This window comes from Miniopterus natalensis, chromosome 18 (assembly GCF_054644295.1).
Source record: "Miniopterus natalensis isolate mMinNat1 chromosome 18, mMinNat1.hap1, whole genome shotgun sequence".
Classification (NCBI taxonomy): domain Eukaryota; kingdom Metazoa; phylum Chordata; class Mammalia; order Chiroptera; family Miniopteridae; genus Miniopterus; species Miniopterus natalensis.
In genome coordinates, this window is record NC_142098.1 from 40,082,013 (window position 1) to 40,223,030 (window position 141,018).

Consider the following 141,018-nt stretch of genomic DNA (forward strand, 5'->3'; position numbering starts at 1 on the left):
ATAAAGGTTTTGGATTCAAGGATTTCACCACCGTGCTGGGAAATGATCATTTCACCTAAATGAAGTGACAATGTGTGCATGGATCTGCAGATTATTTCTGGAAGAGAATTATGAAGTTAGCAAAAGATGGAAAGGTTGATTTAGTTATAAAATGACCATTACTGAAATAGCTAGAATATAAATGGCTCTATGAAGCCTGAGAACAGGTAAGTCTCAATGGGTGGTAATTAAAAGACATTGAGTTCTAAAAGATGAGAGAATTGTGTCGTGGCTAGTGTTGCACAGTGGTTAGAGCACTGGCCCATTGCATTGAAGGGTTGAGGGTTTGATTCTGGGTCAAGGGCACGTACCTGTGTTGCAGGTTCAATTCTGAGTCCCAGTGAGGGTTAGTGCGGGAGGCATCCGGTCTCTCACATCAATGTTTCTCTCTCTCCCTCTCCCTATCTCTGCCTTCCTCCCTTCCATTTTCTCTTTTAAAAAAGTTACTGGAAAAAATAATCTTAGGTGAGGATTACAAAACACAAAAACAAACCAAAAAAGGTGAGAGAATTACTTGAGCTATGGCTATGCTGAAATCTTGGCTACCCTGAAATTCTTGTTTCTACAAAGTGTGATAAGTCTTTTTCATTCATGAGAACCTGAGTAAAAAATAGTGAACCCTAGCCAGTTTGCTCAGTGGTTAGAGCGTCAGCAGGAGAACTGAAGGATCCTGTGTTCTATTCTGGCCAAGGGCATGAGCCTCGGTTGCAGGCTCAATACCTGACACATGCGGGAGGCAACCAATCTATGTGTCTCACATTTTCTCTTAAAAAGCAATGGGAAAAATGTCCTTGGGTAAAGATTAAAAAAAAAAAAAAAAATGAGTAAGAAAGATAAAGTATGATGTAAGCCAGGAAAATTAGAATTGTGGAAGAAAGGTGATGGCATCGTGTTTCACTGCTTCAACAATCATGTACTAATTATCTCATCTGCTTCAGAGACTGAACTGGTCTGTGTTATACGGCAGTTAGTAAAGAAATGTTTTCGCAACCAGGCTTGTTCAAAGCGTTTATTGGAGTAGCCATTAATTCAAAAAGAAAATATGCTGTTATAGTAAATTATTAGGTGACAGGTGCTGTGGAAATATAAAATGAGCAGCACTCAGGAATGACTAACATGGATCCTCAGGATTTTTAACAGCACAGGTGTAAAGGAGGTGGGAAAGAAACTTTATTTCATCTGGAAGATGTTTCATGGACTAGAAAACGTTGTATAGTTGTCCTATGCCAGAAGTTTGCAGAGAGTACCAGATCACTCCTATGATCATTCTGCCAGTTTCAGGATGCTGGGGGTTATTTGCATTTAGAAGTGATTTCTGTAATTTCAGGTAAGTGTTTAGATTCTCTTCTACTTCTCTGTTACATTACTTAGTTTTAATGTTTTTCAAATTTTGGTTTATATTTCACTAAATCTATATTTGCTCTGAATTTTTAAATAAGCTTCTTACAGAATTAGTATTAATTTTTAATATTCACTGCACATATGCATACCCATACTTATTACTTATATTTCCTGTGATTTTTAAGTTTCTGACTCTACATAGGTCAACTTTAATGAATATATGAATATACTGAATATATACTTCATTTACTCCACGTACAATTTATAAATAGGTTTGTAATTTTATCACATTTACAATGTCTGAAATATTACCTCAATGACATCTTAGATATGTCCATAAAGAACAAATTTTCTTTCACTCTGATAATTACAATTGCATTTCACTTTAATAAAAAAACCAGTAACTTTGTCATAATTCAATTCTCCCACTTTTTCAGAAATTTATGTTACTTGATGTTCAAATTATAACTAAAAAGTAGACTTCCATTTTATGCTTATATTATGCATCTTATTTTTTATTTCAAGGCCTGTCCTACATTGTTGTGTTATATTTGCCACATACATATATGCTGGTGTAAGTCAGTCATTTATGTCATAAAATATTCCAGACTTTAATACAGGCAATGCCTTGGTTTTTTGGGTTCTTTTTGCCCTCACTTGAGGATATTTTTTCCCATTGCTTTTTCCGAGAGTGGAGGGGTGAGAGAAAAAGATAGGTGTGACACACATCGCTTGGTTGGCCCCACCCCTACCGCCGCCAGGGAGAGCCTGCAAATGAGGTACGTGCCCTTGGCCGCATTTGAACCCAGGGCCCTTCAGTCCTTCGGCCAACGCTCTAACCACTGAGACAAACCCTCTGGGGCGGAAATACCTCTTTTATTATGACTGGCTATATTGGCATCACAAATAATGTGTATTTTAACACAGAATCCAGGCCCTTCACGAGGATGCCAACTTTCTTTTGCCATTTTCAAGATGTCTCTTGTAGGAAGACATATATTTTCCCCTCACCTCCAGCGAGAATCTAGGTCTTTTCTCCCCGAGCGATGTCGGAAAACCCTAGATCGCCGTCGTGGACCCACATCACCTACATTACCCAGAAGACCGTGCAGGGAGGCCGCCAGTTCAGCCAATGGAGGGTCAGAATCGGCGTTTCCGCTGGGACTTGCGCAGGGGCGGGACTTCCGGCGTCTTCCACTCCGCGGGCGTTTCGTCTGCCAGAATTTGCTCCTGGACTCGGGCGGAGGGTTCTCAGCGTTGCGTCCCGGTGAAGATGCCGGGGACGAGAAGGCGCGGGAGTCGGGGTGCACACAGCACGAAGGCGGGCGTGAAGCTCGGCGACGCCGCCCGGGTGACCCGCGCCAGGGCCAAGACGGGCCCGGCCATGCCCGGGGCGGCCTCTCCTCCCGCGGCTCCCGCCCGGCTCGGCCCTCAGGGTCCCGCGGAGGCGGCTGCGCGGAGGCGCGGGGCTGAGGTGAGCGCGCATCCCGGGGCCCGCACGGCCTCCTCCTGCGACCCTGCAGCGGGGTGCGGGGCCCTGTCCCGTCCCGCAGCCCAGCCCCGCGTGGGGGACGGTGGGGGAGGCTGAGAGGAGAGGGGGGAGCTGTGTGCGCTGAGGGCACAGCAAGTGCAGGGCAGAGTGGACGGGGGGGTTGTTCCTGAAGTGCCCACGCGCGTCTGGGTGCGGAGGATTGAAGCGAAGCTCAGAGGCGGGCGGGAGGACGCCACGGCCTGGTCGGGGGCTTGCCGGCTGCGGGATCCCCCAGAGGGCTGGGGCTGCGGCGGGCCCGGTGGAGTGCTGGAGGCTCCCTCTGGGTGCCAGGTGCCAAGCTCCTGGGTGAGTCCGGAGAGATCCCTGAGATACGGAGCAGGAAGGGGCAGCGCCGGGTGAGTGAAGCCGGGGCCTGGAGGTGTGAAGGAGGTAGCCGTTGCCCAGTGGGGTGCACAACCAGAGGAGTGTGAGCCGAGGGTGCTGGGGCCCAGGTGCGGGGACCGAAGGGTGAGGCTTGAGCCCAGGTTTGTGTTGGAGGCACGGTCAGGGGGACTGCAGTGGTGTTGCTTGGCGGGCAGGATGGGGTCGTGCAGGGATGGCCCGGAGCTTAGGTGGCATTTACATGCTGTGCCCCCCACCCAGCTGCTGTTGCTGAGGGTGGTAACCGTGATTAATGGGACTGTGGCGAAAGAGCAGCCTGCACTGGCCTTAGGGCCTGGTGTCCACACTGAACTGGGGAGCCCTGGAAGAGGCTGAGCGTGGGGAAGGTGGGGAAGGAGTAGAATTTCGGGTTCTCAGAATGACTGCTCTGGTTTCAATTGTCTCAATTCTGACAGGTTGGGGTGGCCCTTGAGGACATTGCCCTGTACTTCTCCAGGAAGGAATGGATGCTCCTTGATGAGGGTCAGAGACGCCTGTACCTGAATGTGATGCAGGAGAACTTTGAACTTGTATCCTCGCTGGGTAAGACCCTGGCTCTCGCCAGTGACCTAGACTTGGCTTTGCATTTCTCATGCCCCTCTCCCCAGGGTGTGCTCTGTCCTCACTCGTGGTTGTGGGCACTGCTTGATTTCCCAGTTTTCCGGGTCCTTACTGTCATTGGTAGAGCTGGTTTCACTGCCCTTTCCCTCCCTGCAATCACAATACATGCTGTATGGGACTCATAGGGAAGGATGTGTGGTTGGTATCATCTATATTCTATATATTAATTCCTTTTTACATACAGGTACATGACTTTTTGAATGTGCTTAATTGTGCTTCAGCTATGTAAGATGTTTTGTTTGTTTCTTTTTACAAATTCAATGTATTGGTCACCTTTCGTTCAGAAAGTCTTAGTGTCTCTATTTTTCTAGCAGACTCAGATGCCAGTTATTAGTGTCAATTTAAGAAATACTCAAACCTGTAAAGAATTTTTGTGAGTTTATTTGAGCCAAACTGTCGAAAATTGCCAGGAAGCAAAATCTCAAGGCATTGAGATAATGCTGCAGAGAATGGCAGTTTGGCACCTTATTTTATACATTACAATCAAAAGAAAATGTAAGTTTGATACATGAAATTAAGTGGTGATAGATTAGGCAATCGAGGGTGGGGGTGGGGGAAGCAAAGCTGGGAAACCTCTGAGATTGGATAAAAAGTAAAAGGATACATCTTAGGTGGGGACAGGATAGTTAATAGTCAACAATTAGCAGGATAAAAATAACAATGAGAGGATTTGTAGTCTCTGCTGTGGTGCATTGGTTGTACCCTGAGGGGTCCAGAAAAAGGGAAGTTAGGAAGTTACCCTTACATTCCAACCTTGTGTTCTCATGGATGCAAAAGACAACTCATTGGCTCAGTTAAGGTAAAGATTGACTTGTCAGGGAAGATTCTAGCCTAGGACTTGACTACCTGCCATAACCTGCTTTTTGTTAAAAAGTTTTAATCTCATACCATCTTTTGTGGTTACTTTTGGTGTCTGAATTTACAAGGTTACTACACAGGTGTTCCCTGAGCTTGTCAGGTTAGCATGTGGCACATTTTCATCCACACCAGTGTTTACCTAAAAAGTTTTTTGGTTTTTTCCCCCCATTACTTTTCAGAGAGAGTGGAAGGGAGAGAGAGAGAAACATTGATGCAAGAGAGACACTTGATTGGTTGCCTCCCGCATGTGCCCCAACTGGGGCCAGGATCGAGCCTGCAACTGAGATATATGCCCTTGATCTATTGAACCCGGGACCCTTCAGTCAGCAGGCTGACGCTCTAACTACTTTGCCAAACGGGCTGGGGCCTAAAAAGTTTTTGTTGTTGTTGTGTTTAATCCTCAACCAAGGATATTGTCCCCATTTATTTTTTTATTATTATTATTATTTTTAATGGAGAGGGAGAAGAGAAAGAAGAGAGATCCACATGAGAAAGATTGGTCCTGACTGGGGCAGGGGTTGAACCTGCAACCAAAGTACTTGCCCTTGACCTGGAGTCGAATCAGAGACCCTTTAGTGGGCAGTCCAATGCACTAACCACTAGCCACACTGGCCAGGGCTATAAAGCATTTTTAATTCAGTTATGTAGAGCTTTTTCAGACAGTGCTATTGTGGTGTTATTAGCCTGGAGTATAGTGTTATCATATCTTTATTAATCACTAGGCACTTGAAATATTTGTATGACTTTCTTTCTGTGTCACAATGTTTGCTTTCTTTGTGGATATGAGCCGAATCCACAATATCTCCAAGTGATATGTTCATATCACTTAACTGGTATTTTCTCCTGTCTGGTAGATTGCCTTTTCTTTCTTTTTTTTTAATACATGTTTATTGATTTCAGAGAGAGGAAGGGGGGGAGAGAGAGACAGAGAGACAGAGAGACAAAAACATCAATGATGAGAGTCATTGATTGGCATTGGGAATCGAGCCCACAACCCAGGCATGTGCCTAGACCGGGAATCAAACCTGGATCTCCTGTATCCTAGGTCGATGCTCAACTGCTGAGACATGCCGGCCGGGTCATTTCATTTTGTTAATTGCTGTTTTGATGTGAACAAGCTTTTTCATTTGTTGTCGTCCAGACTGTTTATTTTTATTTTTTGATCTGGTGGTCAGTGTCACATCCAGAAAATTCTAAAACAGATCACCAAAGCTTTTTCTCTAGGTTGTCTTGAAGGAGTTTTAAGTTTTAGAATTTTCATTTAATTCTTTCATGCAGTTTGAGTTAAATTTTATCAGTGGTGTCCAGTTTTGTTGTTTTACAAGTGAATATTCATTTTTACCAGCACCATTCATTGAAGAAACTATCTTTCCTTTCTTATGTGTCTTGTGTTAGCAAATACTGCTGAGAACATACTGATTTTTTTTTTTTTCTTTCCTGGGGTAGTTTGTGGCCAAGGGGATTTTTTTTGGAATTCATGCTGACAACTCTATAGTGTCATTTGATGTGTTAACTGTGGGATGTTCGTAGATGTTGCAGGGGCTTCTGTGGTTTCTAAAAACAAAAATTTCCAGTGTTTATTATAGAACAGGCCACAAGGGTCAAAGTTACTGCCGGCACAGTGGATGAGAGGTGACTGTGACCTTTGTTTTTGACCTGAGCTATCTTCAAAATATGTTTGGTGCCACACTCTTCCCAGACATCCTTTCTTTGCAGTTCTTCCTTTTTTGCTCTTCTCTATTGCTGTTTTTCTTCACTGGACTCTTACTCCCCTTGTGGTTATTTTTGTTCATCAATAGCTGTCCGGAAAAGGGATGAATACTTGTATCCCCTGTTCTCCCATATTGCTGATGTCACTCACATAGATCTTTTTCTGGTGGTCTCCTTTGTGTTGCATTGTTCTACCACACTGCTGGCCATTCATCTCTTCAGTTTTTCTTTTAGGATTTATATCACCTGTACCCCATATAATGGCTCAACTGGGATTTGCAGGGAAGAATCATTTGTGCATTACATCAGAAACATAACTCCATCCATGGCAGAGTGGGCCCAGAGGCCGTCTTGCCTTGTTGAAGGGCTATTGGAGAGGGATTGACACCAGGGCTTTAACCAGGAACCCATTTTGTTCAGCATTGGCAGTTTCTCACCCCATTCTACTTGTGCTTGCTTATCGTTGACACTTTGCCAACTACTCAGTTCTAATATTTATAATTTCTACTTGGATTCCCAGCCCATGGGTAATCTTTATCTTTCTAAACTTTGCACCTCAAACATTTCCCTTATAGGTTTCTCTTTACTGAACTCCTAACTTGGTCCATGCCTGCAGAGCTTTGTAGTGTTCATGTATCATTATAGTAATTTGAAGATCATGTGCTCTAATATAATAGATTTTTATGCATTTGGGCACATTCAAATTATTCTACACAGACTCATGTCATCAGCAAAAAATGTCCTACAGAAAGCGATTTATGGAGGAACAACTAGTGGACCCTGCCTCTCTTTTTTTGTGTTCCATCTTATGCTCATGTGCTTTCTTCGATTTGGTTTGCACCACTTGCTGCTGCCCTTTGGGGACCAAGTAACGTTATAGCAGTGATTTCTTAGTATCTCACTTGTCTTGAAAATCATCCCATAAAATGATGCCTACCTGTGACAAATGGATATTTCAGATGTGATTACCCCTTCCCTATAAGGTAAACAAGTTCTTCACCAGCATTTCCTTTTGTTCAGGTTGCTGCTGTGGAGCAGAGGATGTAGAGGCACCAACTGAACAGAATGGTGAACAGAATGGTTCTGTAAGAGTGTCACTGGCAAAGAATCCCAAGGTAGCTTTTTTCCCTCAGAAGAGCCACCCCTGCAGGAGTTGTGGACCAGTCTTGAAAGAGATTTTCCAGCTGACTGAACAGCAGGAAACACAGCACAGCCAGATACTCTTGAGTTGTGGGGCATGTGCAAAACAATTTTATTTCAGTGCAAAATTTTACCAGCACCAGGAACAGCATGTCAGAGAGAAGCCTCTCAGAGGTGTGGACAGAATCTCACTCACTAAGGGCTGCAATGTCAGTGTATCACAGAAGCCGTTTACCTGCAGGGAGGTTGGGCAAGACATGTTTACTGGGTCAGGACATCTGCAACAACTGTCTGCTCACACCAGGGACAGGCAAAATCAAATCATGGCATCTGGGGTGACTTTTCAAAGAAGAAATAATAATTACACCAGGAAAGAATATAAAAGAGCCATTGGCTGCATCCACACAGTTGTGCAGGATAAGGGTGTTCATACTGGAAAACAGTGTTTTGTGTGCCATGAATGTGGAAAATATTTTACTACTAGCAATGGCCTCTGTCATCATCAGAGATTTTGCACAAGAAAAAGGCCTTATGAGTGCAGTGACTGTGGGAAATCTTTTACCTATAGCAGTGCCCTCCATTATCATCAGAGAGTTCACACTGGAGAAAGGCCACATGAGTGCAGTGAATGTGGAAAATCTTTTACCAGGATCTATTACCTTCGTTGTCATCAGAGAGTTCACACTGGAGAAAGGCCTTATGATTGCAGTGACTGTGGGAAACCTTTTACCACTATCGTTGGCCTTCGTAATCATCACAGAATTCGCACAGGAGAAAGGCCTTATGAGTGCAGTCATTGTGGGAAATTTTTTACCAGTATCTATCACCTTCGTTGTCATCAGAGAGTTCACACTGGAGAAAGGCCTTATAAATGCATTGAATGTGGGAAAGCTTTTACCAGTAGCACTGGCCTCCGTTATCATCAGAGATTTCACACAGGAGAAAGGCCTTATAAATGCATTGAATGTGGGAAAGCTTTTACCTGTAGCAGTGGCCTCCGTTCTCATCAGAGAGTTCACACAGGAGAAAGGCCTTATGCATGCAATGAATGTGGGAGAGCTTTTGCTTGTAGCAGTGGCCTTCGTTATCATCAGAGAGTTCACGCTGGAGAAAGGCCTTTCAAGTGCAGTGAATGTGGGAAATCTTTTACCACTAGCAGTGGCCTCCATAATCATCAGAGTGTTCACACTGGAGAAAGGCCTTATAAGTGCAGTGAATGTGGGAAATCTTTTACCAGAATCAGTTCCCTTCGTTTTCATCAGATAGTTCACACTGGAGAAAAGCCTTATGAGTGCAGTCAATGTGGGAAATGTTTTACCAGAATCAGTTCCCTTCTTTATCATCACAGAGTTCACACTGGAGAAAAGCCTTATGCGTGCCCTGAATGTGGAAAATCTTTTACCGGCCGCACTGGCCTCCGTTATCATCAGAGATTTCACACTGGAGAAAAGCCTTATGAGTGCAATAAATGTGGGAAATGTTTTACCAGTAGAGAAGGCCTTCTACATCATCAGAGAGCTTACACTGGAGAAAGGCCTTTTGAGTGCCGTGAATGCAAGAAATCTTTTACCAGTAGCAGTGGCCTTGTATGTCATCTGAGAGTTCACACTGGGGAAAGACCTTATGAGTGCTGTGAATGTGGGAAATCTTTTTCTAGGATCCATAGCCTTCATTATCATCAGAGAGTACACAAGACAAAGGACTTAGGAGTGTAGTTAATGTGGAAAATCTTTTAGCCAAACTTTTAACCTCCCTCCACAAGAGTTTGCGTGGGAAGGAGGTCTCAGATTTGTAGGAAATATTCAGTATTTAAGTTGTCTTTTTTTTTTTTTATGCTGCCACAGTGTGTGATATATGTAATATTTGTGGTAGTGTTTTTTTTAATATGTTTTTATTGATTTCAGACAGTGAAAGGGTGAAGCAGAGAGAGAAACATCGATCATCTGCCTCCTGCATACCCTATATGGGGGATCAAGCCTGCAACTGTGATCTCCAGGTTTATGGGTCAACACTCAACCACTTAGCCACACCGGCTGAGCTTAGTTCAGTCTTAACAATACTTTAGTAAACACTGAGGCCTCGTTTGTCTGAATTTAATCTCGTACATCCCAATATCACTAAGGGGCTTCCCCATAAGTTTATTTTATGTGGGAAGCATATTTGTCTATGTTGAATTTTCTGATTTACCCAGGTGTCTTACTAGATCTTTGTTATTGCATATTTTTGTTACATAAGCTATTTCACAGGTACCACCTATAAGCTATCCAGATTGCATCAGTTACCATCCCATTGTGCTCAGAGAAGCTGGCTCTGTTCTGATTATTTGGAGAAAATTAGTAGCCTGTATTTTTAAGAGGTCTTTATTTCTTTTGCTCTAAGTAATTGGCCCATGGATCTGACTCTGTTGTCCCCAGAGAACATCACCTGAGCTTAGCTAGCAGCTTGCAGAATACCTCCCTTTTTCAGAGACATGCTTTCCCTAGATGCCAGTGATGAAAATTTGAGTGTCCAAGTCACTCATGCAAGAACTGCCAGGCTCTTGACCATTAGGTTACTAAAATAATTCAGGACTTTTTTCTAAGTCATCTTTAATCTTGGGTGTTCTATTTACTATGTTGGCTAGTTGATAAGGAGATCTGGGCTCTAAAAGCAGGAAGAGGTCAACAACTTTTGTGGGATTTCAAAGGTTCTCTGTCTCCTAGGAGATATGGTGCAGAAATTAGCTTAGCAGTTTTTGCCAAATTCCAATTGCTCCTATTTCTGTAGGAAAGACTATGGAGTCTGTAGTCCTCATGTGAAGCCTGTATGCTGTGAGACACAGATCACTCCAAAGAGGGAGTAGGTATGACTACTTCAAGTACGTTTGGGAGCAGCATGAATTTTTCGTGTGTATACAAAGGATGCAGTACTTTTGAAAGGAAGAAGATCTCTTGCGCAGGTCTTGCAAAGGGCCATGTACCCTAATTTCTGCAATTCCATGGGTTGTGGTCACTGGTTGTAGGACCACAGGGGTTAGGGGAAAGCATGACTGCAACAGAAACACTGGCCTAATACTTGCCGGAGGAGACTGAAGCCCACTAGATAAAATGTGCCTCTTCTCAGTGTGCACCCAGATATGTTTCTGAGAAGAAGACTGCAGGATCTGTGTGTACACTAATCAGAGTATCTCCAGGTTTGTTTATCTTCTGAGGATGTAGTCATTGTCATTGAATATAATCAAAAGGATTTATGGCCCTGATGGATTTAATCAAAAGGATTTATGGCTACTGATGCCCAGTAGCTCAGTTGGTCAGGGCATCATGTTGGTACACCAAGGTTGCAGGTTCAATCTGAAGTTGAGGCACATACAAGAACCAACCAGTGAATGTACAACTAAGTGGAACAAGTCAATGTTTCTCTCCCTCCCCCTCGCTTTCAATTTAATAAATAACAATTTTTAAAGGTTTTGTGGGTTCCTGTAGCCTCTCAAAGGTTCAAGTCAGAGCCATTGGTGTCCTGGCAGAATAAGAAAAACAAAAGAGTGCAGCCAGGGATGTGGTTTTTGTGTCCCAGCCAGCATTCCTGTTGGTTTGGGTAAACATCCTTCATTGTTACCAAACCTATTTTTAAAACTTATTTTTTGTTAATCCTCACGTGAGGATATCCATTGATTTTTAGAGGGAGTGGGGGAGAGAGAGAGAAACATCTATTGGCTGCCTTCTGCACATCCCCTACCAGGGATCAAGCTCAAAACCGGGGCATGTGCCCTGACCTGGGAATCAAATCAGCAATTTCTAAATTTTGTATGATCAGAATAACAGTTTCTCTGCTTTCATTTACACTGCATAAGTATTTGGAGGTTTATTCATGATATGTTTGTAGCTTTTTTTTTTTTTTTGGCCTGCAAATATTCTTGTCTTTGAATATATCACCGTTATTTTACTTATTCAATTTAGTCACTTCTAACTTTTGATTATTTAAAGTTGGTGCATAATTTTCTATATGGACATAATGTCATTTACCTTTGTTAATACCTCAGTGCATAGTCTGAGTCATTGGGTAGGTGCAAGCTAAATTTAGAGAGATTAGCAAATTATGATCTAAACTACTTTTTTGCATTTTTCCAGCAGTGTATGAGGGATTCAGTTCCTCTGCATCCTAGAGAAGTTTTGGGTTCGTCAGTCATTCTTTCTTTAAACTTTTATAATGTTGTCATGCTACCTCACTGTTGTTTGATTGTAGTTTTCTTTTTTTTTCTTTTTTTAAAATATGTCTTTATTATTGATTTCAGACAGAGGAAAGAAGAGGGGGAGAGAGAGGTAGAAACATCAATGATGAGAGAGTCATTGATCGAGCCCACAACCTGGGCATGTGCCCTGACCGGAAATCGAACCCTGATCACCTGGATCCCAGGTCGACGCTCAACCGCTGAGCCACGCCCGGCCGGGCATTTAATTGTATTTTTCTAAGGATTTATGGAGAGCCTTTTCTCAGATGTGTATTTGCTATCTCTGTGTCTTTGTTAAAACATCTGATCATATGTTCTGCCTAATCTGCTGTTTTTGGCAATTTAACAAAAAGACAGTGAAAGAACAGAGATGGGTGTTAGAATTTCACTCATTTGGTGCTTTTTTGCTTTGGAATAAAGGTTTTTTGTATTGGAAAAATATGTTCTAATTTCCGTACAATATTTTGTGCTATGCATAATGTAATGGACACTTCATTTTAATCTGCACTATTAACATTCTCCTTTACTTACAGAAGTCCAATCATTTGATAATACAATAAGCTCTTGCTTTGTAGTGTTCTCTCATTTTCCTGGTCTCCTATCATGAGAGTTCTTGTGTTGGAACAGGGAGACCAGATGGCATCAGTATGGACAGGGTTATTTGGAGTCCCAAAGCCAGTCTAGAGCAGAATAGGATGGCAGTGTGCAGACTCCCCATGCCCTGTGACAGGCACCCTGGGTTTGAATTTCAGATTCTCAAATAGCATTGGGACTTGCAATGAAATAACCCCTTCCTCTGGTGTAGGCTTCAGTTTTCTCCTGCATAAAACAAATATAAGGCATGTCTCCATACCTGATCTGTTAGAGGAGGTCAAGAGCTGAAGTGTCCATTTGCAGTAAGGCAGCTGTGCGTGAAGCCTGCCTTGGCTCCAGCAACTCCAGCCTCTGCCTGCAGAGACATTTTGGACCAGGCACTTCTCACTCCATTGCCTACAAGCACCTTGGGTTTTGGGTCCCTTTGAGAAAGAAATGGGTCTTTTATCAACCTACTGACCCGCCTGCAGGGAGGCAGGTACTGTGGGCACTGAAGTCTCACTGGGGTCTCTACCCAAGAAGTCCCAGGTGACTCCTAGAACCTGCATCTCAGTTGGCTGAATGTGACTTGCAGGTGATGATGGTGCTTACATTGGCCTTTCAAGATCAATTAAATTAACATACTGGATACTGTTGCCAGGATTCCAGCATTACCTTTTGAGCATTTTCTCTCTTAATTCTTACAACCACCTTGGAAGTGGAAACTAGTAACAAATTGCTGGAAACATCCAGGATTACTGAAGTGAAGTAGGTTCTCCAAGTTTACTGAACAGACAAGTCAGATTCAAGAGCTGCATTTTAACCCATGGTTCTGGCCCCAGAGCCAGAAACAATCTCTACCCCTGCTTGTGAAGCCCACTGGGGCAAGTACACTGAGGACCAGGGAGGCTCAGCTGAAAATGTTCTCATTTGTGCAATTATGAATTCTCCCCCATTTTCCCTGAAACATCAAAGCACTTATCCTCAGACACCCAGTGTTCAGGGGAAAGCTGTAATTTGTCAGATCCAGCAGTTTCTCCAGTGGAACCTTCTTTGAGACTTAGCTACAATTTGTATGCCTCCCCTTTGATCCCTGCACAGAGTGACCCTCGGGAGACCTCTGTAATTTGGGCTGAGTCTCTGCACCTTCACCCAGGTTTGGGGTGGCAGGCAGTGATCTCATCTACTGTGGCGAACTTGATGCCTCAGTTTGACTCTTTAGGAGATGTTCATAATTGGCACTGACATTCACCCTGCAGGCGAGGGGACAACTGGATGTGAATTCTGGACATAATATTCAAAAGCAGTGCTGGAGACCTACCGGATCCTGGTCTCAGTGGCGAATGCTCACCTCTTTCCCATGCAAAGGACCTGCTGCCCATGTGATTCTGTCTATATCCCTACTGGTTTTATGAAACACTGGCCTCCCCACAGTCTCCCTGAAGCACTGGCCATGTTATGGACCTTCGTTTTCCTTTCCAGACTCCTGTGTCTGCATCATGGACTTTTGGGTTGGAACACAAGCTATCACCACAGTGCACAGCACACAGGGCCACAACCCAGATCCTTACTCTAGATTCCAGTTAGCAGGGAGATACAAGTACGCTCTCCAAGTATCAGGACTGTTGCAGGCACCTTTCAAACTCTACTCATTGGATTCTACATTGTTTTTCTTTAGCTTTGAGATTTTTTTAGGTGCCTGATTCTCGCTATTTGCATTTTACATTGTTTTATTAGCATGTTTTTGAAGAGTGTTCCCTTTTACTAAATGCAGCAGAAAGAGTTAACACCCACGTTCATCAAAGTCATGTTAGTAAAATACTACAGATACCATTTGTAACTCATGGTAAAAAATGAATATCCAACGTTTGCTATAAATACACTAAAATTCACTCAAACACTTGATAAAACAGTCTTCGTACTCTTAAGTTCATGGGGAGCCAAGCTTTTAGAGTGAAAATCAGAAGGCCCACTGTGTTCCCACAGTGATGAGAGCAAGACTACTTTAGACAGGTGTAGAGGAAACACGGAGGGGAGATGATAGGCAGCCCTAAAGCAGGTGGGTGTGGTTGCACCATGCGTTTTAGTTCCTCAGAATATATCCCATCTGGCTCTCTGTCGATATTTGTGTTCCAACCCCAGAAAATATTTGTTCTCTTCAACATTTCTTAATGTATTTTTAAGATATCGCTTATTTTTTCTAAGGATATAACATGTATCTGGGAATGTGGTTACATAGTAAATTTACATTTGCTACCAGGATGGCTACAATACTGGCTTCCATGAAGGTGTTGAAAGTGGGCACCTGGTTGATTATGTAATCTCAGGATGTGATAAATCCTATGAAGAAAACTAGTGCATAGTAATGGATAGTAATTTGTTGTAAGATATAGATATGTCTTGAGTAATGTATAGGTTGTAATTGGTGGTAGTGGTGGGTGGGGTTCTTGCCCCTTTTAGTACTTTCTAAATATAATTTGAACCAAGACTTAGGTACTGAGTGGTGTCACCCGTCCTAATATTTGTATCAAGAGAACATTCCAGGGCTGTTTCTTTTCCTTTTTTAATGTTTAATTTTTTAAAATCTTGTTAATTACAGCTGATATACAGCATTATATTAATTTCAGACGTACGATGTAGTGATTAGGCATGTATATAACTAACAACGATCATGAGGTAAGTCCAGAACAGAGCTGCTTATAATCCTTGTCTGACAGGCTTCCTGCCTCAGAAACTTAAAGGAATGAAAATTCCCAAGTGGCATCTCACACGCCCCGAACCAGAAGCACCTGTTCTGGGCTGGGGTCCAGGCCTAGGGGTTATGCCCCGAATCCCGCGTTACGGCCCCGCCGCCACCCTGACACTACCCTGCAAGGGGATGGACTCCGGGGCCCTGGCCGTGGATTTCCGACTTTCACTTCCGTCGCTTGACGGGCCTTTTCCCGAGTCCCCGCCCCCAGTGAAAACAGGGTCCTCCCACACGCTCTCTCCTAGTTGGTAACGGCCAGCCTCACACTACCCGTTTCTGGAAATCTTTTTATTCCTAAAATAAAAACCAACGCTTCAGGCCACTTACTATCCCGCCAGAGCTATGGGGGGTGTCCGTCTGCCAGATACTTTGGCCCTTTCTAGCTGTGCCTGTCCGTCCAAGTTCCGCGGCGATGGTGCTTCTCTGCCCAGCCGGCTGAGAGCAACTTAGGTCGCACTGTGTGTGCACCGCGAAGCTCTGAAAGTTTACCTGTTTTTGGTATGAGTCGAAGTGCCGGAAACCGAGGAGATTTCAATAGCTTCTCCCCTCCCCTCCCGCCAGCCCCGGCTGCTGGCCCCAAAGCCCGGCTCTGCCGTCCGTACGGCGGTCACGTGTCCCAACATGGCGGCCCCCATGCCCACGCCGCGAGACGGGCGCGGACATATTGCCGCCAAACACCGGAAATCCTCGGCGTTTCTTCCCACGCCTGAGATCCTCCTCGGCCACTGTAGAGGGAGCAGGACCTGTGCAGAACTTGAAGCGGTTCGCGGAAATACCACGTCTGCGCCCGACTGGTGGGTGTGGGGAAAACTCAGGTGAGTGTGTGGTCTTGTGCCCAGAAGTTTCTTCGGCCCAGTAAAAGTTTTGTTTCTCTCGGTGACGAGTGGGCGTGCTGGTGTGCGGAGCGTGGGACGGTCCCGGGGCCGCAGGGGGGGCAGCCGCGCCCGGGCGGAGCTAGTTAATGGGACCTGCTGGAAGCCGGACTAGAGGCACTGAGGGGAACGGGGCGCGCGTGTGCGAGGTCGCGGGGGCCCGGCGCCCGGGGCGCAGCTGAGGCGTCTGTGGAGGTGACGCCCTTGTCCCGACTGTCCGGGTGCGGGGTCCTGCGGGTCACCCCACTTGCAGGGGGCGCGCGTGGCATTTAAGGTGACCGCGGCGTGGGGTTCAGGGCGGGGGTGTAACAGGCGGCGAGAGGCGCGGGGCCGGCGGGGTCGCGGGGCGCCCGCCCGGGTTTCCCGTGAACCAGGAGGTGTGACCGGGGTCCGGTCCCGGAGGATCGTGGGGGCGGAGTTGGGGCGCCCGGGGCTCGGTGAAGGCCGAGGCCTCGGCGGCGTCTGGACGGAGGCAGCGGGGCCCAGGGCGCTCGTTCCAGCCCCTCCGTTTTCAGCTGTCACCCAGCAGCTCTCCACCCACGGAGCCGGGACTAGACCAGCAGCGCCCGTTGTCACGTGTCCTCTGTGGCACCCTTGTCGCTGCGAAGGCAGAATTGGGTCGTTGTGACAGAGACGGTTTGGTCTGCAGACGGGAACATGTCCATCTGTCTCTTCCAGAAAATGTTTGCCAGCGCCTGCTCTCAGCTCTTAGTATGTAGGTAGCAGGGACCTATTGCTTATTTGCCCGACATACGTTCATAGGTATTTCTTTGCGGAGGGAATCGCCTTTTTACTTAATATCCATCCCTCTGCAGGGTGACCCGAATCCCAGGGTATTAGGAAGCCCTGGCCCGTCTTAGTCAACCGTGCTGGTTCCAGCTCCCATCGCTACTGATTGAGCTTCTATGGAATGAGCGTAGGTACATGGTGCAGTTCTAACCAGCTGTATGTGTGAACATCTGGTAGTCGGTTCTGGGAGAGAATATTCTTTTTTAAATACATAATTCCTTGAGTTTGAAGGGGAGCAGCTTGCCACCCTAAAATATGTCTCTTTGGGACACTGGTCATTTTAGGCAGGTCAGTTTGAAGAAACTGCAGCCCTGGGAGAAAACCTAGTAGAAGTTACCCATTGTGAAGAACATTTACATTTGTATGGGCAGGTTCATCTGTAAGGGTGTCTCTGTCACTATACCATACCCACCTTAAGTCAGTGGAGGAAGCAAGACTTATATGTGCACAATAACCTTACCCATGTTTACTGTGCTTTTCCTGGTAACCTCTCATAACTTACTTTTCAGCCCCCACATGGTTTGCTTTGGCTGAAGGTCGTATTTCAAGTGATGTCTTCTGCCAGTTTGGCCCATTACTCCATTTTCCTGGGTTGCTTCTATGTATACAGGAGGTATACATAGTATTAACCTTTTTTTATTGTTTTCCCGTTATTCTGTGTTATATCAATTTAATTATTAGGCCAGCCAAAGTACCTAGAAAAGAAGGAAAAATTATTTTGCCCCTACAATATCATTCCCCTCATCTTTTTTCACAGTCACTGCACAAAACTCCAGAGAATAAAGGAACTCCTCCAGCACATTTAGAACCTAAATATTTAATGGCCTGAACTGTAATTACTTCCAGGAGACCAAATAAAAGAATACCATATATACTGTGGACACCGTGATTAGGAGCAAGTTAGCAATGGATACTAGAAGAAATGTACCACTCATTGAATTTTCTCCTAATCTACAGGTTGTAACTCCCCGTGTGGACCTAAAAGGAACCACATACTAAACCTGACAGGCTCAGGGGAGGCCTGCATGGTAGGCCTTACAAACTCAGCACCAGAAAACCACATTGAATATTCTGAAATTAAATTCTACTAACTGAAGGTGAGTCTAGGGAGGTAGTCGTGTCCTAGACTAGTCTCTTCCTTGACAAAGGTCCTTCTTTAACTTAACTGACCCTGTCAATTGTCTTTTTGTATCTAGGATGACATGACTTTGAAATGTTGGGGTAATTTCTTTTTTTTCCAGACTCCTCAGGGCACAATCTCCCACCAGAGCAAGAGGCCACAGAGTCCCCTCAGTGTTGTTGTTATCATGTTAATTGTTAAGTTTAATTATCCTATTTCCACTGCTGGAGAAGTCTGTGTCTATTTGTCTTACTTTTAATCCAGTCCCAGAGATGTCTCCACTTTGCTTTCTTCCCCTTCCCTAATCTATCACCAGGGGATTTTATGTAACCCTTTTGTGTCTTCTTTGATTCTAATGTATAAAATTAGGTGTAAAATTGCCATTCTCTAAAGCATTTTCTTAATTCATTGTATTTTGCTTTCAGGCACTCATCAGTTTGGCTCAAATAAACTCATAAAAATTCTCTACAGGTTTGGACTTATCTTATGATGACACCAGGAACCAGTGAATCATGTGAAGCAGGAGAAGCTGCAGGGTTGAGTATCAGCATTTCCGGGGACACATCTGACTGAAGAGAGATTTCTGAACAGAAATTTAGAGCAGTCCCAGAGCACACAAGACAGAGCCTCCCTGATCCCACCTTTTTTTCAGAGAACAAAAGAAAATGCCGCAGGCTCAGGTGATTGGCTCTATTTTATCGTTTACTTTCTTCAGTATTGGATTTGTAAATGCCTATAAAGGACCACCTTCGTGAATCTGGAAAGTATACGTGTATATTTGTTTTCTCTCTCAAATACATGAATTTGAATATTTGAAAGGTGTTTTTCAGTTAAAAAGAACATTTAACTTTTTCCCATCATATTAACATCTAATTGGATGAATGCATGGATGACTGAATGTACAATTACAGGTAGTATTTTACTAGGCATGTGATTATTTAAATATAGGCATGTGATTATTTAAAATAGCCCGGCTGGCCTGGCTTAGCGGTTGAGCATTGACCTAGGATCCAGGGGATCAAGGTTCAATTCCCTGTCAGGGCACATGCCTGGGTTGTGGGCTTCATCCCCAGCAGGGGACATGCAAGAGGCAGGCAATCAATGACTCTCATCATTGATGTTTCTATCTCTCTCTCCCTCTCTCTGATATCAGTAAAGATATTTTTAAACAATAAATAATAAATAAAACCTCACTTGCTATATAGATGCTGCCTATAAAGTGAAAATGAGTAGATAAACTAACATTTCTTTCATATTACTTAAAGGACATCACATCATTAAACAACATGGAGTTGTTGCAGAAACCCCTGACGTTTCACGATGTGGCTGTGGACTTCACCTGGGGGGAATGGCAGCTCCTGGACTCGGAGCAGAAGAACCTGTACAGGGACGTGATGTTGGAGAACTACAGCAACCTGGTGTCAGTGGGTGAGGACAGCTCCCCTGTGTCACTCAGACATTGCCCTGTTAGTGACCTTTCCTTTATAAGCTACTTAACTCTTCAGAATAACTACAGTTCTTTGAAGTGGTAGAATCTCAGATCCTTCTCTTGCCTGAGACAAGAGAGTATAATGTTCTCTCTCCTGATAGAAAAGTCATTGTGTTACAGATGTGAAACCTGTTCACTGTCCCTTGACTGATCCCAGCCCAATTCAGTATGTATGTAAATCTTCTGTCATGTTTCTCGAGCAGGGTATCAAGCCAGCAAACCAGATGCGCTCTCCAAGTTGGAACGAGGACTAGAACCATGGAAAGTACAGGATGAGCTCCCCAATTTAATCTGTCAAGGTGAGTGGGTGAGAACCAGCAAGATGGGTGGCCAGGAAGTCAAATTCTAGTCAGAGAAGGCGTCAGCTGTGGCAGTGAATGAGGAGACTCACAGCACCCCTTCACGTACATGAACCCTATTTCTTTGTAGAAGTTTAGAGGATAGTATACCCTTGTGTTTTCTGAGCTCTGACCCTGTTTGTTTTATCTACATCTTGATTTTGTTTGTGTAGTTTTCTTTGCCCTAGAATCCTCAGATTTTTCTTTTTCCCCTATCACAGTTTCTGGGCCTGTGTTATCACCTCTCTTGCTATGAAATTCCCCTTTTCAGGTCTCTCTGTAAAGACAGAACTTTGAATTCATCACTTTTACTACTGGGCCTCCCTGTCTTGTTAGGAAATAGTGATTTTCCTCCATAACATCGAACCCCACTTTGGATGCTGTTTTCCCATGATAACCTGGTTTTCATGGCACATTTATGGTGTTTCCCCCCCCATCTCCAAAAGGTTCTTTATACTCAATTCTTATCAGTCTTAAAATTTTCCTCAATTCCTATGAATTAACCTCTTTCTGGTCTGTAAAATGGACTCACAAATTGACTTCTCTCTCGATATTGTGTAACATACACTTTCTTCCTGTATATCTTACTCATGGTCAAGGCAGCTTCTTATTTTGTGTGTGAGAGCAGGAAACATCTTCCCTTTATTCTTTTTAAATTTAGTTTCTCTTTCCACACTGGACGTTTTAAATTCTGTCCATCCTGGCACCACCTGGGATGTTCCCCAAATGCTGAGCTCTCTTCTTAAAGGTCTCTACTCTTTCATTTGATGAACCAGAAAAGATCTTAAAAAAGTTCTACATGAGTCTGAATCTAAATTACATCATATCTTATATCTGCTTCAAATAACTTCCTAGTTTTCCTAATTCAGATTTTTGTTTATTCTAAGATATTGCTGCATTCATTCATTCATTCATTCATCCATTTCTTTTTTAAAAATTTTATTATTGAGAGAGATTGATTTGTTGTTCTACCTATTCATGCATTTATTGGTTGATTTTCATAAGTGACCTGAGTAGGAAAGTGCAACCTTCACATATCGGGATGATGCTTCAAAGAAGTGAGCTATTTAGCCATGGCTGCATTCATTTCCTTAAAGCTTTGTTTTCACATCATAGTTCTAATGGTGTTACTTAGATTTAATTCACGTTCCATACAATTTATATTATATAATTTGCTGGTTTATAGTATATTGCTATAGTTGTGCAACAACCATCACCACAATCAATTTCAGAACATTTTATATTTACACATTCTTTTTTGTTTTTAAATATATTTATTGATTTTTTGAGAGAAGAAGGGGGGCAAAGAGAGAGAGAAAAACATCAAATTGCCTCCTGCATGTGCCTCAACCAGGACTCAAACCAGTGACCCTTTGATGTGAGGGCCAGAGCTCCACTCAACTGAGCCACACTGGCCAGGATTATTTACATATTCCTATAGGGGCCTTGATTCGTACAGCTTTTTACCAAGTTTCAAAATTGGAAGGAGTGAATTATCCAACTTTGTTCTTTTTCAAGATGATTTTGATTTTTGGCACCTTCAATTTTCATATGTATTTTAGAATCAGCTTGTGAATTTCTGCAAAAAAATGCAGCTAGGATCTTGGTAGGGATTACATGGAATCTTTATCTCGATTGGGTAGTAATTCCATCTTAACCATATTAAACATCCTGATCCATGATCATTGGGTATTTTTCTATCTAATTCGGTCTTTACTTTCTTCCAACCATGTATTATAAGTTTCAGAATAAAAGTTTTACAGTTTCCTTTCTTAAATTTATTCCTAAGTATGATATTCTCTTTTATTATTTAGTAAATGTTATTTCCTTGATTGTATTTTCAGATTATTCATTGCTAGGATATAAAAATAAAGTTGATTACTTTGTCATATCTTTTTTTTTTTTAATCCTCACCTGAGAATATTTTTTCCATTGTTTTTCAGAGAGAGTAGAAGGGGGAGAGAGAGAAAATATCAATGTGTCACATCGATTGGTTGCCTCCTGCACAAGCCCCAACCAAGGCCAGGGATTGATTCTGAAACCAAGATATGTACCCTTGAGTCCACAGGCCAGTGCTCTAACCACTGAACCATACCGGCCAGGGTACTTTCCCATCATATTCTGATGACGCTTGCTCCCAGGTAACCAAGTTTCCTGTCATATGGAACTGCAGTTTCTCTCTCAGTGATTTCTGTGATATGCTATCATCTAGCTTAGAAAGCTTCTGTCATCTTCTTAAATGCTCCTTAATGAGTTCTGTACCTGTGATTGCCTCCTCCAATTGATGTGCTTGCTATATATTTTTTAAAAATATATCTTTATTAACTGCAGAGAGGGAGGGAGAGAGTTGAAACATCAGTGATGAGAGAATGGTCATTGATCAGTTTCCTTCTGCATGACCCCGACTGGGGATCCAGCCCCTAGCCTGGGCATGTGCCCTGGCTGGGAATTGAACCACGATCTCCTGGATCCTAGGTCGATGCTCAACCACTGAGCCATCCCTTGCTGGGCTAAAAGTTGCATTTTGGTAACCTAATATTTTGAAGTTAACAGCAGTACAAAAAAAGTTTTTAAAAAAGTATCTTGTCTCTACTCTGCACATTACTTTCATTCTCAGTAGAAGTCCTATATAATCAATAATAAACATATCTTAGGGTAAATATTCCTGTAAGGAAAATTAAAGCTGCCAGTGGAACAGTGGGTGTTGATCCCAGAACTGTGCTTTTAGGAGTGGGAATGGCTCTTTGATATGGTTCCTTTGAGAACATAGATGAGGGATATGAGTTCCCTAGAATATTTGAAATGTGAGACCGTGGGAAGTTCAAAGAGCTGAATCTGGAATGTGTTTGAGGAACTTCCAGGAAGTTTGGATAGTGAAATGAGCAGGAGAGAAAATTACTGCAGATAAGTACAATGTGGTGGCAGCTGGAAATCCTGAGACATAGATCACATATTCCCTCTTTAGGCCATTTAAGACCTTGCTTTCATGCCATTAAATTTGAGAAACCGGTAGAAGCTTTTGAATAGAAGTGGCTTTATGTAACTAATTTGTAACCGGAGGCAAGTGATCAATGTTTATCTCTCACGTTGATATTTCTCTGTCTGTGTCTCTCTCTTGCTCTCTCTCTCTTCCTCTCTAAAAAAAATTCAATAGCCCTAACCAGGTGGCTCAGTTGGTTGGACCGTCATCCCATACACCAAAAAGGTGGTGGGTTTGATTCCTGGTCAGTACACATACCTTGGTTGTGGGTTCAGTCCCAGGTCCGGGTACATATGGGAGGCAACCAATCGCTGTTTCTCACCCCCTTTGATGTTTCTCTCCCTCTCTTTCTCTCCTCTCTTTCTCTAAAATCAATAAAAAAATATATCCTTGGGCGAGGATCTAAAAAAAATTGTTTTTAAATCAATAAATGTATTTAAAAAACAAATACTGCACATGAAAGCATTTTGTAAAAACAGTTTTATTTCAAGAAAAATTATGAGATTACAGAATGATTTACTATTCTCTCATCTTTTCTAGAATTCAAGAGAGTTGGTGATCCTCTAAATTGTCACTTGCAAAGTCGAAGAATTCAGAAGAATGTGGGAAAATGCTGTGAACATATTTTGTTTGCAAATATTGTTTATCAGAGCGAAGTTCATTTCCTATTAAAGCAAAATCATGATATGTTTGAGATACATGAAAAACCTTTAAAACTGAATTTAAATTTTGAAAACCAAAATAGAAGTTGTAACTTATCTAACTCTGATGAGTTGAATGGAGATGGGACATGCATTCTGCATGCTAACAATAAACAAACTGAAATTAAACTTCCTGTCAATAAGCAAAACATCAATTCCTCGGTTAATAAGCAACAGAGAACTCACAACATAGAGAAAGCCCACATATGCCTTGAATGTGGGAAAGGCTTCATCAAGATGTCTCAGCTCACTGATCATTGGAGAGTTCATACTAGGGAGAAACGTTATGGATGCAGTCTTTGTGGAAAAGCCTTCACCAGAAAATCCAAGCTCACTAAACATCAGAGAATTCATACAAGACTGAAACAATATGAATGCACTGAATGTGAAAAAACCTTCCTCAAGAAATCACAGTTCAATATACATAAGAAAACTCACATGGGAGAGAAGCCGTATACATGTAGTGAATGCGGGAAAGTTTTCATAAAAAAGTGGCAGCTCATTTATCATCAGCAAACTCATACAGGAGAAAAACCCCATGGATGCAGTCTGTGTGGGAAGACCTTCTCTACAAAGTCTTATCTCACTAAACATCAGAAAACACATACAGGAGAGAAACCTTATATATGCAGTGAATGTGGAAAAGGCTTCATTGTGAAGTGTCGTCTGATTGCACATCATCGAACTCATACTGGAGAGAAACCATTTATATGCAAAGAATGTGGGAAAGGTTTCACTTTGATGAACAGTCTTACCACGCATGAGCGAACTCATACAGGAGAGAAACCCTATATATGTAATGAGTGTGGAAAAGGCTTCACCAGGAAGAGTCTTCTCATCAAACACCAGCGAACACATACAGGCGAGAAACAGTATGTATGTAGTGTATGTGGAAAAGGCTTCACCATGAAGAGTAATCTCACTGTACATCAGCGAACTCATACTTTAGAGAAACCGTTTATTTGCAATGAATGTGGGAAAGGCTTCACTGGGAAGAGTTATCTGATTGTACATCAACGAACTCACACAGGAGAGAAACCGTATGTATGCAGTGAATGTGGAAAAGGCTTCCCAGGAAAAATGCAGCTCATTTTACATCAACGGACTCATACAGGAGAGAGACCTTATATATGTAGTGAATGTGGGAAAGGTTTCAAAGCACACAGTCATCTCATCAGACATCTGCGAACACATACAAGAGAAAAACCCTTTGTGTGTAGTGTGTGTGGCAAAGGCTTCACTATGAAGACTAATCTCACTGTACATCAGCTAAGCCATACTTCAGAGAAACCTTATATATGCAATGAATGTGGGAAAGGCTTTGCTGTAAAGAGTCGTCTGATTGTACATCAGGGAATACACACAGGAGAGAAGCCCTATTTGTGCAGTGTATGTGGAAAAGGTTTCCCAGCAAAGAGCAAGCTGATTGCACATCAACGGATTCATACAGGAGAGAAACCTTACATATGCAATGAATGTGGGAAAGGCTTCACAGAGAAATTTAACCTAATTAGACATCAGCGAAAACATACAGGAGAGAAACCCTTTGTAGTATATGTGGAAAAGGCTTCATGAACAGTCATCTCAGTGTACATCAGCACATTCATACAAGAGAGAAGCACACCTATGCAAGAAAAGTGGTATAAGCTAAATTGGGAAAAGTCATGCTCATTGCCCATTTGTGACTTCATATGTATAAAAACCATATATATATGCAATGAATGTGGAAAAGGCTTCACCATGAACAGAGCTCAAAGAATACATTAGCAAACTCATACTGGAGAAAAGCCATACAAATGACATAAATGGGGTGAAGGCTTTAGAAAAATGACATGCCTCCTCAACATCAGAGATTTCACTCAGGAAACATCTCTTTTTCTTGCACAGATTGTGGAAAACTCTCATTGAGCAAAAATGATCTCATTACCCATCAGAAAATTCACACAGGAGAGAAACCCTATAAGTGTAAAGAATTTCGGAATGTAGTCACTACAAATTCAGGATTCAATGTTAATGAAAGAAAACATACAGGAGAGAAGCCAGACGGGTGCAGCAGTTGTAGGAAAGCTTTTGTCCACTTGTCAGTCCTTGTTAAACATAAGAGAATTTATAGATACTTGCTTTGGGAAAGCCTGTTGGGAGTTGTAGGCCCTCAAGAAAATTGTATTGCAATGAAGTATGACTTAATGCAAATATTCTGGGACTGTGTTTACTGACCAATTATGTCATGTTTTCTATCAATAAAAACATTTACAAAACAAATGAGATACAAAATATTTTAGTACAATATTATTTGTCTAAAAAGTATTTATTGAGATAAACCCTATGAATGTGACAGATTTGGAAACCCTTTAGTGGGAAGTAAACCCTATGATCATCAGAGATCATGAGTAAATATTTCTAATTGTGGGAAAGCATCTGCCCAAAAAAAAAAACCTCAATCTCAATTCACACTAGAAAATAGTTTTGTTTTGCAGAGTATATGGCGTAATTTGCAGTAATTTATGTTCTCTCAGCATTTGCCAGGAAGTCCATGTAGAAATAACTGATGAGCACATTCAATTTAGTGGTCTTTATCAAAACCTCAGATAACAACGAAGGAAGGAAACCTTGAATGAAAAAGCATTCTGTCACAAGTCTAAGCAGATAGTACACTTCACAGGCAGTTGGGGACAGGATATCTTCATGGTATTTCTAGTTGCCTTGCCATTGATTTAAGTTTTAAGTAGTAGCAGTTACTCTCATCATGGATCACATTTTAATATACACAACACGAAAGTGTTCTATGCCTGTTTCATTATGTAATTAACTTGCATTTCTTCAGTTCCATCTTAAAAAATAGGTTAATATACAAAATACCTGATTAGTACTCTTCAAAAAAATTGAGGACATAAAAGGAAAAAGACCAAGAATTAGTCACAGGACAGAAAATGTAGGGAACATGATTTCTAATTGCAGTATTGTATTTTGGGTTGACTCTTGGGACAGAAAAAAAAAATGGTAATGGAAAACTTGTGAAACTTGAGTAGAATCTATAGTTTAGTTGCATATTATACCAATGTTAATGTTTCAATTTGGTAAATGTACCATACTTATATATATAAGATATCCAGATGGTGGAAGTCAAATGAAGGTATATGTGAACTCTTTGTAGTAGTACCTTGTGACTTGTGTAAATATAAAATTTTTCCAAGGTAAAAATTTTATTAAAATAGCTCTTATCTATGTCAGTTATATTTCAATAAAGCTGGAGGGGAAAAACAGGTATGGTCTAATTTTAATTTCTCAAACATGTTTCCATACTATAAAATGTGTATATATTTGTAATTAATACTAAGTGGCTGTAATAAAATCATGGGTGAAAGACTAGGGTGGTGACTAGAGTCACATAAAAGGTATGCATTAAGATGGAGTATACTTGGTGGTTCTCTCTGGAGCACACTGGTGCCACGCCCTTCTTTATCTCTCAAGGCATGTCTCTCTGTTTCTGACTATATGGCTATTCAGAGAAATCTATCATAATTTTTATCATCCCAGAAAGTTACACTAGAGAGCGCTGGTTGACATAATTTTATATTTCCAAGCACAGAAAAATAAAAAATTACATTTATTTGGAAAGTGAATGAAAGCAAAAATGACTAAGATGATTTTGTCACTGAAGGGATGGCAGTTATAAACTACAGTTGTCTCCTGTCCTGGTCAGGGAGCTCGGTTGATTAGAGCATTGTCCCGATATGCCAAGGTTGTGGGTTTGTTCTCCAGTCAGTACACATACAAAAATCAATGTTTTTCTCTCTCTACCTCACTTCTCTCTGAAAAATCTATTTTTAAAAATACAATTGTCTCTTTTATTATATGTGATTAGAGACTTTAACTGAATATAAATTTGGTAGACCAGGAAAGAAAAAGGATCCTCAGAATAAATAGAATAAAAAGGATGACAACAATTTTAGTCTCAAGGAATGGAGAATATGGGAGATGGGAGGTGGGATCCTTGAGGGATATCCTGGAGAAGAGCCTTTGCATTTGACAGGACTATCACCCTTGAGAGCTGCCACCATTTAAAGATCCAGCTCCACTGTTGCCTGCTGAAGTGAGACATGTACTTCGCCTTCATTTTTCCTTCTCTGTCTTTTGGGACTAGGCCTTTTGATCTCTCGATATCCACTATTCGGAGTACTTTGCCTTAATCTCAACTGTTCCATAGTTTTCCACTTATTCAAGTGATAAACAGTGAGTATTGCTCATCAGAATAGAAATGGAAATTTGCTTTGCCATGTGGTTGGTATTTTGGAATTCAATCTCAAATGCTGGCTTTTTGGTAATTCACTCCTTCAGATATATTTTCAGGCACCACCATTGTGCCAGGCGCTGTATGACCGACTAAAGTTACATCGGTGAATAAAACAGACGAACAGCCTTTATGAACATTACAATCTAGTAAGGAAGACAGTAAATGGGTTATGTACTCTCAGGATGTCATTAAATCCTATGGAGAAAAAGCTTAGTAATATAGTAACTTATAGTAATGGAGGTTGTAATGGGAGGGGGTTATTTCTTCCCTGCCTCCCTAGGCTTTTCTGGATATAATTTCTGGATATAACAAGACTGAGGAACTGAGGAGAGTCACTGATCATAATACTTGTATTGAGAGAACATCCCATGCTTGTTTCTTTTCCTTTTTAATTATTTAATTAAAAATTTTTTTCAGCCCGGCCAGGCATTGTCCTAGGACCCAGCAGACATCGGTTCAATTCCGGGTCAGAGCACATGCCGGGGGTTGTGGGCTTGATCCCCAGTTGGAGGTGTGCAGGAGGCAGCCGATCAGTGACCACTCTCTCATCATTGATGTTTCTGTGTCTCTCCCCCTTCCTCTCTCTGAAATCAATAAAGATATATCACTATAGTAATGAGGCATGTATATAACTTATGAGTTGATCAAGTAAGTTTAGAATAGGCCTGTTTATAATGATTGTCTGACAGGCTTCCTGCCTCAGAAACCATAAATGAATGCAAATTCCCCGGGGCACATCTCACACCCCCAAACCAGAAACCCCAGTCCTGGGCTGGGGTCCAGCACTGATGCACACCTCATTTTGACATTCTTTGCCCTAAATCCTGAATTACACCTACATCACCACCCTTACAGTGTACCTTAAAATTGGATGGATTCAGGTTGTGCCCTTGCTGTTGATTCCAGACTTTTACTGGCCTGCCTCTAGTGGCCTGTTTCTGAGTCCCCACCCCCAGTGACAATTTAGGATTCTCCCAGAAGCTTTTTCCTACTTAGGGCCAGCCTCACACTGGACCAATTTCTGAAAATCTGTTTTGTTAGGATTTTAGTTGATGAAGCAAGGCTGTGAAGATTTACATTTGAGAGAAGTGATGTAGAAAGAAAGTTTATTTCATTTTCCCCACAAAGGGAAAGGGTTAATGTAATGTTAATTATTGCAAGGGCAAGCAACAAAGGGCCAGACTGTTTTTTTAAAGTAGGTATTGTTGCTAGGTGACAAGGAATGGAGGGTTTTGGTTGTCTGAAAGTTTAGTAGATAATAGGAAGGTTGTTTTGAAAAGTTATATTTTGTTTGTTTTTTAGGAGATAGTTTGATAGATGTTTTAGGGAAGTGTTTTATTAGTATTTTTTTGAAGTCTGTAAAATATGTTTAGAGTAAAAGTTATGAAGAGTTTCAAAGAGGCTTGTTTGAAGGGGAGGGAGGAAGGGAATTATTTAGATTCCTTGGAGGGAATTATTCCTGAGTTGTGAGAACAGTAGGGAGGAGAGAGTAGTTTATAGTTTGTCTTGTAGTTTGAACGGAGGGGCTGTTAGAATCAGAGGAGTCAACATTCTTGGGGTTTAATCACCAGGTGTATCTCATAAACTGCGGAAGGCCACAGCCAAGAAACGGAAAGGCCTTTTTCTGTAGTTACATATTTTTTTTAAAAAAACACTCTTCTGACAAAGTATATTCTGGTCAGAGCTGTCCGTGGGCATCTGCTTACCGGGGGTATTATCTCGTACTGGCCCCTTCTAGGAGCGCCTGCCCCGCTGCTAAACCGACAGCTGACCTCCTCACTGTTGGTTTGGAAGTTTTTTGTTTTGCGCATAAAGCGGAGAATGTACTCCGAGGTCAGAGTCCTGCTCTGCCCGGCGCTCTGAAAGCACCTTAGGGCGCCGGTGTTTGCATCGGGAAGCCCTGACAATTGACGCATTTTCACAAGCGTGGAAGTGCCAGAAAAGGCGAAAATTTCCCCACCTTTTCATTCCTCCGCTCTCACTGGCGGCTGCTCGCCAAGCCGGGCTCTGCCGGCTGTACGGCGGCACGTGCCCCAACATGGCGGCCCCCACGGAGCCGACGCGACTAGGGCGCGGACATATTGCTAACGCACACCGGAAATTGCCCGCCGCGTTTCCTCACCCGGCTGAGATCCTCCTCGGCCACCGTAGAGGGCGCCGGACCTGGGCAGAAGTTGAAGCGGTTCGCGCACCCACAACGCCGGCGCTCTCCTGGTGGGTGTGGGGAAAACTCAGGTGAGTGTGTGGTCTTGTCCCCAGAAGTTTCTTCGGCCCAGTAAAAGTTTTGTTTCTCTCGGTGACGAGCGGGCGTGCTGGTGTGCGGAGCGTGGGACGGTCCCGGGGCCGCAGGGGGGGCAGCCGCGCCCGGGCGGAGCTAGTTAATGGGACCTGCTGGAAGCCGGACTAGAGGCACTGAGGGGAACGGGGCGCGCGTGTGCGAGGTCGCGGGGGCCCGGGGCGCAGCTGAGGCGTCTGTGGAGGTGACGCCCTTGTCCCGACTGTCCGGGTGCGGGGTCCTGCGGGTCACCCCACTTGCAGGGGGCGCGCGTGGCATTTAAGGTGACCGCGGCGTGGGGTTCAGGTCGGGGGTGTAACAGGCGGCGAGAGGAGCGGGGTCGCGGGGCGCCCGCCCGGGTTTCCCGTGAACCAGGAGGTGTGACCGGGGTCCGGTCCCGGAGGATCGTGGGGGCGGAGTTGGGGCGCCCGGGGCTCGGTGAAGGCCGAGGCCTCGGCGGCGTCTGGACGGAGGCAGCGGGGCCCAGGGCGCTAGTTCCAGCCCCTCCGTTTTCAGCTGTCACCCAGCAGCTCTCCACCCACGGAGCCGGGACTAGACCAGCAGCGCCCGTTGTCACGTGTCCTCTGTGGCACCCTTGTCGCTGCGAAGACAGAATTGGGTCGTTGTGACAGAGACGGTTTGGTCTGCAGACGGGAACATGTCCATCTGTCTCTTCCAGAAAATGTTTGCCAGCGCCTGCTCTCAGCTCTTAGTATGTAGGTAGCAGGGACATATTGCTTATTTGCCCGACATACGTTCATAGGTATTTCTTTGCGGAGGGAATCGCCTTTTTACTTAATATCCATCCCTCTGCAGGGTGACCCGAATCCCAGGGTATTAGGAAGCCCTGGCCCGTCTTAGTCAACCGTGCTGGTTCCAGCTCCCATCGCTACTGATTGAGCTTCTATGGAATGAGCGTAGGTACATGGTGCAGTTCTAACCAGCTGTATGTGTGAACATCTGGTAGTCGGTTCTGGGAGAGAATATTCTTTTTTAAATACATAATTCCTTGAGTTTGAAGGGGAGCAGCTTGCCACCCTAAAATATGTCTCTTTGGGACACTGGTCACTTTAGGCAGGTCAGTTTGAAGAAACTGCAGCCCTGGGAGAAAACCTAGTAGAAGTTCCCGGTTGTGAAGGGCATTTACATTTTTATGGGCAGGTTAATCTGTGAGGGCGGCTCTGACCATACCCAACCGGCCTTCACTGTCAGAGGAGGAAGCAGGACATGTATCTGCGGAACATCCTTACCTTTGATCACTGTCCTTTTCCTGGGAACGTCTCATAGCTGACTTGCCACCCCCAACATGGTTTCACTTTTGGTGAAAGTCATATTTCAGGTGATGCTGCAACTATTTTGGCCCGTTAATCCAGGTTGCTGGGTTGCTTCAGTGTATACAGGAGGTATACATGTTGTTAAACTTTTTTATTATTTCTCCTTGTTAATCTGTTATATCAATTTAATGATTAGACCAGACAAAGAACCTAGAAGAGATGAAGGAAAATTTGTTCTGCCCCTACAATGTCATTTCTCTCATCTCTTTTCACAGTCAGTCCACTTAAACTCCAGAGAATAAAGGAACAGTTAGCTCCAGCACATTTAAAACATAAGGCTTTGTTGGCCTGAAGAATAAATACTTCTAGGAGACTAAATAAAGGGAGACCAGAGATACTGTGGGCATTGCGATCAGGAGCCCTGGAGCATGGGGTCCTGGAGGAAACGTACAGCTCATTGAATTTTCTCACCCCACAGGCTCTGACTCTCCAGGGTGGTCGAAAGGGGGCCGCAGGGAAGGGCCTTCATGCCAACCTTACAAAGAGGCCTAAAGTAACCACATAGGATGATGGTGTAAAATTTAAACTTCCTAGCTAAAAGTCAATTTTTACCATAACTGAACCTCTCTATTGTCTTTTTGCATCTAGAATAACATACCTTTGGAATGTCAAGGTAATTTCCTCTTTTCCAGACCACTCGGCACAATCTCCCACCCAGAGCAAGAGACCACAGAGCCCCTCATTGTTATTGTTTTTGTGGTCATTGTTTGTTTACTGTCCTAAACCCACCTAGTTAAAACAACTCAGTGTGTTGTTTTAAAATGAGTGTCTACTCATTTTACTTTTTATCCAATTGTAGGGATTTTCACAGTTTTCTTTCTCCCAGCTCCCTAATCTATCACCAGTGGATTTCATGTAACCCCCTTATATCTTCTCCTTTGATTCTAATGTGTAAAATAAGGTGCAAAACTGCCAATCTCCAGAGAATTTTCTCAATTCGTTACTATTTTGCTTCTCTGCAATCGTCATCATTTGGCTCAACTAAAATCATAAAATTTCTCTATACACTTGGACCTTTTTTAGGTCGACATTAGTCACAATAGAACCTGTGAAGCGTGAAAAAGTTGCAGGGTTTGTGTATCAGCATTTCTGGGGGCACACTTGCCTGAAGATAGATAATTTATTTTATTTTTGAAGGAAGATTTCTGAACGGAAACTTAGAGCTGACCCAGACACACCAAGACAGAGCCTCTGCATCGCCAGCTCCTTCCAGGGAACAGAAGAAAATGCTCCAGGCTCAGGTGACTTTGGGTTTGCTTTATCCCCTCCTTTCTTCAGTAATGGATTTGTTGAGGCCTATGAAAGACCACATCCATTAATCTGAAAAGTGCATGTGTGTGTGTGTGTGTGCGCGCGCTCGCTAGGTGAGCAAGAACATCCAACTTCTTCAGTGCAGACATTTCTAATTGGATGAGTGCGTAGGTGACTGGATGCACCACTACAAAGTAAAGGGTATGGCAAACGCAGGTTTACAGTTCTGAGTATGACAGAGACACCGTTTATCTATGAATTGTTGTATTACTTTCCATATGAACAACAGAAAACCTAATTTTGCCCCACTTTGTATTTTACTAGGCATGTAATTAATTATTCAACTGTGTATAGAAATAAAACCCCACTCGCTGTATAGATGCAGCTTGTAAAGTGAAAATGAGCAGAAAGACTAATATCTCTTACATACGTGGATGAAAAGGGGCCACATACTAAACCTGACAAGCTCAGAGGAGAACTGTGTGGCGACCTTACAAACTCCGGAAGCTAAAGTAGCCACAAAAAATGGTCTGCAATTCGACCTTACAAACTCCGGGAGCTAAAGTAGCCACAAAAAATGGTCTGCAATTAAAACTCTAACTAAAAGTGAGTCACGGCGGGTCATCGTGTCCTAGGCTAGGTTGTCCCTGACAAAACCTAGTCTTTACCTTAACTGAGCCTGTTCTCTTTTCGCCTCTGACAGCACACCTTTGGAATGTCAGAGTAATATCCTTTTCCCAGACCCCTCAAAGCACAGGCACCGCACCAGAGGGGACCACAGTTCCCTCGCTGTTGACTTAATTGGTGACTTTAATTATTCTGTACCCGCTTATGTTAAAGAAGTATGCGTCTCATTTTACCCTTTATCCACTCCCAGAGGTACCCCCTTGCTTTCTCCCACCTCCCCAATCTGTCACCAATGGATTTCATGTGACTCACTTATGTCTTTCCTTTTTATTGTAATGTATAAAATAAGGTGCAGACCTGCCATTTTCTAGAGCATTTTCTCAATCCATTGAGATTTTCCTTCCAGGAACTGTTGTCAGTTTGGCTCATATAATCTCACAAAAATTCTTTACAGGTTTGAATGCTTCTCACATTGTTACATATCATCTAAAGGACATTGCCCATGAAACAGCATGTTGTTATTACAGGAATCCTTGACATTTCATGATGTGGCCGTGAACTTCACCTGGGAGGAGTGGCAGCTTCTGGACCCCAATCAAAGGAAACTGTACCAGGACGTGATGTTGGAGAACTACAGCCACCTGGTGTCAGTGGGTGAGGACAGCACCCCTGTGTCACTCAGACACTGCCCCGTTAGTGACTTTTCCTTTATAAGCTGCTTATCTCTTCAGAATTACTATAGTTCTCTGAAATGGTAGAATCTCAGATCGTTCTGTTGCCCCAGACAAGAGAGTATAATGTTCTCTCTCCTGAGAAAAAATGCTGTGTGTTACACATGTGAAACCTGTTCATTCCCTGAAATGTACCATTCTCCCTTCTTCACAGATCCCAGCCCTATTCCATATGTCTAAGTCTTTTTCATTTTTTTATGAGCAGGGTATGGAGTCAGGAAACCAGATACACTCTCCAAGTTGGAACAAGGGGAAGAACCATGTACAGTACAGGATGAGCTTCATGGTCTGGCCTCTCCAGGTGAGTGGGTGAGAACCAGCAAGATGGCAGTAGGGAATTCACATTTTAGTTAGAGAACTTGTCAGAGCTGTGACAGTGATTGGAGGAACTAACACCACCCCTCCATGTATAAGAACACTTTTTCTTTGTAGAAATTCAGAAGAAAATATACCCCTTTTTTCTCTTCTGAGCTCTGACCCCTGTTTATTTTATTTACATCTTGTTTATGTTTACATTGGCTTTTCCCCCCTAGGATTCTCAGGTCTTCCTCCTTTCTGTCCACAGCCACACTGTTTCTGACTTGTGTTACCACTTCTTTTACTATAAAATTCCATTTTCCAGGCCTCTCTGGAAAGACAGAACTTTGGATTCATCACTTTTTTACTACTGGGTCTCCCTGCTCTGTTTGGAAATAGTGTTTTTCCTCCATAACATCCAACCTGCCTTGGATGCCTTATCCCTGTGATAACCTGGTTTTCACGGTGTGTTTATGTCATTCTTTGTCCCTCTCCCTCCAAGGTTCTTAATACTCAGTTCATCACTCTTAAATGTCTCCTCTATTCCTATGAGTTAACCTCTTTCTGTTCTGTGAAATGGACTCCCAAATTGACTTCTTCATCAATATTGTCTACTGTACGCTTTCTTCCTGTGTATTTTACTCATTGTCAGCTGGCCTCTTTTTCTCATTCTTTTTAAAATTTAGTTTATCTTTCTGCACTAGACATTTTAAATTCTCTTCATCTTGGTATCACCTGGGATGTCCCCTACATGCTGAGCTCTCTACTATTTCATTTAATGAACAAGAAAAGATTTTTTTAACATGCTTTATCAGTTCTTGCCTAAACTAGGTTATAACTTATGTCTGCTTTCCTAGTTTTCCTAATTCAGATTTTGCTTCATTCTTAGATGTTATCAATGCATTTATTCTACAATAGGTTTTGTTTTCACATCATATTTTTAATGGTTTTACTTAGATTTAATTCACATACCATACAACTTATCCATTTAAATGATATGGTTAATTAGTTCTTAGTATATTCATATAGTTGTGCAATCATCACCTCAGTCAGTTTTGGAACATTTTATACATGCATATTCTCATCGTTGCCTTGATTCCTATAGCTTTGTATTATGTTTCAGACACTTTTGATTTCTGGATCCTTTAATTTCCCTTTGTATTTTAGAATCAGCTTGTGAATTTCTGGGGGGGAAACAGCTTAGTTTTTGATAGGGATTACACTGAATCTGTATCAGTTAGGTAGGAGTTTCATCTTAATCATATGCTACATCCTAACCCAGAATCATTGGATGTTTTTCTCTAATTTGGTCTTTACTTTCTTTCCACAACGTTTTATAAATTTCAGAATAAAAGTTTTACACTTTCTTTCCTTAAATTTCTTCCTAAATGTGATATTCTTTTTTATGATGAAGTAAGTGGAATTGTTTTCTTGTTTGTATTTTCTGGTTATATATTGCTAGGATATAAAAATAAAATTGATTGCTTTCCCATCATATTCTGATGACACTTATGCCCAGGTAACCGAGTTTCCTGTCATATGGAACTGCAGTTTCTCTCTCAGTGATCTCTGTGATACGCTATCATCTTGCATAGAAAGTCTGTCCTCTTCCTAAACATTCCTTAATGTGTTCTGTACCTGTGATTGCCTCCTGCAATTGATATGATTGCTATATATTTTTTAAAGTTGCATTTTGATAGCCTGATATTTTTTAAAGCTAACAGTAGTATTAAAAAAAGATTTAAAAAAGTAGACCTTTTCCTAGCCAGTTTGGGTTTCGTCGCATGGACTGAAGGATCCCAGGTTCGATTCCTGCCAAGGGCAGGTACCTCGGTTGCAGTCTCAATCCCTGGCCCCAGTCAGGGTGCATGCTGGAGGCAACCAATCGATGTATCTCTCTCACATTGATGTTTCTCTCTCTCTCTCCCTTCTACTCTCTGAAAAGCAATGAAAAAAATGTCCTCAGGTGAGGATTAAAAAAAAAAGTAGACCTTGTCTCTACTCTGCATATTACTTTCATTCTCAGCAGAGGTATTATATAAACATGTCCTAGGGTATAAATTGCTATAAGGAATATTAACACACTGAGTCACGCCAGTTGGGCCCAAATATAGTTCTTATTCTGCAACATTTAGATTGTCCTAAATGGTTACTTTACATGAAGGCATTTTGTAAAAACAGTTTTATTTCAAACTAAGGTTATGAGAGATTATAGAATGAATCACTGTTTTCTTCTGTCCTAGTAGTTGGTAACGTTGATGATCCTCAGTGTCACTTGCAAAGTCAGAAGAGTGTGAAACGATGCTGTGAACATAATATGTTTGCAAATATTGTTAATCAGAGAGAAGGCCATTGCCTTTTAAAGCAAAATTGCAATATGTTTGAGATACGTGAAAAACTTCTAATATCAAATTTAAGTTTTGAAAACCAAAACAGTAGCTGTAACTTAAAGAACTTTGTTGATTGGAATGGAGATGGGACACCCATTCTGCATGCTAACCATGAACAATTTTACACTAAAATTAAATTGCCTGTCAGTACCAAGCCTATCAATAATAAGTCCCAGGTTATTCAGCAACAGAACACTCACAACATAGAGGAAGCCCACATACGCATTGAATGTGGGGAAGCCTTCATGAAGATGTCTCAGCTCAGTGGTCATCAGAGAGTTCATACTAGCGAAAAACCTCATGGATGCAGTCCATGTAGTAAAACCAGCTCCAGAAAATCTAGGCCCACTGAAAATCAAAGAATTCATATAGGACCAAAACAATATGAATGCACTGAATGTGATCAAACCTTCCTCAAGACATCACAGTTCAATATACATCAGAAAACTCACATGGGACAGAAACGTTATACTTGTAGTGAATGTGGGAAAGCGTTCACCAAAAAGTCTCGGCTCATTTATCATCAGCGAACTCATACAGGAGAGAAACCCCATGGATGCAGTTTATGTGGGAAGACCTTCTCTACAAAGTTCAGTCTCACTACCCATCAAAAAACTCATACAGGAGAGAAACCCCATGGTTGTAGTCTATGTGGAAAGACCTTCTCTACAAAGTTTTGTCTCACTAACCATCAGAACACTCATACAGGAGAGAAACCCCATGGATGCAGTCTATGTGGGAAGACCTTCTCTACAAAGTTCAGTCTCACTACCCATCAGCAAACTCATACAGGAGAGAAACCTTATATATGCACTGAATGTGGAAAAAGCTTTTCAGTGAAGCGCGGCCTTATCCTACATCAGCGAACTCATACTGGAGAAAAACCCTATGTATGTAATGAGTGTGGGAAAGACTTCACCTGGAAGAACACTCTCATCAGACATCAGCGGGCACATACAGGAGAGAAGCCGTATGTATGTAGTGTATGTGGAAAAGGCTTCACCATGAAGACTGATCTCACTGTACATCGAAGAACTCATACTTCAGAGAAACCATATCTGTGCAGTGAGTGTGGGAAAGGCTTTTCAATGAAGCACTGCCTCATTGTACATCAGCGAATTCATACTGGAGATAAACCTTATGTATGTAATGAGTGTGGGAAAGGCTTCCCCTGGATGTGCCCTCTCATCAGACATCAGCGAGGACATACTGGAGAGAAGCCCTATGTGTGTAGTATATGTGGAAAAGGCTTCAGCATGAAGGGTGGTCTCACCGTACATCAACAAACTCATACTTCTGAAAAACCATATATGTGCAATGAATGTGGGAAAGGCTTTACTCAGAAGTATAAACTCAATGTACATCAGCGTACTCATACAGGAGAGAAACCTTATGTATGCAGTGAATGTGGAAAAGGCTTCCCAGTGAAGAGCAAGCTGATTGCACATCAACAGATTCATACAGGACGGAAACCTTATATACTGTAGTGAAAGGAGAATGACTTCACCTTGAAGAACCCTCTCATCTGACACCATTGAACACATACAGGAGAGATGCCTTATGTATGTAGTATATGTGGAAAAGGCTTCACTGTGAAGACTCGTCTCAGTGTACATTCACTTATATGGGAGAGAAACCCTGTTTTGTGATGAATGTGTCAAAGGCTAAACTGGAAAAAGCATGCTCATTGCACATCTGCAAATTCATATGCAGATGAACCGTAAATATGCAGTGGAATGGACTTCACCATGAAGAAGACTCTGGGTGTACATCAACAAACTCCACTGCAGAGAAGCCATACAAATGCAATGAATGTGGTGAAGGCTTTAGGAAGAAGACATGCCTCATACAACAGCAGAGATTTCATCAAGGAAAGCCTTCCTTTGCATGTTCTGAATGTGGAAAATTCTCATTGTTATAAAATGATCTCATTACCCATCAGAATTGACATGGGAGAGAAACCCTATGAATGTAATAAATATGGGAAAGCCTTCACTATGAATTCAGGACTCAATGCTCATCAAAGAAAGCATACAGGAAAGAGGCCCTATGGGTGCAGCGATTATGGGGTAGCTTTTGCCCACTTGTTAATCCTTGTTAAACATAAGAGAATTACAGAATACACTTTTGGGAAAACCTGTTGCCAGTTGCAGGCCCTCAAGATGATAATGTGCAGTGAAGAATAATTTAATGCAAAGAATGTATTGCTGTATTTACTGTCCAATTACCTCATTTTATATCGGTGAAAAAATTTACAAAACAACTCAGATACAGTGAGCCTTGGTGAAAATATTTTAGAACATTATATGTCTAAAATGTGTATACTGTGATAAATCCTATGAATGTGATGGACTAAAGAAACTCTTTAGTGGGAAGTAGATCCTTCCATATGTGATCATCAGAGATCATGAATGAATATTTTTAATTGTGGGAAAGCGTCTTCCAAAAAGTAAGGCATCAAGAGATGTCAGTTCATACTAGAGAAATAGTTTTTTCTGGCAGTGAATATGGCATGGTTTGCAATTTATGTTACTTCATCTTTTGCCAGGAAATCCATTCAGAAATAACTCATAAATATTCAATTTGGTGGCAAAACCTCAGGTAACTTAATCAAGGAAAGAAGAATTGAATGAAAAACCATTCTGCCATATGACTAAACATATACCTCACAAGCCATTGGTGCCAGGATACCTTCAGCCATATTTCTAGTTGCCTTGTCATTGATATTATAAGTTTCAAACTGGCAGTTGCCCTCATTGTGGATTAAACTTTAATATATACAACACAGGAGTGGTCTATGCTTATTTTATCATGTAATTAACTTTTGCATTTTTTTACTTCATACTTTGTTATTTCAGAATATTTGAAGTACTTGAAAATGAAACAGTATATTCATTTCATAACAAAAACAGCATATTTGGATTTGTTTAACCAAATTTGTAAGTAGCATCAAGTGGTTTATAAAATTAAATATGATTTATATATATTTTTTATTATTCCTGTTAATCCTCACCTGAGGTTCTTTTTTCCACTGACGTTTAGAGAGAGTGGGAAGGAGGGAGGGGGAGGGAGGGAGAGAGAGAGAAACATCGATTGGCTGCCTCCCACATGCACCTGGATTGGGCCAGGGATTACACCTCCCAACACTATCACCTGAGCCACACCAGCCAGGGTGAGAAAAACACATCTTGATTGGTTCCCACCATACACGCCCTGACCGGGAATCGAGCTGGTGACCTTTTGGGTGTGGGATGATGTTCCAGCCAATTGAGCCACAGTGGCCAGAGCGGCATTTTCTTTTTGAATTTGTACAATAACCTAGGAAATGGAAACTAATACTGAATTGTTGGAAACACCCAGGATTAAAGAAATGAAGTAGGTTCTCCAAGTTCACACAACAGTGAAGTGTCAGATTTTAAAGGCTGGGCTCCAACTGGGATTCTGGCACCAGGACCAGGAAAAATATCTACCACTGTTGAGAATCTCTCAGTGGGACAGGTACACTGTTAGGAGCAGGGAGGCTTAGCTGAACCTGCTGTTTCCATTGTTGCAATTATCATGATTTTCCGCTTACTCCCCTAACATCCCAGAGCACTTTCTAATTTACACAAGTCTCTCTTCAGATTTATGTCACTGCAAATTTCTGTGGTCAAAGCTATTTCAACTCTACCATTTAGCTGGTCCCCACAGATTGCATCAGCCATCATCCTAATGAGCTCCGGGAATCTAACTCTGTTCTCTGATTTGTTAGAGGATATTAGGAATAGCCTGGGCCTTTAGGAGATCTGTATTGTTGTCCCCAGAGAGCATCATCTGAGTTCAGCTAGCAGCTTGCAGGACTGCCTTTTTTAGCAACAAAAATGCATATTTGGATTTTACTCATGTTGTGCCTTTTTTGCTTTAGGTAATGAGGAAAAGATTCACAGTTGTAATACCAAAAAATCCCCATAATAAATAATACTTCATTTTTTCCATACTCACAACTGTAAACCTACTTTTGCCCACCCCTGTATAAAATGAGCAGCATTCAGGAATGACAAGCATGTGGATCCTGAGGATTTTAAGAGCACATATTTAAAGTAGGGGGGGAAAAGGGAATTTGAGTGATTGGGAAGATGTTTCATGGACAAGAAAATGATGTACAATGTTCCCATGCCAGGAGTGTGCCAGAGTGTCAGACCACTATGGCCATTTTTCCAGTTTCAGGGTGCTCGAGATTATTATTTGGAAGTAACTTGTATAATTTATGGTAAGTTTTTACTTTTTTTCAACTCTTCTTGACTACCCACTGACCCACCTGCAGGGAGTCAGGTGCTGTGGGCACTGAGGTCTCTGTGGGTTCTTAACCTGGAAATCTCCAGGTGACTTGCTAGAGCTCCCACCAGGTAAGTCCAGCACATGGCCCGTTATAGTGACTGTGTGTGACAGTTCTCCTGCCTTGGAAAGGTAAATGAGTGCAAATTCACAGTCACATTCCACACCTTCTGAACCAGAAACTATGCCTTTTTTAACAACAACCTGATGCGTGCCTTATTTTCACATTCTTTGCTCTAAATCCTGGATTACACCTCCTTTCACCTCCCATACAGTATACTTTGTAATGACGTGGTCACGTTGTGTTCTTGCCATTGATTTTTTTACTTATACTGGCCTCAGTTTAGTGGCATTTTTCAAAGTGCCCATCCCCAATTACAATTTAGGCTCATCTGATCCTGATGGCCATACTCACACTGTACCAGTTTCTGGAAATCTGTCTGTCCTTTTAAAAATACGATTCTAGGCCCTGCGCAGTGTGGTAGTCTGGGCTCTTGTGGGATGCAACCGACAGATGTCTCTGTGACATCATGTATCTCTCTGCCTCCCTCCTTCCTTTCCCCTCTCTTTAAAAATTAATGGGAAAAATACCGTCAGGTGAGGATTAACAAAAAACACTTCCAGCCAACTATTTTCAGGCCTGGGCTCTGTGGGTGTCACTTTACCAACAGTGTTAAATTGTCCCTTTCTAGGAGTGCTTCCTCCCTTGCTAAAATGACACCTGAACTAATTGCTTAGAAATGTTTTGTCTATTCACATATATAAATAGGCTTCACAGCTGCAGTACTTCTCTGCCTAGCCTCCAGAAATCAATTTTGCTTGCGCCATGATTGCATCATGAAGTTCTGAAAATATACCCATTTTTCACAAGAGTCGAAGTGTCAGAAAAGGAGATAATTTTAGTAGCTTCACAGCTTCCCTCCATCCCTGGCTAACCCTAAAGCCCAGGCTCTGCCTTCTGTACGGCAGTCCCGTGTCCCAACATGGCGGCCCCCATGAGCGCGCCTCGACCAGGGCGCGGACATATTGCCTCAGAGGGGAAACGCGGAAGTCGCTCGACTTTCTGCGAATGCCTCAGATCCCATTCGGCCACCGTAGGAGACGAAATCTCTGGGCGCCGGTTCCAGAAGCTGGTCCGGTTCGCGGAAGTGTAGCGTTTGGACCCCCGGTGGGCTGGGGAAACAGGTGAGTGCGCTCGTGTCCTGGAAGATTTTGGATAAATTTGGGCTCGCGGGAGGTTTGTCGCTCACAGGGTCCGGGACGTCACGGGTGGAAGGGGCGTGTTCTGACCCGTGAATTGTGGGCGGGGAGGGGAGGCAGGGTCCCCAAGGTGTTGGGAGGAAGCAGGCGAGACGCCCCTGTCTGGGGTCGGGGTACCTCGGGGTCCTCGGGCGATTAAGGGCCTGTAGAGACCAACGACCGCGTCCCGCCCGTCGTAGCCTTTCGGGTCCCTCTAAGGGACGGAGGTGGCGTCTCGGGTGCTCGCGGGTCAGGTTCAGGGTCGGGCCCTAACGTGGGCTCGGGGGTGTCGGGCCCCGAGAATGGCCTCCAGGCGAGGGCGTCGGGCCCAGGTCCGGGATAAGGAAGGCGCGTGGTCAGCCCGGGGGCCCCGAGACTCCCGAGGCCGAAGCTCCGGCCGCCCGGGCCCGGGCCTGTGGCTGCGGGAGGAGCGGGGTCCGTGGCTTTCCGCGGCGCCGGCGCCCGGCGGGTTTCCTGCCGTCGGTGAGCTCGTGCGGGCTGCGGTCCGGCCGGTGGCGGACGACGCTGCTGTGAGGTCCCCGTCGTGTCCTCCGGCTCCGACGCGCCGGCCTGGGGGCGTGTGGGGCGCAGATGGGAACCTCAGGGGAGGCGGGCCCGGGGCCAGCGGCCAGGAGCCCCTGCTCCAGCCTTTGTCCGGGGCCCGGCTCGCTGCAGGGGACACTGGCCCACCCGCGCCCCTCAGTCACTCCTGTCCGGCTGCAGAGGCAGGACTGCGTTCTTCTGACCCAGAATTATGGGCCTCAAAACGGAAAATACAGATCTATGCCTTTGCAGAATACGTTTGCTAGTACCTGCTCTCATCACTTAATTTGTAGCAGCAGGTGCACTTTTTTTTTCTTTTCTAACAGACTCTCCATTTTATTGATATCTATCGGTCTGCTAAGGTAACCTGTACCCCTGTGTATTAATAAACCCTGGTCCGCCTTGGTCAGCTGTGGTGGTTCCAGTTCTGGGTTGCAGGTTTGATTACTGGTTAGGGCACATGCATGGTTGACTGAATGTACTATTACAAATAGTATCTTATTAGGCTTGTGATTATTCAACTCTATATTAAAATCCCCACTCGCTATATAGATGCAGCCTATAAAGTGAAAATGAGCAGAAAGACTAACATTTCTTCCATATCATCTGAAGGACATCACACCATTAAACAGAATGGAGTTGTTACTGGGACCCCTGACATTTCATGATGTGGCTGTGGCCTTCACCTGGGAGGAATGGCAGCTCCTGGACCCGGATCAGAAGGATCTGTACAGGGACGTGATGTTGGAGAACTACAGCCACCTGGTGTCAGTGGGTGAGGACAGCTCCCCTGTGTCACTCAGATTGTCCCCAGCCAGTGGCCTTTCCATTCTCAGCTTCTGAAAGCTCTGGCCTGTCTGTGGTTTTCTGAAGTGGTAGAGGAATCTTAGTTCCCTCTCTGGTCCTAGACAGGTATATTCTTTCTTTTCCTGAAAGAAAACCCTTTACTTTGTAAGTGTGAAAATTGTTTGTCTTCAGATATAACATCATGTGGTCATCACAGACCCCAGGTCCTATTCAGTGTGTCTAAGTCTCCCATCATTCCCCGTGAACAGGTTATGAAGCCAGCAAACCAGACACACTCTCCAGATTGGATCACAGAGAAGCACCATGGACCACGGCGGGTGAAATCCACTGTCGGAACGGGTCAGGTGAGAGGCAGCTGTAAAAATGACAGTCTAGTCGTTTAGAGAAGAGGCTCAGAGGTGAAGGGGTCTGAGGATAGGTGAGTGAGCAGCACCTCCATGCATGTCTCTCCCAGTAAGAGAACTCTTTCTCTTTGTAGGAGTGGAGAGAAAAATAGATCCCTTTATCTCTTCTGGGGTCTGACTCTCTTTATTGTATCTGTACCTTGGTTTTTTGTTTGGTTGGTTGTTTTTTAGATTTCTTAAATATTTCCTTTATTATTCATATTCTTTCATCTCTTTTGCTGATACTCCACTGTCCAAGGCCCCTCTCCAAAGAGAAAGCTGTGCTCACTGTCTTCTGACCTAACTCCTTTCTGCCCGTGGTGATGTTGATTCCCTTCCTAGCATCCACCCCATCTTGGATGCTGTGCCCACAAAGAAAACTGGTTCACTGAGCTTTTGCTTCTCTTTTTATCTTAGCTTTTCTTTTTCTTCACTTGAGGTTCTTTAAAGGTTCTCGTTTCCATTTTCTCATCTAATCCACTAATCCTTCAAAGTTTCTTCACACTAATCAGCTAAGCTTCTTTTGTTCCCTGCATGAAACTCTCATAATACCATCTCCCCAATGTGATCCACCACAGGCTCTATTCTGTAGAATTTACTCATCTAGATGGCAACTGTCCTGAGCTCCCAGTCACTGCAAGGACCTAGAATTATCATTCCTTCCAAAAGACCCCTGTAAGTTTAGATTCTCCTTCACCCCTGTGCATCTGCCCTCCTGGGCACCCAGCCATCACCTCAATTGTTCCTTACCCACAGAGCTCTCTTCTTTAAAGGATTCTGCTGTTCATGATGTGGTTTAACTAGACGATTTATTTCCACTACGTACATTCTCAGTTCCAGTCTAAACCAGACCATAATGCTCTTGCCTACTTAAAATTAATTCCTTTATGTATTTGCTAATTTTGAACTTTATTCTTATTTACTGTCACATTACCATTGTAGTATTCACGTCCCTAAAACTCATTTTTCGTCTCACCATATTCTGAGGACATTCAGAATATGGTTAAATCCATTACCCATTAAATTTTTTTTTGTTAATTCTCACCCAAGGATATTTTTCTATTGATTTTTAGAGAGAGTGGAAGGGGGTGGGGGCAGAGAGCTAGAGAGAGAAACGTTGATGTGAGAGAGGTAAGCCCCTACTAGGATTGGGAATCAAACCTGCAACCCTGGGGTACAGGGGCCAGTGCTCTAACCACTGAGCTCGCCAGCCAGGGAAACACTAAAATTTTTCTTCCTGTTGTCTGCATGATATATGTTGTTCACAAAGAGATAGATTTCCATCTTCTGTTCCGAAATGCTGCCCAGTGTGTTCCACATATGTTGCTTCCTTGATTCATTCTCTATAAAATATTTTCAGATAACCTAGTGTCTGCTGGAGGATAATAGCAGTGAGAAAAACCATTCCAATAGACCAAGAACTTTCATTATAAGAGAAGTAGTCAAAAAAACTTATCAAAACACACAACTAATATGTCTAGAGGGTGAAAAGTGCTGGGATAAAAATTCTGTCAGTAGAACGGAATAGTAGGTGCTGGGGCAGGGGCTGCTATTTTTATCAGTGGGAAAAAATATCCCCAGCTGAGGATTAAAAAACCCTGGTTTTATTCTTCATGAGATAATAACCCTCTAAGGACTCCTGAGTTAGAGGACTGTTATATAATTTATGTGGAAAGATCATTTTGGCTCCTGGATAGAAAACAGAGTTGCCGACTGGGGAGGAACAGGAAACCCAGGCAGAAGGCTACTGCTGTAGAATAAGAGAGTGACTTGCTTTCATGTGTGGAGTTAGTCCAGTTCTGGACATATTCATTAGGGAGAGCAGGCAGGATTTATCACTGAGGTAGATGCTATGTGTGAGCGAGAGAAACAAATGAAGGGTGATGCCGAAAAGTTTGGTTCTGGTTAAACAGAAGAGTGGACCTGTCATTTATGGTGATGGAGATAGTAAGTGGAGAAGGATTTGGGTTGGGCAATCAGGGGTTCTGCTCTGGAGGTTGTTAGTCAGAGGTGCTAGGAGCTCTCTGCTGTGTCATCATCTTATTCTCAGCATGCTGATGAGAATCATGAATCCACAGCGAGTCCTGGCTTCTTCCAAAATGTAGCCTGTTTTCCTCCACCTCTCTCCATCTCCACTGCACTGCACCTTCCCACCTGTTTTCACAATCTACATCTATTACTTATGTGTGTCTTTGCCCCTTAAGTGGCTTCAGCAAAGTACAGTGTAGGCTCTGGGAACAGGAGAACTGTGTTTGTGTGTCCCCAACCTGGAACCATCTTGGTACATAGTAGTCATCAGTGAGGAGTGTGGAAGGAGTGAGTCTGTCCCTCACAAATTTGGATGAGGTGGCCCTTTTCTGTGTGTCTGCTGATACTGTAAATTGCCTATATTTTACATTCTGCATGTTTGTCAGTACCTTAGAAAGCAGACAAATCTGTATTTCATCATAATGTATTATGGAACCTGTTTTTACACTCAACTTTTACCTTTGGTTTCTTTATATTGTTGTGTTTTCTATGTGCAAGGAACATTGAATACAGAATTTTGTTTACACTCCCATCACAAAGTCATCACTAAAATGACACATCAGGGTGTTGTTGTCTTTATTACCTTTCTTCCAAGTCAAGATGCTGGATGAGTTCATTGTTCTTTTCTTTCCTAGAACTCTGGAAACTTGATGACCATGTGCTGGAACACTTACAGAATGAGAGCTTAGAACAATGGTACAAATTTAACACATTTGAAAATACTGTCCATCAGAACACAACCCAATCTCTGTTACCACAGAACCATATATCTGGCTCACATGGAAAAAGCATGAAATCAAATTTATCTTTATTTCACGAGAGTAGAAGTTATGAAATCAAGATGCCCACTGAGATTTCTGAAGATGGAAAATCCTTTCTCCATGCTAACAGTGAGCAATTTCAGGCTGAAATGAAATTTCACAAAAGCCAAAAACTCATCAGTACTAAGTCCCAACTCATCAAACATCAGAAACCTCAGAAAAGAGAGAGGGCTCACGTATGCAGTGAATGTGGGAAAGCCTTCGTGAAGAAATCTTGGCTCACTGATCATCAGATTATTCATACAGGTGAAAAGCCACATCAATGTAGTGTGTGTGGGAAAGCCTTTTCCAGAAAGTTCATGCTTACTGAACACCAGAGAACGCACACAGGAGAGAAACCTTATAAATGCTCTGAATGTGGCAAAGCATTTCTCAAAAAATCACGGCTCAATATACACCAGAAAACACACACAGGAGAGAAACCCTTCATATGCAGTGACTGTGGGAAAGGCTTTATCCAGAAGGGCAATCTCATTGTACATCGGCGAATTCACACAGGGGAGAAACCTTATATATGCAGCGAATGTGGAAAAGGCTTCATTCAGAAGACATGCCTCATAGCACATCAACGATTTCACACAGGAAAGACGCCCTTTGTGTGCAGTGAATGTGGAAAATCATGTTCCCAGAAGTCCGGTCTCATTAAACATCAAAGAATTCACACAGGAGAGAAACCCTTTGAATGCAGCGACTGTGGGAAAGCCTTCACCACAAAGCAGAAGCTCATTGTCCATCAAAGAACTCATACAGGCGAGAGACCCTATACCTGCAACGAGTGTGGGAAAGCTTTTGCCTACATGTCTTGCCTTGTGAAACATAAAAGAATACACACAAGAGAAAAACATGGTGGTTCAGTCAAGATGGAAAATTCTCCCACAGAGAGTCCCAGCTCATCACAGACCAGTGTGGTCCTGCAGGAGAAAAACCGTGTTAATACGGTGACTATGCAGGTGCCTTCTGTGGCCCCTCAGACAGCACTAAACATCGGTGGGCTCCTAGCGAACAGGAATGTGGTCATAGTGGGCCACCCTATGGCCAGATGTGCACCCTCAGGAGGATTTGCACAGGACAGAAACCTTATGAATGCAGTGAGTGTGGTCTCACCTTCAGTGATCAATTACGTGTTATTTTATGTCACAGGAAACCAATAGGAGACATTCTATATGCAAAAATTTGGTAAAAAATTTCTAGTTCAGATTATGGTTGAAAAGTCTATCCTGAGAGAAATTCTATAAATGCTGAAACTGGGAAGTAGTGATATTCTCATCTTGTTAAATATATGCACTGATACTAAGGCATAGTCTGGTGTTAACCCAAACACATATATCAGTTGGTCTATTGTGTCATTTAAAGAAATCAAAGAAGCTATGTGGAGGCATAGTGAATTTTTGAAACATAAAGATAATTTGTATCTGAAATGTTGATGTGAGTGAAAACCACTAAAGAGCTAATACTGGATTGGTGGGATATGTGCATGTATTTATCAATTCAGTTTCCCAGGCCAGGTGAAGGGTTAACTGAAAATGGGAGTGTCTACCATAAACTCTCAGAAGTTTATATTATGCAGAGGTACTTTTGAAACAGCAGGCTTAGATTGAGTTGATTATTTATACTGAGTTTTTGTCAAACACTTCCTTTGTACCTGGTTCTGTTCCAGGAGCTGAGGATAAGGTAGTGATCAAAACAGAAGCAGGCCATGGTGTCCTGGAGAGAGCATTGAGGTAGAGTCATCTTATCTCTAAGTGGCACCTGTACACACCAGCTAATAGAGTAAGAGTATGTCAGTATCTACACTTGTGACATGGACATGGTCTTAGCTTGTTCTCGTTGCTGTAAGACAATACCATAGCCTGGGTGGCTTATAAAAGCAGACATTTATTTCTTACAGTTCTGGAAGCTTTGAAGTCCCAGGTCAAGGCACCAGCACATTGGTGCCTGTTGAATGGTTGCTTCCTGGCTCATAGAAGACAGTTACTTTTCATGTCCTCACATGGAGGAAGGGTCAAAGGAGCTCTCTAGGATGTCCTTTATAAGGGCAGCAATCCCATTCATGAGGGCTCCAATTACAGTTGATGTATAGCATTATATTAGTTTCAGGTGTACAACATAGTGATTAGGCATGTATATTACTCAAAATTATCACCAGGTAAGTCCAGCACAGGGCTGTTTCCAATGATTGTCTGACAGAAACGAATACCAATTCCCCGGTCACATCTTACACCCCCTAAACCAGAAACTCCAATCCTGGGCTGGGGTCTAATTCATTAGGTCTAAGCACCTCTGGAATGTCTCACCTCTAAATACTATCACATTTGGGGTTAGGCTCCAATGAATGAATTTGGGGGGAAAATGAATACTTCATAGCAAACATGGAATAATTGTTTCAAGGGGTTATGGTAATTTCCTGTTCAAGGGGCTTATTATTTGGAGGGAGGGCAAGGACTCCTCTTAATGGACTTTAAGCACCTCAGTAAAGTATTTTTTTAATGTTTGTATATTATCTCTCCAACTAGATGGAAAATTCCTTGGTAAATTTTTTACTCTTTACATTTTATATTTTTTTCACTGTTAAAATGTTTTAATATCTATGTAAAATGAGATTATGGTCTCACAAGCGTGTTTCAGAACAGAAACAATGATTTCTAAAACAGTTTTTTTTTCCTTTCAAAAGCCTAAATATAAATATATAAATTTTAGGGATTTTTAAAAATATCATGGTATATTTCCCATTTTAATTTATCTATAGTTCACAGACATGCAAAAATAACTTACTTCCAAATCAAAGCCTCCAATAGAAATATTCAAATTAAAAACCACAATTTTAATTTACATACTGGCCGTAAAACCCATCAAGAAACCATGCTTCCTCCCTCACCTCTTTCTAGGTCATTGATGGCATTAACAGTACTTAGCCCTCCTTTGTCAGCGTCTAGACATCTCTGGTTCGGTCTATGTCCATTTTCTTCACTGCATCACACTTGGCAAGGCACCCACCAGCACTACACAGGGTAGGAAATGGGTCAGGAAGAACATAATGGCTTGACTAAAAAGCTAACCATACATCTTGGGCCTGCCGATTGAGTGAGGATATTAAGGAATGTGAAATTCCAGGAGGGATTTCTTTTTTTCCATTCTCTCCAAGGTGCCAGCATGTACAGTACTGGGAAGTAAATAGTAAAGGAAGGTGAAAACAGCCACATAAATGAAAACTCCCTAGAACTAAAAGTATACAAAATGCAAACTATAGTGGGCCAAAGAATTTACTCCCATTTGGGTTTACCTGTGGCTGCAAGAGAAAAGTTCATAAATTAGAGGACAATTTCGATGTACTGAGGGATCAGCAATTTGCATAAGAATATAAAAATATTTTTCAAGAGTTGTGTGTGCTTCATTGTTGAATTTGGTGCTGACAGTCAAAAAATAGCCAAATAAAATAAACCTCAAATATTTTCTTTTTACTATACTCACTTCCAAAAGTTACAAAGCACCTTTTTCTTTTTTCTTTTTTTAAATATATTTCCATTGGTTTCAGAGATAGAGGAAGGAAGAGGGAGTGAGAGAGAGAAACATCAAGGATGCCAGTCATTGATCAGCTGCCTCCTGCACGCCCCCTACTGGGGGTGAGCCAGAAACCGGGGCGTGTGCCCTGCCTGGGAATGAAACCAGGATCTGGATACCAGCCACGCAGGCCGGGCTGTTTGATTTTTAACAGCAGCCAGATGCACCCCTCATTTTGACATTCTTTGCCCTAAATCCTGGGTTATACCCTCATCACCACCCTTACAGTATTCCTTGTAATGGGATGGATTCAGGTTGTGCCCTTAACACTGATTCCACACTTCTACTGGCTTCACTTTAGTGGCATTTCCCCGAGTCCCCATCCCCAGTGACTACTGAGCTCCTCGCAGACGAGCCCTCCTAGTTGGCCAGCCTCACACTACCAGTTTCTAGAAATCTTCTCAAAAAATGCCTCTGACTAACTGCTTTCCGGCTAGAGCTATAGGTGGGTGTCCTTTCAGCACCTGTATTACTTTGTCCCTTCCAGGTGCGCCTGTTCGCTTGGAAACGTGCGTGCGTGCGTGCGTGCGTGCATGTATAATGTGGAGAATGTGCCCTGCGGCCATAGTACTTCTCTGCCCAGTGTTCTGAAAGCAACTTAGGTCCCAACGTGTTTGCACCGCGAAGCCCTGAAAATTTATCCATTTTCCGCAAGGGTGGACGTGCCAGAAAAGGAGCCATCTTCAGCAGCTCCTCAACTTCCCGCCATCCCTGGCTATAGGCCGCGAGCCCCGCTCTGCCTTCTGTACGGCACTTATATGTCCCAACATGGCGGCCCCCACGGCGCTACCGCCCGATGGGCGCGGACATATTGCCGCCAAATACCGGAAATCGTCGTCGGGAGTTTCTTCAGCCGCCTGTCCTCCTCGGCCACCCTAGAGGGAGCAATACCCGTGCAGAAGTTTAAGCTGTTCGCGGAAATACCACGTTTGCGCTCTCCTGGTGGGTGTGGGGGCAGCTCAGGTGAGTGTGTGGTTTTGTCCCCGGAAGTTTTTTCGTCACAGGAGAAGTTTTGTTTCTCACAGGGCGACGTGTGGACGGGGTGGTGTGTGGAGCACGGAACTGTCCCCGGGGCGGCGGGGGAGGCAGGAGCGCCGGGGCGGAGGTGGCCTCGGGACTTGAGGTGCTCGGGGAGCAGACGGGTCTGTCTGTGGTCTGGGCGCCCCAGGGAGAGGGGGCGGTCTGTGCACAGCCTCGTAGTCTGTAGAGATACGAGGAAGTCCGGGTCTGTCGGTCACGCGTGGTGGTTCCGGGGCCCATCGCCAGTGACTGAATTATGATGAAATGAGCTGAGAGACGTTGTGTAGCTCTAACCACCTGTATAGGTGAAAATCTTAGTTTCTGGGAGAGGATTTTCTCTTTTAAATGCGCAGTTCCGGGAATAGGAAGGGGAGCAGTTTGCCACCCTGAAATAGGCTGCTTTGGGATATCGGCTTTTGTAGGCTGGTTGATTCGAAGGAGCCGCAGCCCTGGGAGCAGCTCAGAAAACCTAATAGAAGTCACCCCTTGTGAAGGACATTTACATTTGTAAGGGCAATTTGTCATCTATAAGGGTGGCTCTCTCACTAAACCAAACCGGCCTGAACTGTCGGTGGAGGAAGCAGGACTTAGGTCTGCATAACAGCCTTAAGCTTGTTTACTGTGCTCTATATATATATATATATATATATATATATATATATATATATACACACACACACACACACACACACACACACACCCACCCCCTTATTGATTTCAAGGAGAGGGAGAGAGAGAGAAACATCGATGATGAGTCATTGATTGGCTGCCTCCTGCACGCCCAGGAGTGGGAATCGAGCTCCCAACCCCCGTATGTGCCTTGATCAGGAATTGAACCGAAATCTCCTGGATCCTAGATGGATGCTCAGTTGCTGAGCCTCGAGGGGCCGGGCTACTGTGCTTTTCTTGGTAACCTCCCATGACTCTCCACCCCCAATATCTTTTGACTCCAGATGAAGGTGGTTTTTCAGGTGATGGCATTTGCCGGTGGGCCAGTACTCAGGAGGTATGCATGTTATTAACCCTTCTGATTGTTTCTCTCCTGTTAATCTTTGTTGCATGAATTTAATTATTAGACCAGCCAAAGAACCTAGAAGAGAAGGAGGAAAAATTATTCTCCCCTACAGTGTCATTTCCCTCATCTTCTTTCGCAGCGTGTCACTTTCACTCCAGAGAATACAGGAAGAGCACCGCCACATTTAGAACCTAAGGCTTTATTGGCCCCGAAGAATAAATGCTTCCCGGCCCGGCCTGTGTGGCTCCATGGTTAGAGCATGGGCCTGAGCACTGGAGAGTGGCAGGTTTGATTCCTGGTCAAGGGCAGGTACCTGGTTGACAGGTCCGGTTCCTGCCCCTGGTCCAGGCGCTGTGGGAGCAAACCAATCAGATGTGTCTGTCACATCGATGTTTCTCTCTCTCTTCTTCCACTCCCCTTCCAATCTCTCTAAATTCAATGGAAAAAATATCCTCACTCAGGTGAGGATAAAAAAATAAATACTTGCAGGAGACCAAATAAAGGGAGACCAGTGATGCTGTGGGCCTTGCCATCAGGAGCCCTGGAGCATGGGGTCCCAGAGGAAACCTACTACTCACTGAATTTTTTCAACCCACAGGCTCTCACTCCTCAGGAGCAATAGAATCATGTGAAGTAGGAGAAGCTGCACAGTTGAGTATCAGCATTTCCAGGGACACACCAGACTGAAGAGAGATTTCATAACAGAAATTTAGAGCTGACCCAGAGCACACAAGACAGAGCCTCCATGTTGTCACCTCTTCTCAGGGAACAGAAGAAAATGCTCCAGGCTCAGGTGACTTTGGCTTTGCCTTCTCTGTCTTCATTAATGGATTTCTAGAGGCCTGTGGAAAACCTTTCTTAATCTGAACAGTATATGTGTGTGTGTGTGTGTATACACACACATATCTTTTGTCTCTCAAATATACAAATTTGGTGTTTTTAGGTTCACAAGAACATTTAACTTGTTCACAGCATAGAAAATCCTAATTGGATGATTGAATGCTCAATTACAAAATGCAAGGTGGTGCAAAAGTAGGTTTACAGTTGTGAGTATATGAAAAGAGTTGACTCTTGTATTGTTTATTAATTATTGTGCTATTTTCCATAGGAACAATGGTAAACCGAATTTCCCCCCACCCTGCATTTTACTAGACATTTGATTATTCAACTTTATATTAACCTAAAACCCTACTCACTGTATAGGTACAACCTATAGAGTGAAAATGAGCAGAAAGACTAACATTTCTTCCATATCATCTAAAGGACATCACACCATTAAAAAGCATGGAGTTGTTACTGGGACCCCTGACATTTCATGATGTGGCTGTGGACTTCACCTGGGAGGAGTGGCAGCTCCTGGATCCCGATCAGAAGGATCTGTACAGGGACGTGATGTTGGAGAACTACAGCCACCTGGTGTCAGTGGGTGAGGACAGCTCCCCTGTGTCACTCAGATTGTCCCCAGCCAGTGGCCTTTCCATTCTCAGCTTCTGAAAGCTCTGGCCTGTCTGTGGTTTTCTGAAGTGGTAGAGGAATCTTAGTTCCCTCTCTGGTCCTAGACAGGTATATTCTCTCTTTTCCTGAGAGAAAACCCTTTACTTTGTAAGTGTGAAAATTGTTTGTCTTCAGATATAACATCATGTGGTCATCACAGACCCCAGGTCCTATTCAGTGTGTCTAAGTCTCCCATCATTCCCCGTGAACAGGTTATGAAGCTAGCAAACCAGACACACTCTCCAGATTGGATCACAGAGAAGCACCATGGACCACGGCGGGTGAAATCCATTGTCGAAGCGGTTCAGGTGAGAGGCAGCTGTAGAAATGACAGTCTGGTCGTTTAGAGAAGAGGCTCAGAGGTGAAAGGGTCTGAGGATAGAGGTGAATGAGCAGCGCCTCCATGCATGTCTCTCCCAGTAAGAGAACTCTTTCTCTTTGTAGGAGTGGAGAGAAAAATAGATCCCTTTATCTCTTCTGGGGTCTGATTCCTCTTTGTTGTATCTGTACCTTGATTTTTTTGGTTTGGTTCTGTTTTTTAGATTTTTTTTTTTTAAATTCTCACCGAAGGATATTTTTTCCATTGCTTTTTCAGAGAGAAAGAGCGAGAGAGAGAAACATGGATATGAGAGAGACACATCAATTGATTGCCTCCCATACTCCCCAACTGGGGCTGGGGATGGAGCCTGCAACTGAGGTACGTGCCCTTGGCCAGAATTGAACCTGGGACCCTTCAGTCAGCGGGCTGATGTTCTAACCACTGAGCAAAACTGGCAAGGGCATAAACTTTTTTTATTTTTTAATGCTCACCAGAGGATATTTTTTCCATTGCTTTTCAGAGGGGGGGGGGGGGGAGAGAGACATCGATTTTTTGTTTCCTGCACATTCCCCGACCAGGGCTGGGGATCGAGCCTGAAACAGAGGTAGGTGCCTTTGGCCAGAATCAAACCCGGTACGCTTCAGTCAGTGGCCTGATGCTCTAACCACTGAGCCAAACCAGTTAGGGCTAGATTTCTTAAATATTTCCTTTATTATTCTTATTCTTTCACCTCTTTTGCTGAGACTCCACCGTCCAAGGCGTCCCTCCAAAGAGAAAACTGTGCTGTCTTCTGACCACTGCTCCCTTCTGCCCTTGGTGATGTTGATTTCCTTCCTAACATCCACCCCATCTTGGATGCTTTACCCCCAAAGAAAACTGGTTCACTGCACTTTTGCTTTATTTTTTCTTAGCTTTGCCTGTCCTTCACTTGAGATTCTTCAAAGGTTCCAGTTTCCATTTTCTCATCTGGTCCACCAACCCTTCAAAGTTTCTTCATGCTAATCCACTAAGCTGCTTTTGTTCCCTGCACGAAACTCTCCTAGTACAGTCTCCCCAATGTGATCTATCACAGACTCTATTTTGTAGAATTTACTCATCTAGATGGCAACTCTCCTGAGCTTCCAGTCACTGCAAAGACCTAGAATTATTGTTCCTTCCAGAAGACCCCTGTAAACTTAGGTTCTCCTTCACCCCCTGTGCATCTGCCCTCCTGGCCATCCAGCCATCACCTCAGTTCCCTACCCACAGAGCTCTCTTCTTTAAAGGAGTCTGGTGTTCATGTTGTTTTTTAACTAGATTTATTTTTATTATATACATTCTCAGTTCCAGCCTAAACCAGACCATAGTTATACTCACATCATAGGATCATCAGCAAAAAAGACACCACACATCAAGGTGTATTTTTCATTACCTTTCTTCCAAATCAAGATGATGTAAGAATTCGTTTTCTTTCCTAGATATCTGGAAACTTGATGGCCATATGTGGGAGCATGTACGAGATGAAAGCATGGAGAATAGGCTAGAACAATGGCACAAAAATAACGTATTTGAAAATTGTGTTCATTGGAGTAAAACTCATTTTCCGTTACGGCAAAGTCATGATATGCTTGACTCACTTGAAGAAAGTATGAAATCAGATTTATCTTTACTTAGCCAGAGTAGAGACTATGAAGTCAAAAAGCCGGGTGAACTTCCTGGAGATGGGCAATCTTCCTTTCATGTTAAGAGTAAACAATTTCAGACTGAAACTAAATTCCTGGAAAGCCAAAAATTCATCAACACTAAGTCCCAACTCATTAAGCATCAAAAACCTCAAAAAATAAGGAAACGACATGTATGCAGTGAATGTGGGAAAGCCTTCATGAAGAAGTGTTTGCTTAGTGATCACCAGAATCTTCATACAGGAGAGAAGCCTCATCGTTGTAGTCTGTGTGGGAAAGCCTTCTCCAGAAAGGTCACACTGAATGAACACCGGAGATCGCATACGGGAGAGAAACCTCATGAATGCACAGAGTGTGGCAAAGCCTTTCTTAAGAAGTCACGGCTCAATATACATTACAAAATACATACAGGGGAGAAACCCTTTGCATGCAGTGACTGTGGGAAACGCTTTATCCAGAAGGGCAATCTCATGGTACATTTACGGACTCATACAGGCGAGAAACCTTATATATGCAAAGAATGTGGAAAAGGCTTCAGCCAAAAGACATCTCTCACTACACATCAGAGATTTCACACAGGAAGGACACCCTTTGTGTGCAGTGAATGTGGAAAATCCTGTTCCCAGAAGACTGGTCTCATTAAACATGAAAGAATTCACACAGGAGAAAAACCTTTTGAATGCAGTGACTGTGGGAAAGCCTTTATTGGGAAGCCACAGCTCGTTGTACATCAGAGAATTCATACAGGGGAAAGACCATATGGTTGTAATGAATGTGGGAAGGCCTTCAGAGCAAAGTCAGTCCTCAATGAACATCAGAAAATTCACTCAGTCAAGGTGTTACATCCTCTTGCGGAGAATCCCAGCTCATCCCAGACCAGTGTGGTCCTGCAGGAGAAAAACTTTGCTAATACGGTGGCTATGCAGGTGCCTTCTCTGGTCCCTCAGGCAACATTAAACATCAGTGGGCTCTTAGCAAACAGGAATGTAGTTGTAATGGGTCAGCCTATGGCCAGATGTGTGCCCTCGGGAGGATTTGCCCAGGACAGAAACCTTATGAATGCAGTTAGTGTGGTCTCACCTTCAGTGATCAATTATGTCTTATTTTATGTCACAGGAAACCAATAGGAAAAAAGTCAAGAGATATTCTATGTGCAAATGTTTGATCAAAACCTGTGTAGCTCAGCTCTGACCAGGTAGTTCAGTTGGTTAGAGTATCATCCTAATACACCAGGGTTGTGGGTTGAATCCCCAGTCAGGGCACATAGAAGAAGCAACCAATAAATGCATAAACAAGTGGAAAAACGAATTGATATTTCTTCCTTCTCTCTCAAATCAATCAATAAATAAATTTTAAAAATTCCTAGCTCAGATTATTGTTGAAAATTATATACTGAGAGAAACTATAAATGCTGAGACAGAGAAGTCGTGATATTCTCACCGTATTAAATATATGCATTGATAGAGAGGCATGACCTGATGTTAACCCAAACACATACACCAGTTGGTCTGTGGTGTCAAGTGAATGGTAGAAGTGGAGCCAATAAGTGAATTTTCTTAAAAATAATTTGTGCCAGGGGTGGGGGCACTGAGGTGGGTTACTGGTTCAATTCCTGTCACAGCTATGCCCAGGTTGCGGGCTTGGTCCCCGGAAGGGGGCGTGCAGGAAGCACATTGATGTTGCCCTCTCACATCCTTTCTCTCTTCCTCTCAAAGTCAATTTAAGAAATTGTATCTGGAATGTTACTATGAATAAAACAACAGAAAGGAGCTAATACTCCATTGATGGGATATGGGCATGTATATATCAGTTTAGTTTCCCTAGGCCAAGGTAAAGGGTTCATTGAAAACTGGTGTGTCTACCATAAACTCTTATAGTTTATATTATGCAGAGGGATTTATGAAAGAACAGGTTCAGATCGAGGCAGTTTGTTCTTTTATGTTGAGTTTTTGTCAAACACTCCCTCTCGTACCTGGGTCTTTCCCATGCGCCGCCCATGCAGCGTTGGCCACACAGAGCCCCATGCTTTCCGGGAGCGAGCATTGAGGTCCTTACGTTATCTTCAAACGAGCTAAACTGAGACCAGGAGAGAAATTACTTCTAGATCCAGCCGGGATCGCCTGGGTCACAGGTCGAAGCTCAGCCACTGAGCCAGGCCCCCGGGCTCAGGGTATTTTATCACCGATGGGCAGTAGTTCTAAACAACAGAACTGTCAACCCAAAACCCTTCACGTGGGATGAGAGAGGTTTATCAACTAATTATAAGGAAAGCAGAAAAGGAAAATGATTCTTAGAATGGAACAGAAAAGGACTCAAAGCCCACCAGTGTTGTGTCCCCAGTCTGACCGCCGCTTCTAACATCGGGCCTCCACCAACTTCGTCTTGTGTCCAAAGGCTCCTCAGGGCGTTAGCTCCCCGGCGCTTTCCGCCCCAGGAAGATGGCCGCGCCCGTCCTGCGGCCCAGTAGCGGTGCACCCGCGCTGCCATCTTCCCGTTTGGCCCAAAAGCCTAAGTAGAATACAGAACGCTCCACGTCGGCCTCTGCACACTCATTCAGGACAGCGTTCTTGATCCACAGAGAGACTGCGAGGGTCCAAATGGTGACTCCAATTTCTTCTTGCCGCCGCTGCTGGTGAGCCACGGGCGCCATCTTGACTGCGTGGGCCTGGCTCCGGCAGTGGGCGTGGCCACCTGCGTCACAGAGCCCCGCCCACCGCCGGGACCGGAACTGGAATTTCCAGAAGCGTCCCCAGCAACAGCCGGAGCCAGGCTGGCCTTGGCCCGGCGGGTTGGCTGAGTTGGCCGTGAGTGGGGCGTTTGGTAGCTGCTTGGGGTCTTGAGACGCTCAGCATCAGGTGGGGCGGCGTCTGCGGACTGGGGGGGCCTGTGAGGCGAGAGGGGGGCCGTTTGGGGGACTTTTGTTTCGCTCACGGGGAGTGTTGGGGGGGGGGCGGCCGCGAGTTCTTGGTTTAGTGACCTTCCCCTTGGCGGGCAATGTTAAGCCTATGGAGACGTTAATGGCCCAGGGTTCGACTGCCAGGGTTTGGGGCCCAGTGTGTGATGCTGTGGGGCTCGGTGGTTGAGCACTGGGGCGGCGGGTGTGTCAGTGAACGCGGAGGCCTTGACAGTCTCGCAGTTTACTGGGGGCCCAGATATCGGAAGCCGGGGGCTGCGGGCGTTAATGAACGGGAGCCCCTGGTTCAGATTTAAGACTTAACTTGGAAATAGGTTTTTGTTTTCTGTTTCTTGGGGGAGGCCAGTGTATCTCCGTAGAGACAGACGCATGAGGCTGGAGCTTTGTAGACCCAGGGACCCTGGACAGCAGGGAGGTTGAGACTCAGATGTTGACTGACTACATGATACCTTCATCCAACTTTTCCAAATCCAGTGCATTTCTTCCTCGAGGAATTCATTAAAACCTTTTTAGTCTTCTATGACCTCTTTTGTAACTATGTAAATACTCTAGTTATCTTTCTGACAAAGTAGTGAGGTATGACCTAGTGTGTGTCATAAAAGATGTCTTGTTCCCTGCCTCCAGGTTTCCTCCACAATTGTCTTGGATATTTCCTTTCATGTTCATTGTACACACAAGTAATGATCTTTATTACCCTAAGCTCTGATCAGTGAACACTGGGTGTGTGCCCTTTTTCAATTTTTTAAAAAAGATTAAAAAAAGGTTTTTTAGACAGAGGGGAAGGGAGAGAGAGAGGGAGAAACATCGATGGGCTGCCTCCTGTACTTGCCCCGACCGGAATTAAACGCAACCTGGGTATGTGCCCTGCCTGGGAATTGAACCAGAGACCCTTCAGTCGGAGGGTTGATGCTCTAACCACTGAGCAAAACTGGATAGGGCTAAACATATTTTTATAGCATAAAATGATTACAGATTTTCTTATGTCTGCAATAGTGTCTCATCAGGCAGATGAACTAGTGAAAAGATCACTAGAGTCACCTTCAATGTGTACATTAATTTGAATAGGCTTGACTTATATTTATTTATAGATTTTTGCAGCCCATTGTGATTCTCTGTTTATCCAGGTTTCCCACCCACCTACAGGATTTGTTGTGTCTCTTTTTCTGTATATCTCAGACATTTCTGGTTACACTTATTCCTAGGTATACTTCTAAGCAATTATAAGTGGTGCCTTTTTAAAAATTCCTGGCTTCTAAACTTTGTAATCTAATAGAGCAATTGCATTGCTCTTGGTATTACTGAAAGTGATTCCTTTACATTTTCTAGCTGAGCAGTCTTATCATTTTCAAATAACTTTGGCTGAAGAGAGAGTGGCATGAGCAAATCTTTCATTTTTATAGTGCTTTCCCCCTTAGCTGTGTGCCTTGAACAAGGCTTTCCAAGGGATGTTGTGAAATTAAGTGAACTAATGTATCTGAAATATAGTGCATATAAATTTCTCTCCATGCACTGATTTAGCTGTTTCTTATTAGTTTTGTTATTTAAATTTTTCTGTATCAATCAATGTATTTGTTTTCTGTTACTGGGTAACAAATTTCCATGCCCCCTACGGGGGGTGGAGCCAGCAACCCAGGCAAGTGCCCTGACAGGGAATTGAACCTTCAGCCTTTTGGTGTGTAGGACAATGCTCAGCCAATAGATTAGCACCTGCCAGGGCAAAACCGAGGGACTTTATTACTCACTGCACAGCAGGGAGGATGAACATCCTGATTGCAAGTTTCCCCTGCCCCCCCCCCCCCGCCCCCAACCCCAGTTCCAGTCGCCGGAGTGCAGAAAGGGTCAGGTGAATGTTCACAGGCAGTGGGTTTGCATTGCTCATGAGAAAGCTTGTGTAAAGGAAAACTTTTTTTTTTTTTTTTAAATGAATTGCTAACAAACCTGCTCCACATTTTGAAGATATTATTTTTATTTTTATGTACAGCAAATAAGCCTGTCTACTGTTCCAGAAGGTGACACTGTCCCTATCTTCTGAGGTTCTTTTTACACAAACATCTCAGGAAACAGTCTTAAACACCTCTGTCCATAAGGCATGCACATACATTAGAAACCCACGGAAAATTGTCTTCAAACAATATTCAACACACTTCTTGACCTTATCAGCTCCTGACACAATTTCCCCATGAATACACAATTTCTTCATACAGTAATCTGACAAAGGGCTGGGACCAAGTCCATTTGATTTACCTCAAGCAACATTCAATTAAGAATACTATCAACAGGACCCTATATATCAGGATGAGGCTAACCTGCTCTGTTCACCTCTTCTATGCACATTTAGTTTTTACATTCAGCCATTGAAGAAACCTCAGTACCCATTACGGACTATATTAGGAAGACATGGAGCTTCTCCTTAAGATTCTGTGTTGAGTTTTTGAGGCGGATGAGTGAATAAATAACCAAATATTGTGAAAAAACATAGAATATACTTATTTCTGGTAACATTAGGGGATTTTCTATTCTTTATCCACACAAAGCAGAATCTGAAGTCAGTGGAGTCATGGTTCATGAGCAGAAAGGGGCTGACAGCTGGAAAACACATCAAAAGTAGGGCAGAAATGTTCACCAACCACCAACTACAATTAGTTAAAAAAGAAGTTAAAATGTTAAAGATGGAAGAGAGGGTAAAAAAGGACACAAAGGTGCTTATCTGGACAAGGATGCTGTTTATGGCTCTGGACTCAGCAGAGAATCTGGGGGAGACATTATTCTTGTGAATGTGTTGGACCCTCTGCTTGTGCCGGTACAAGATGAGAACCGTGGAGCCAGTGGCCCAGAGCATGAGCACAGAAAGTGAAACTTCAGGGAATACTAATATTACTGTCATCAGCACCTCTGTGATTGTGTCTTGACCAGGAGCAGAACAGTATCCCAAATCCCATTTCTTTGTGATGTTTTTGCTACTCCATTGCCCAGCCACATATGTCAACATAATAAAATTTACCATCATGTAAATGATCCAGCAGATGGAAATGATGCATCCGATGTACTTGGGAGCTTTTACTTTAACATCCTTCCAACAGGAGTTCATGGGACTAATCATGATGGTCTGGAAGACACTCAAGAGGCAGATGATGCTAATGGACATGCCCCTGCCCACTCTCTGAACATAGAAAAGAGATTTGCATCCAAAATCATTGATGAAATGTTTTAACCCAAAAGCTGCCATTGTCTCGGGTACTCCTTTAGATAGGATGAGCAAGGAGTTGGCTACAGTCAGGTGCTTGAAAATTAAATTTGTGGCTCTCAACCTGGACTCGGTGTGGAAATGAAAGAGATAATCATAAAGAAGAGAGAAATTTCCCAGGATTCCAATTATAGTCTGTGACAGCAAGATTATTCCTATTGCCAAATCCCTGGAGGCTGTTGTCATTCAGCACGTTTTCCTTTACAGGACAACAGTCATTTCTGTGAACAAATAGACTCATTGGAAATTTTGGACATCAAGAGTAACTTTGGTTGTCTGCTTCTGTACAATAGCCACAGACCTTAAGTGGCAAGAGAGAGCGAATTACCAGTATATTTCACTGAAAAGTCAGCGCTAAAGACGAAGTGTTGTGAGCCTGAGGGAAGCAATGACAAGTGACAGTGAATGGAAACAGTGCTTAATACGACATTTTCAGAAAACTGAAATTTTTTGCTCACACTTGAAATAGGACACAACCTCAGTCACTATCTGCACCCTAGAATAAATAAATTCTGAATGGGTTACTGATTTAAATATAAGAAAAAATATTTCTGTGGCCTTAGAATAAGAAAATATTTCATAATTCACCCAAACTACATTGACCATATAGATCAAGTGAAACATTATTTTGAAGTCATGACCTAAGTCTCCTAAAAGAAACCTTCTTTCACCCCCATATCTCTTTTACACACTCACACATGACTTGCTTCCAACGGAAAGAATTCAGAGACACAAAAGAATGAAAGGAAATGGACCAAGTATTTTGACAGTAAATTCAAAAAGAGGTTCTTCAATTCACAGTAGTTATAGGAAAATGTTCAGGATTCTTAATAATCAGGAAAAGTCAAAACCCTTACCTGGTACTATCATGCAGAAATCAGAAAGGTAAAATAAAAATGACATTAAAAAAAAGAAAGAGAAAAAAAGACATTAAACATGAAGTTTTGGCAATGATGTCGATAAACCAGGAATCTCATGCAGTGCTGGTGGGTATTATAATTGGTACAAACACTTGGGGAACATTTTTGATAGAAACTACTTGAAGTGAACAGATATAAACCTGCATCCAAAAAGCTTATTTCTAAGTATATACCCAACATTAATTTGTACGTGTCACCAAAAACCAACATACAAAATTCACATACCTGCACTACTCATAACAGTTCCACACCAGAAACCACCCACGTGCTCATCAATAGCAGAAGGAGTCGGTTAATAGTAGAAGGAGTCAGATATTCCTCAGTGGGATATTAAAGCAGAGAAAATAACAGCATATACTTGGCATTTACAATTGCTTTCTGGAACCCATAATCTTCGAGTTTACCTTGGGATTGATGTTAGAATATCACTAAACCAGAGAACATAACACAGCGTTCATTTGGCCTTCACAACTGTTAGTGGAACCCTTAATTACAGAGTTTCCCCCCTTAAATGCTACGTCCCTAACTTGGAGAGGGAAAGCAGTCTTGCCGTACTCATTGGAGCACAGGTGTTTTCAGTATCGACACAGTGATGTTCTCACTACATTCTAAACCCAGAATTAGATTGCACAAAAACACTCTTTATTCCAGAAATACACTGTTATCTTCTTCTGCACCACGTGAGGTCATGCTGATAGATCTCGCCCTTTATCATCAGCATGAGGGCTCAGCAGCACAGCTCTAACTGCGGAGAATGCGACCTCGGGCTCAGGTACGCTACTGTGAACAGCAGGCTGATTTCATAATTGCAGCCTTTATGCGCCCAAATCGACAAAATCTGTGGTCACTGGTACTGACTGTTATGAATACTGGTCCCCAGGGAGGGTTTCAGGCAATCGTACTGGGAGCCGTCAGGTGTGGTGCAGGGGTAGGATGCTCGCTGCCTTTACAAGCGCAGCTCACACCCGAGGAGTTATCCCTCCCCCACCTGTTGGCCTCCGGCTCAGTCCCTGCCCCACAGCCCTCTCCAGGCCTGAAACTGCGTTCACCTCCTTCCTCCCTCCTCTGCCTGTCAGGCTGAAGCAGACACTCACCCGCCTGTGGCCTGTTGAGAGGATGCTGGGCTCAGTGAGGTCGCGGCAGCCGGTGCTCGTGTGGGAGGGAGGCGGCCAGACCGGGATATGGGCTGTGATTCTGTGACCTCACCTCCCGTCAGACCTGCAATTATCATTTCACCGGTCGGGGCAATGACAGTGCAGGCTGGGGCGCTGAGAACATTACTGAAGACCTTTTTCCCCAGTTGCTTATCAAAAATAATTACAAGTTCCTTGCTTGTATCTTCAAATAGGCTGTTGACTTGATGGGGAGGGACGCTTACTTTTCCGTAATCCCTGATGGCAGGCAGGGTCTCACATGAAACCAGCAGGAAGTGCTGAGGTGATTCAGGGGGACTGGGGGCCGAGTCACCTGCATTTCACTGGATTCCCTGCTTTGTTGAGGAATTCTACCAAAATGAAACTCATTCTTTTTAAAAATTTAATTTAATTTAAAAACCTGTGATTATTCATTACAGCTGATTTGATATTGTATTAGTTTCAGGTGTACAGCATAGTGGTCAGGCATTTATGCTACTTAGGAAGTGATTCATATGATAAGTTTAGTACCCACCTGACACCATGTGTATTCATTACAGTATTGACTAGATTCCCTCAGCTTTCCTTCCATCCCCAAATTTATTCTTAATCCTCAAAACCCTAAACTGCACAATTACTTAAACATTCAAGATATTTAGTATCAGACAAACTAAGGGAAAAGGATTTCTAATGAGTCCAGAGTAAAAGCAAACACATGACATCAGAAATTTACTTTCAGGACTACTGGACTCGTACAACCAAATGTAAATTAATTTGGAAATGATGTGGAAATTTTCTAGGAAAATACTCTTTGGCGGTGACAGGAAGTCTAAACAACAAATCCATAGAAACCAGGACCTGTAAGAGTAACATGGGGGTGCTGAGACAGTGGGGGGCTGGGGTGGTGGGGAGTGCAGAGGGCTGAAATGTGCCCCGGGGTAGTGTATCCAGAGTGTTTAAAGTGCACAGCTGGGCTTAAGGGCACAGGGGACGGTGCAAGGAAAGGAAGGGTGGAGTCCACATGGGCGTGTGGAAGGAGGGATGCAGAGGTCACAGGAACCTGAGATACTGGGGAGGGTGAGAGGGCACAGGTGAGCACGGGGCAGGGGCGGGTGAAAGGCGCAGGAGAGGTCATGTCCACTGTGTTAGGGGACATGGCAGGATGAGGTGTATGTATTTGAGAAGACGAAAAGATTCTTTTGGTGGCGGAGCATAATACAGTGACACTCAGAGAGATGAAAGACAAGACTCTTTATTACATACAGCTCCATGAGACAGAATGGGGACAGGCAGGGCCACACAGGGCTTCCACCTGAAGAAGGGTAACAGCAAACTGGGGGAGTGGGGACAATGGGGTATTGCAGCTGGGGAGGGGTTAGCTAGGGTGACAGGGCAACCTGGGAACAGAGGAGACTAGAGGACATCATCGAGAAAGTAAGTGATGGAGTTGCAGTAAAAACTCTGGGCACCAAGCATTGGGTGAGTGCCCCTCCTTGACACCTCCTTGACTTCAGTGGGAAGGGACAACCAGAAGTTTCACATTTGGCGCTTTTCCTGGACTCTGCGCCGTGTAGCTGTTTCCTTGGCTGATTGTCTGTATCGCTTCCCTGTAATAGTGAGCAGAGCAGCTCCCAGTGAGCTCTGTGAGTCCTAGAGAATTAGAGAAGTTGGGGTGGCTTTAGGGAACTCCTTGCTGTTGGTGTCAGAAGTGAGGGTGGTCTTGTCTAGACTGTGGTTCCTCTAACTTCTCAGTGGGAACACAGCTCTTGCAGGGGAAGTGGGGTATACTTGAAATACCATGTTCAATTTATATTATGATCCTCTCATTGTCCAAATTATTACTTTCTTATTCCATGGTTTGTTGGTACCTTTTTTCTTGTATGTCCCATACATCTACACTTACTTTTAATCCTAGGTTGTTTATAATTTTGCAATTGTATTTGGTGTCTTTAAAAAAAAAAAAAATCATACCCTGTACATTTTGTACTACATAATGGCAATTCATTTTAACAGCTTTAGGGCCATAACGTATATATAACATTTACATAGTAATTTTACAACTTATTGACAGTAAGTTTAGAGTTTTGCTGTAATTACCAGAATTTAGTTTTTGGAAAATTTCATGAACTCATACATAAACTAATTGGATAGTTGCTTTATTATTAAGTTTTGTGAATTCTTTATATATTTTGAATACAAGTCCTTTGTCAGATGTATGATGTGGAAATATTTTGTCTCAATCCCCGGCTCCACTCTTCACTTAAGCGTTGTGCTTTGAAGTAAAAATGTTTTAAATTTTAATCAAGTCCAATTTATTATTTTTTCTTTTATGGCTCATCCTTTACTGTCTTCTTTCATAACTCTTCGGCTAACTCAGGTTCAGGAAGATTATCTCCCGTAGGCTTCTCTCAGTTTTATACTTTCACCCCTTATACTTAGGTCTCTGATCTATTTTAAGTTAATTTACCTTAAGTTAATTTTTGTTTATGCTTAGACTTGGCGGTCTCACTTTATTTTTCTGCAAATAGATATACAATTATCCCAGCGTCTTTTGTTGAAAAGACTTACCACATTGGCTTATCTTGGGACGTTGGTCAAAAAGCAACAGACTTTTAACATTTTTGGATTTCCAGTCTGGCTGTGCCTCTCTCACGGGCCCCAGACCCCTCCCGGCCTCACTTGCAGTGGTCTTTCCCTGGGGCGCCCTCCCATCCTAATAACAGTTTCAAGGCGCCCTGAGGGCCAGGCTCGCCGCGTCCGTTTCTAAATCTTTCTCTTTTCCCAAAAAGCACTTCCCGCCCCGGCCGCTGCAGCTCAGTGGGTGGAGCAGCGTCCCGCGTACAGGGGCCCGTGGGCTCCGGGGCTCGGCGCGCTCGCCGGGGGCGCGGCCCCTCCCCTCCCCCCCGTAAAAATCAATTGGCGTATCCCCCGGTGAGGATTCAAAAACAAAAACAAAAACAAAGCACTTCCTGCAATAAATTTTCCACCAGGATCTTCCCGTGGGTGTCCGAGCGTCGGGTGCGTGCCGTTTCTCTGCAGGATTTCTTTCTCTGCTGCTACAGTGACACCTGAACTCCTGACCGTTTTGAAACTTTAAAAATTTTTTTTTTTTAAAAATTCAAATTGTAAAATAAAGACTGAGGCCATCTGACGGCTTCGCCCAGCCCACTGAACGCTATTTACCTCGCCCCGTGTTTTCCCTGGGAAGCGCGAATCTCTAAAACACTCACTTTGCCCACGTGCAGACGAGCCGGGAGGGGAGAGAATCGCTGCCCCGCCGGCCGTACGGCGGTCACGTGCCCCAACATGGCGGCCCCCACGGCGGCGCCGCGGGAGGGGCGCGGACATATTGCCGCCAAACGCCGGAAGCCCGAGCCCCTCTTTTCCAAAAGCCTCAGGTCCTCGTCGGCCACCGTAGACGGAGGGGGCCCGAGCCGAGGTTGAGGGGCTCCTGAGAGACCGCCTTTGCGCTCTTTGTAAGGTCTGCGCGAAAAACTCAGGTGAGTGTGTGGCTTTGTCCCCAGAAGTTTTTTGGTCACAGGAGGAGTTTTGTTTCTCCCTGGGCGACGTGTGGACGTGCTGGTGTGTGGAGCGTGGGATGGTCCCCGGGGCCGGGGGAGGGCAGGACTCCCGAGTGGAGGTGGCGGAGGGGACCCACGTGCGAACGGGACTTGAGGGAAACGGGGCGCGCGTGTGCGAGGTCGCGGGGGCCCGGGGCGCAGCTGAGGCGTCTGTGGAGGTGACGCCCTTGTCCCGACTCTCCGGGCGCGGGGTCCTGCGGGTCACCCCACTTGCAGGGGGCGCGCGTGGCATTTAAGGTGACCGCGGCGTGGGGTTCAGGGCGGGGGTGTAACAGGCGGCGAGTGGCGCGGGGCCGGCGGGGTCGGGGTCGCGGGGCGCCCGCCCGGGTTTCCCGTGAACCAGGAGGTGTGACCGGGGTCCGGTCCCGGAGGATCGTGAGGGCGGAGTTGGGGCGCCCGGGGCTCGGTGAAGGCCGAGGCCTCGGCGGCGTCTGGACGGAGGCAGCGGGGCCCAGGGCGCTAGTTCCAGCCCCTCCGTTTTCAGCTGTCACCCAGCAGCTCTCCACCCACGGAGCCGGGACTAGACCAGCAGCGCCCGTTGTCACGTGTCCTCTGTGGCACCCTTGTCGCTGCGAAGGCAGAATTGGGTCGTTGTGACAGAGACGTTTTGGTCTGCAGAGGGGAACATGTCCATCTGTCTCTTCCAGAAAATGTAATATCCATCCCTCTGGCAGGGTGACCCGTATCCCAGGGTACTAGTAAGTTGTGGTCTGTTTTAGTTGATTGTGGTGGTTCCCGTTCTCGCTGTTAGGTACGGTGGGCAGTTCTAGCCAGCTATATATGCGAAAATCTGTTAGTTTTGGCAGAGAATTTTGTCTTTTAAATACATATTTCCTTGACTCTGAAGGGGAGCAGTTTGCCACCCTAAAATATGCCTTTTTGAGATATTGGTTATTTTAGGCTGCTTAATTTGAAGAAACTACGGCCCTGGGAAAAGCTCTGAAAATCTAGTAGAAGTTATCCCTTTTGAAGGATATTTAAATTTGTATGGGCAATGACATCTGCAAGGGTATCTTCCTCACTGTACCCAACCCACCTTAGCTATCAGTGGAGGAAACAAGACATATCTGCATAACAACTTAGACTTTTTCTTTTTTTAATTATATTTTTATTGATTTGAGAGAGAAAGGGAGAGGAATAGAGAAATAGAAACATCAATGAGATGAGAGAAACATCATCGATCGGCTGCCTCCTGCATGCCCCCTACTGTGGATTGAGCCTGAAACCCGGGCCTATGCTCGGCCAGGAAATCAAACCCTTAACCTCTTGGTTCATGGGTTGATTCTCAACCACTGAGCCACGCTGGCCCAGCACAACCTTAAGCTTCTTTACTGTGCTTTTTTTTTGGCAACCTCCCATGAGTGACTCACCACCCCCAACATCTTTTGACTTTAGGTGAAGGTGGTATTTCAGGTGATGGCGTCTGCCAATTTGGACATTTTCTTAGGTCACTTCCATGTATGCAGTAACCTGTTTGATTGTTTTTCCCCTATTAATCTGTGTTATATTAGTTTAATTATTAGACCAGCCAAAGTACCTAGAAAAGAAGAAATTGTTCTGCCCCTACAATGTCCTTTCTCTCATCTTTTTTCACAATCACTCCTCTTAATTCCAGAGAATAAAGGAACTCCTCCAGTAAATTTAGAACCTAAGGATTCATTGACCTGAATAGTAAATACTTCCAGGAGACCAAATAAAGGAACACCATCGATACTGTGGACACGGTGATTAGGAGCCCTGTAGCATGGGGTCCCAGAGGAAATGTTCTACTCATGGAATTTTCTCCTCAACCCACCACAGGTTGTAACTTCCTCAGTGTGGTCACAAAAGGGACCACATACTAAACCTGACAAGCTCAGGAGAGGTCTGCACGGTAGGCCTTACAAACTGAGAGGGGGAAAGCAACCAGAAAGGACGATCTAAAATTAAAACGTTCTAACTAAAAGCAAGTCATGGTGGGCAGTCATGTCCTAGACTGGTATATTTCTTAACAAAGGGCACTCTGTGCCTTAACTAAGCCTGTCCATTGTTGTTTTGCATCAAGAATAACACGTTTGGAATGTCAGGGTAAATTTTTTTTTCAAACCACTCTGCACAATCTCCCACTAGAGCAAGAGATTACAGAGCCCCTCATTGTTATTGTTATCGTGTGAATTCTTAACTGTTAATCATCCTCTTGCCACCTAGGTAGACGTATGTCTATTCCTTTTACTTTTTATCCAATCCCAGAGATTTCCCTGCTTTGCTTTCTCCCCCTTGCCTAATCCATCACCGATGGATTTCATGTAACCCTCTTGGGCCTTTTTCTTTTATTCTAATGTGTAAAATGAGGTACAGAACCGTTATTGTCTAAAGCATTGTCTCAATCTGTTCTTTTGCTTCCCCGCAATTGTCAGTTTGGCTCAAATAAACTCATAAAAATTCTCTACAGGTTTGGACATAACTTACGACGACACCAGGAACAATAGAATCATGTGAAGCAGGAAAAGCTGCAAGACTGGGTATCAGTAATTCCGGGGACACACCTGACTGAGGACAGATTTCTGAACAGAAATTTAGAGCTGACCCAGACACAGCAAGACAGAGCCGCCCATTTCTGTCTCTTTTCAGAGAACGAGAAAATGCCGCAGGCTCAGGTGACTTTGGGTTTGTCTTTATCTTTTTCTTCGGTAATGGGTTGGTAGAGCCTATAGAATACCACCTTTGTGTCCACCTGGGTGGCACAGTTGATTATCGTCCCATTCGCCAAAAAAGGTTGTGGGTTCGATTCCGGTCAGGGCACATACCTACATTTTGGGTTCAATTCCTGGGGGCAGGTATGGGAGGCGACCAATTGATGTTTCTCTTGCACAGTGATGTGTCCCTCTCTCTCTTTCTTTCTTTCCCTCCCCCCCCCCCCCGCTTTTCCCTCTCCCTTTCTCTCTCCCATAAATCAATAAAAATTAAAATGAAAAAATCCTCAGGATTGGATTTTAAAGAACCCACCTTTGTGGGTTCTGGAAAGTATACATATATATATTTCTTGTCTCTCAACTATATAAATTTGAATATATGAAAGGTGTTTCTAAGTTAACAAGAACATTGAACTTCTTTACATTATAGTAATATCTAATTGGATGAATTCATGGATGACTTAATGAACAATTAGAAAATAGTATTTTACTAGGCATGTGATTATTCAGCTGTATATAAAATAAAACCCCACTCACTATATGGATTCAGCCTATAAAGTGAAAATGATCAGAAAAACTAACATTTCTTCCATATCATCTGAAGGACATCGCGCCATTAAACAACATGGTGTTGTTATAGGAATCCCTGACATTTCACGATGTGGCTGTGGACTTCACCTCAGAGGAATGGCAGCTCCTGGACCCTGATCAGAAGAACCTGTACAGGGACGTGCTTTTGGAGAACTATAGCCACCTGGTGTCCCTGGGTGAGGACAGCTCCCCTGTGTCACTGAGACACTGCCCTGTTAGTGTCTTTTTCTTTCTAAGCTGTTTAACGCATCACAATAACTGCAGTTCTTTGAAATGGTACAATCTCAGATCCTTCTCTTTCCCCAGACAGGAGAGTATAATATCCCCTCTCCTGATAGAAAAGTCATTGTGTTAAAGATGTGAAACCTGTTCGTTTTCCCTTCTCAACAAATCCCAACCATTCAATATATCAAAGTCTTCTTCATTTTTCTCGAGCAGGGTATCAAGCCAGCAAACCAGATGTGCTCTCCAAGTTGGAACAAGGGGAAGAACTGTGGACAGTACAGGATGAACTCTACTGTCTAGTCTGTCCAGGTGAGTGGGTGAGAACCAGCAAGGTGGGCGGCCAGGAATTCGTATTCTAGTCAGAGCTCTGACAATGAATGAGAAAACTCAAGCCACTTCTCCAGGTATGAGAACCCCTTTTCTTTGTAGAAATTTAGATGAAAACATACCCCATTTTTCTCTTTTGAACTCTGACCCGTTTATTTTATCTGCATTTTGTTTTTGTTTGCGTAGGATTCGCAGATCTTTTTTTTCCTTTGTCCATAGCCACAGTGTCTCTGCCTGTTTTACCACTTTTCTTGCTATGAAATTCCACTTTCTAGGCCTCTCTGGAATAACAGAACTTTGGATTCATCACTTTTTTCTTACTACTGGGCCTCCCTGCTCTGTTTGAAAATAGTGATTTTTCCTCCATAACATCCAACTCCACCTTAGATTGTGATAACCTGGTTTTCACGGTGCATTTATGTCATTTTTTTGACGCCGTCCCGTTAGGTTCTTCATACTCAGTTCTCATCACTATTAAATGTTTCCTCTATTGCCCTGAGTTAACCTCCTTCTGTTCAGTGAAATGCACTCCCGAATTGACTTCTCCCTCAATATTGTCTAATGTAAGCTTTCTTCCTGTGTGTTTTACTCATCATCATGGCAACTGGCCTCTGACGTCCCATATTTGTGTGTGAGAGCAGGAATCATCTTTCCTCCATTCTTTTCTTTTTCTACACTAGATATTTTAAATTCTGTCCATCCTGGCATCACCTGGGATTTTCTTTACATGCTGAGCTCTCTTCTTAAAGGTCTCTACCATTTCATTCCATTAAGAAGAAAAGATCTTGTTAACGTGCTACATGAGTTTCAGCCCAAACTACATCAGAACTATGTCTCCTTCAAATGACTTAACTTCCTAGTTTTCCTAATTCATATTTTTCTTCATTCTTAGTTGTTATCGCTGCATTCATTTTCCTAAAGCTTTTGTTTTCATGTCATTTTTTAATGGTTTTATTTAGATTGAATTTTCATACCATAGAATTTACCTATTTAAATTATATAATTCACTGGTTTATAATATTTTGAATAGCTGTGTAACTATCACCACAATCAATTTGGGAACATTTTATATGTACACATTATCATAGCCTTGATGCCTGTGCTTTGTAGTAAGTTTCAAAATTTGAAAGAGTGAATCCTCCAACTCTGTTCTTTTCCAAGACAATTTTGACTTTTTGGATCCTTTTATTTTCTTTGAATTTTAGAATCAGTTTGTGAATTTCTGCAAAAAACCCAGCTAGGATCTTGGTAGGGATTACAATGAACCTGTATCTCAATTGGGTAGTAATTTCAATTTAAGCATATTAAACATCTTGATCCATGATCATTGGTTGTCTTACTATATAATTTGGTCTTTAATTTCTTCCAACAACATAAGTTTCAGAATAAAAGCTTTACGGTTCCTTTTCTTAAATTTGTTCCTAAATATGAGATTCTCTTTTATTATTTAGTAAATAGAATTGTTCTCTTGATTGCATTTTTAGATTATTCTTTGCTAGGATATAAAAGTAAAGTTGATTACTTTCCCATCATATTCTTATGACACTTAATCCCAGGTAACCAAGTTTCCTGTCATTTGAAATTGCAGTTTCTATTTCAGTGATCTCCATGATGCACTATCATCTTGGTGAGAAAGTTTCTGTTTTCCTAAACACTCTGTAATGTGTTCTATACTTGTGATCGCCTTCTGCCACTGATGTGATCACTTTATTTCTTTAATACTTGGATTTTGATATCCTAATAATTTTGAAGTTAACAGCACTACAAAAAATGATAGGAAAAAAATTGCTCTGGCCAGTTCCATAAGACTGCACCCACTTCAGATTTCAATTGCAAGTTTAAATTGTTACCTGTGCTTCTGATCAACTGGCTATAAATTGGAAGTTCTCATGAGCTTTTTGGGGGTTCAGTTAATTTGTTAGAGCAGCTCTCAGCTCAGAGAAATACTTATGTTTACCTGTCTGTTATAAAGGATACAGATGAATAGGTACATAGGGCAAGGTCTGAAGGATCCCTGAATACAGGAGCTTCTGTTCCCATGGAACTGGAGTGAATCACCCTCCGGGCACATGTTTGTGTTCATTAAACCAGAAGCTGATCAGATCTGGTAAAGAGTTTTTATAGAGCTTTAATTCCTAGGCTCTCCCTCTTTTCCCAGAGGTCACTGGGTGGTGCTAAAAGTCCAGCCTTCTCATCTATTTGTTTTTCTGGTGACTAGCTCCATCCTGTGTGTATGTAGGAAACCTGTGTTATGTCATTTTATTAGCATAAACTCAGCTGCTATTGTAAGGGCCTTTTTTGATGTTCAACAAAAGATTCTCATATCAATTAGGAATTTACAAGGGTTTTATAAGCTCAGTGTCAAGAACTGTAGAGGAAGACCAAATATATTTCTTATTCTATAACACAGGATTGTCACAAAACGGTTACTTCACATGAAGGCATTTTATAAAAACAGTTTTATTTCAAACTAAGATTATGAGAGATTACAGAATTAGTTACTGTTCTCTTTTTTCCTAGAACTTAAGAAAGTTGATGATCTTCTGCATTATCACTTGCAAAATCGAAATATTCACAAGAGTGTGGAACAATGCTGTGAATATAATATGTCTGCAAATGTTGTTAATCAGAGAGAAGGTCATTTCCTATTTAAGCAAAATCATGGTATGTTTGAGGTACGTGAAGAACCTTCAAAATCAAATTTATGTTTTGAAAACCAAAACAGCAGCTCTAACTTAACTAACGCTGTTGAGTTGAATGGAGATGGGACATGCATTCTGCATGTCAACCATGAACAATTTCATAACGAAATTAAATTGCCTGTCAGCATGAAAAACATCAATAACAATTCCCAGGTTATTAAGCATCAAAGAATTCACAATGTAGAGAAAGCCCATGTATGTATTGAATGTGGGAAAGCCTTCATCAAGATGTCTCAGCTCATTCATCATCAGAGAGTTCATACTAGAGAGAAACATGGATGCAGTTTGTGTCGGACAGCCTTCTCCAGAAAATTCAGGCTCACTGAACATCAGAGAGTTCATACAAGACTGAAACAATATGAATGCACTGAATGTGACAAAACTTTCCTCAAGAAATTACAGTTCAATATACATCAGAAAACTCACATGGGAGAGAAGTCTTATATTTGTAGTGAGTGTGGGAAAGTGTTCATAAAAAAGTGGCAGCTCATTTATCATCAGCAAACTCATACAGGAGAGAAACCCCATGGGTGCAGTCTATGTGGGAAGACCTTCTCTACAAAATCTAATCTCAATAAACATAAAAAAACTCATACAGGAGAGAAGCCTTATATATGCAGTGAGTGTGGAAAAGGCTTCATCGAAAAGTGCCGTCTTTTTGCACATCATCGAACTCACACAGGAGAGAAACCGTATATATGTAACAAGTGTGGTAAAGGCTTTGCCACGATGAACACTCTTACCACACATCAGCAAACTCATACAGGAGAGAGACCCCATGGATGCAGTCTGTGTGGGAAGACATTCTCTACAAAGTCTAATCTCAATAAACATGAGAAAACTCATGCAAGAGAGAAACCTCATACATGCAGTGAATGTGGAAAAGGCTTTATCGAGAAGTGTCGTCTTATTGCACATAATCGAACTCATACAGGAGAGAAACCCTATGTATGTAATGAGTGTGGGAAAGACTTTGCCATGATGAACAGTCTTACCAGACATCAGCAAACTCATACAGGAAAGAAACCCTACATATGTAATGAGTGTGGGGAAGGCTTCAGCAGGAAGAGTCTTCTCTTTAAGCATCAGCGAACACATACAGGGGACAAGCCCTATATATGTAGTGCATGTGGAAAAGGCCTCACCACGAAGGGTAGTCTCACTATACATCAGCGAATTCATACTTTAGAGAAACCCTATATGTGCAATAAATGTGGGAAAGGCTTCACTGTAAATAGTTCTCTGATTTTACATCAGCGAACTCACACAGGAGAAAAACCCTATGTATGTGGTGAATGTGGGAAAGGCTTCACTGTGAAGAGTTATCTGATTTTACATCAGCGGACTCACACAGGAGAAAAACCCTATGTATGTGGTGAATGTGGGAAAGGCTTCACTATGAAGAGTTCTCTGGTTTTACATCAGCGAACTCACACAGGAGAAAAACCTTATGTATGCAGGGAATGTGGAAAAGGCTTCCCAGTGAAGATACAACTGATTGTACATCACCGGTCTCATACAGGAGAGAAACCATATATATGTAAAGAGTGTGGAAAAGGCTTCACCATAATGACCCATCTTACCACACATCTGCTAACTCATACAGGGGAGAAACCCTACATATGTAATGAGTGTGAGAAAGGTTTCACCAGGAAGGGTCTTCTCATCAGACATCAGCGAACACATACAGGGGAGAAGCCCTATGTATGTAGTGTATGTGGAAAAGGCTTCACTATGAAGTGTAGTCTCACTGTACATCAGCGAACTCACACAGGAGAAAAACCCTATGCATGCAGTGAATGTGGGAAGGGTTTCACTATGAAGAGTTCTCTGGTTTTGCATCAGCGAATTCACACAGGAGAAAAACCCTATGTATGCAGTGAATGTGGAAAAGGCTTCCCCTCAAAGGTGCAGCTGATTTTACATCAACGGTCTCATACAGGAGAGAGACCATATATATGTAGTGAATGTGGGAAAGGTTTCATAGCAAAGAGTTACCTCATCAGACATCAGCGCAAACATACAGGAGAGAAGCCCTATGTATGCAGTGTGTGTGAAAAAGGCTTTACCAAGAAAAGCAGTTTCATTTTACATCAGCGAACTCATACTTAAGAGAAAACGTATACAGTAAAACCTAGATATAACAGACTCATTTGGAGAGGGCATGTCCATTAAAGTCAAAAGTCCATTATATAATAAAGTAGGTTTTCCAAATTCATTTGTCAAAAAATTGACAAATTAGCCCTAGTCATTTTGCCTCAGTGGTTAGAGCATCAGCCCGAGAACTGAAGGGTCTTGGGTTCTGTTCTTGTCAACGGCATGTACCTCAGTTGCTGGCTCCACCCCCAGCCCTGGTTGGGAAGGGTGCAGGAGGCAACCAGTCGATGTGTGTCTCTCCCATTGATGTTTCTCTCTCCCCCTTCCACTCTCTCAAAAGCAATGGATAAAATAGTCTCGAGTAAAGATTAAAAAAAATTGACAATTTAGTTTACTGTTTTTCCTTACTTAGACATGTTTCTGTAATTAGTTATATATGAAAAGTTTAATTTCATGGAGAAGTTTTCTATATGTATAATTCCTTATGTACTCACGGTAGTTTTGAGACTGTAATAAACAAGTATGTGATCTAAATAGAAATAAACATTTTTCTGAAAATTCAGTTTAATTATATTTAACTAACAATGTTCTTAAAAACAATAAAATTTTAATTTTATAAAAACACAAAAAATTTTTTCTGTTCAATTGTCTTTGGGTGATATATCCAGACATTCCCATTGTGGTGTGACATTTATGTTCAATGTCCAGGTGCTTGCTTTAGGGAATCCTGCTTTGAAAAAAGTATCAAGTGTCAGTTGAACTTTTGAAGTGTGCTAGGGTTTTAGTATAATTCCCCAAAATTACAAAAAAAGGGGGTAATAAATAAAGCTGAATTTCATTATCTGATGAATTGTCAATGTTATTAGATTGTCAAGATGAGATCTAATCAGTGATAACTTTATTTTGAGGCTTTTTTTGTTTGGTTGGGTTTTTTTAATATGTCTTTATTGGTTTCAGAGAGAGGAAAGGAGAGGAAGAGAGAGAGAGAAACATCAATGATGAGAGAGTCGTCATTGATCAGCTGCCTCCTGTACACCCCCAACTGGGGACCGAGCCTGCAACCCAGACATGTGCCAGGGCATCGAACTGCAATCTCCTGGATCCTAGGTCGACGCTCAACCACTGAGCCACGCCTGGCTGGGGTGAGGCATGTTGTTTCTTCCTCATTATCTTCACTTCCATTCTCATCTTCCAAGGTCATAACCTCATCTGCTATTTCACTTTCAGCCATGATGTGATACCCAGGGTCACCATTTCCTAACCACAGTCAACCATCTTTCTCAGCTACTTCTCCACCAATATTCTGTATAGTCCTACAGTAATCAGTAACCTCTAGCCCTTCTGAGTCCAAGTCTGCATCTTTGTCATCATTCTTCCAACCATTTTCCAGTGTTTGCACAATCACTTCTTTCAATACTGCAGCAAAATTTAAAATTGCCAGTTTTAAACTAGCTCTAATTTTTGTAAGGTATACTGCCCTCTCGTGTCTTCTTCATTATCTTCATTCTGCAGTACCACCATTACTTCCTCTAAAAACTTTCTGCACTATATTCGTTTGCTTGCCAGAATCATCCCCAGGTCAATGGGCTGGATAAGCGATGTTGTATTTTTTGGCAAAAACATACATCTAAATTTGCCACCTTCTGAACATGAAATATTTTGGGGTGGATAAGCAGGAGTGTTGTCTAAAAGCAATAAATACTTCCTATCATCTGCTGGTATTGCAAGTTATTCGACTTGGAACTTCCTTACTGCAGGTACAAATTCTTTAAAAAAACAGTCTTGGAAAATGTCCAAGTTGAACCATGCCTTTTTAGAATTATACAAAACAGGCAGATGATTCACTATGGTTTTTTTTTTAACTTCAGGTTTACGAGATTTGCCAACAATGACAAGTTTCAGTTTATGCGACCCATTGGCGTTGGCACAAAGCAGCGCCGAGGTCTTGTTCTTGCTGATTTTTCTTCCAGGTGTTGGTTTTTCATATTTGGAGGCTTGTGTGTTTTCAGGCGCAGAATGCCAGAACAAACCAGTTTCATCAGCATTGTAAATCTAAGACTGTAATAGCATTTTGTTATTTATATATTCTATTAATTTTTGCTGAAATGGTTCAGTATCTTCTGTTGGAGCAACTAAAGCTTCACCATAAATTTATTTGTTTATAATTCTGTGCCTTTTGTGAGAATGCTAAAGCCATTCATCACTTGCTTTGAATGGTGTGTTCATATGATTTGCTAATTTAATTGCTGCATATTTCAATTCAACTGCCTGAACTGGAACCCCCCAAGAACGTTGTTGTGCATAGCACTTCAACAGTGCTGCTTCAACTGAAGTGTCGTGCCAATTTCATGTTTTCTGGGATTGGTGTTTGCACTTATATCACATATTAACACAATTTTTAAAATTTTGTCTTAACCTCTGATAGTTTGCTTTCTTATGCCATATTGCTCACATGTACGAGAGACAGACACTCCTGACTCCAATTTTTGTATGACTTCTAATTTTTGACTTAGCTTTAAATTAACTCTTTGCTGTTTGTCCATATTTTAAAGTTAGGGTTACCACGATGTGTTTTACCATACATACATAATTTAAAATTTATACTGAATACTTCTACACAACTGGGGCATGGCTTGTGTACATTGGAACATCAGCTGTGACTCATTAAAACTGCTGCAGAAAGTCACGCCATACAACAACGGAACCAATCACCAAAGAACCAATTACCTGTACAATTTGGTGTGATCATGTGCCAAACATTGTTTATGCGTGACTCTTGCATTTGAATATGTAGACTATAGTTGTAAATATCTAGTATTTATGTTGGCAAAATTACTACAGTGTTTTTTCCAACACTATGGGACTGAACAGTCAGGGCCCTAGCAAGGATGGGCTGGCCAGGCGGCTGTGAGACCTTAGGTCCACATTCTGACTCACCTTCCAAAGCCTGACAACTCCAGGTGAAGGCAGCCTAATGCACACCTGAGCCTGCTACCACACCCAGGGGCCTTATGTTCCAATGAGGCCTACCCTTCACCTTGAATAATGGGTCGGGTGCGTTCTGAAGTCACACTGCCTAAGCTGTGTGCCTTTGAGCAAGTTACTTTTTAAAAAAAGTGTTTAATGATTTCAGGGAGAGGGAGCGAGAGATACATCAGTGATGAGAGAGTCATGGATCAGCTGCCTCCTGCAGGTCCCCTCCTGGCCCAAAACCCAGGCATGTGCTCTGACCAGGAATCAAACCCTGAGCTGCTGGTTCATGAGGGCCCAGCAAGTTACTCAGCTTACCTATGTCTCATTGTCTCTTTAAAATATCTCCCTCATGGGTATGTTGTGAGAAGTACATGTGGTTAAAACACTGCCTGCCAAACAGGCGATTAATCAAGTATCGCCGGCCTTCGTGAGGGAGGAAGCCCTCTTCCTTTCCGCGTCCTGGGTCCCCAGGACCACTCTGCCGGGGAGGCCTGTGGGGCCTCTTCCAGAGCCCTGCCATCACCTTCGGCTCCGCCCCTACAACAGGCGCCTGACCAGGGTCATCCGACCCGCTTTCCTCAGCCCGACCCCGCTCCGCCCCATCCCCACATCTCAGCACGACTGAAAGGCCGGCCGCCTGTGCTTTGCGTAAGGTCTGACCGCTGCCTCTTAAGTCTGGGCTCATACACGTCCACTTGTTCCTCCAAGGTCTTCTCACGGCATCTGGTCCAGAAGTCTTCTCCATCCCGGGAACTGCACTTCCTGCAAGATGGCCGACCCCTGGTGTTGCCCAGCAATGGCTCTCGGGCGCCGCCATCTTTCCGTTTTGCCAAAAGCATAAAAGGAATACAACTAGCTCCACCTTGGCCTTGAGTAGGCTCGGCCTCTGCAAGCGTGTGCAGCACAGCGCTGATGACCCTCAGGGAGGCTGAGAGACGTCCAACAGGAGACTCCAATTCCTCCTCCCGCGCTGAGGCGCGGAGGCGACGGCGGCCAGCCCGGCGCGGTGGGCGTGGTCACGTTGCGTCCTAGGGCCACGCCCACGGTCGGAACCGGAACGTCCGTTAGCGTCCCTAGCGACCGCGGGAGCGAGGATGGGGAGCTGGGGCGCCGCGACCCGAGTCGCTTTGGAAGTGAGGGGAGCCTTCGGTAGCCGGTGGAGTCTTGGGAAGCTCGGCATCAGGTGGAGTGGGGCCTGCGGGGGCGCTGCGGACTGGGGGGGCCTATGGGGCGAGAGAAGGGCGGTTTGGGGGGACTTTTGGTTCGGTCACTGGGGAGTCTTGGCTTCAGCCCTCCTCCCTTTGGCGGTCAGTGTTATTATAAAGCGTATGGAGACGTTAATGACAGAAAACGCAGCCTGGCCAGCGTGGCTCAGTGGTTGCGCCACAACCTATGAACCAGGAGGTTGCGGGTTCAATTCCAGGTCAGGACACATGCCCTGGTTTGGGGCTCCATCCCCAGCGGGGGGCCTGCAGGAAGCAGCCGATCAGTGTCTCTCATCATTGATGTTTCTTTTTTTTAATATTACAGATGTCCCTTTTCTCCCCAATGACCCTTCCCCCTCCCCAGCCCCTCCCCCCACCATTGTCCTTGTCCTTGGGTTGTGTATATATGCATATAAATTCTTTGGTTATTCTCTCCCCCTCCACCCACCCTCATCATTGGTGTTTCTATCTCTCTCCCTCTCCCTCCCTCTCTCTGAAATCAATTTTTTTTTAAATACTGAATTTTTTTAAAAAAGAAAATGCGAACAACGGGGTTTGTTGTCCCCCTGGGTGATGCTCTGGGGCTCAGTGATTCAGAACTGGACTGGTAGGTCAGCGTCAGGGAACACGGTGTCTTTGCCAGAATGGCAGTTTACTGGGAGCTTTGGTAGGGAGAATCCTGGGGGCCAGTTAGTGGAAGTCTCTGGTTCATGTTTAAGATTTAGTTTGGAATCAGATTTTTTTGTTGTTTTGCTTGTTTGTTGGATAGGCCAGTGTATGCCTACAGAGACGCATGAGGCTGGAGCTTTGGAGACCCAGGGACCCAGGACAGTAGGTTGAGGCTCAGATATTGACTGTTGGGAACAAACTAGATGATACCTTCCTCCAACTGGTCAAAATCCGTTTTACCTCTTCCTCAAGGAACTAATTAAAACCCTTTTTGTCTTCTCATGTGAATACTCTAGTCATTATCTATCTGACAAAGTAGTTAGGTATTATCTAGTGTGTGTCATAGAACTTGCACTTTGTGCTTTTTGCCTCCAGGATTCCTCCACAGTTTCCTTGGCTATTTCCTTTCACATTCATTTTACAAAGTAATGATCTCTATTATCTCTCGAACTACCTTAATAGAGATCAGCGAAAACCATTGTGTGGGTGTGTTGTTGTTTTTTAAGATTTTTAATTGATTTTTAGAGAGAGAAGAAGGGAAAGGGAGAGAGAGAGAAACAACAATGTGAGATTATCTGAGATGATTGGCTGTCTCCTGCATGCCGCCTATTGGGTCTGGAGCCCACAACCTGGGTATTTGTCCTGAGCAGGAATCGAACTGGTGACCCCTTAATTCATGGGACAACACTCGACCAACAGAGCCACACCAGCCACAGCAGATTTTCTTTTTATATACATATATATATATATACTTCTTGATTTCAGAGAGAGGACGGGAGAGGGAGAAAGAGAAACATCAATGATGAGAGAGTCATTGATCGGCTGCCTCCTGCACGGCCTCAACTGGGGATCAAGCCCACAACCCGGGCATGTGCCCTGACCGGGAGTCAAACCGCAATCTCTCGATCCCAGGTCAATGTTCAACAGCTGAGCTACACCTGGCCCGGCAGATTCCCTTCTTTTTTACAGCCAAGTATTATTCTATTGTGAAAATGTACCACAGCTGTTTTATCTACTCATCGACACTTGGGCTGCTTCCAAATCTTAGTTATTATAAATAACGCTGCAATGAACATAGAGATGTATATATTCTTTCAAATTAGTGTTTCAGGTTTCTTTGGATAAAATACTAAGTAGAATTGCTGGGTTATAAGGCAGTAATATTTTTAGGCTTTTTTGAGGTAACCATGCTGCTTTCCACAGTGACTGCACCAATCTGCATTCCCACCCAGTGCACGAAGGTTCCCTTTTCTCCACATCCTTGCCAGTACTTGTTTGTTGATTTATTTTTTAAAATTTGTCTTTATTGTTGAAACTATTGCAGATATGCTGTTTTTCTCGCCATTAACTTCCTCCCTCCCATTCCACACCCCCCAGGCATTTACTGCCTTATTGTTTGTGACCACAGATGTTTAACACATTTTCCTTTAAATTACGAAATATTGCAGAATGTTACATATCTTGATACCATTTAGAATCATAAACACAAAATGCCATCTAATTTCCTAATGTTTTGATGAAAAATCATATTAAAAAGTCTGTAATGGTACAGGCCTAAGTTAGAATACATGTCTCACACCATATTTTCTAAACCCACCTGCCACTTACCTTTCCTCACTGTTTCCCATGAACTTCCTGTCCCCATTAGAACTTTTGTTTCCATGACTGCACCATTATATCCCTCAGTCCCAGTATCTTGCCTACCTTAACCCCCTGCACACTCTGCACACTTGCACTTGAATACTTAACCAACATTTCGTCTCAATTTAAAAATTTTACCAAAAAGTAAATGTAGAGGACTCTGTTGACCATTGAATGGTCTTTTTTTTTTTTTTAATATATCTTTATTGATTTCGGAGAGAGGAAAGGAGATGGAGAGAGAGAGAGAAACATCAATGATGAGAGTCATTGATCGACTGCAGCCCGCAACCCTGGCATGTGCCCTGACCGGGAATCGAACCCTGATCTCCTGGATCCTAGGTCGATGCTCATCTGCTGAGCCACACCCGGCTGGGCATCACTGAATGGTCTTAAGTAAGTGGCATTGGCTTCTCAGATACTTAGGAAAATGGAAGAATCTACCTGTTAAACTGTGTGATCCCGGCACTTTATAGGAAAGGGATTTTTTAGAACCTTCTGTCTTCTGTGGATATTTGTTCTATCTCTGCTTCTGATCACTATTGGGGAGTCAATATGTGTAACGTCTATTTTGCCACAAAATTTTTTTATAAGTTGACATTGACGTGAGCAGATAGGCTCAGCAATATGTAATGTACATTATTGACACCTTGGTTTTCCAGTTACTTGTCTCTCTTTTTAAATCCTGCTAAGATAATTTGACTGTTTATTTCTTTGCTCCATACTTCAGAAATGTTGCTGCTCATTTGTATGAAGATTAGGAAAGAACTCACTGTGCGTAGAACCTCTCAATGAAGCAGAACACGCAGTGAGACACGCAGACTCAACCCAGTTCCTCAGGGGTCAGAACTCAGCACTTTCTTCTGTCCTCCATGGGAGATCCTGTCTTCTTCCAGCAATCACGGGGTGGAGGGAGCTTCTCATAAACAGTCCAATTATCTCCTAAGAAATGCTGTCAAGAAACTTCGAGCTGTTCTTGATAATTCCAACTGGGAAGAAAGTTTTCAGAAATATCCTCAGCTCCCAAGCGTGTTAGTGCCAGTGCTGCTACAGGTGAAGTGATAATTGCAGTTCCCAGGGGAGTTGAAGTCACACATTCACAACCCATATCTCAGGGTCTGGCTGCCTCCCTCCCACTTTTACCGATGAGGTGCTGACTTCAGGATGACTTCAGCCTCTAGGCAGCAAGAAGAAGTCCGTGGGTTTTCTCTTTGTCAATCTGAGAGGTAATGTCTGTAAGGGAAGGTGCTTTATCTGGAGTCTGGGCAAGTGCACATATTGGACAGAGGGGATCTTCTGTGAGTGAACCTGACCCAGCATCAAAGCCACAAAAAGAGGGGAAAGAATTCCTGAGGCTTGAGCTGAGCAGGTAAAAAAAGATGGTCCTAGACCTGCTCCAGGCCCTGACGGCTCCTGATGTGACCTAGTGTGGTCCTCACTGACAGTCATGGTTTTGTTTAGCAACCATGATCCTGGATTTGTAATGTGCTTAGGGCTGGAGTTCTGAAGCCAATCTCTTTTCAGCAAAATTTACAGAAATCACAGACAGAATTAGCAGGTTTCTAGAGATATGCTGTAATACCTGCATGCTTTTCAACCTATAGGAGTCATCGGACCCTGTGCAGAAAGTGTGTCTGAGAGCATTCGTTGAAGTAGAAATGTTTTCTCTAACTCTGGGTGTATATTGGGCTTCATAGATTCAATTATTGTGTCTCTATTGATTATGAAGAGATTATTCCCGCTTAAAATTAGGGAAGCAGCATTTAAGAGAAATATAACTTTATAAATTTCAATCATCACCTTCAGGCTCAGGTGTATCTTGTGATATTTCTGCTTGTTTAAAAGAGTACCAATTCAGAAAAACATGTTTATATAATATACAGTTTTTTGTCTTACCATTCATTTTCCATGTGTCTTGTATATTTAACACAAATGTAGCCTTACTGCTAATTATTTAATTTAACCTAGATCTTAATAGATATGTATATGATCTGAAGTTAGTAATAATTTTGATTGTACCATACACTGTTTATTAGGCATGAGATTTTTCTGTCCCATAGTTTTTATGATTCATATAATTGTACTTTTGTTCCTGGAATAAAACCTAATGATTGTTTGTGTGGCCATCCTAATATTGCCTGCTCATGAACTTGTGAGGGATAAAGAAGTTGCTGCATGTGTAGCCTTGATAGCAGTGATTCATATTTAAAAATTATTTTTTAATGGTTACAATTTCAACCCTTGGAAGCCTCTAAATGACAGAAAAACTTTAAGTCAGTATTTCAGTAAGAACTGCTGGTAAATGGAGAATATTGGGGTTCAGCTGACATGATGCGTGTGGCTTATGCCTCATATTCCCATGCAGGGTCCTCTCTAGCTCAGAAGAAAATATCGGTCACTGAGAACAGACAGCATGGCCACCAGGGATCTGGTCGTAGGAACAGTCTTCTTACTACACACTGTTATTGGAGTCCTGGGGAATTTCTCTCTGCTTTACCAGTATCTCTTCCTTCATCTTACTGGGTGCAGGCTGAGGCCCACAGATCTGATTATCAACAACTTGATCATGGCCAACTCCTCGGTTCTGTTTTCTAATGGACTCACCTTTACCATGACATCTTTTGGGTGGTATCACCATCTCACTGATTTTATGTGCAGATTTTATAACTATGTACGCGGAGTGGGCAGGGGTGTGTCCATCGGCACCACCTGCCTCCTCAGCATCTTCCAGGCCATCACCATCAGCCCCATGAACTCCAGGTGGGCAGAGCTTAAAGTGAAAGCTCCCAAGTATGTCACCCCTTTGATTTTCTTGTACTGGATCCTGGAAATGCTGGTAAATGTCATTTTTCTTATGTTTATGTCTAGCAGTTTGGGCATCAAAAACAACACAAATGTAAAAAGTTTTGGATACTGTTCTTCTGTTCGTCACAAGGAAACCGAAGACGCATTATATGCAGCACTGTTAACGTCCCCTGATGTTCTGTGTTTCGCGCTCATGCTCTGGGCCAGCGGCTTCATGGTCTTCATCCTGTACAGACACAAGCAGAGGGTCCAGCACATCCATAGGGCCTGCGTCTCCTCTGGATCCTCCCCTGAGTCCAGAGCTACCAAGTCCATCCTGCTCCTGGTGAGCACCTTTGTCTTTTTAAACACCCTTTCCACCATCTTTCATATTTTTTTAGCTACTTTAAATGATCCCGGCTGGTTCGTCTTGACCATCAGTGAAATATTCTCTCTGAGTTTCCCATCTCTCAGTCCCTTTCTGATCATGAGCCGTGACCACCGTTTCTCCAGGCTGAACTTTGCCTGGAAAAGGAATATGAAATCCTGTAACATTATGAGAAATATGTAAATTGTATGTATATGCACAATGTTCATTTGGTAATTCACTCATCCGCCTTAGAGTCCCAAGGACCTTTATGAGTGTCTTATCCCAGGATGCTAACGGACATGGCAAACATCTTCTTCTAAGTCAGCAATAACTTGGGATAGTAATTATAATTTAATGCCATGTAAAGATAACTGCCATGTAAATACTTATGCAACTGAAGTGTTCCTAATGTTTGTCGTGGAGGGGTTCAGAATTGATGCCATAATAAACATCAGGTTCTGAAACAACCTGGATATTATGTAGGAATCCCCGCATGTGCGACTTCAGTCTATCCCAGCACATCTGGAAATGAGTGAGGCCTGCAGTTGGACGAAAAGGTGCATGAATGAGGATGGGCCTGTGGCGGGCCACTGCTGAAGCTGAAGACGGCAGTGCTGGAGGGACATGTGGCACGTGAGGGGAGCCTGTGGAAGCCAGTTATGATCTTGTACTTAACACCGCTGGAGAGCCAGTGGTCATTTATTTGAAAAACGATCTTATAAAGGGATGACTTGTTCACACATATTCAAGTAGAAATGGCCAGATTTAACTGAAGTGGAGCAAAGGAGAGCATGAAATTACATTTTAGCTGATGTTTAAACTACATCATGGAAGTGTAACAATTTCAAAAGACGTGCATTGCTTGGCATTGGGACCTGGTGAAGGCCAACGTTTCTCATTTGTGAAGAGGGTTTGGGGCATGTTGGCCAAAAAGAGGTCTGGAGGTGCAGTCCGGACTTCAGGAGCTCAAAGTCCGATAACCAGGTGGCTAATCTATGATGTTACAAACAGCTCAGCCTGTTCCTGGGACAGGAGAATGGCCACCATTCCTGAGGCAAACTCCCAGAGGAAGGTCAGAGTCCAGGCACAGCAACCAAATCATAGCCTATCCTGTCCTTGGTCTGTTCTCAAAATGTACTTCTTTTCTGAGTGAGGCAGCTTATCTTTTCACAGCCTTGTTTCACCCTCCATTTCCCAGGGGTCTGTAAGGAAACTTATCTATAGTTAGTAAGGCGAATGCTTATTAAACATCAGTGGGTCTATTATTATTACATGCCTTTCCCCAAGATCACCTTATGGTGGAAATTTTAAGCTCACACTGTAGCCAAAGCCACTGGTACTAGGAACCCCAATCCTCTTGAAACCGGACACAGTGGGTTCGGGATGCCTGTTGCTACTTCAGCCAATTAAGAGACAAGCTTGAAACATATTTGAACAGGGGGATTCGTTCACAGAAAATCTGCTCTAACCCAGACCCCCTAAGCCAGTTCCTTATGTTGGGTAGAAGGACAGATTACATGGGGAAGTGGGCAAAAGGAACAAGAATGGGAATAATGGTTTACCCGGCACAGGAAATGCAAATAGGGGCTGGGGGTTGCCAAAGAGTGGGGCGCCTCCAGGTGGAGGGGATGCTGGCTGGGGGTTTGCAATTTGGTGGGGTGCCTCTGGGACTCCTTTGTTTCTGCAATAAGGTTGTTAATCTTTCCATGATGATAGGCACTCCAAAATCAACTCCCATGTCCCTGGGCGTACAACTCCCAGCCAGATTAGAAAGTGCTTTTTCTAATTAGAACAATCACAGTTAACAGAACATGATTAATATTTCTTATATCTATAGCTAACAATCACGGTCTACAGAGCATGATTAATACTTCTGTCCCCAGTGCAGGGCCTGGTTCACTGGTGGTTTAAGCTGAAACCTAATGGTGTCCCGTGGGCCCTGTGGCTGTTTAGTCTCAGGGCCAGCTGTGCACTGAGATGTGGTTGTTCCCTTCACTGGTCAGCTCTCAGGCACCTGGACTGCTGCCAGTGGCCTAGCTGTTTAGTGTGCCGCTTGGAAAACTGCAGACTGGCAGATTAAGGACACCCCGCTTTGGGGCTGTGAACTGTGGACCCTAATTGCAGTGCTGAAATTGTCTGGATCACTCACTTAGATGCTCATGGTAAGGGTCTGTTCTTGGAGAATCTGGCCAGAATCAAGGGGCTGATTAAGCCTATTTCTGATGCAAAGGCTACCTCTGCATGGCACACTTGTGACTTTTTTTGTTCAGCTTTTTTGTGATATAATTGACAAGTGAAATTTTAAGATATGTAAATTGAACCCTTAAGTAGGAAAAACCGTAGTCTAGATGAGCAGGTGGGGTGGGGGTGTTCCTGGGAATATGAAGGTCGAGGATTGAATTATGCAACACTCCCCTCCCCCTTTTTTGGGAGTTTCCCAACTACATTGGGTAGAGGTTCTTTGGAAAAGATGCCTGGGCTAGTCAGACCTGTGGTACTCAGGATTGCCCTTCAAGTGGCAGAATAAAGGGGGAAGGAGCACCCTAGGTCTCCCCTTCTCATCTCCCAACTCCCTCAGCTAGGGTTGCCCTAAGATTGCGGTCGGTGGGCGCGAGGGGGCGGGCTGTGTTGAGTGAAGCTAGGAGCACAAATTAGTCTGTCCCGTCCCCGCTCCCAGTTTGTGGGAGGAGACAGGCTCCAAGGCAGTCACAGCCGCAGCTACTAGGATGTAAGTTTAAAGACAAAACAAAAGAGGAGGGATGATTTGTCTCTGGGGGATTGAGGGCTAAACCTGAAGATCTGAGACTTGAATACGAAAAGCTCTCCAAGTGGGAGGTAGGGTTTGGGCAAAGGCTGGTTGGCACGGAAAAGCCTCATGTGCTTGCTGCTCAGCCCGCTCTGATTTTCCAGGAGCGCCCAAGTGCGACGGGGGGGAGGTAGGAGATGTACCTAGAGAATCGGAAGCGCGGGGGTCTCGAAGACAAGCCCGAGCGGCTTGCTTAATCCAGGCACTAAGGCACGTCGCCACCCGTCTCTGGGCCTCGCCACAATACGGCATAAATCAAAAACGCATGCTCCACGCACAAAGGCGCAGCTGCCCCCCGGCAGCCAGCCCACGGCGCAGGCTCCACGAGCCTAAACCTGCAGGCGGCCTCGGTTCCCGGCGTGACCGCCCGCATTCCCAGAGACGCAGGCGCAGAAGCTCGGGGCAGGACTCGCGGAAGGGCAGGCTGCGACTCCTCCCAATCCCGCTAATCATTGGCTGGAAAGGACTGCTCATCTCGGCCGTTGTTAGTAGCGACGTAGGCGGGTGCAATGTTGGTCGCTGACATAGTACGTACTTCCGTTTCTGCCCCCGCTTTGGTTCCGGCAGGCCTTCGACCAATAGCAAATGGGCAGTGGGCGGGACTTCATTTGTCCGGACCAAAGAAACACGGGCTCGGCCCAGCGTAGGGCGGGCAATGACCGAGGGGCAGCCCCTGTAAAGTGGCTCGGGCGGCCCCACGCTCGCCTTTCCTCCTCCTCCCGGCTCTGCCCCTCCCCAGCCAGGATTGTGCAAGGCGCTGGCCGCAGTCTGACAGGAACCAGACGGAGCCAAGATGGCGGCGGCTGACGGCGACGACTCTCTCTACCCCATCGCGGTGCTCATAGACGAGCTCCGCAACGAGGATGTTCAGGTCCGGAGGCCACGGGAGACTTGGGGGCGGCGGGCTGGCGGACCTGGGGGCACAGGGGCCCTCGCGGAGAAGGCTCGGTGTTCGCTGGGAGTGGCGGAAGGGGGCGGCGGCCAATCAGCGCCCAGCTCTCATCCCTCCGGGCCCTCGGGCTGGATGAGACGGCGCCCTGGATTGGGGGTGTGGGTGCAGCGGAGGGCGTGAGCGGGGGCGAACCTGGAGGGGGCCTGCCCAAGTGCGCGCGGCGGCCCGGGGCCTGGGAGGCCGCGGCCCGCCAGGGGGTCGGCCGGCCGGGTTGGGGTGAGGGGAGGGCTCGGTCATTGGCGGCGGCGGCTGAATGGCCCCTTGGGGTTGGGCCCGAGAGGGGGAGGGTCGCCTGGTCTGTCAGACCGGGGTAGGGTTCTCTCCTTTCTGGGTTTCAGCGCAGTGGGCTCGACTCCCCATATGGGGACTGAGAGGTGAAGGCTGCCTTCCCAATTTCTTCCCTCTTTTCCGGTTCATTTTTTTGGGGGGCCCGAAGACACCCCACCTTCAAGGGAGAACTTGCTAAATTTAGGGACGAATTTAGCGGGGGAACCCCGCTCGGCTTCTGGGACCCTGCATGGTCCGGGGCGTGGGCAGTGTCCCAGACGGGCTGACAGTTCTGGTGGGTGGGACCGGGAGGCGCAGGCCCCCGAGCCCGGCTGGCTAGGGATGGAGAGTTAGGAGCCCACGGTTGGTGCACCCAGCTCCATCTCCCACCCGCCGTGTGACCTTGGGCAGGTTGCTTCACTGCTCTAGGCCTCTGCTTTCCGTAAAATGTAGGCTAATAATAATTAGAGTCCCGGCCTCTTTGGTGGGTGGTGAGGGACCGAACGAGTTAATAATGCACGTATAACAGAGCGGTGCCTGGCCTCTTGTAAGAGCCCAATAAATGTTAGCTGTAATTATGGGGAGTGGTGTCTGAAGAGGCCCCATCCGCCCTTTGGGCCTCAATTTCCCTGTTTGTAAAATTGAGCCGGTGGCCCTGGGCCCAGCCGCTGAGGTTCCCGGTATATCACTCCCGCTCTGGGGTCACCAGGCTGTGGTTGTAGGGCCAGCAGGGTTGTCCACTTGCTGATTGACCCCGGCGGGTTAGCTCAGCTCACTGAGCCCTGGTTTCCTCTCCTCTCCAATGGAGCTAATTGTCCAGTTCATAGGGCTGCTGTATGAACTCATTTGTTCACTGAACACCTGCCAAAGGTCAGGTATGGTGCTGGGGATATAGTGGGGACATCAGTTGTTACACAAGAGACCGATGTGGAACAGAGCTGAATACATTAACAGCATGTGTGAGATGTGATGGGAAGGAAACAGGATGTTGTGATAGTGACCCAGTAAATATTTTGGGGGCTTCTATTCTGTGTAGGGCCCTGCTCTAGGCACAGGTGTGCAGCATGGAACCAGACGGACAAAAACTCCTGGGCTCAAGGCGCTTACCTTGTAGTGAGGAGAAGCAGACAATAAACAAGACAGTTGGTAAAATGTGTTGTCTGTTAGATGGGAATAAGTGCTAAGGAGAAAAATAAAGAGAGGTGGAGAGTGTAGTTTTCATCAGTGATCACGGGAGGCCTTGCTGAGAAGGTGATGTTTAGCAGAAACCTGAAGGAGGTGGCAAGGGAAGGAACCACAAGGCTGTCTGGGCAGCACACACAAGAGAACATGTATAAAATCCTGAGCTTCATACATAGCAAGCACTTTTAAAATTAATAATAGCTGCTCTATCTGAAATGTTACAGAGAACCCAACCAGTAGTTGTTGAAACAAGTAACGAGTTCCTTTTCCGTTACTATTAGCAGGGATATTATAGAATTGGGTCAGAGTGTGTCCTTTCCTGCTGCAGCATCTGCTGCCATTAAGTCCTTGCTAAAAGCAGGGGCCGTTCTAGGACAGAGAGGTTCTTCCTGTCTTCCCTTTTGTCAAGGAGGAAAATCTTTTCCTGGAAGCTCTTCAGCTGACTTGTTCTTATGTCTCTTTGTCCAGAACTAGGTTATGTGCTGAGTTGGTTGGGATTAGTTTGGCTCTAAGTAATAGGAAAACTCGAAATAAATGAGGCTTAAATGAGCTTGACGTTTATTTCTGACTCACGATCAAAAAGTCTGGTGGCAGTCTAAGCTGGTATAGCACTCTGTGGTGTTAGGGTCCCAGGCTTGCCATGTCCTCCATTCTACCCTCCCCATCCCCAGGTTACCTCAAGGTCCCAGGATGACTGCTAAAGCCCCAGCCATCATAGCTCCATTCCAGACAGAAAGGAGGGGAAAAGGCTGTGGCCCAATCTCCTCCTAAGGACACTCCCTAGAAGTCACACATGCTATTCCCACTTGGATTTCATTGGCCAGATGTTACTCTCATGGTAACATCCAGATGCAAAAGTGATTTGGAAATGTCTTTTCTTGGGGGTGGGGCAGGGTAGGGGCCAAGTGCACAGCTGAAAACCAGGGGTTAAGGAGCAGTAGGATATCCAGTGCAGAAACTCTTAACCTGAGGCCCATCTGTATTTCCAAGGCAGGTCCATGAATTTGGATGAGATGAGTAACATCTTTATTTTCACTAACCTCCCTGCTATTATATTCCAAGAGCATAATATAAGTAGCGTTAGCAAAACCTGTGACCCTGTCACTAGTGGAAATCATGACAGTGTTCCTATCTCATTTCATCCATTGCGGATACTTGTAGCGTTGTTTATGGTCACCTCTACTTCAAAAATTGTGGTCATTATCAGACCTGCTAAAGGGGTCCGTGGACGCCCCCCTCCCTTCAATAAAGCTGAAGTACACATTGTCGGTAGTTACTGGTTAAGAGCTAGCTGGCTGGGGCTCAGATCCCAGCTCTGCCACCCAGGAGTGTGTGAGGTTTCTTAACCTCCCTGTGCCTTTGTTTTCTCTGTCATAAAATAAGTGATCCTGTATTTACCTCATGAGGTTGTTGAGAGGATCAAGTGAGTTAAAACATCACACCAGGAGTAGGGCCTGGCTCATGGTAAGTACCATGGACATATCTGCTGTTTTTATTCTGTCATTATGGGAGAAGGGAAAAGAGACCTTGGTGGACAGCTGGCCAGCTGCCACTCGTGCCCTTTTTGGTGCCCAAACAAAACCAGGATGCTGCCATTATTGATCTACCTCTGGTGCTAAGGTGTTCCCAGTATTATGTCACTTTGTACTCACAGTTACTCTCTGAGGGTGGGTATTATAATCCCATTTCACAGGTGAGAAAATTGAGGTTCAGAAAGGTAGAGAGTGTGGCCCCAGATCCCACAGGTAATATGCAAAGCAGCTTAGCCTTGAACGCAGGTAGTGCTGCTCCAAAGCACCACCCCGTGCTGCTTTTCATAAGTGTTTATGGGGCTGTCTATGCCGAAGAAACCAGCAGATGTTCCTAATGAAAGCCAAACCAGAATCTCCAAGGATGGCAGTGGAAAGAACGGGACTTTCCACCGCGGCACAGATGGCCTGATTCTCACAGGCCCACCCCTTGGGCATCTCCCCTGAGTGACAGCATGATGTTGAGATTAAGGGTCGGGCACCTGGCTTCTGGTCCTGGCTCTGCTGCTTTCCAGCAAGAGACAGCTTCTCTGTGCATCATTGTCTAACAATACCTACCTCAGAGTAGAGTTCTAAGGATTAAATTTGTTAATTATCCACGTCAAGCCCTTGAATGCTGCCAAGCACATAGTAAGCATCCGATAAATGTCAGCTGCTCTTGTTACTGGCGTTATATGAGGTGATAATAGTCTCTGCCACATCTCACTGTCCTCAGGGCTGCTGCTCACCTGTTGTAGCCCTGGCCCATGTGCACTTTTCCCCATAGCCCAGTGGTCAGAAGAACCCAAAGACCCAGCTTGAAGGTGACAAAGGAAAGAAATAGCTAAGTCACCGCTCCCCCTGATATTTTATTATGGGAGACTTCAGACATACAGAACACTGAAAGACTAGTACAGGGGCCAGCAAACTGCATCTCATGGCCACATTCAGCCCACTGTCTACTTTTGCAAATAAAGTTTTATTGGGACAGTTATACCCGTTTGTTTACATGTTGTTCGGTTCTGTGGCTGCTTTTGTGCTGCAGGGACACAGTCGAGAAGTGGCTTACTCATGAGCGTGCCACCTTCCACTGTCACACATATGATCTCATTGCATTCTGGTGATGGTCATGTGAGCTAGGGATGGGAGGCCCCTTTGTCAAGATGCAGAAACAAGGGGGGGAGGAACTCACAGTTAGCTGTGCCATCACAGCTGGCTCGGAGTCCCCATTGTCTCCATGCTCACCTAGGCCGGTGTCTCTGACCCTCTGAGTCTCTTTCCACAGTGGGGAAAGGGGGTGTCGGGGTGCTTATATTCCTAGCATGTGGGTGCATCCCCTAGTCTCTTCCTCCGTCTTCACCGGACCTTTCCCTCTGTGTGTCTCTGTGTCGTCTTTTCTGTCTAAGGACACTGTCATTGGGTTTAGGGCTCTGTAGAGAAAACTCCCTCTTCCTGTGTATCTCTCTTACTCTCGCACATTGTCACACTCAACACTTCTTACACCAGATGCGAGGGGAGTTTCCCACACCTAGCAACTCTCTGTGACACCAGCCGGGAGCCCTACTATTCAGTTCAATTCAATTCTGGCACTAACGAGTTAGACCACATAGGCTAAAGGCTCAGTCCCATGAGACTGCTTCCCACACATACACACTCCAGACACCAGTGGCATGTCCTCAGGTTACCCGCAACTTCTGCCTGACATGGCTACAAAGTAGAGTTCCCCTGACACCCTCCTTGGATTTGATGATTTGTTAGAACAGCACACACAACTCGGGGAAATACATTTACCAGTGTCTTATGTGGTAAAGGATACAGATGAGCAGTCACATGCAAAGGCACATAGGCCGAGGTCTGGAAGGTCAAGAGTATAGGAGCTTCTGTCCCTGTGGAGTTGGGGTGTGTCACCCTTCCTGTGCTTAGATGTGTTCACCCACTTGGAAGCTCCCTGAATCCCCTACTACTGGGGATTTGTACGGAGGCTTCATTGTGTAGACATGATCATTAGCTCAGTCTCCAGCCCCTTTCTGGAGAATGGAGGGTGTGGCTGAAAGGTCCAGGGTTGTAATCATGGCTTGGTTTTTCAGGTGACCAGCCCCCATCCAGGAGCCCACCCAGTCACCTCATTAGAACAAAAGATGCTCCTGTCACTTAGGAAACTATAAGGGCGTTAGGAGCTCTGTGCCAGAAGCCAGGATATGTGTTTCTTTGTTATTACACAGGGGCCCCCAAAATTCTGGAGGACCTCATTTTGAGATACTTAATTACATCTGCAAAGACCCTGTCTTCACACAAGTACTGTGGTCAGGACTGGGACATGTCTTTTTGGGGCTACTATTCAGCCCGTTACAGTAGTGGTATTATTACTACTGCTAACACTACTCCCTTTTTTATAGCAATGTTGTTATAGTGCTGTTCCATGATCATCACTCTTAGCCCACAGTCCTGGGCCTCAATCCCTGCTCCATGCCATCTGAGCACTGACCCTTAGAAGGTACTTTGCTCCCTGTGCCTGTTTCCTCCTCTGTAGAAAGAGGCTTATAACCCTGACCTCAGGGTTATCATGAGTTGAAAGACTTGAGTGTGGGAGCAAACAGAGTAAGTGTGCTGTGATGTGGCTGCCGCTGTTGCAGTATGATGTGTAGTGTGTCCGAGCAGAGAGCTGGGGAATGGGCAGGGGGAGGCTGGGTGTGGTTTTCCACAGAATGGTCTTGGAAAGTACCACTGAGTGGATGTCACCTCAGTAAGACCTAAAAGCTGCTTTTCTGAGGCAGTTGGTCCCCAGCTAACTTAATGACTCAAGGTAACAGAGGCACTTGGTAGGTGTTTGCCAAGTTATTATTTGGCATCTTCACACACACACAGTTCTGAGTGCTGTCAGACTCTCTTAAGTCTGGGCTTGCTAACATTCTCCCTCCTTTTTTTGTTCTCATTAGCTTCGCCTCAACAGCATCAAGAAGCTGTCCACCATCGCCTTGGCTCTCGGGGTGGAAAGGACCCGCAGTGAGCTTCTGCCCTTCCTTACAGGTAATGAGGTGCACTCCTGGGGCCCGGGTGGACTGGGGACTGTCGGGGTGGTTCGTGCTGGGTAAGGGGGCTCACTGTGGATTTAACGGGCCATTTGTAAGTGTCTGCCCTGTGCTGGGCATTGTGGGTGAGCAGGGACTCTGAGGACAGTGTGCAGTCCTCTGAGGGAATGATCTGGAATGTTGGGGACAGGGGTCTGCAGGCAGGTGTGAATTGCAGCTCCAACCATTAGAAGCTGAATGACTTAGACTAGTTTTTATGTATAAAATGGGGAGGAGCATATAATAATAATAATTGCTAATACTTATTGTATCCTGCCACCTGGCAGGCACTGTGCTAAACCTTTTCTTGTGAGTATTGAGTTCATTCACCTAGAGTCCCAGACCAGTGCCTGTGCTCAGTAAATACAAGTCATCGTCATTATCTGAGTTAACCCCACAGCAGTTCCTGTGGTAGGTAAGATTGCCCCCATTTTCTGGATGTGGAAACTGAGGCATGATGAGATGAAGTGATTTATTTGCCCAAGGTCATACAGTTAAGAAGTGACTTGGGATATTAACTAGTCATGCTGGCTCCAAACTCACAGCTTTGGTTAATGCCTCCAGGTCCCAACTACCTGCGTTCAAATCCAAGCTCTACCACTTTCTAGCTCTGTGACCTCAGGGAAGGTATTTCACACCCGCCTCCCTCCGATTCTTCATGTGTGAAGGGGGTATAATATAACCTGACAGGAGGGTTAAATAAGATCACGTGTAAAGTGCTGTGATGGTGCCCAGCATGTGGTAAGTGCCGCTTAACTGTTAAGGAGGAGCCTGCCCTGGGCACTCCTGGTGGTGAGATGTAGGCACAGTGCTTAGGACAAAGTCTGACACCAATTACTAGAAAATCCTCTCTTCCCATTACCTTTATTCTCATTACAACTTTATACTAGTTAAAATTGCATCTAAAGCCTAAGAGTCACACAGTTGGCGTCTGCACATGTGACACCGAGCACACCCCATGGTTTTGTTGCAAAGACCTCAGAATGCAGGTTCCCTGAGACAGGAGAGTAGCTTGATATCTGCTTTAGGACCTGACATTTCAAGTACAGAAAAGAGGAGTAGCCCCACAAGATGGGGGCAGTGATGATGGCACCATGAGAGGGTTGTGGTGAGGAGGTGACCCAGAGCTCAAACCCACCATTTCCATTCCCGCCCCGTTGACCAGAGCATAGTCACATGGCCATGCCAGCTGCAGGGGAGCCTGGGAAATGTAGTCCAGCTGGATTGCCACAGGCCTAGCTTAAACTCAGGAAGTTTTGACGCTGGCATACATGCTAAGGATGTTAATCTCTTCTGCCTGGGGGTCAGCAGTTCCCGCCACCTCAGGGAAGACAGGATGGGGCTGGAGGAGAAAGGCTTCTGGATTTAGCATCAGGACAGAGCATTCTCTCCTCACACTTTCGGTATTTCTGCAAACTGGAATTGGGCTCCCACTGTGCTGTTCTCTAGCAGGAACTGAGCACAGAGAGGAGCCAGCCCTGGACTCCTGTGACAAAGACTCTGATAAAGGTGGCATGGAGGTGGGAGCCCAGAGAAGGGACCACCCTGGTCTAGTCAGGAACTCTTGCAAGAAGCGGTAGCTGAACCGAGTCTGGAGGGTAGGGAGTTTCTCAGGCCAAAGGGAAAGACATTTCTGGCAGAGACAACTGTGCTGAGGGTGGGAGCTGGACCAGAGCCAAAAGCTCCCATTTGCTGGCTCTGCCCACATTCACGTGGACCATTTGCTCCTCACTGACCCTCACTGAGAGGTGGAGACAATGAGTACCATTTTCCAGGTGCAGAATCAGGCTCAGAGAGGTGGTCTCACCCTGCATCCCACACGAGTCAGGGGTAGAAGTGGGATGTGGTTGCTTTGTCATCTGACCCAAGCCCATGCGTTGATCTCTGTGCCAGCCCAGGTGGATGGGGGCTGTGAGTGCCCATAGTTTGAGGAAGCTGAGTGAGGCTGATTGTTCCCAGCTTGGGTTACTAAAGGGATGGGGTCAGACTTTGGGTGGGACTGGAACAGTCTTTTCTGGTCCCACAGACACCATCTACGATGAGGATGAGGTCCTCTTGGCCCTGGCGGAACAGCTGGGAACCTTCACCACGCTGGTCGGAGGCCCAGAGTACGTGCACTGCCTGCTGGTGAGTCAGAAAGGTGGGGAAGTACCCTTCCCCTCCCCTTGGAATCAGGGAGGGGAGAATATAGGAGGTGCTGGGGGTCACCTTGTCAGAACAAATGGGCCTTGGACATATACTTTAATCCAGCAAGTCAGGGCTTCAGGTTAGGGGTCAAGCTGGCTTCTACCAGTGATGTACTGCGTGACTTGTAAAAATTACTTAATCTCTCTGTGTTATCCTTTGTTCAGCTGAAAGTGGAAGTCATTAACACCTGCCTTTATAATTGACTTAAGAAGCCCTTAGCACCGTGCTTGGCACATAGTAACTACTAACAGGTGTGAGCTGCTGTTGTCATGGTGCTATGTGGTCATGTCTACCCTTTGGGGTAGGGAGGGTTCCCGTTTTATAGCTGAGCCACTGGAGCACTCAGAGGTTGAGCATCTTGTTCAAGGTGCTCAATCTCTGGGCTAGTAAGTGGCAGAGCTGGGATTCCAGGTGTGTCCATTTGACTCTTCCCCCGGGCCCCTACCCCACTGCCTGCCTGACCCAGTGCTTGGTGATGGCCAGGGACACAGAGGTGCATCAGATACGACAGTAACTGCTGTTTGGGAGAGGAGAAGGAAGGACCCCTATTGTCCTCCTAGTTGTTTCATAGGATGCTCAGAGCTAGGAAGGAAGGAAGCTGGGCCCCTAGAACCTGGAGGAGGCACCTAACCCAGTTTAGATGGGTTGGGGCAGCGGTCAGGGAAGGCCTCCTGGAGGAGGAGGCAGTTAACCTGGATTTTGACAAGTTATGGGAAAAGGAAAATGGTCACTGTGCAATGTGTTCATTCCACACACACGAACAAGGACTGTGGGCTGTGGGATCCCAGAGGGGTGTCAGACCTGGGCTGGCCCTGGTCTCAGCAGTGATGAAATAGAATTCATTTCACAGGGACCGTGCAGCTGCCCTAGGATTGTTTCTTTATCCATAGCTCCTAGCTTGTTGGAATGGTGGATCCCTTTAAGGGTCTGGGCCCTCTCTTCCTGATACACTAGATGATTTTAGGAAGTTCAGGCCTCTCCCCCTCCCTCTCCGGCTTGGGCTCAGTTTGAGAACCCCGCCCTCTATTGTTCACAGCCAGGCCCCAGGACAGTGGGCTTTCATTGTGCCAAAGTATCCCTTGGTGTTTCCTGACCTTGCACCTTCTGGGCCCTCCCCTAGAGTCTGACTCTGAGGGTGTGCTGGGGGAGGCCTGGGGAGGTATGCTGTACTTCCTCAGGGAAGGCAGCTGCATGGAGGCTGGGATGGGGCGACCCCAGCAGGTTCCATGGAGCACTCAGGGTGCAGCTCCAGGGCTGGGGGTGGTGGGGAGGGAGCTGTCCCGTGACCCCGTGTTCTGTGCTGCAGCCACCCCTGGAGTCGCTGGCCACAGTGGAGGAGACAGTGGTACGGGACAAGGCAGTGGAGTCCCTGCGGGCCATCTCTCACGAGCACTCGCCCTCCGACCTGGAGGCCCACTTTGTGCCACTGGTGAAGCGGCTGGCGGGCGGCGACTGGTTCACCTCCCGCACCTCAGCCTGTGGCCTCTTCTCTGTCTGCTACCCCCGCGTGTCCAGTGCCGTCAAGGCTGAACTTCGACAGTGAGTCCCGCCCTGGCCCCTGAAGCTCAGCCTCCCCCTCAGCCTGGTCTGCTTCTCATGCCTCAGCCCCTTTAGGCCTCCCCAGGTCCCAAACACCCCTGAGCTCTCCCAATCCCCTTCCCAGTCCTTGGAGAAGCTGTGTTACCAAGGGCCTGGTCTCCTCTAATCCAGACCCTGCCTCTTGCTCATTTTGGAAATGGAGGTGATGACAGTTCCTTCCTCCCATTGGTTCTTGTGAGGATTTAAGAAAATTACCACATATAAAGTGCTTAAAACAGAATCTGGCACATACAAGCACATGGCAAGTGATGCTTGATGCAATCTTAGGCCTGCCCTGGGTCCAGAACCCGCAGCAGGTGCACTGTCTCTCTCGGTTCGGCCTCTACTCTCCAACCCCTGGGCCTGTACCCCAGGGATTTCCTTGCATGCAAGACTTGCCTTCTGGAAGAATGAATGAAAACGGTTTTAATTGGCTGAGGGTTTGCTGTTATTGTGTGTTTTTCTCCTCCCTCTGGACTCCCATCCACCCACCATTGCCACAAACTTTTGAGTAGCAAGCCCAGTCCTAAGCCCTTACCCAGAGTACTGGTGGACGGCTACCTACACACGCTTAGAGATCTGCGCCCGGCACCCCACACCTCCAATAGGAGAAGTCGCTGCTGAAAAGTAAAACCTTTGTGGCCCAGACCAACATTTCAGCTACACAGTTTTACGTGGTCATTATAATGTAACCAGCACCCCCCATTCTTTACAGACAGGCTGCTACGTGCTCACACATGTGAACTCGTTTAAACCTCACAACAACCCTGTGGGATGTCACTGTCAGCTCATTGTATAGGGCAGGGAAGACGCAGAGAGGTATCATCACCTGCCAAAGGTCACCAGGCAAAGCCAGGACCTGGGTGACTGCAACCTGTTTGTTCCTCGCTGCCATGCTGCCTGCTGCCTTGAGGTCCCAGGGATTCCTCCTCCTCAGCCTGATCTCATCCCAACTCCCAGGTACTTCCGGAACCTGTGCTCAGATGATACCCCCATGGTGCGGCGGGCCGCAGCCTCCAAGCTGGGGGAGTTCGCCAAGGTGCTGGAGCTGGACAATGTCAAGAGTGAGATCATCCCCATGTTCTCCAACCTGGCCTCTGACGAGCAGGTGGGTTCTGCTTCCCAGCCCCTCCCTCTAGCGGACCCTGCGTCAGAAAGTGAATCCTCTGCTGCCCTCTTCCTGCCCCCATCCTCTCCCTAGGACTCGGTGCGGCTGCTGGCCGTGGAGGCGTGTGTGAACATCGCCCAGCTCCTGCCCCAGGAGGATCTGGAAGCCCTGGTGATGCCCACCCTGCGCCAGGCTGCTGAGGACAAATCCTGGCGCGTCCGATACATGGTGGCTGACAAATTCACAGAGGTAGGTGAGGGAATGCTGACAGTGCCTCACACATAGGAAACTGAGGCTCTCAGATCTGAGGGGTGGGGCACCTACAGGGGCTGGGGTTTTAGCTCCTCCCAGTGGAATCTCCAGTGTTTGAGCAATGGGACCTCTGATCATCCCATTGAACCTCACTGTATGTGCCAACCTGGTTGGTTGATAGTGGCAGCTCAAAACGCCACACTGAGAAGGGTTCTAGAGGTGGGGTTCTGTGGGGGAGAGCCATGGGCAGAGAAGGGTAGCGTGTATGCATTCCTGACCTAATCGAACTTTCTCTCTTTGGACAAAAGGGATGGCATAGCCTGAGTGCGTTTGTTGGGTCCACTCACAAAGCACCACACACTGAGGACTCTATTTCCTCACAGTTCTGGAGGCTCCAGTTCTGAAGTCAGCTGGGTGGTTTTTCTGAGGTTTCATTCCTTGGCTTGAAGACAGCCATTTTCTCCTTGTGTCCTCACATGGTGGTCCCTCTGGGCATGTCTGTGTCCTAATCTCCCCTTCGTTTAAGGACTCCATTCATTTTGGATTGACCCTAATGACCTCACTGCACTTTAATTAACTCTTTAAAGACTCTGTCTTCAAATACCATCGCATTCTGAGGTCCTGAGGGGATAAGATTTCAACATATGAATCTTGGTAGGGATTTAGTCTATCACGCTGCCCAAAGCTTGACTGGTCAGAGTAACACCACCAGGCAGACAGAACAGGGATAAGATCCCACATCTCCGACTCCTAGGACAGTGCTCTTTCCATGGGACCTGAGTTTGCTTTGTTCCCACCACCATGCTTGCTGAGCACCAGCTCTTGGCTGGGCGCTGGGAATGCTGTGAATTCAGTGTATTCCCTCCATCAAAGAACAGGCAGCCTGGAGGAGATAAATTTCAGTCAAGTGTCACAGGTGCCGGGGCCGAAACATGTACATGGGGCGTGGACACTGAGAAGAGGAGGTGATGCCACAGCTGGTTCTAGAACATGGGTGGGTGAGAGCAGAGATGGGAACTGATGTAGCCAGAGGGCCCATAGAGGGCAAAGCAAGCGCAAGCAGGAACATCAGGGCTGGCTCTTGGGGGGCCCTTCAGAGAGAAGGCTGGACAGACAGGCAGGGCCCGAGCAGAGAGGCCTCAGTGCTGGTCCTCCCCGTGGCTCTCTGTTTCTGTAAGTATTTCCCCTGGTGTTTGCTGGAAGGACTCGGAGCCCTAGGATGACATTTCCCAGGACTATCTGTTTTCCCTGTGAAAATGTTAGCACAACGTGGCTGTGTGATTGTGGCTGCCAGGAACCTCAGTGCCACAGTGAAAGGGGCTCCTTCCTTACTTGGCTCCTGCACAGCATGGATGGGTTGACAGTGGGGTTAGATGAAAGCTCAGCTTTGTGAGAGCGGGGGTTTTAGGCCATTAAAGCAGTGCTAGGCACACGTAGACACTTATTAAGTATCTATTACGTGAATATAAGAATACATTAGGCCCTTTAAGGTCTTTACTTGTTTGTTTCCTTCTGAGCCTGGAACCACCCCGCTTCCTACCAGGTCTTCAAGACCCAGCTTTTTAGTAGAACCCTGGTGCCAGGGGACAGGCAGGGCCTAGCATGCCTTCTTCCCCTATAATTACAAACGTGCTTCTGGTAACCAGTCTTTGAAAAATAGAAACAGAAGTACATAAATTAAACAGCCAGAGCTGCTGTATCATCAAGATGTTTTTGGATCAGGTAACAGAAAACCCAACCCAAGTAGCCTGAGCAGTATGGAGGTCTCCTTATTTTTCATGTAGACCACCACCACCGTGCAGTAGTTTGCTTTTGAGATATAATGTGACTTGTTCAAGTTCACTCAGTTGATAAGAGGAAGAATTTGAGCCAGACAGTCAGACTCCAGACCCATGCTTGTGACCACTGTCCTTCCCGGCCCACCTCCAACACACAGTGAGGAAGCTGCAGCTCAGAGGTTCAGGGACTTGCCCGGAGTCAGTCTGTGGTGTGGGGATTAGATGTTGGCAGTGATTCTAAGGGTCGTACTCTTGCCCCTAATTCTAGTGCCTTTAACTTTTATTTTGGTCTCATTCGTTCAGAGTACTTGCCAAGCCTTCTCACTTTCTTCTCCCTTCCCTTTCTGCAGCTCCAGAAAGCTGTGGGGCCTGAGATCACCAAGACGGACTTGGTCCCCGCCTTCCAGAACCTGATGAAAGACTGTGAGGCTGAGGTGAGGGCCGCAGCCTCCCACAAGGTCAAAGGTTGGTGCTGGCGACCAGAACACAAGTGGGTGGGTGTCCACGGTGCTGGAGGTCAAACCAGAACATAGATCTCACCTCCCCCTCCCCTTTTCACAGAATTCTGTGAAAACCTCTCATCTGACTGTCGGGAGAATGTGATCATGACCCAGATCTTGCCCTGCATCAAGGTAACAGGATTCAGTGGGAGGAACAGAGCAGATTGAAGCTTGCCAGAAAAAGGAGTGGATATTGGGCTTGAGGGACAGCCATTTGCAAACTGAATTCCTGGCCTTCTAGGACCGGGCCGCCTTGGGTTTGAAGTCATTGGGCACCCTGAAGGGAGGCCTAAGCCGTCCCCTGCTCTGTGAGTGACAAGGGGAAAAGCAGGCTGCGGCTCAGGCTTTGTAGGAGTTGGAGTGTACTTGGCACTAACCCCCTGGCTGTCCCTTCCTTCTCCCTCCCAGGAGCTGGTGTCAGACGCCAACCAGCATGTCAAATCGGCCCTGGCCTCAGTCATCATGGGCCTCTCTCCCATCCTGGGCAAAGATAACACCATCGAGCACCTCCTACCCCTCTTCCTGGCTCAGTTGAAGGATGAGGTGAGGGCGCCGGATAGGCTCTGAACTCGGGTTTGCAGAGGTGACTGGCAGGTCAGCTGTTTTCCCAGATTGGCCAGGAATCTCAGGATCTTAGCAGACACCCCAGTCTCTGATGAGTGAGTGGAATGTTTGTGGGCACAGTGGACTCGTCTGTTTATTAGGCAGTTGTCTTCCATGCCCTTACTCTGTGCTAGCCCTTTTCCTGGGCTCTGAGGGTACCAAAAAAAGACTGACAGCTTTGATCCTCAGAGATTGGCAGTGGAGAGAGACAGATGGGTGATCCCATGATCCCATGATAGTACAGGTGCTGTGATGTGTTCATATTTAGTACAGTACAGGCTAAGACGCTTTAATAGAGACCCTAAAATACAGTGGCCTAAACAAGACAGAGAATTATTTCTGTCACCACAGTTCAGAGGTGGGTGGGCCTACACCAGGTGGTTAGCCCTCAGCACCCTCTAGGTCTATGTCAGCTGCTCTGATTTTTACCACCTCCTAACCAACAGGAAGGGAGGGACTGAACAGCAGCAGGCCTAGTCCTGTAAGAGCGATGCCCAGAAGAGGGCACCTATCAGCCTGCAGTTCAAAAGACTTCTTTATTCCAGTGCCATTCTTTCAGCAGAGATGTATTGAGACCTGCTGTGGGTCAGAGCCTGCTGGGTATGGAGACAGAGGGTGAATGAGACGTGCTCCTCACAGAGCCCAGAGGCTGGCAGAGAGTGAAAGTCACAGAGGTTGTCATGATAAGCTCCCACGTATCAAGCCCTTTGTGGATCAGACCCTGTGGCAGGCACTCAAATAACCTCCCCCAGCCTTTGAAGCTAGATGTTTCCATGTCATAGTTCCATATCCGGAATGATTAAATCCTGTGCCAAAGGGCCCCCAGCGAGCAAACAGCACAGTCAGTTTATTGTGTGTCTGCTTTTTCCAGGGCTCCATATTTTTGCATTGTGATTCCTGCAAGTCCTACAAAATGGTTCAACATTTCTTGTGCTGCTGTTATGAATTAATTTTTAAATAAGGGAAAGCTGCGTTCACTTAATAACCCACCTTGCTTGTTTTTGTCTGCCTTTAATGTGTCCCCAGCACTGGGAGCTGGGTCTGGGCAGTAGTGGGTCCTCAGAGTTGGTGTGGTTGAGCTCCTTTCACCCTGTCCTGGGTCGCCACATGCAGCACTTTCTCTCAGAACTCTCCCTTCCTCCCCTCAGTGCCCAGAGGTGCGGCTCAACATCATCTCCAACCTGGACTGCGTGAATGAGGTGATCGGCATCCGGCAGCTGTCCCAGTCCCTGCTCCCCGCCATCGTGGAACTGGCTGAGGACGCCAAGTGGCGGGTGCGGCTGGCCATCATTGAGTACATGCCCCTGCTGGCTGGGCAGCTGGTGAGTGAGGAGTCGGGCCATGCACGCTGCCCTGGGGAGGAGCTGCCAGGGGCTAGTGACAGTCAGTGTGACGTGCCGTGACCTGTAACTGCAGGCTGTGAGGACTGTCTGGGGAGTGAGAGGAACAGAACTCGATTAGGAAGAGAAGGGAAAGGAGCTCCTCAGGTGAAGCTGAGAAGTGTCTGTCTGTCTGTCTGTTTGGGGGTGGGGGCGGTTTCCTTGGGGGTTTGCTGGAAACTACCCAGTCTCCCTCCATCTGTTACCTCCTTTTCTCCTGCAGGGGGTGGAGTTTTTTGATGAGAAACTCAACTCCTTGTGCATGGCCTGGCTCGTGGATCATGGTGAGTAGCTCCAGTGGGCTGGAGGAGAAGGAGGGGCTTCAGGAAGACAGGTGGGAGATTGGCTGGGGCCGGTGCGGGCTGTGGGGACGCTCGAGTCACTCTCCTGTGCATCAGATGCTCCTCAGATGGGGGCCAATTCTCTTGCTTTTAGAATCCTGGAGAGGTGTGGTAGGAGGGGGATATAACACATTTCCCAAGGGCTGCCTGGTATAGTAGAAAGTCCAGGAGCCACCGAGCAGACAGCCCTGGTTTGAATGTCACCTCCTGGCTGTTGAAGCTTAAGCAAGTCACCTACCACTCTCCTGTGAAACATGGACTTCTTGTCCTGGGGTTTTAGGGACATTGCCTTGCTCATTGTTTTCACTAATACTGGTAAGAGTAAAAGTTAACATTTGTCTGTGTCAGGCACCATTCCAGGTACTGAGTACTAAACACTTTGCCTGGGCACGGCACTGCTTTAAACCCTTTGGCCCATCAGTAAAATGAGGCCAATAATGGAACCTGTGTCTTGGGGCTGTTGAGAGGATACTACCTGAAAAGAAAAGCCCCCGTTTAGCACGTAGTGAGCCCTTTCCTCCTCTTGGAGCTATTGGGTCACTTGTAGCCTGAAACTTAGGTGCTGCTTAGGAGGCAATAGTGAGTGTGGCTGTTGCACACATCAGTCCTTCACCTCCTGAAGCCCTGCCCTCTCCCCACCATCCTCCTGCAGTCTATGCCATCCGCGAGGCAGCCACCAGCAACCTGAAGAAGTTGGTGGAGAAGTTTGGGAAGGAGTGGGCCCATGCCACTATCATCCCCAAGGTCTTGGCCATGTCTGGGGATCCCAACTACCTGCACCGCATGACGACACTCTTCTGCATCAATGTGAGCACCTCCACCTCCCCACCAGCCTATCCCTGGGAACTAGGTGTACCTCGGAGAGGGAGGGTGAGGGGTCTTCCAAGGGAGACACCTGGCTTGGGAGTGGTGAAGTGGTGGGGATCTGGGTCACAGGGATGAGTCCCTGGGGAACTGCAGGCTGGAGATTGCCACTCTTCCCTCCCCATCAGAGTCACAGGGCCTCTGGGAGTGGGTACCTGCCTGGTAGAAAACCCAGGACAAGGGAGACTTGGCCCACTGAAGCAGTGATAGCCAAACCTTTCTGGGCACCCTCTCCTTTCCCACAGATGTGTCTGTATGTTTGTTTATGCAGAATGGGGAAGTGTGCTGGCTCTAGCAGCAGACCTAGTTTTGAATTCTAACTCTGCCACGTGTTAGCTATGAACCTTGGGAAACGAGCCTGACTGCTAAGTGCTCGAATTTTCTCACCTGGAAAGGATCCATGTTGGCAGTCACAGTACCTTGTTCATCAGGGTGTGCTAATAAGGGTTGTACATGCAAAGGGCTTAGAACAGAGCAAGTTCTCTCCAGTCGTTTCAATAAACCATACACGTAGCTAGAAATGAAAGGATAACATTTAAAAACAATTATAACTATATGTTCAGATACTTTCTGCCCCTGCCTCACCTTGGAGACCACTGAGCTAAGGAAGGGATCCCAGGGGTTAGGAATCAAGGCCCATCCCCAGAGGATGAAGGGAAGTCAGGGTAAGAGATGGGCCTGGGACCACCAGAGCAGGGAGACAGTGGTGTTAGGAGGGTGTTGGGGAGATGGGAGCCTCAGGAGAATAAATTGTCCTCAAGGTGGGTAACTCTGGGCTCAGAGTCCCCATATTGCTCAGGCCTGGTGATCATCACCAAGGTGGCCTGGTCAGAGGAAGGGGGAAATGGGAGTTAGTTATTAACTGTAGATAATCATCCCTCTGCCACTCACCCCAGGTGCTCTCTGAGGTCTGTGGGCAGGACATCACCACCAAGCACATGCTGCCCACGGTGCTGCGTATGGCTGGGGACCCCGTCGCCAACGTTCGCTTCAATGTGGCCAAGTCCCTGCAGAAGATAGGGCCCATCCTGGACAACAGGTGAGGCCTGCGCCCACCCTTACACACTGGCGGGGCAAGTTCTGGGCATCTTAATTTTTGCCCTTTGAAGACACTGCCTAGGGTTTGAGACCCAGCACTGTTCTTCACTTTCTGTGTGACCATGGCTGATCTTTTCTCAAGGTCTTAGTTTCCTCAAATGTAGAATGAGAATTCACATGGCCTACCTCACAGAGTGGGAGGGGTGAGAGGACGGCAGTTCTATATACTAGCAGCAAATCACTAGAAAGTGAAATTAAAAAATAAATCTGTCTGTGTAACTTATAATTGCACCAAAACCTTTACATACCCAGGAATAAAGTTAGTGAAAGATGTGTAAATTGCTTTGAGAACTGAAAGAAGACATATATGATATTTTTGAATGGGATGATTCCCCAAATTCATGATAGGTTCAGTATAACCTCAGTCAAAGTCAGCAGGTTCTTTAGTGAAAAACGGACACATTGGCTCTGGAATTTATGTGGAATTGTAGAGATGTGAGAAGCCAAGGCAACCCTAAAGAACAAAGTTGGAAGACTTACACTACCAGGTACCAAGACTATATGATGCTGCTGTAATGAAAAAGTGAGGTGCTGGCACAGTATTCAAATAGCCCCTGAACAGGACCAAGGGCACAGACAGACCCGCTTGTACTTAGCTCGTGCCATTGCAGTTCAAGGGGGTAACATAGGTGTTTTTCATAGATGGCTGAGTCAGCTTGATATGCATGTGGGGGAAAAACCTCCCCCTGAGTGCATTAAAAAATTAGAGGTAACTGACGAGAATCAGAAAGATAAAAAAATAAAGATCCTAGGAGAAAGCGTCAGGAAATGTACTCAAGACCTACCGAGGCACAGATTTGTTAAATAGCTCACCAGAGGACAGGATGAGTAAGTCGGCCTTCATAAAATGAGGAACCTTACCGAGAGAACATTGCAAGAGTCAGATAGCAAACCACTGACCGTGAGGAGGTATTTGCAGTACATATTTTTGACAGGATACCTTATCTAGAATACCATCCTGCAGGTCACTACGACAAAGAAAACCCAAAGAGATGGGCAAAAAAGGACTTGAGCAGGCACTTATAAAAAAGAACTCCAGATAGCCAATGAACATATGACCAGATGCTCAACACCACAGGCCATCGGGAAAATCCAAATGAAAACACACCCCAGAATGGCTAAGCTTTGGAAAGCTCAGAGCTGTCGGTGTTGGTAGATGGGCTGCAGTTCTGCATTGCAGGTGGGGCTGTAGATGGGTACAGTCTCTTTGAAAATTGGTGGAATCTAGCGAAGGCATACCCTGTGAGCCGGCACCTCCACTCCTGGGTATGTATCCAGAAGAAGTGAGTGTTTATTTCTAACAGAACGTTTGTGGTAGCTTGACTCATTGCTCATCAACAGTACAGTGGGTAAGTTGTAGTTTATTCCTACAAGGAAGACTATTGAGCAATGAAGAGACTCCTGCTGTACTTGACAACGTAGCTTACTCTCATGGATCACGCCATTTTGTTGTGTGAGAAGCCTGACCCAAGAAAATGTGTCCTGTGATTCCATTTATATCAAGTTAAAAAATAGCTAGAGCAGATCTAGATGATAGAAGTGAGGATAGCCCGGCCAGCGTGGCTCAACCAGGAGGCCACGGTTCAATTTCCAGTCAGGGCATGTGCCTGGGTTGCAGGCTCAATCCCCAGTAGGGGCCGTGCAGGAGGCAGCTGATCAGTGACTCTCATCATTAATGTTTCTGTCTCCTCCTCCCTTCCTCTCTCTGAAATCAATAAAGATATTTTTTTTTTAAAAAGGTGAGGATATATGGGGGAAGGAGAGGAGCTGTCACCTGGAAGGGGACACATGATGCCTGCCTCTCTGATGTCTTTTTCTGTGTCTGTTCCAGGACAAAACCTCACACGTTTAGTGCCTCTCTGAAGTCCATTGTCATTTCCCAAAACGATGGACTGTCAATGAGACAGATTCCCATGGGCCCCCTCACAGGAGAGCAGATGCCTCTCCTGGGCTCCAGGGGCACATGTGCCCCTCTCTTCCTTATCAGTTGGCTCCGTCTCCCTCCTAGCCCTAGCTCCTCATGGGCAGGAATCAAGTGTTAGATTTACCTCTGTGTTCACATCTCATCCCTGGTAGGCCTCAGTAAATAGCTTAAATAAATGAAAGGCATCCATCTGCTGACCCTCAGAGACTTGTGGGTTCTGTGATTCTCTGCCCCATTGGCCCAGACTGTCTAACCTCCCTGTACCTGTTCTGGGCCTCAGCCCAGAGACCTCTTAATTCCAGTGTGTGCCTGTGTCTGTGTGCACCTCTTGCCTGTGCCTCTGCCTGCCTCTGACCCCCATCCCTGTCTGGCTTACCCTTCCCCTGCCTTCCCCTTCTTTCAGCACACTGCAGAGTGAAGTCAAGCCCATCCTAGAGAAGCTGACCCAGGACCAGGATGTGGATGTCAAGTACTTTGCCCAGGAAGCCCTGAGTGGTAAGGCTTTGAGAACTCGGGGACCCCATTGGGAGGGTGGTGTGCAAGGAAGCTCCTAGGCCTGGGAGCAGTGGCTCTTGGCAGGGGGAGATGCAGGAGCAGTTGTGGGCAGAGGGTTTGTTGTGGTTCTGACTCCTACCTGTTCCTATTCCTCCAGTTCTGTCTCTCGCCTGATGCTGGAAGAGGAGCCAGCGCCGGCCTCTGGTGTCCACCCCCCCACCCAAGTTCCCTCCTTTGGGAGACAATGGGGGGCCTTTGGCTGTCACTCCCTGTGCATGGTCTGACCCCAGGCCCCTACCCCAGCACGGTTCCTCTTCTCCCCAGCCTGGGAATTCGACTTTTTACTGTCCACTTCCCAAGGGGCTGGGGGAGCACAAGGTGGGACAGGGCAGTGACCCTGGGAGGATGGGGTAGCCACTCCCCCCAGGGGGGAGAGAGGTGAGCATCCCAGGTCACTGGTTCCTGCTGCTATAATAGGGACCCCCTGCCCCATCTACTTCTCCACCTTCCTTCCTCCCCTTCAGTGGTTTTTTTGTGTCAACAGTGCCGTTTTTATTTTATTCCTCTCTTTTTCCCTTTTCACAGAGAAATAAAGGTCTAGAAATAGCTGTTCCTCTGGTCTTAGTCACTAGCATGGAGGGGGCTCTGTGTCAGGGCCATGGTCTCTGCCCACTCTCTGGGGAAGCCCTAGTTACTGACGAATGGACAAATAAAATGTTTATCCATATAATGAATATTAGCCATAAAAATGAGTGAAATAGCCCGGCCGGCGTAGCTCAGTGGTTGAGCATCAACCTGTGATCCAGGAGATGGCAGTTTGATTCCCAGTCAGAGCACATGCCAGGGTTGTGGGCTCGATCCCCAGCAGGGCATGTGCTGGAGGCAGCCGATCAGTGACTCTGTCATCACTGATGTTTCTATCTCTCCCTCTTTCTCTCAGAAATCAATAAAAACATATTAAAAAAAAAAGTGAAATATTGTTACAATGTGGATGAACCTGGAAAACATTATGCTTGAGAAGCCAGACACAAAAGGCCACATTTTATAGGATTCCATTTATGTGAAATGTCCAGAACAGGCAGATCTGTAGAGACAAGGTACATTAGTAGCTGGGGAGGGATGGGGCAATGTTAAGTCACTGCTTAATGGATATGGGGATTCTTTTGGGGGTGATGAAATTTCCTGGAATTGGTGATGTTTGCACAACTTTGTAAATATATTAAAAGCCACTGAACACTAAAAATTTTATGGTTATGTGAATTATGTTTCAGTGAAAAGCAACCACTAAGCTCCATCTCTCCAAGACACCTGGAAAAGCTGATGAATATTCTATTGAGATCCTCCCCTAAGAACTCCCCTAAACTCCCAGCCTTTAAACCCTCAAGATGAAGGACCCACTGTGTGCTCTCGCTTCCCCGAGCACACCCATGCCTTTTCCTTCTCCCTCTTCTTCCTTCATAAGCACGCATCTCCTAAACTCTTAAGGGACCCCACGGGACTTCCAACCAGGGGAGCAGTGGGCAGTGGCATCTTGCCCTGGACTTACCCCCTGAACCTGTCTCCAAGGCCCCACTTTCTCTGACTACACTGAGCTGACAGCAGGCCTGCCTAGGGCTCACTTTCCTATAACATTTCTGGAGAATCAAAAGAGCCCCGCCTAGTCTGTCTCCTGCTACTTCTATCCTAAGCCCTTCCTTGTTTCCTATGTTCCCAGCTTTAATAAACATACTCTCAAAATCTTTCCTGCATGAAGTCAAGTACCCACACTATGGCCTGCCAGAGGCAGGCCTGCTCCCGTACTGGTTGCTGTCTGGTAACAGCATTATTTAAACATCTGTAAATAAATCCCAAAGAGAAATCTTAAAAGTATGTGTGTTGTCAATATCACAATGTCCAAACCTGTCATTCTTGAGGTGTGTTTTTTATAAAAAGTTATTTTAGCCAAAAAGGGGATACATGTACAAGCAAGATCTCAACAGACTGAGATGAATGCTTTCTAGAATAACAGTTTGCAGTTTCTTTTTATGCATTTGAGATTAAGGAGGTGTAATAGTGGGGAGTGTAACGCACCCCACCATTCTTTCGACGTTTCTATAAATGCTGGCTCTGACTCATGTAGCTTGTAGATAAACAGCATGTTTGCGTAAGAATCCTAGGAACTAGCTTCAGAAGATGCAGACTCTGACCTCCTGCCATCCCAGCTCTGGGGAATTTGCTGACTTGCAGACGTAAAACCAGGATGAGGAAGACCCTGGTGATGCTCACCAGACCGTCACTTGACTGCTTTCGAGTTCCTCATTGGAATGGACTGTTGGCTGCACAGGGAGAATTCTTCAACCCCCTCCTCTTGATCTCTTCTGGTTTTCCTCACCCTCCTTACAAAAACCTCTGCCTGCACTGAGATGTTGAGATGTGTTTTGTGAAGTCCCCCACCATCTCCAGATGCCAGCACTCAAATAAATCTCTTTTCTTTTTTCACCAGCCTCTGTCTCACGAGTTTGGCTTTTGTGGCGACAAACTGGATTTCAGTTACAGAGGGAATGTAAGGAAGATTACTTGAAGGTGGAGGAAGAAACAGTAAAGATTGTTCTCTTGGGAGTGACCACAAGGAGCTTGCATTACAGGGTAGTTAAGATTATGTGCAAAGGCGTGTTAACCTACATGCCTAATCTGTATATTGTATAGTGTTCACCAGCCCAACACAAGCCTCCTTCCATCACCATTTATCCCCCTTTCTCATCTACCTCAGACCACCCCACTTTTCCTCTGCTAATCGCCATACTGCTGTCATTCTATGAGGTGTGTTTTTTCTTGATCCCTTCACCTTTTTTATGGAGCCCCTCCTCCCTCCTTCCCTCTGACAGCTGTCAGTCTGTTCTCTGTATCTATGAGCCTGTTTCTATTTTGTTTGTTTATTTCATTCGTTAGATTGTACATAATAGTGAAGTCATATGGTATTTGTCTTCATTTGAATGGCTTACTTCACTTAGCGTAATGTTCTCCAGGTCCATCCATGCTGTCGAAAAGGGTAAGATTTCCTTTTTTACGGCCCATTGTGTAAATGTACCACATTTTTTATCCACTCATCCTCTGATGGGCGCTTGGGCTGCTTCCAAATCTTGGCTATTGTAAATACCGCTGCCATGAATTAAATCCTAATTGGAAGTGACGTTTGTTCCTGGATCCAACCTTCTCCCCACCTTAGCAAAAATAGTTTTCACCAATTAAAACGTACACATCTCAGTTTTCAATATACACAGTGCACACAACTCTAAGCATTTACCTTCAACTGTTAGAAACATCAACTTTTAAATATATATATTTTTTTATTGATTTCAGAGACAGGAAGGGAGAGAGAAAGAGAGAAACATCAATGGTGAGCCATTGATGGGATGCCTCCTGCATGCTCCCTGCTGGGGGTCGAGCTCCAGGAGGCCGGAATGTGTCATGACCAGGAATCAGCCACGATCTCCTGGATCGTAAGTTGAGGCTCAATCACTGAGCCATGCTGGCGGGGTGGAAACATCAACTTCAAATAGGCAGGGCCCCCGCATGCGGTGCTCAGCGGTTGAGCGTTGACCAAAGATACAGGAGATCGCAGTTCGATTCCTGGTCAGGGCTCCACCCTTAGAGGGGCGTGCAGGAGGCAGCGGATCAATGACTCTCATCATTGATGTTTCTCTCTCTCTCTCTCTCTCTCCCCCCCTCTCCCCCTCTCCCCCTTCCTCTTTCTCTAAAATCAATAAAAATACATTTAAAAACTAAACTGAACTAAAATAGGCTGGAAGGCGCCCTGCTCCACAGGACAGGATGGAAATACAGCAGGTTCCAAAATTCCAGAAAATAAGTAGCTGGGAGAGCAAGGAGCGGTCCAGGCCCCGCACCTCGTGGCCACGCCCCCTCCGCTTTCCGCCCCGCCCGCGGCTGGGAGCCCTGGGCCCCGGACGCGCTCTGGTCCCGCCTTTCCGGCAGCGCGCACGCGCAGTCCCTCAGAGACCCGGAAGCGGCTGTGGAGCGCGGCGCGTTCCTCGGTCCTGACTGATTTCGGTCTTTCGGGTGGAAACCTGCGGGCGCCCGGAGCCCCGCGCCTGCGCCTCCTGCAGCGGTGAGTCCGGCCCCGCGAGGTGCCCTGACCGCGTCGCTGCCGGGGGCGGGTCCCGGCTGCTGTCCCGGGAAACTGAGGCCGCCCCGCCCGCGGTGTCTCCCCGGGGCCGCGGGGCTCCCCCGGCCTAGAGCCCTTCGCCGGGCGCCCGTCCCCGCGCCCCGCTTACAGCCTCGGGAGGCCGGCTCGGGCGACGGAGCCAAACCCTTTGCGCCGCTGCCCCCGCCTCGCCGCTCGTGGCCCGAAGACCCCGGATGGCTCCCGGGCCCGGGGACCTGCAGACCCCCCGCCGCCCTGAGGACCCCTCCCCCACTCATGAGAAGTTCGAATCCCAGGAGGAGCCCAGTTGTCATCGTGCTGCACTTTACATCCCAGGAACTTCTTTCCTTCTTTCTTTCTTTCTTTTTAACATGTTTTCATTGACTTTTAGACAGAGAGGAAGGGAGAAGGAGAGAGGGAGAGGGAAACATTGATCGGCCACCTCCCACGCGCCCCGCACCGGGCGTTGAGCCCACGGCCCAGGCGGCGTGTGCCCGGCCGGGAATCAGACCTGTGGCGCCCCGGCCCTCGCAGGAGGATCGCCCAACAGAGCCCCCCGGCCGGGCAGTTATTGCATCTTGACCACCATCACCCAATGGCCTCCTGTACCCCGCATGAGACAACCGCAAATCCCATCACTTTCTGAGATTGCGTTTTAGATTTTTATATATAAGTGAGATCATGTAGTATGTGTCTCTCTGTCCGGCTTCACTTAGCGTAATGCCCTCAAGGTCCATTCAGATGATGCAACCAACAGGACTTCTTTTTATTGCTCAGTTTCATATGTATGTACATAGTATTCTATATTATACTATATATAGTATATTCTATGTAAAGTAGTATTCCATATATACGTATTATTCCATATGCAGTATATGGATATTTATATAGTATTCCATATATATATACACATACTATTCCTTATCTACATATATATAGTATACCATGCAGAGTGGGGCAAAAGTAGGTTTGCAGTTGTAAGTACACAAAACACAAGAGTTAATAAAGCTATTGTACTAATCACAACCTGCATACTTTTTGCATACAAACAACTGTAAACCTCCTTTTGTCCCACCCTGTGTACATGTGGAAATTTAAAATCAAGCACCTGCCCCAGCCCTTTAGCTCAGTTGGTTAGAACATTGTCTCTATATGCCAAGATTGCAGGTTTGAACCCATCAGGGCACATACAAGAATCAAACAGTGAATGCATAAATGAGTGGAACGACAAATCGATGTTTCTCTCTCTCCCTTTGTCTCTAAAGTCAATAAATAAAAATTTTAAAAATTAAATCTGGCAGCTATACTTATAGGTAAAAGTATATATTTATAGGTATGTATATTTACATATATACCCATTTTTTTCTTTATTCGTCCAGTGGTAGACACTTAGGTTGTATCAGTCTTGGCTATGGTGACTAATGCTGCAGGGAATGTGGCGTTGCCGATCTCTCTCTGGATGGTCATTTCATTTCTGAAGGAAGCTATTTTTAAAGAGTGTACTTCATGTCACTGTGACTTGTCATTGTAACTCCTGTGGTCTAACCCTATGGGGAGCCCTCACTTGTCATTTCATGGTGGAGGAACAAGCAGAACCCACTGCAGACCTGCAGAACCATAACTTAGAGTGGGGCCCTGATCCCCAAGGATCTACATGGTTCTTAAAGCTAAACTGTTCCCTTCTGGGTCCTTCTCAGATCAACTGAGGAGTTTTAAGAAATGACATCAGGTGCCCTTTTCCCCATAGAGTGGGACAGCTGCTCTGGGTGGGGCATCATTGTTTACTGAGGTGCTCCAGGAGATTAAAAGGTGAGCCCAGGGATTAGCAGGAGGGTTCCAGGATGCATTTGTGAGAGTGGGGAGCAGGCTTTGTTCACCAGAGGTAACGGTGCTCTGCTGGGCTTGGGGGTTAGGAGAGCAGCGCACATTCTCACTGCTGTAGGAATTTGTGCACCTCTATGGGAGGAGAGACACATGAAGACAGAAGAAAAAACCTCACAGCTTGGTCTCCACATAGGAGCTCATTGTTCCTGAATTTTTCCTATGACAAAGGACAGGAGAGGGTGGCCCTTTCAGCATTTCCAGGTCTTTCTGACTATCTGTGCTGGAAGCAGATGAAGGGGCTGTGCTGATGCTTCGAAGGCACATTCTCGAGATATAGATGTGACTCCTCAACGTATCATCACCTGAAAAAACAATCCAGAGAGGAGCTGGACCAGGACGACATGGCTACTTCTCAGGTAAATGCTATGTCCGGGGTCACAGGCTGTGTCTGCTTTTCCTCCTAACATTTAGATTTAGAACCTGCCACTTTTAATCCCCTACTTCTGCTTTTCCTGCCTAGTGAGGTTGTTTTCAGCTACTCATTTTTTTCCTTATGTTCTTGTCATTGTCTAGGTCAGTTCTTTAGAATGATTCTCTCCCTTGTCCCAGAGCCTTCTCTGCAGTCTCTCTGTCCAGGCTCTCTGAGGGCATGAAGAATTCCTACCTTGAATTAATGACCTTCAGCTACTGGAAACGTGCCCTTTGTGACAGATCAACCTGGGAAGGCACCCATGTCTAACATCCCTATGGGGAGGGGGTCAGAGGCCTGGGTGTCTGTGAAGAAGGGAAATGTAGGTGTTAGGTGCATGTGGCTGCAGCATCAGCCCTGTTGATCAGGAGTAAGAAAATGCATGTTTAACCAGGACGCATTAGTGTAAGAATAGCTCAGAAAGTTCTGACAAAGAAGAGTAGTTAGAAGAGACTTGCTCCCTAGATTGGAAAGCAGACTTGCTGTTTAAATGCACTATTAGAGTTGCAGAGCGTGGGAGGTATGTGTGGATTGACATTTGCAAAAGCTAATGTTTTTGTTATTGTTTTTTAATCCTCGCCTGAGGACATGCTTAGAGAGAGGAAGCGAGAATTCCTACCTTGAATTAATGACCTTCAGCTACTGGAAACAGAGAGAGAGAGAAACATTGATGTGAGAGACAAACATTGATCGGTTGCCTTCTGTATGTGTCCCGACCCGGGGACATTATGAACTCTGCCTGTGGCCACTTGGTAAATGTGTCCTTTCTTTTAGGGACCACTGACCTTCAGGGATGTGGCCATAGATTTCTCTCAGGAGGAGTGGGAATGCCTGTGCCCAGCGCAGCGAACACTGTACGTGGATGTGATGTTGGAGAACTACAGCAACCTGGTCTCCCTGGGTGAGGATGACTTCCTTCCAGAGTTCATTCTCTACAAGCAGGTTTTTTCCTTCATTAGGATAACATCTCCTGGGAGCTTTTGCTTTGTATGGTAGACTTTCACATCCCTGCTCTCAGGGAACAAATTGGGGAACATCTTGTGATATACGTGAAATAGGAACCCAGTGTCTGAAAACTTTACGTGTTGTCTAGAATAATTAAGGTGCTATCAGAAAATAGTGTTTTGGAAAATCATTTTGTAGAATATTCTAATATTCTACCACATCTTCTCACCTAAGTGCTAACTGGATTGGAAATGGGAGAATATCAAAACTCATGTTCTTGCCCTGGCGGGTTTGGCTCAGTGGTTAGAGCATCGGCCTGCAGACTGAAGTGTCTCGGGTTCTATTCTGGCCAAGGGCATGGACCTCTGTTGCAGGCTCGATCCCCAGCCCCAGCTGGGGTCCTTGTGGAAGGCAACCAATTGATGTGTCTCTCTCACATTGATGTTTCTCTCTCTCTGGCTCTCTTCCCCCCTTCCACTGTGTCTAAAAAATCAGTGGAAAAAATATCCTCAAGTGAGGAGTAACAAAAACAAAACAAACAAAAACTCACGTTCTTTTTTCTGATAAACAGGTCCTGCTGTCTCTAAGCCAGTCCAGGTCTCCTTTATGGAGCAAATGAAGGAGTCCTGGGATGTGAATGGAAAAAAGACAATATCCATCCATCCAGGTAGGTGGAAATGGTGAAGCAGGTGACACTGTGTCATATGTGTATTCACTTTCTGATTAGATCTTTGTCACATTTCTGCTTTCAGTTTCAGATGTGCTGATATGACATTTTCGAATGTTCTTCCCTTTTTTTAAGATTTTTTTTTTATTTTTTGAGACAGAAAAGGAGAGGCAGGACACTTAATGAGAGGTATGGAGCATGTATAGACCAGATGTGTTTTGTTTTGAGAGATTTTAGGAAACTGAAGTGTGAGGCAAGAGAGGCCGTTTGTATGGAAATGCCACTGGAAACAGCGTGGGTGGGCTCTCAAGCTGAGTGGGATGAGGTCTCAAGAAATCACCAGGAAGGGCTACAGTGATCATCAGGTTGGTGGAGACTTGGATATCGCACCCGCCCTCTCGCTCTACTGAGGAGAGGGCTCAAAGGAACAGTGGACTCTGCCAGCACTTCTGTCTGGAAGAAAGCTGCCCCTGCGGCATTTGCCCTGAAGCCAGACAATAGGTTTTTGTTTGTTTGTTTGTTTTTTAATGGTTTCCTTTGCATAAACTTATTTTGTCGTAGTCTTGTATGTTTATTTATTTATTTTACTTCTTTCTTATGCCTAGAAAGACATATCCAAAACAGTATTTCTAAAAATGAGTGTTGTTTAGAATATTTTTATTACCTCTAGAAGGATTTTCTTAAGCATTTTGCATAGGGCAGGTTTAATGGTGAGAAAGTCTTCAGTGTTTTCGAGCTGGAAAAGCCTTTTTTTCTTCATTGTTGATACCTTGTCTTATCAGACACAGTATTCTTGTTGGATAGTTCTTACTCTTTTATAAGTTCAGCATTTTATTTCATGCTCCTTTTTTCCCCCCATAAGGTTTCTGCTAAGAAACCCATTGATAATCCTAGAGGAGCTGTCTTTTTATTTTATTTATTTATTTATTTAATTGATTTCAGAGAGAGAGAGAGAGAGAAAGATCGATGTGAGACTGGAACATCGATCGGTTGCCTCTCGCATGTGCCCAGACCATGAATTGAACTGGAAACCTGAGCATGTTCTCTGACTGGGAATCGAACCCGCGACCTTTTGGTGTACGGGATGATACTCCAACCAACTGAGCCACACAGGCCAGGGCCCTGTATCAAAATTTTTAATGAACTATGTACAAGTTTTTTGGTTCTTAAGCTTGGTCATATCATTTGTTGGTGATTCTAGTGTATTTTTATTTATATATTTTTTAATGTATATATTTTTATTGCTGACAGTATTATAGATGTCCCCCAATCCCCCCCTTTTCCCCCCCTTCACTGAGCCCCTACTCCATGCCAGGTTTTCGCCACATTATCCTCTGTGTCCATGGGCTATGCATATGAGTATGTAAGTTCTTTGTTTTAATCTCTTCCTGTCTTGTCCCCCTGCGTTTTTCAGCTTCCCATTTCTATTTGGATTATTTTCATACACTTTTTCTCGTTGCAGTTTTATTTTGATCATGCACAGTTTTCCTGATGCTATGTTACCAGTTTTGTCTACTATTCCATTTTAAGGTGGTTATTTTCAATTTTTTTTTCATGTAATATATTTCCATTTATGAAATACCAACTTCTGTAGATTTTTTTTTTGGACACTGTTTTTCTGTTTCTCTTTTTATCAAGATATCTCTTGATGTCTTTTTTCAAGGTTCAGGAATTCTAAACAACCAGGCTTCATGAACTTGCTTTCTATAGGAGAAAACAAATAATCACCTGTGCTGGAAATGCCAGTATCTGTCAGAACAGCTTTGTGTCCCTGATGGCCTGGCCAAGTTGGTTTGAGCATCATCCTGTACACCAATAAGTTGCGGGTTCGATTTCCCTGTCAGGGCACATACCTAGGTTGTGGGTTCGATACTTGGGATATTTCTCTCTCCCTCTCTCCCTTTTTCACTCTCTAAAACAAAACAACAAACAAAAACTGTTTTGGAGACGTGTATTTTTTTATTCTTTTGTGTGTGTAAGTTCCAAATTTAAAGTGTTATCTGTCTCTTCCTCAGAGCGCATGGTATCTTTTGTTCCTTGATATCTATCTTTAGTGCTACAGTCTATGTTATATTTAAACAATTACTCACCATTGTTTTTTTTTAAGAAGCCATTACAATGCATAAACCATGTACTGCCATTCTCCTGGCACTCTGTTTCATGAGAAACATGTTCTTCAAGACACTGCAAAACAGCAAGGTCATTGAACATACAGTATCCTTATGTCTCTCTCCAGAGAAGAAACCGGGAATTGGGAGTTTTCGTATAATACTGCCATTGTGTGTCAAGGGGTTTGAGCAGCTCTAGTTGGCAAATATTAGCAACTTTCCATCTTTCTCTGATATAAATTTTCCTCACTGTACTTTTCTTGGGCTTACTTTGGACTTCTAACTTGCTTTAGGAGTACTCAGAAATGTAATTTGGTCCATATTTGCTGGTAAGTTCAAGGTACATTCACCTGAGTGTCATAACTGAAAATTTATTTCATATCTTTCAGCTGTGTCATCTGAAGACAATCAGGCCTTGTTGCAAAAGCCAGGAATAGAAGATTTATTCTCAAAAATACTACTGGTAAGATATGGATGCTGTGGCTTTGAGAATGTACACTTAATTAAAGCTTTGGAATTTGAGAAAGTATGACAAGAAAAAAGATGTTAATATGGACAGAGCTAACCTGGGACAATTATTCATAATAAAATTACTCTAACCTAAAGAGGTAAGAGATATTTCACATTTGAGAATACTCTCACTTTAAGCCAGTTACATTTGCAGATCAATGTGCTTCTAATTGAAGACCCAGTACACTTTTTTTAATGTTATAAATTCTTGGAAAGAAACCTCTTGGAACACATAATCTGTGATGTAAATAATCATAAAATGTAGGGTGGGATTGAACTTCCAGTCAATCATATCTAAAAATTTAAAAATTTATAATACATATAAAATTTAAATATAATCAAATTGGCAATCTCTTTAACAAGGAATCCTTTTTCTTCCTCCGTGAAATAATGTTTTTGTATTCTAAGGTCTATAATTTTTATAAGCTTGGTAGTATTTTTTAATACAACCATCATGGTTTAATATGTATCAAAGAATAGTTATTTGGGAATAAGTGTACTTGTTTAATGAAATTATAGCTGTCACTAAAGGTCTTTCTATCTTCAATGATTACCAGAGATCATATAATGGAGACAGAAGTTATCAGTGTAATGAACACTGGAAAAACTTTAACCAAGAATCAAATCCTAATAAACATCAGAGAACTCAACTTCCAGAGAACCATTTTACAGGTGGAAAAGCCTTTGACCAAATGTCAAATCAAAATAGACATCAGATTATTCATATTGTGGAGAAGAAGAAAAAACAAAGTAAATGTGTCAAATCTTTTAGGCAATCTTCAAATCATACTGAACAAGAGAATATTCATGCCAGGGAGGAAGCTTACAAATGTAATCAGTGTGGGAGAGTCTTCAGTCAAATAGTCAATCTAAATAGACATAAGAAAAGCCACACTAGACAAAAACCTTACAAATGTAAAGAATGTGGTAAAACATTTAATTGGCCTTCAAGTCTTACTATACATCAGATAATTCATACTGGGGAGAAGCCTTACAAATGTAGAGAATGTGGCAAAGTCTTTAGCCAGTCCTCAAACCTTACTGAACATCAGAGAATTCATACTGGAGAAAAGCCCTATAAATGTAGAGAATGTGGCAAAACCTTTAGCCAGCGCTCAGGACTTACTCAACATCAGAGAATGTATACTGCAGAAAAGCTTTACAAATGTGGACAGTGTGGCAAAGCCTTTAATCACTCCTCAAAACTTATTCATCATCAGATCATTCATAGTGGAGAGAAACCTTACAGATGTATGGAGTGTGGAAAAGCCTTTTCTTGGCATTCATACCTTACTAAACATCAGATAATTCATTCTCAAGAGAAGCCTTACAAATGTGGAGAATGTGGGAAAGCCTTCAAATGGCTTTCATATCTTACTGAACATGAGAGAAGAGTTCATACTGGGGAGAAACGATACAAATGCATAGAGTGTGGTAGAGCCTTTATCTACCACTCAACACTTATTCACCATCAGAAAACTCATACTGAAGAGAAGCCTTACAAATGTAGTGTATGTGCCAAAGCCTTTAAACAACAGTGGTGTCTTACCCGCCATGAGAGAATTCATAGTGGAGAGAAACCTTACAAATGTAGAGAATGTGGTAAAGCCTTTAGTGCTTCCTCAACTCTTACTGAACATCAGAGAATTCATACTGGAGAGAAGCCTTATAAATGTAGAAAATGTGCCAAAGCCTTTAAACAGCTGTGGTGTTTTACCCGACATGTGAGAATTCATACTGGAGAGAAACCTTATAAATGTAGAGAATGTGACAAAGCCTTTAGCTCTTCCTCAGCCCTTACTGAGCATCGTAGAATTCATACTGGAGAGAAGCCTTATAAATGTAGGCAATGTGACAAAGCCTTTACCCAGCGTTCAAAATTTACTGTACATCAGAGAGTTCATACTGGAGAAACTTCTTACAGTTGTAAGGAGTATGGTAAAGTCTTTGCTTGAGAAGGAATCTCACTAGATACCAGGTAATTCAGTCTCGAGAGAAGCCTTACAGATATAGAGAATGTCACAAAGCCGTTAATGACCATTGTCATCTTACTCAACCTGAGAAAGTTCCTACTGCAGAGAAACCTTATAAATCTAGTGTAGGTACCAAAGCTTTTAATCAGCAGTAGTATCTTAACCAGAAAATCCCATAAAAATGTAGAGAATGCGGCATGGCCTTTAACCTGTGCTCAAGAATTGCTCAACATTGGGGAATTCATGCTGGAGTGTAACAGTAAAAATGTAAGTTATTTGGCAAAGCATTTAGCCATTGTTCAAGCCTCAGTGAGCACCAGAGAATGAAGCCTTGCAAATATAACACATGTTCTCAAATATTTATCTTCATTCAGATCTTACTCAGCGCCTGATAATTAATACTGGGCAGAGGATTAACAAAGGTAAAGAATTTGGCAAAGGATTCTAGACAGTTTTGCTCAGTTGTTAGAGGTTTAGCCCTTGGACTGAAGCGTCCTGGGTTCGATTCCGGCCAACAGCACGTACCTCGGTTGCAGGCTCGATCCCCAGCCCTAGTTGGGGCACGTGTGGGAGGCAACCAATCGATGTGTCTCTCACATCGATGTCTCTCTCTCTCTCTCTCCCACTTTCTGAAAAGTAATGGAAAAAATATCCTTGGGTGAGGATTAAAAATAAAAAGGTAAAGTAAAATAAAAACTGAGTTAAGTACTTTTATTATGCTTCAGAATATCAAGGGGATGGATGTTTCCATATGTATAATCAGTTACAGTATATCGTCTTTTTTATGAACAATATTTGAGATGTTTTGAAAAGGAAATGTAAATGTGATTCCACTTTCATATCAGTTGATAGTCCTGAGTTGTTATTCTTAGTGTGTGTGTGAAATCATGAGGTTGAATATTGCTTTTTTTAAAGATCTGTGAGCTGGTGGGTTTCATTTAACTTTCCATGCACGATTGAGGACATTGTAATGCACGAAGAAAATCTAAACAGAGATAGTGTTTGTGGTTGACTTAAAATGTTATTGCATGTCACCGTGAAGAGCACCTTTTTTTGCATTAGTTTATGACAGTGGAACATTGTGAATTTTAAGTACTTTTACCAGTTACTGTTTAAGGAACATATTGGAGCAGTTTATTAAAATCCTGATATAGCTTCATAGTAGCCATACGTAGAAGTGATGAACATTAGTTGATGTGGTTGAAACAAAAACGAGATCAGGGATATCTGAGAAAGTATAGGCAACTCATTTCTAAGAGCATGAAATTATTGTACATCCATGTATACTAAATAACTTCCATTCTGAGAACCAACAAAAGCACAGCTCTCAGTCATTATGTCACAAGAACAGGAACCCATCTTGAAAGTCTGTCATGTGTATTTTGACAAATAATCACACAGAGGTTTAGTCATGCTTGATTTAGACTATGTGTGAACTTAATATTTTCATTAACAAAGCTGAATGAGTTTGAATGTGTTCACGTATCCAACCTTATTCAAGGTTATAGGTAACATTATACTGTTTGTTAATGCAATGCAATTACTTCATTAGCAGTCCATTTTCCCAGTGACCTTAAACATTAAATGATGTGAAGATTTCTCCATAATTTTTATATTTTTCTTATTATTGTGCCTACTGAGACATTATGATAGTTACAATAGAGATGGCCTCAGGCTTTTTGAGATTTCAGCTGAGCTACATCATGATATTGCTGCATGGCATTTATTTTCTGTTGCTACGTGCCTTGAACTGCTACTATCCCCTCCTGGAATTGTGTGTACTAGACAACAGCTCACAGAGGCACAAGTAAATATAAGTTCCTTACATGACTTGTCTCTTTCAATTTCCCTTGTAGTCTTGTGTAACTGCTGCACACCATCCAATACCAAGTACTCTGCTTAACAAATGCTACTAATTTAACAAAGTCCAAACTAGTATAATTAGGAAATTCTTTTTAACTTTGGAGCCTAGATATTTTTTCACATATTTTTTTCCTGAGCCTACATAAACAAAATACATGGTTTGATACACAGAAGTGAAATATGTACATATAGTAACTTAAAGATACAGTGTAGGAATAAGAGGATTGAAGAAGAAAGAAATGTGTATGTGTGTACACATGTTTTCAGAAGGATAGGAACATAATGGATTGAAATATGTAATTTAAACATTTGATTACTTAATAGCCAACTAGAAACCTCACAGATTTAGAATATAAATGGATTTCTGTACATTGCATTTCTGTACATTTTTCTCCCCCCAAACTCTTGGCTCTTGGTTTGAGAAACTCACATTGAAGTTGTTGTCTTTACATTCCTCTGTTTCATGTAAAACCAACCATAAATTTTCCTTGTTTCATAGGTCATGAAATAATGTTCATATATTTTGCTCAGCGATTTTAAGAATGTTTTTTACAGAATTTAGTGATATAGAGAAATCACCCGGAAAGTGGAGGTAATTTCATAGCGAGCACTGAAGTTTAATTTTGTTTAGCACATTTTATTTTTCCCTGTATTAGGAAATAACACTGTTTTATCAACATTTTAAAATAATACTTGCTTTGTGTCAGTGATGTTATCAAAATTATTTTCACTTCTCTGCCAATGTGTTCAGCTGAAAACATGACATCATACTTCAGTGTGTTGATTTTATATTTACATGAAGTGAACAAACACACAGGACAGTGCTATCTCTGTAATAAATCCTCTATAATTAAGAGGAATATTCCAATAGCAGTGATGTTGTAGTACCAAGTAGGAGATGAATAATAACCAGGATGCTGAATTGGTATGAAATCTGCGTGTGGAGAGATCACAGCATTCCCAGGCTGCACTACCAGCTGACCTCAGGAAAATCAAGTCTCTGTTTCATTTCCTTTTTCCTGTTTCTTTCTCTTCATTTGTATTCTCAGCTAGAGACATCACATCCATTCTCCTTTGAAGTGCTATGGCTACAGCATCTCATGCTCTTCCCCTTCCCACATCAGCTATGCAAGGCTTTGTAGGTTCCAATCAGTAGTTTAGAATTTTTCTAATGCAATAACACCACAATTTGGTGAATATTTCATATTTATCACAGTATTTAGCCCACAACTCATACTTACATGCTGAACCCTGTGCTTTTGAATGTGAATATTGTCCATATTTTTGAAAAATATCAGGATGACATTAGTGTGTTTGAAATTACGTAATATTTAGATATAATTGACGTATGATGCGAAGACGTTTATCTCAGGTATTTCAAAATAATTTATCTCCAGTGTGGTACAGGACAACATTTATTTTAACATCGCAATTTATAATAATTTTTTCAAAGTTACTTCTCTTTTTAAAGCAATGCTTCTTGTCCTAAATGATCACGTCTTAGTCGTCCACGCATCACATCCCAGGTCGTGTCCCTCTGAAGGACTCTGGAATTGAGCCCTGTTGAGTCTTGGCCTCCCTAGTGAATGGGGAATAGAAAAGGAAGCGCTGCTGGCTGCCCTTATGAGACTGCCTCTTCGACCAGGGAGAGTGTGTGTTTCATTTTCGTTCTCAATCCTTACACAGACAATTGCAGCTCTTGTTTAATAAAACCGCTTACATTCTAATCGCCGAAATGTCCCTGGATCCCTCCCCCTCCCCATATCCAGTCCCTCACTGGGATCCTAGTTTTTGTAGAGTTACCCCAGCCTCCCTGGGGGGACCTGTGTGCCCTGCGTTGCAAAACTAGCTTTTGACTTAACCTTTCCAACTGTTGAGAGGAAAGCAACGTCGTTTCCAACACAAGTGGCTCACACTCGAAGCCTTTACCCTACACTGAGGCGGGAAGGCGCCCTGCTCCGCGGGACACGGCGGTAACGCAGCGGAAGCCAGAAGAGGGCAAGTGGAGACGCCCCAGCAGGGCCCGCGAGGTCAGGCCCCGCCCGCGGCGCCGCGTCCTCCCCTCCCATTCGCTGCGTCCAGTGTCTATTCCCGCCCCGCCCATTGCGGGAGGTGCTCGGCCGAGGACACGCCCCCGACCGCCTGCAGGCAGCGCGCACGCGCAGTTCCTCACAGGCCCGGAGCGGCAGCGGAGTAGGAAGGTTGCTCCGACCTTTCTAGCTGCGGTCTTTCTGGTTGAAACCCGATCCGCTCAGGGCGCGCCCGAGGCTCCGGGGCACTGCGGGCGCCGGGCGCCGAGCCCCGCGCCTGCGCCTCCTGCAGCGGTGAGTCCGGCCCCGCGAGGTGCCCTGACCGCGTCGCTGCCGGGGGCGGGTCCCGGCTGCTGTCCGGGGAAACAGGCCGCCCCGCCCGCGGTCTCTCCCGGGGCCGCGGGGCTCCGCCGGCCGCGTGCTTTCCCGGCCTAGAGCCCTTCGCCGGCGCCCGTCCCCGCGCCCCGCTTACAGCCTCGGGAGACTAACCTCCCGGGTTTCACCTGCTGCACCTGGGCGTGGGCCTCAGCCCGGGCTGGGGAGTCCGCGCCGCATCTCAGCCCCTCTGGTGGTCTTGACGGGTTCATTTAATCCCTAGTTATGGGACTTCCGTTCAGCTAGATTTCAGGAGGTTCTGAATGGTGGTGGTTCTGCGTTCTAGTTGCAATTTTGATGTGGTTTTGGGAGGCAGCGGGTACCGCGGTTACCTGCCCCGCCATCTTGTGTCTTGGGTTGGAAATTTTTTGAGTCCCCAGCGAGAGTCACATTCTTTTATCTAAGAAACAAGTGTCATTGTGTCGAATCCATACCTGGTCACGTTTTTGGAGCAAAGGAAAAAGCCCTGAGAATTGAAGAGAGAGGAGACAGTAGCGACCCGCTCAGGTAGGTGGGAATAAAGAGCAGGTGACACGGGTGAGGCCCTAAGTCCCTGGAGGCGGTTTGGGAAGATTTGCTTCAATGGAAATGATTTTGAGAAGCCCAGGCGTCTTTCTCTGGCAGAGGAACCTCTCCTATCCCACTCCGATCTTGCTCCTGAATCTTCTAATGATTCCCCTCTGCTGCGAGAAACTTCCCCCTGGCCGGTTTAGTCCTGCATGGTCTCACGTTTTCCATTGCTTCTGGGGCCTGAGAAAATTTATGCCCTTTTGGAGTTTCTACAGGGAAGAAAAATGTGTGTCCCCTTTTTTAAAAAAAATCCTCACCCAAGAAATTTTTTGCATTGCTTTTTCAGAGAGTGGGAGAGATACATCCATGTTGCCTCCCAAACATGCCCTGACTGGGTACAGGGATCGAGCCTGCAACCGAGGTACATGCCCTTGGCCAGAATCAAACCCAAGACCCTTCAGTCTGCATGCCGATGCTCTAACCACTGAGCTAACTGACTAGGGCAATGGGTCCCCTTTATCTTTTTGTGCCCTTTCCTCCTAGAGACAAATGTGTATTTGCTAGTTTAGGAAGTGTGGTGATAGACTAACCCTCCCCTATCAAATCATACGCAGAGCAGACTTCCCTGTAGGGCAGACCCTGTTATAGGGCCTCAGAAATGTGCCTGTGGTCTCCCCACTGTTTAATCCTGGCCTTGCTGTAGAAGGTCCCCGGCCACTTTATGAAGACATTGATGCTAGGCCCTGCCCCAGACTAACTGACAGGACCTCTGGGGGTGGGCCACAGGAGCTGGTAGTTCCAAAACCCACACAGAGGATTCCAATGGGAAGTCAAGGATGACAAGGTCTTTGCTAAGATTGCTCATCAAATGTCCATGTACTTACACGTGAGGGTTTACACATGAGGATTTCATAAAGGACAGGTGCTGGGGACCCACGCTCAGACATTATACCTCCCAGGTGTGAGAAAAGCCCACTAATTTGGCTTTTAAACCACCGCTGAGGTTTCTGCCCCAAGACCCCATTTCCAGCAGCACTAGAGGAAACAAGAACAGCACCTGAGTGCCTTACATCCAACTCTCCTATCTCAACAAAAATACTGCTTGTTCCCAGTGAAAATCACCTGCCAGCTTCTCGAGAGATTAGTCTGTTCTACGTGTGTAAAGTGAGAGTAGACAGAGAAGGCAGTGGTGCCTGGCTGGAGTGGCTCAGTTGGGTGAGCATCACCCTGTGCACCAAAGGGTTGCCTGTTCTGTTCTCAGCTGGAGTATATACATTGGTTGCCGGTTCAACCCCAAGTTGGGGCACATATGGAAGGCAACTGATCCATGTTTCTCTATCACATCGTTTCTCTCTCCCCCTTCCTAAGCATGTCCTCAGGTGAGGATTTAATAAAAGGCTGTGTTTGGGAAACATTATCTCTATGGAAACAACTAATAATGCTTTTCATCTTTATGGGTTTACTTACTGTGGAATATATATATATATGGAATCCTTTTGTGTCTGGCTTTTTCACGTATAACAATGGTTCATCTATGATGTTTGAATCAGGACTACATTCCTTTTCTATGGCTGAATATTTCATTGTATGACCATATCACATTCTATTTAGGCCTTCATTTGTTGGACATTTTTTGTCTTTCCAGTTTAAAAAAAAAAAAATCACAGAAGTAGAATTTCAAGAAGAAATGGGCTTGTGAAACAAGTTATAGAGGTAAAGGAAGGGCCCTTGGAGCTTGGGAGTGAGGAAGCTAATGCTAATACTAATACTCCTGGGAGGGGGGAGGAATAAGGGAAAGGGAAGGCATGGGCATGCTCCTGAGGGAGAGCACTTGTTTTCAGTTTTTGACTAATGGTAATGGTGCTTCTGGAAATTTTTGTGTATAGCTTTGTGTTTATATACCTCTGTTCAACTTTTGGCCAGATACCTAGGAGTGGCAATACTGGATACCACAGCTTAGTTTTTCTTTTTTTCGGAGAGAGAAACATTTGGTGTTTCAATTATTTATGCATTCACTGGTGGATTCTTGTATGTACCCTAACCAGGGATTGAACCCACAACCTTGGTGTATCGAGACAATGATCTAGGCAACTGAGCTACCCTAGCAGGACAGTTTTATTTTTTTTGAAAGTATGTTTATTAAAGCTAGGGGCAGTGAAACAAGGAAGGTCCTATGATACAAAAAAGCAACAGGGGAGAGCTTAGGTGAGGCTGCTTGGGCTCTCTAGAAAAGCTATGGAAAACTAAACTAAGGTGAGAAAAGGGGGCCTTGGGGACAGGTTAAAGGGGATAGCCCAGGATGAGCTGCCACTGCCCACTGCTCCCATGGTTGCAAGTCTCATGGAGTCCCTTAGAGTTTAGGTCATGCCTGTGGGGGAAGAAGAGGGAGAACACCCCCCACAGCTTAATTTCTTAAGGCTCTGCCACACTATTTTCCACAGCAGCTGTACCATTTTACCAACAATGTGTCAATTCTAATTTCTCCACATCTTTACACACTTGTTATTTTCTGATTTACTATAGTTGTCTTGGTATTAAAAAGATATGTTGTTTTGATTTAAAAAAACTTAAGGACTAATTTCCTTGAACATTTTTTATTTGGTGTTTGGCCATTTGTAGAAATGTCTATTAAAGTGCTTTGACCACCTTTTTTGGGGGGTTGTATTTTGTTGTGATATTGTAGGAATTTGTCAAGTATTATGGAAACTACACCCTTGTGATTTTAAAATATTTTCTTCCATTTGGTAGACTCTTTTCACTTATGTGATAGTTTCCTTCAGTGCACAAAGTATTAATTTTGATGAGGGAGGACCAATTCTATTTTCTCTCTCTCTTTTTGTTGATCCTCACCAGAGGATATTTTTCCCATTGACTTTTTGTAGAGAGAATGAAAACAAGATGGGGCAGAGAGTAGTAGGATGCAGGAAATGTGCTTTTAGTAAATTACACGAGTGCAGTGCCTGGGAATTTTGGAGCGGAGTTTAGATTGTTCAAATTTAACCAAAAACAAGATTTGGTAAGGTATGCAAAGATCTTATTAAGGACTATGCATGGTGAAAGCCCTGAGAAGCAAGGGAGACTTGCTTACAGCAGCTGAAGTCATGTCAGGAACTTGCATTTACTCCTGACCTTTAAGCTGTTGTGTAGTGCATGCAACTGCAGAAGAGAGTAGTGTCAGTTCAAGGCTCCTTGCTACATGAATGGTTTTTAAAGGTTTTTCCACATTTTTCAGGCTTCTTCCCAGTATGAATTATGTGATGTTAAGTCCTCAGTGCTGGTAGAGGACTTTCAGCACTCCTCCCATCTGTAAGATTTCTCTCAAGTATGAACCCTCTGCTGTACAGTAAGGCAGGAACACTGGTTAAAGGCTATGTCACTACATTTTTAAGGCTTCTCTCCAGTATGAGCTCTCTGATGTGCAGTAAGGGTTGAGGAATGGCTAAAGGCTTTGCCACACTCTCTACATTTATAAGGCTTCTCTCCAGTAGTATGAATTATCTGATGGTCAGTAAGGGTTGTGGACTTCCTGAAAGCTTTGCCACATTCTCTACATTTATAAGGCTTCTCTCCAGTATGAATTCTTTGATGGACAGTAAGCTTTGAAGACTGACAGAAGGCTTTGCCACATTCTTTACATTTATAAGGCTTCTCTCCAGTATGAACTCTCTGATGGCAAGTAAGGGCTGAGGAGTGGCTAAAGGCTTTGCCACATTCTCTACATTTATAAGGCTTCTCTCCAGTATGAACTCTCTGATGTGCCGTAAGGGTGGAGGACGTGCTAAAGGCTTTGCCACACTCTCTACACTCATGAGGCTTCTCTCCAGTATGAGTTCTCCGATGGCCTGTAAGGTGTGAGGACTGGCTAAAGGCTTTGCCACATTCTCTACATTTGTATGGTTTCTCTCCAGTATGAACACTTTGATGTTTAGTAAGATTTGAATGGCTGATGAAGGTTTTGCCACATTCTCTACATTTATAACTTTTCTCTCCAGTATGAACTCTCTGATGAGTAGTAAGCGTTGAGGACCAGCTAAAAGCTTTTCCACATTCTCTACATTTGTATGGTTTCTCTCCAGTATGAACTCGCTGATGTTGAGTAAATCTTGAATGGCAGCTAAAAGCTTTCCCACATTTTCTACATTGGTATGGTTTCTCTCCTGTGTGAACTCTCTGATGACTAGTAAGGGCTGAGGACCATCTAAAGGCTTTACCACATTCTTTACACTTATATGGTTTCTCTCCAGTATGAACCCGCTGATGACGAGTCAATTTTGAATGGAAGCTAAAGGCTTTGCCACATTCTCTACATTTGTATGGTTTCTCTCCAGTATGAACACGTCGATGTTTAGCAAGATCTGAATGGCTGACAAAGGTTTTGCCACATTCTCTACATTTATAACGTTTCTCTCCAGTATGAATTCTCTGATGAGTAGTTAGAGTTGAGGACCAGCTAAAGACTTTTCCACATTTTCTACATTTAAATGGTTTCTCTCCAGTATGAACTCGCTGATGTTGAGTAAATCTTGAATGGCAGCTAAAGGCTTTGCCACATTCTCTACATTGGTACGGTTTCTCTCCAGTATGAATTCTCTGATGAGTAGTAAGGGCTGAGGACGAGCTAAGGGCTTTGCCACATTCTCTACACTTGTATGGTTTCTCTCCAGTATGCACTCGCTGATGTCGAGTCAGTTTTGAATGGCAGCTAAAGGCTTTGCCACATTCTGAACATTTATAAGACTTCTCTCCAGTATGAATTCTCTGACGTTGAGTATGTTTTGAGGACTGACTAAAGCATTTTCCATGTTCCCTGCATTTGTAAAGTATTTCCCTTGTATGAATTATTCTCTCATGTACAATACGGCATGAATGCCATTTAAAGGTTTTGCCACATGCTCTACATTTGTAAGGCTTCTCTACAGTATTAGTTCTATGATTTAGGGTATAACCTAAAAGCCAATTTGGTGTTTGACCACCATCTTTACACTTATGAGTTTTTTCTCCAGTATGGATTTTTTTCAGCCTATTTAGATTGAATATTTGACTGAAGACTCTACCACATGGATTCCATTTGTAAGCCTCCACCACAGTATGAATATTCTCTTGTTCAGTGCAATTTGAAGATTTCTTAGAAGATTTGACACATTTACTTCTTTTGTCTGTCTTCTCCACAATATGGATAACCTGACATATATTGTGATTTAACATTTGGTCTAAGATTTCCCCACTTTTATAATGGTTCTCTGCAAGATGACTTATCTGATAATTATTAGGATTTGACTCTTGCTCAAAGCTTTTCCAGTGTTCACGCCATTCATGACTTCTGTCTCCATTATATGATCTCTGGTGATCATGGAAGACAGAAAGACTTTTAGTGACAGCTACAATTTCATTAAACATGTACACTTCCATAAAAATCATTTGGTCACACCTATTAAACCATGATGGTTATATGGAAAAATACAAGTTTACGGAAAAACAGTAAATGCCAGAGGAAAAATAATGATTCCTTGTTTAAAAGATTGCCAAACTGATCACATTTAAACTTTATAGGTACATTATAAATCTCTAAATTTTACAAATAACTGACTGAAAGTTTAATCCCACCCGACATTTTGAACAATTCAAATGATTATTCACACCACAAATTATGTGTTCCTAGCTTTTCCAGATTTCCTTTTCATGAATCTATAACAGTAAAACGTTGTTTTCGACCTTCACACAAACACAATGATGTGCAAATGTAACTGACTTTAAAGAGCGTTTTCCCAAGTGCAGAATATCCTTGATCCCTTTAAGTAACAAGAAGAATTTTGTTCTCCTCACACTCTCCCTCACATTGCAAAGCTTTCATTAAGTGTACATTATCAAAGCCACACCTTCCATATCTTACCGATATTATTTCAGAGAATAAATCCTGTAATCCTGGCTTTCCCAAAAAGGCCTGGTTGTTTTCAGATGACACAGCTGAAAGAAAATAAATGTTCACAGCTTTGACACTCAAATGAATGTACTCTGAACTTACCAGCAATTATTGACCAAATTTGGAGTACTCCAAAGCAAGTGAAGTACAATGCTGAAAAGTCATATCAAAAAAGGGACAAAAAGCTGCTTACTCCTGCTAACGATACCTGCTCAAAACCCCTGGCACATAATGTCAATATTATAAGAAAACTCCTAATTCCCAGTTTCTTCTCTGGAGAGATAAAGATGAGGGCACTGTGTATCCAATGATCTCGCTGTTTTGAAGCATCTTGAGGAACATGTTTTTCTTGTGCATGACACAGAGTGCTAAAAGAATGGCAGTACATGGTGAATCCACTGTAGTGGCTACCACAAAGAAACAATCAGAAATTGTTCAAACACCACAAAGACTGCAAAACTGAAGACATATATCAAAGTATGAAAAGATACCACGGCTGTGAGACAGAAACAGAGACTATTTTAAACTTGGAAATTACACAAAAGAACCAATAATACAGATACTGAAAACAGTGTTGAGAGAAATTAGAATTTCTATCACAGGTGATTACTATTTGTTTTCTCCTATGGAAAGCAAGTTTGTAAAGCCTAGTTGTTTCTAATTCCTGAACCTCAACAAAAGATATCAAGGCATACAGAGAAACAGAAAAAGTGTCCCATTAGGAAAACAAAAAAAAATCTAATCAAATTGGCACTACATTCATGGTAATATGTTAATTACCTGAAAAAGAGTTGAAAATAAATATCTTAAAATAGAAAGTAGAAAAAAAAGACAACCATATAATGTCAGGAAAACTTTATTTGACCAAAATAAAAATACAAGAAAGAGTGTAAAACACACACACACAAAAATGGGAAGCTGAAAAACACAACACCTGAATTAAAAAATAAAGTAGAATCAAAGACAGACGTGACCAAGTTGAAGAATCAAAAACCATGTACATAGTTCATTAAAAATTTCTATAAAGGAAAGCTAGCAAAAATGAAGAGAACCTAAGGGATTCAAAAGAGACTAACAAATCGACCACTCTGCATGTAAGTGGAATAAAGACAGAATAGCAAAAAGAGATAGCTTATATAAAAAATTAACAATTTAAGATTCTAACAACTGGAGAAAAAAGAGACATACAAATGCAAGCAGCTCACTGATTTCTAAGTAGAATGAATATAAAAACAAGAACAGGAAAAAAACAAAACAATGAAAATATCATGAATCCCAAAATACTACCCTAAGAGGCATATAAAAAATAACTTCTCATGGAAAAGACAGCTCCTCTAAGACTATCAGTGAGATTCTAAGCAGAAACCTTTTGGGGGGGCGGGGAGAACATGAAATAAAATACTGAACTGATCAAAGGACAATAACTATTCAACAAGAATGCTGTATCTCACAAAACAGATAATCAACAATGGAGAGAAAAACCTTTTCCAGCTCACAAACTTTCTCATTATCAGACCTTCTCATTATTAGATCTGCCCTATAAGATACACTCCAGAAACATCCCTGTAGAGGTATTTTTAAGATTCTACACAACACTAACACATATGAACATATAAAGACTTCTTGTCCAAGTAAAAATATACATAAACAGCCCAGCTGGCGTGGCTCAGCAGTTGAGCATCAACATATAATCCAGGAGATCATGGTTCGATTCCCAGTCAGGGCACATGCCCAGGTTGTAGGCTCAATCCTAAGCAGGGGGAGTGCAGGAGGAGGCCGATCAATGACTCATCATTGATGTTTCGATCTATGTCTCTCACTCTCCCTTCCTCCCTCTGAAATAAAGACATATTTTTTAAATAAATTAAAATATACACAAACATAAAAATTTGTTGTGCTCTAATAATGAAACAGAAATCACTTTGATTTCTCCTGTGGAACTTTAATGTATACTAAGTTGTGGTTTAATGCATATTGAGCCATTTCTGCAAGATGGAGGTTTTGAGAGATCAGATGCACTACAAACAAAGTATACTTAATATGACTGGACTGTACAGGTACAACTGCTTAAAATAATAGATTTCTAGTACATGGGTTTTTTGTGTTTCTTTCTTTCTGTTAGGTTAATACTCACAGGATATATTTTTTTCCATTGCTTTTCAGAGAGAATAGAAGGGCAAAAGGGGGGGGTGGTAAGAGAGAGAGAAATATCAATGTTAAAGAAACATAACTGGTTGCCTCCCACACGAGCCCCAACCCCAGGTAAGTGCTGTTGACTGGGAATAGAAACCATGACCCTTTGATGCTTGATTCTATTTGATGCTTGAGACTTGGCAGCAATTTACAGATTGCTCTGTAGTTTGTACCACATGGCCCCAGGCAGGGCACAGGAAGTGACTGACCTTGGCCCACACCCCCTGGAAGGTCCCAGAGCCAGCACATTTATTAGACGGCTTCATACCACACTGCATTACAACCCTACAATTTCCACGGGAAACACATTCAAAGGGTTGACCAAGTGGATACACAAGCACCACTTCAGCAAGTTCAGCTACTTAGGTTTGGTCCTGACAGTTGATCTGCCTGGGGGTCTATCCTTTTTAGTAATGTTCGAACAGCAATCAGGGCTCAATAACAGGACAGAGAACACAACCCACACATATGACACGCCTGCAGCAACTGAGTGACTGGGGAGGCTGAGTCACTGGGCCCTACAGAACACCTACTACATAGGCCACTCTACCAAGTTCGGCTGATGGAGCAGCTCTACCTAATACATAGAAACAAACAAAAAGAAGCAGCCAAATGAGAAGACCAAAAAACAGGTCATAAATGCAACAAAAGGAAAAATCTCCAGAACTAACTGAAATAGAGGCAAGCAAACTACCAGATACAGAACTAAGTCTGAACTTTGTAGGGTCTTGTTTGATGCCTCCATAAGATTAGAAATTACAAACAAGAGAATTATGACACCTGTCTTCAGTGGTCCTGGGATTTCTGCACCAAATTACAGCATCTCAACAACTTCCCTCATAAACTCCTTTCATGTGATAAAAACAAAATTTAAAAAAAAAACACTTTAACACACAATTCCTCAGGAACATGCACAGATTTTGCCAGGTCCCCAAAGCGATGGAAGAGGAGCATTCACAGTACAAGAGGAACACTTTGCCTGTTACTGCTAATGTGATGATGGCAGTCACTGGAGCAGAAGCAGAGTTCCAAGAGAATTCAGGTGCATGGGACCTGTTGGAAACAAGCTGTCACCCTATGACAGCAACAAACATAAACCTAGGCTTCTCAAAATCCTTTCCACTGAAACACAGATTCCCAAACCAAACGTTAAGGTCCGGCTTCCTCTGTGACCTCTGGACCTCTCACCTGTGTCATCTGCTTTCTCATTCCCACCTACCTTAGTGAAGAGACATTTTCTTTTTTCTGTTCACATCCAAGTGTACTTTCTTTTTTTAATATGTTATTGATTGATTTGAGAGAGAGAAACATGGATTTGATGTTCCATTTATTTATGCAATCACTGGTTGCTTCTTATATGTGTCCTGACCTGGGATCGAACCCAAAACTTTGGCGTATCAAGATGAATCTTACCGGCTGAGCTACCCTGCCATGACCCAAGTGCTCTTTCATTTGCTCCGAAAAGATGAGCAGGACTGGCTTAAAGACAGTAAGACCTATTTATTAGAGAAAGTAACGAGTTTTGAAAGAGATTCTCAGATTTCCAAACCAGTTTGCCCTCTGGTAAGAAGACATGGTCAAATATTAGAATATTCCAGAAAATGATTTTCCAAGATACTGTTTTCTGATAGCACCTTAATTAGACTAGAAAACATGTAAAGCTTTCAGACACTGAGTTCCTAATTCACATAACAAAGCCTTTCTTTACTACACCAGAAAACCCCCAATTTGTTCCTTTAGAGCAAGAATCTGGAAGTCTACCATAGAAAGCATAAGCCCCTAAAAGATGTTAAAGTAATAAAGGAAACAAAACCCTGTGGGTGGAGTAGAAACTCTGAAAGGAAGTCATCCTCACCCAGGGAGACCAGGTTGCTGTAGTTCTCCAACATCACATCCATGTACAGTGTCCGCTGAGCTGGGTCCAGGCATTCCCACTCCTCCTGAGAGAAATCTATGGCCACATCCCTGAAGGTCAGTGGTCCCTAAAAGAAAGGACACATTTACCAAGGGATAGTAAGCAGAGTTCATAATGTCACCCAACATGAAAACAGTGTTAGAGAAAGTGGTTTTCTACCTAGAGGAGTATCCTGAATCATCCAATAAGATCATTTTGACCCAGTAACATTCTGTAATGTTTTCTAACACAGAAATGAGGATGATACATGTCCACAAACCCACTGTAGAGACTTTACTTTTCAGGGAAATAAACTTTAAAATTAAGGCATCAACACAGGCATATGGACTTTTGAGTGTTGTATGTGTATTATTCAGGGTCAGTTGTGTGTATTTCTCAGCTGGAAATGTCATGGTGAGTTGCAAGTGTAAGTACTTCTTCAAATTTAATGCAGGCAATAGACTGCAACTTATAGTTCTCATAAAATGGGACACATAGGAACCACAATGCTATTTGAAAATTTACTATGAGTAATCTTAGAACAAGATTATTCTCCCTCTGATATCAGAATATTTTGTTAAACATACAATAAAAGGTAAACCTTCAATTTTACTCCAAACCTGATCTACAATTTTTTTAAAAAGCCCTAGCAGGTTTGGTTCAATGGTTAGAGTGTTGGCCCACGGACTAAAAGGTCTCGGGTTCGATTCCCAGTCAAGGGCATGTACCTCGGTTGCTGGCTCTATCCTCAGCCAGTCGGGGCATGTGCAGGTGGCAACCAATGGATGTGTCTCACATCCCTGTTTCTCTCTCTCTTCCCCTTCCACTATCTCTGAAATATCCTCAGGTGAGGATTAAATAATATGCATAAACAAACCTCATGAATGTTCATAGCAGTTTGGGTAACTGAGAAAAAAGACATGCAAGTAAGAAAAAACAGCTGAAATATTTTTAATATTTTTATACAAACACATCAGAACTATAAAATCAAGATTATTTTGAGATTCTGTAAATCTCATGAATCTATTTATGAATACCTTTTGTGTTTTATAAACACAAAAAGGAAAGAAACTCACACAATCACAGAAAGGAAGTTAGAACTATTGTTTGTTTTTTATAACTGTCACCTGAGGATATTTTTTCCATTGAATTTTAGGAAGAGAGAAAGTAAGGGAATGAGGGAGGGGAAAAAAGAGAAAAAAGTCAGTGTGAGAGAGGCACATCAACTGATTGCCCCCCACACTCACCAGACCAGGAATCAGACCTGAGACAGATGACCCACACCAGCCATGGCTACCTTTTGTTTCTGAGCTGTTCATTCCTTTGAAAATCTTTATATGTATCATTAGTGGAATGCTACCTTATAGAAATTTAATTGAACTGAACATACATTAATAATATGAATCTTGGAAACCTTCTAGAAGATACAAGAAGTGATCATGTAGAGTGTGTCCATGATATGAATGTAGACTATAAAGAAAATTTACAGGAACAAGGCCTGATTGGTTAACACTCCCACGTCAAAAGCTAATGATCTGTAGGAAATAAAAGTAGAGCCTTCATTTTACTAAGCAAACAGAAGCTAAGAAGAAGAGGGGAGTTTCCAGATGAAATGTGAAGGTCTTTGCACATCTCTCAATAAATCTTTTCTAAACCCTTGTTAATGATCAAAAGGAAACTATTAAACTCTAGTGAAGAGAGCAGCTCAGCCAAGTGAACATCGGGTGGACTGGAACAATGGGTATCAGGTGACTGAAGCACATGGAAGGACATGTTCTCAGAGCTGTAACATTACTGGCAAAAATACACAAAGAAATAATTATGAGAAAATGATCACAAATAAACATTAACTTTTGCAAATGTCAATCCACATGTACCTCTCATGCTCAGTGAGCTGCTAATACCTTTAAATAGCAAGTAGTTCGTACCAATCTAGTGAGCAAGTCTCTTCTACTTTTCTTTTCAAAGCAGTCTGAGCTATTCTGAGCAGAAAAATGTGCATTTTCTTATCTCTGATCTTCAGAGCTGATGCTACATTTCCCTACTTTACTGATACCTGAGCCTCTGAACCCCATCCCAGTGGTCATGCTGGACATGGGTGCCTTCCAAGGTTGATCTGTCACAAAAGGGATGTTTTCTGCAGTTGAAAGTCATTAACTAAAGGAAGGGATGCTTCTTGACCTTGGGGAGTCTGAATAAGGAGGCTACAGAAACGGCTCTGGGACAAAGGAGAAAAGCCTGTAAACTGCCGACCTTGACAATCCTAAGACCAAAAGGAATGACATAAGCAAAGTAAAACCACCTGCCAGGCAGGAACAGCAGAAGTGGAGGGAGAAAGGTGGCAGGTTCTAAACCCACCAACGTCAGAGGAAAAGCAGCCGCAGCCTCTGACCCAGGACACACCTCTTACCTGAGCAGCAGCCATGCTGTCCCGGCCCTGCTCCCGGTGCGGGTCGTCTCCTCCGGTGAGGGTATGTTGGGGCTTCACAGAAGATGCCTTCAAAGGTGTCCGCACAGCTTCTTCGCGCGCTCACAGCGCACAGTCCAATCTGTCTAAGTAAAACAACCCGGCTCATGGTAAATTAGGTCCAGGAGCCACGAGCCCATATTCCACAGCTTCACCACCCACACCGCGAGCCCAGCAGTCACCGGGTGGGGCCGTCTCTGCTCGGTCTCACTGTTCCCGGTTCCCTGCACTGTCGTCCTTTCCTTTCCGCTCCGCCCTTCTCCCGGTTCTCTACCCCCCCCACACCTGTACCGGGAACCCCTGAGACCTGCTTCTCCCGCAGCCGCTCCCCCTGATCTCTCGGACGCCCCGTCCCCACACCCGCCCGCCTTTCTCCCCTGAGGCCGTGTCCCTCTGCGGCCCCGGCTACAGCCCTTCCCGTCCCCGGCCGGCCGACTCGGGGCTGTTTCTCCCTCGGCTCCGCCGGTCCCTGCGCTCGCTCCCCCAACTCTCCTCCTCCGACCGCGCTCCGTCTTTAGGCCTCGGCCTCTGCCGCCCCCGCTTCTGCTCACCGGGCCCCCTCTCCCCATGTCCCCTGTCCTTCCTCTCTCGGGCCCCCCTCAGTATTTCTCACCTTCCTCCTCCCCGGCTCCCTTCCCGAGGGGCTCTCACTCCACCGTCGCTGTGCAGCGGCCCCGCCGACCCTCCCGACCTCCCTCCCCGCACCTGTCGGTCCGTCTCCGCCGCCGGCCCCCCTCCCAGCCCGTCCTGCCGCCGTCCCCGCCCCTCCCCTGGGGACACCGCGTCCTCCCCCCGCGTCGCGCCCCATGGAAGCTGCGCTCTCCTGGGGTTCAGGCCTGTCATTACCTGGGGGTCTGGCCTCAGGCGGCGGGGGTGCAGGCCCCCAGGCCCGGGCGCGACCCGGGGTGTCTGGGCCGAAAGCGGCGCGGCGGGCGGAGGGGCGCGAAGGGCCGGAACCCGCTGACCGAGGCCGGGGCAGCGCGGGGTGGACCGCTGCCCAGGGAAGGGCTTGAGGCGGCGAAACCACGCGGCGGGCGGAGTCCCCGGGCCTCACAGGTTCCTCCGACGCTGACGCGCCGCCGCCTCCGCGCCGCGTCCCCCGGCGACTCGGTCTCGCCGCTGCCCGAGGCTCGGGAGCGGGGGCTCGACACGGACGTCGCCGCCTGCGGGAACCCTCAGCCGCGACGGCGGAGGGAGGCGGCTGAGAGAACCAGCCTCAAGGCGCAGAGGCCCGCCTCGGAGCAGCCTCGCCGCCCTCGCTCCGCCGGAGCCGCTTCCGCGGCGACGAGGAACCGCGCATGCTCGGCATCGCCGGGGCGGGGGCGGGGCTTCCCGGGGGGCGGGGCGGCCGGCG

The 141,018-nt window shown here is 44.6% G+C and overlaps 10 protein-coding genes across 13 annotated transcripts; 8 read left to right on the forward strand and 2 right to left on the reverse strand.

The window, feature by feature from the left end:
- The first annotated feature begins 2,616 nt into the window (after positions 1–2,616).
- LOC107540438 (uncharacterized) lies at positions 2,617–25,276 on the forward strand. The gene is given in 5 exon segments (XM_087826909.1): positions 2,617–2,854; positions 3,709–3,835; positions 7,502–9,268; positions 23,750–24,982; positions 24,985–25,276. Coding segments are annotated over 5 exon segments (3,429 nt in total). The 5' UTR covers positions 2,617–2,653; the 3' UTR covers positions 25,086–25,276.
- Positions 25,277–32,104: 6,828 nt separating this feature from the next.
- LOC107540442 (uncharacterized) lies at positions 32,105–38,358 on the forward strand. Of its 3 annotated transcripts, XM_087826875.1 has the most exons (4): positions 32,105–32,583; positions 33,748–33,874; positions 34,157–34,252; positions 36,492–38,358. In XM_087826875.1, exons 1-4 carry the CDS (start codon positions 32,569–32,571, stop codon positions 38,123–38,125), a joined length of 1,872 nt encoding a protein of 623 aa, XP_087683001.1. In that variant the 5' UTR covers positions 32,105–32,568; the 3' UTR covers positions 38,126–38,358. The 3 variants fall into 3 exon arrangements, with proteins under 3 accessions (XP_087683001.1, XP_087683002.1, XP_087683003.1); XM_087826876.1 differs by lacking the exon at positions 32,105–32,583 and having other exon boundaries at positions 33,733–33,874; XM_087826877.1 differs by lacking the exon at positions 32,105–32,583 and having other exon boundaries at positions 33,733–33,874; positions 36,495–38,358.
- Positions 38,359–40,760: 2,402 nt separating this feature from the next.
- On the forward strand, positions 40,761–48,658 carry LOC148091102 (zinc finger protein 350-like). The gene is made up of 4 exons (XM_087826885.1): positions 40,761–42,137; positions 43,347–43,509; positions 43,790–43,885; positions 46,588–48,658. The coding sequence occupies exons 2-4, from the start codon at positions 43,368–43,370 to the stop codon at positions 47,922–47,924; spliced, it is 1,575 nt and encodes a 524-aa protein (XP_087683011.1). The 5' UTR covers positions 40,761–42,137; positions 43,347–43,367; the 3' UTR covers positions 47,925–48,658.
- A 2,517-nt stretch (positions 48,659–51,175) lies between these two features.
- On the forward strand, positions 51,176–57,205 carry LOC107540428 (zinc finger protein 350-like). Its single transcript, XM_087826882.1, has 5 exons — positions 51,176–51,294; positions 52,965–53,159; positions 53,630–53,792; positions 54,073–54,168; positions 55,637–57,205. Exons 2-5 carry the CDS (start codon positions 53,112–53,114, stop codon positions 56,965–56,967), a joined length of 1,638 nt encoding a protein of 545 aa, XP_087683008.1. The 5' UTR covers positions 51,176–51,294; positions 52,965–53,111; the 3' UTR covers positions 56,968–57,205.
- Positions 57,206–61,164: 3,959 nt separating this feature from the next.
- On the reverse strand, positions 61,165–62,184 carry LOC148091103 (vomeronasal type-1 receptor 4-like). Its single transcript, XM_087827459.1, has one exon. It carries the CDS (start codon positions 62,182–62,184, stop codon positions 61,165–61,167), a length of 1,020 nt encoding a protein of 339 aa, XP_087683585.1.
- Positions 62,185–68,336: 6,152 nt separating this feature from the next.
- On the forward strand, positions 68,337–76,877 carry LOC107540433 (uncharacterized). Its single transcript, XM_016217190.2, has 4 exons — positions 68,337–70,268; positions 70,945–71,071; positions 71,334–71,429; positions 73,968–76,877. Exons 1-4 carry the CDS (start codon positions 70,254–70,256, stop codon positions 76,259–76,261), a joined length of 2,532 nt encoding a protein of 843 aa, XP_016072676.2. The 5' UTR covers positions 68,337–70,253; the 3' UTR covers positions 76,262–76,877.
- Positions 76,878–81,853: 4,976 nt separating this feature from the next.
- On the forward strand, positions 81,854–86,497 carry LOC107540446 (vomeronasal type-1 receptor 4). 2 transcript variants are annotated; one of them, XM_087826903.1, is made up of 2 exons: positions 81,854–83,127; positions 83,462–86,497. In XM_087826903.1, the coding sequence occupies exon 2, from the start codon at positions 85,145–85,147 to the stop codon at positions 86,084–86,086; it is 942 nt and encodes a 313-aa protein (XP_087683029.1). In that variant the 5' UTR covers positions 81,854–83,127; positions 83,462–85,144; the 3' UTR covers positions 86,087–86,497. The 2 variants fall into 2 exon arrangements, with proteins under 2 accessions (XP_087683029.1, XP_016072697.1); XM_016217211.2 differs by having other exon boundaries at positions 85,097–86,497.
- Positions 86,498–89,392: 2,895 nt separating this feature from the next.
- PPP2R1A (protein phosphatase 2 scaffold subunit Aalpha) lies at positions 89,393–112,256 on the forward strand. Its single transcript, XM_016217202.2, has 15 exons — positions 89,393–89,562; positions 95,537–95,627; positions 97,695–97,795; positions 99,162–99,394; positions 100,394–100,541; positions 100,635–100,790; positions 102,922–103,036; positions 103,133–103,203; positions 103,480–103,614; positions 104,823–104,996; positions 105,277–105,337; positions 106,047–106,201; positions 107,155–107,297; positions 109,684–109,775; positions 109,933–112,256. Exons 1-15 carry the CDS (start codon positions 89,485–89,487, stop codon positions 109,947–109,949), a joined length of 1,770 nt encoding a protein of 589 aa, XP_016072688.1. The 5' UTR covers positions 89,393–89,484; the 3' UTR covers positions 109,950–112,256.
- Positions 112,257–114,895: 2,639 nt separating this feature from the next.
- On the forward strand, positions 114,896–122,479 carry LOC107540427 (uncharacterized). Its single transcript, XM_016217184.2, has 5 exons — positions 114,896–116,156; positions 116,984–117,110; positions 117,726–117,821; positions 120,319–120,392; positions 120,997–122,479. Exons 1-5 carry the CDS (start codon positions 116,142–116,144, stop codon positions 122,392–122,394), a joined length of 1,710 nt encoding a protein of 569 aa, XP_016072670.2. The 5' UTR covers positions 114,896–116,141; the 3' UTR covers positions 122,395–122,479.
- Positions 122,480–129,768: 7,289 nt separating this feature from the next.
- LOC107540435 (uncharacterized) lies at positions 129,769–137,998 on the reverse strand. Its single transcript, XM_016217192.2, has 3 exons — positions 137,159–137,998; positions 133,081–133,154; positions 129,769–132,530 (listed from the first exon to the last, which is right to left on the reverse strand). Exons 1-3 carry the CDS (start codon positions 137,199–137,201, stop codon positions 130,575–130,577), a joined length of 2,073 nt encoding a protein of 690 aa, XP_016072678.2. The 5' UTR covers positions 137,202–137,998; the 3' UTR covers positions 129,769–130,574.
- Positions 137,999–141,018: the final 3,020 nt, after the last annotated feature.

Coding starts and splice junctions, on each gene's coding strand:
- LOC107540442 (XM_087826875.1), top strand. Junction 33,875..34,156: donor CAGCCACCTGGTGTCAGTGG/GTGAGGACAGCA, acceptor TTTTATGAGCAG/GGTATGGAGTCAGGAAACCA. Junction 34,253..36,491: donor TCATGGTCTGGCCTCTCCAG/GTGAGTGGGTGA, acceptor CTTCTGTCCTAG/TAGTTGGTAACGTTGATGAT.
- LOC148091102 (XM_087826885.1), top strand. CDS start 43,368: ATGGAGTTGTTACTGGGACCCCTGACATTTCATGATGTGGCTGTGGCC. Junction 43,510..43,789: donor CAGCCACCTGGTGTCAGTGG/GTGAGGACAGCT, acceptor CCCCGTGAACAG/GTTATGAAGCCAGCAAACCA. Junction 43,886..46,587: donor CCACTGTCGGAACGGGTCAG/GTGAGAGGCAGC, acceptor TTTCTTTCCTAG/AACTCTGGAAACTTGATGAC.
- LOC107540428 (XM_087826882.1), top strand. CDS start 53,112: ATGTTGTCACCTCTTCTCAGGGAACAGAAGAAAATGCTCCAGGCTCAG. Junction 53,160..53,629: donor AGAAAATGCTCCAGGCTCAG/GTGACTTTGGCT, acceptor TATCATCTAAAG/GACATCACACCATTAAAAAG. Junction 53,793..54,072: donor CAGCCACCTGGTGTCAGTGG/GTGAGGACAGCT, acceptor CCCCGTGAACAG/GTTATGAAGCTAGCAAACCA.
- LOC148091103 (XM_087827459.1), bottom strand. CDS start 62,184: ATGACAACAGCCTCCAGGGATTTGGCAATAGGAATAATCTTGCTGTCA.
- LOC107540433 (XM_016217190.2), top strand. Junction 71,072..71,333: donor TAGCCACCTGGTGTCCCTGG/GTGAGGACAGCT, acceptor TTTCTCGAGCAG/GGTATCAAGCCAGCAAACCA. Junction 71,430..73,967: donor CTACTGTCTAGTCTGTCCAG/GTGAGTGGGTGA, acceptor CTTTTTTCCTAG/AACTTAAGAAAGTTGATGAT.
- LOC107540446 (XM_087826903.1), top strand. CDS start 85,145: ATGGCCACCAGGGATCTGGTCGTAGGAACAGTCTTCTTACTACACACT.
- PPP2R1A (XM_016217202.2), top strand. CDS start 89,485: ATGGCGGCGGCTGACGGCGACGACTCTCTCTACCCCATCGCGGTGCTC. Junction 103,615..104,822: donor TGGCTCAGTTGAAGGATGAG/GTGAGGGCGCCG, acceptor TCCTCCCCTCAG/TGCCCAGAGGTGCGGCTCAA. Junction 107,298..109,683: donor GGGCCCATCCTGGACAACAG/GTGAGGCCTGCG, acceptor CCCTTCTTTCAG/CACACTGCAGAGTGAAGTCA.
- LOC107540427 (XM_016217184.2), top strand. Junction 117,822..120,318: donor GACAATATCCATCCATCCAG/GTAGGTGGAAAT, acceptor CATATCTTTCAG/CTGTGTCATCTGAAGACAAT. Junction 120,393..120,996: donor TATTCTCAAAAATACTACTG/GTAAGATATGGA, acceptor AATGATTACCAG/AGATCATATAATGGAGACAG.
- LOC107540435 (XM_016217192.2), bottom strand. CDS start 137,201: ATGGATGTGATGTTGGAGAACTACAGCAACCTGGTCTCCCTGG. Junction 133,155..137,158: donor CAGCAACCTGGTCTCCCTGG/GTGAGGATGACT, acceptor ATTTTCTTTCAG/CTGTGTCATCTGAAAACAAC. Junction 132,531..133,080: donor TATTCTCTGAAATAATATCG/GTAAGATATGGA, acceptor CATGATCACCAG/AGATCATATAATGGAGACAG.